The sequence below is a fragment of the Phymastichus coffea genome, unplaced genomic scaffold (genome assembly GCF_024137745.1).
Source record: "Phymastichus coffea isolate CEN01 unplaced genomic scaffold, Cenicafe_Pcof_1.1 PCOF00031, whole genome shotgun sequence".
Lineage (NCBI taxonomy): Eukaryota > Metazoa > Arthropoda > Insecta > Hymenoptera > Eulophidae > Phymastichus > Phymastichus coffea.
In genome coordinates, this window is record NW_026706842.1 from 879900 (window position 1) to 990775 (window position 110876).

A 110876-nucleotide genomic window follows, 5' to 3' on the forward strand; every position below is an offset into this window, starting at 1 on the left:
TCATTGTTTGGACGATGGTAAACTTGAGTTAGATCCGCTTTTGTTTGGATGTAAAGAAAAAGATGGTATTTTAGTACCCCAAAAAAATGACGCTACTACTACCATCTCCAAGAGTCTCAAGCTGTTATTGTACAACTTGCATTAAATCGTGTTCTTGTTTATCAACCGGAAAAGTGTTACATGTAAATCGCGAAAAAAAATGCAATCGATGAAGTAAGCTTTGTAAAATAAGAAGGCTTGTTATATTATCGAAAGATCATTCGTCCCGTACAAGAAACATTTTTTCCTCTATTTGTTTAGACAATTGCGTTTTAAAGAAAAAGCATATTTTTGGAAAAGTGACTGGTAGCAATCAAATAACTAGCTAAATGTACACAAGAATAAGCTTTCTTGTCCACTGTCTGTGTGGTGCCTACGAAACTATACCCTGCCACCCCGACCATGGCGGCCCGCGCCCGAGAGCCAATTGATCGCGTTAAGGTTATAACTCAATGGTGCCATTAACAAGTTTATAAGCGTGAAACTTGAGTCGAGAGCCGGCGAGCGCGCGAGGACACGTAAAGTAAGTTGTTGGTAACGTCAAGTTGATTGTGGGGCGAACAACTGGATAACAAGCGGAATCGTTGACAAAAGTTTCATAATAATAGACGCGTAGTCAAGAGTTACACAGCGAGAGGCGGCACAGAGGTCGATGAGGGTTCCTCTCCTCTGGCAAGAGGCGGCTCTGGGGACGGAGAGGGCTGACTGGGTTTATCAGCAGCAGGCATACATTTTGCAGCGAGGCGCGCTCTTCCGCGCCGATGTATATAGAGGAGCGGGCGTCTTGGGCGTCGCGCGACGCGTATATAGCTTCGTTAAAGGACGACGACGAGGAGCCTAGCTGCCAAGCTCGAGCTTCACTTGGCATGCTTACTTGCGTCGAGCGCTCATCCTCCGCTTCTCCCGAATTCCTCTGATTTCCACCCGGGATTCTCGCTGGACAACACTTTCGCATCGGCGACTCCTCTTCTCGGTTCGATGCTAAGCCATTGTCTAATCTGAATTTATCAAATCCTAGTCACGAATTCAAATACTAACGCTGTCTTATATCTTGAGTACTCCTAACAGAACAAGCAGGCAAGACTTGCGTATTCGTTTCCTCTAGCGTGTTGTCATATTTCCAAATATCTTTTGTGCTCTGAAAATAATTCAACGTTCAAAGATTTTGAGGGCATTCCTTTTATTTGAGACCTAAGACAAAAAATCTACAATAATCTACAAAAAGATAAATTTCCTCTTGACGAGACTAGAAGTAAAATTCTTAGGAATCATGTGTAAAGAAGATAAATAGACATGTGTTACCGTCTAGTTGACTATAATAACCAGTTGTAGTTGTCATCTTTTTAGGCCTAATTTATATAAGTTACACTTAGCCTGTACGTGACTATAACTGCAGAGTGGTTAATTTATACAATTTTAACTACGCTACTGTCAAGAGGTAGATATTAAAATTAATATTGACATTTATTTTATGAGCTTAGGGATTAATAAATCGTCATGCCCTATCACTCATGTTTAATTTACACTTGGATTTAATTTCATTCTCTAAAGTTCTTCAATTGGCGACGTATGAGTCGTTATATCCAAGGTACGTACCATACTCCTCCTATCGATCAATGAAATTGTCTTTTCCTCAGTGGTTGTGGTAATGCATGTGCGTAAGTGGCAGTTTCCAAGTCTGAAAGAACAAAATTGCTAACTGGTTAATAAGGGTGAACGATAAGAGAACTGAGTAATATGCTTCATCGTTTCCGAGACCTACACTTGGATTCAAATTGACGCCAATTGACCGAACGTAAACCTACACCTGTCAAATCATTACGGTAAAGCTACACTAACCAAACGTCTTTTCAATGAAGGCTGAAATAAGTAGAGTGCAAAATGTTATTTGAGAGAAATGCCGATTGAAAAATGATGGAATCTTAAACACGGAGTATCCAAGGTTTGCATGGAGGTCAATCAGCCGATCTAAGATAGAAGATCGAGAGGGGATTTGAACAATATGAATCGGTTAGCAAAATCCGGAATGAGTCGGGGGTTATGTATATATAGAGGGACGGGGTTTGGCGTCACTGCGAAGCAGCAGCAGCAGCAGCAGCGGCGGTAGCAGCAGTTTCTGGCAAAGCGCGACCAAGGCAAATACACCGAGAGGGAGCGAAGAGCGTGGAAGGAGTACGAGGAGGATAATTGGAAAGGTCCGGACGGAATGGCAGGCAGGCAGGCGAGCGAGCAGAAAGGGGAGGTTGGGGTAGTTGGGCGGCCGGGTCTTTGGGAGTCTGACAAGAATTATCAGTGGGTGAAGGTAGCCCGAGCCGACGCTGAGGATCAATACCGGCAGACGTCCGCCTGGGCGAAAGAGAGAGAGAGAGAGAGAGAGAGAGAGAGAGAGAGAGAGAAAGAGAGAAAACTGCACTCTCGGCGCCCTAGGCTAGACCAAAGAGAGCCTAGAGAGGATCGACGGGGTTAGCTGCTCTCGCGTAAACTTTTCTCGCTGGGCTAAGACGCTACGCTGCTGCTGCTGCTGCTGCGGTCTCCACTTTGCTCTCTTGACTCTTTATCCGAGTATTCGCCGAGGCAACTCCTTCTTTCTCTTCGTTTTCTCTCTTACTTTTCTTTTCCTAGCTGACGCTCTCGCTTCTCGTCCAAACTTATTGTCTGTATACGACGTAGCGCGTTATTCTCTTTACGCCGATTTACGCTGCTCACAGCAACTTCTCTCCGTTTGTTCAACATCTCATATCCTCCTTTGAGCCATTATTATGTTCGAGCTACGGTGGCGTTTTTTAATGATCTCGTTTGCTTTCTTTTTTCGTCCGGCAATTACAAGTTTGTCACTTCAAGAGTGATTCGCGGGTGGCGCTATCGACCAAACTCGACCCAAGCAGTTGTTCTCTTCACGGAGAGTTTTAATAATTAAAGGCATACCTACGTGCATAGATACAGTGGCGATGGAAGGCGTACATAGCGAGCAATTAAAATCCAACGTCTCGACGTTTACCATACGATACGAAAGATTTTACTAAAAATATACATCTTTCTATGAAGCAGCGGCTCAGTCGATGCCAACCTCAAGTTTTAATAACCCACGTGGCAATTATGTTATTATCTCATACACCTGTTTTTCATATAAAAGATCATAGACACTGTGTAAGTCGATCTCGTTTCTTATTTTCTTATGCGATAGAGATACGCTGATTTTGTGAATTAAAGTTATCGCAATAAATGGAAGATACGCCAAGTTGAATGTACTTGAAAGTTTTGTGCTCGTGTGTCACTTTTTGGTATAGAGGCAAGTATAATAAGTTAGTAAATCCTATAATTAGTATAGGTATATTACATTCGCCTAATCACAGTACATAATTTCAATTAATTGGTTTTCTAAAATTTAGACACCTGAATTCTTACTGTTTATCGGAAAATTATAGAAAGCTTATCTGTCTTCCACTTGAAAATGTTTATATTTGTCTCTATAATACCTTACTAAGAAAAATATATAATTCAATAAATTTGACGGTATTTTGAAGAATAGATTATGTAAAATAACGGAGCAGTTCTTTAATTTTAATTGATTAGCTTGTTTGTCTTTGTAAACCTATGGTTTAATTAATCATCTTTTAAAGACAGCGACAAAAATAAATTAGATTATCTCATGCACAACCCGTTAAAATAGTGACTACATTCAACGAATATTATATTTTTTGCTGTAATTCATTGAAAACTGATAGAAGCAGTTAATTAACATTGAAAAAATTAGCGCTATTATTTTTTAAAGCTAGCTGACAGTTTAATTTTTGCCGCTAAATTGGTTAAGTCTTTTTAACATTGTTATCATTACTACCTTCCATAAGGATTATGCAAGAAAGGAAAATTTAGCGATGGGGAAGATCAATCCTTAAATAAATTAACAACTTTCTATTCCATCTAACGTTTCGCTGATCATGTTGCCATCCACTTTAGGAAACTAAATTTATTAACAATAAAATTATTTGATGATAATACTTATAGTTATCAATACATTACATACCCGCATAGTGAAAATTACAATTGGCTTACTAAAAGTCACGAATCATTTAACCGTATCAGTGGTAAAACCATATGGTCAAATCAATTCTGTGTCCAATATTATAGTAAAAGTTATGCATAAAGTAAGTCGGAAGCTTTGCTAGAGATAGTTATTGCTACAGTTGTTACTGCTAACACGTATAAAATTTAAAAATCCATAAATATTACAAGGATACAGACTAGAGCACACAGTAGTTATGGAAACAATAGGTATGCGTTAAGAAAGAGTAGAACTAGCTATACTATTATTTTATTTGTGTTATCAATTGAATTATCAATTGAAAAATAATCTATCTTACTTTTTGTTAATAATATTATTGTTAATTTTGACGTCCAATATTTTTAAAGTTTAGAATTATGTTCTCTATCAATTATTAATTTATTATCCCAATTAAAAGAATGACTGGGATTTTCTGAAATATGTTTAAGCATCGATACTAATCTCTCATTATTAATGTCTGCCGAGTAATCAATTTTGAATACGGACTTTTTATAATGTTTTGTCCGACTTTTTAATGATCGTTTTCATTCCCCTATATACATACTATTACAATAATTGCAGATGAATTTATAAACTTCTATAGCTTTCCATTTATAATGCTTGTCTTTGCCTAATATCATAATGTTATCCAATTTTTTTTATTCATTGTAGGGTCACAACGTATATTACATTTTTTCAGTAGTTTTCTTTTACTAGTGTAATGAAATTTTTCTATAAAATCCCAATAAAAAAATGTTATTTGGCGCCAAGCAACACTCCGCAGTTGAATGTTCATTCGCCAAGGTAAAATCAGGGAGAATGAAGCGTATTAATGAAATGAGTGTAAGTACGAGTCGAGCAGACAAAGAAGCGCCCGCACGCGAAAGAGCTTCATGAAGCACGCACTCGCATGACCTAAAAGCCGCATGAAAAAAGGAAAGCACGACGAGCGGGTGGCGCGTTGGAGGCGAAAAATCACGTACGTTGGAGGATGAGAGACCGTAAAAAAGACCTCGAGAAGAACAAGAGGAGAAAGAGTGAAGCACGCTATAGTCGCGCAAGGGAGGAGAGACTTGCTGGAATGAAAGAAAAGAGCGAGAATGAAAAAAAAAAAAAAAAAAGCAAAGAAAAAGTACGCGCGCGCACGCGGAACGGGAGAGAAAGGCTCGAGAGTTGATAGTGACTAGTGGCAAGAGATATAAGAACGAACGACGAGCGACTTTGCAGCGCAGCTGTACGTGCACGCAACCCGCGAAATTCGCGCCACCCCCGCGAGGCCTATATCACCTATCAACTCGCCATGAGTTGCTTTATCTGCGCTTTGTGCGTCTTCGTTTACCTGCTCTCACGCTCGGCATGGCCAAACGTATGAAATTACGAACGGGCCGGCAGCCCCGCGCCGCGCCGCATCGCGCGCTCCGCCTGATAACGATAATTTATTGCTTCGCCAATCTTCCGCGGCTAAGCTTACTTTTCCCTCCCCCCTAACTCTTTTTTTTCCTTTTTTTTCTTCTTTTTTTTTTCTGTGCCCTTTTCCTTTTCTCTCGTGACTATGCTTCGCAAGCGCTGCTTTCTCTTTTTCGTTTGCTGGGCGCGCTCTAAACTTTTATCCGGCCCTCTCGCCGCGGGACGCGCATTCTAAGCAGGAAACGTTAAAACAAACAACTTTCAGCGCGCGAAATCCCAAATTATTTTTCTCGAGAAGGCTGCCGCTCCCCATTAATCGGCGAGAAGCTCGTCGCTGAGCTTCGAAAATCCGAGCCCGCACGGAAATGGACTCGTCGGTGACGCCTTATCGCGCACGAACGTTTTCAAATGAGAGCAGCGACGGCGCATCCGAATCGTTCCGAGCAAACGGGCGAAGACGCGAACTTCTGAAGCGCATTGGCTTAACACTGCAGCCGTGTGCAGCGAATAGGCGTGAAAAATGATTTGCATCGAGAACGCGCGAGCTGCCAGCGGGCGCGAAAATTAATAGGCGTCGCGGTGTAAAGAGGCGCATACCTCGCTATAATTAATTGCTCGTATCGAGAGCGTGCTTGCGCGCGCGCACACAGAGATTTGCACGAGCGCGCGCGCGTGTGCGTGTGTGCGAGCGACCAATTAGACGTTACCGAATATAATTCTATCAGCGCTCGCTTGGCCGATATGATTTACGTGTTTACGCGCAACTCACTGCCGGCGAACGCAATAGTGCGAGTATTGTTTTTTTTCTTTTTTTGCGCGACATTGGCGAGGCAGCGTTTCTTCTCTATCTCTCTCTCTCTCTCTCTCTCTCTCTCTCTCTCTCTCTCTCTCTCTCTCTCTCTCTCTCTCTCTCTCTCTCTCTCTCTTTTCTTTCGTTTTATTTTGATCGGCTGCTGCCGCGGCAGTACCGCCAAAGTGAAAATCGCCGTAAAATTGCTTTTTCATTGCGGACGATCGCGGCCCAATCGGCCGAAGAGTTCGCAGCAGCCTCGCCAGCCGTGTATATCGAGCGGGCGAAAAAGAGCGAACGAGCCGCATCGTGGAGAAAAAAACAAAAAAAGAGAGAAAAAAAAAATAGAGGACCGATCGTCGACACCGACACCGCGCGCGTTACGTTTTATGAAGATAAGGGCGCGCGTCATTCCCTCGTCGGCTTCTTTTTTTTTCTCGGACGTCGCGCTCCTGCTTTGTCCCATTATCGAAATTTTCTTTAAGAAAACGCCATTTATTTAGCCCTTACGCGTGCGGCATTGACGCATTCGGAGAACTTGCTACGCGGCGGAAATAAAATTATCGATCGGCACGCGGAGCAGTCCTTTGATAAAAAGTTGACGCACGTAGCGCTCGCAATCGGAAAAAGTATAGCCAGTACACGTGTACGCGGCAGAGCCAAGAGAAACGATCGTCCGAAAGCAGCCGGGATAATCCGCGAAATTTGGACGTTGTGAAAAAGTTGGCCCGATACTTGCGCGGCATTCTCGATCAAAAGAGTTTATACAGTACAACAGCGCGGCGCGCATGCACGCAGCGACGTACACACAGTTGGGCCAAGTGCGCGCACGCAATATCGCGAATTGGCCGAAACGATTCGAGCTCGAGTAGTGGTGGTGGTAGTGGTGGCGGCAGCGATGCTGGTGGAGCGCGCCGTCGAGGATATCGATTTATCGTCTTGTTTTTCCTCGCTGCACTGCAAGCGCTGCCGCCGCTGCCACCCGGACCTCCCCGAAGAGCGACGGCAATTTTTCAAGGAGAGGATTTATCGACTGCGAAAAAAACCTGAGAGAGAAGCGATTTTTGTACTCCGCGCATACTATACTCTAGATACGATTGTTTCGTTACACGCCGGCTGGCACGTAACGCGTCAACGTTTGGCTTTTTTACGTATCATTAATGTAGTTCGAAAGCTCTGCTCAAGATAACTTTCCTTTTCCGCACATACTTTACGCAGTTTCTACTGAAAGTACAAAAACACTGGTATAGTACCACGGCGAACGAATTGAAAAGCACTAACTAATATATTAGTGTAGATTTGGTAATTGGCAAATAACCATAGCTAGGTAATTAAGTTAATACCTTCGGCTAGTTGGTTATTTCAGCCATCACTTGCAAAGACCGATTGTTAAGAATATTACGCTCAGTAATCAATTTAGACAATCCAGTAGGTCAGCAGCCGCCTGATGCCAATTTAGTGACGTTCGCACTCTGCAAATGATCCTGTGTGTTAATTAAGGACAGCCGAAAGTACAAGGATTTTTCTAGGCAATTAGTCAATTTCGGCACAGGTCAATTCATTAGCATGGATGTTTCGCTAATAAGCAACTGGGTAAATCACTTTCACGAGGTATCGCCTTGTAATTAATGTAATTGACAGATTTTCTTTTACTCTTTGCTAATTAAGATGACTTTATTACAACAACAAAAATATATTATTACGAATAAGCACTCTCCGAAGCGTCACCAACGTTTTATCAAGGGGACGTACACGATGATGTCGTTTCTGTTTTCACGTTAGGCAAACAGAAAAATCTATAAGATAATTGTGAGAATCGAGAACGGCGAAACGGCAAGTGTGATTACCGCGCGCTCACCGAACGGCCGGTACATTCTACTTCGTCCGTTTTCGGGGGAACGGTCTTTTTCTTAGCGCACGCGCGCGCCGAAAGAAAAGTTACGGACCTAGGCGTCAGCGGGGATGTGTCGGGTCGGATCGAGCATCGCGCACAAACTTAGCGCGACTCGAAGGGTAGGCAGAATTTGCGTGCCTACATACGTACGCCTGTCGATGGTCGTGTACATGTGAGCGCGCTTGAAAAATTCAGTGGTATAATGCAGCGCGTGTACGGTACGCGTTTGTGTGTGCGTGCGCGTAGCGTCGTTATTGGCAGTTCGATTAGGTCGCGCAGAGCTACCCTTCTACCGCATGCATTCGTTTCCCTCCCTCCCTCTCCTGGCTATCTCCGCGCGGTGTCGTGTGTCTGTCTTTCGTGCAGTGCCTGCTTTGGAGTGTGACGCGGTGGCTGGAAATTCCTGCGGAATGCTGCATTATTTATCGGACGACCGGCAAACAAGTGCACGAGGATAATGCCACCCACGCACACCGTGGCTCGATACCTGCACTCCGTCAAGCGTGTGCGCGAGGGCATTTTTTTTTTTTTTCTAATGCTCGCTTTTGCCGAAGAAGCTCTATTTTACGTTGACGGATAAAAACGAGTTTTGTTCTTCAGTTCATTGCAAACCTCGGTAACTTAAAATATTTCAGTTTTGTAGCACAATCGACTGCTCTTGTGGAAGACAATCAATTCAAGCTACTTGCCAATTCTAATTACAATTACAGACCAAAAATGTCATAGTATTTCCGATAAGAATAAATTTTCCTATTTTCCAGCTGTTTATCACGAGTTGTTATTGATTTCGATTTGATTTTTGATATTAATTAGTGATTTTTTCAATGGATCCAGAATACGATCGTTAAATTTTATTAAAATTACTTTTTGTAAGCGATCGGTGCACTTTGTAAAAAGAAAAAGATGACGTGGAATTTTTCACCCAGTATATGCTGTTGTAAGTTATCGCGTCAACTACATATACCATATTACAGTAGAAGTGAAAAAAAATGTTACCGTTGATATGATAAGATGCTCATTAAACGTTCATTAATCAGCATCGCATGTTGTGCTGATTGATGTACTCGGACGAGTGAGGAAATTTTTTCCGATTGATTATTAATCTTAATTTGTTTCAATTTTATACTCGGGCAAACAATATAACCGATATGATATAATAACCGCATGGCATGCCGTTAACTTATTTACAAACCTGTGTATGAATTTGCAATTGACAAACCAACAAATATTTAATATGCACGCGTCGAGCGCGCGCACGCTGGAAAAACGTATTCGACCACGATATATTTCGTGAAACACCGCAGCAGAACAAGTATGAAAACGTCGATTAAACAAGAATGCGCGCTGGAGGCAATTGCGGGGGTCCTTGTCCCAATAAGCCATAACTTGAGCTTAACTGCCGAAAGCGTCGCGCTCGATTTTCGGCTGTGTTCCTTTTTCTCCCGTCGCCTGCAAACGACCGCAAAGCGGAAGCAGCAAAGCAGAGAGATAGGGAATGATAAAAAAAAAAATAAAAAGAAAAAACGAAGAAAAAAAGGGGCAGAAGGAGCGAGAGAGAGACGCAGTCTAGCTCGTGTCTCCTCGATTCGCCAAGCGTGTTTTACACCCGCGCGCTCGCCGCTCGTAAAGATGACAAACAGCGAGGCGTCACACGCGCGCGCATATAGACAAGGACGCCGGCTGCACTTACGAACTCGCACGCGCTACGTGTACGCGCGTTACGTACGCTCGCTCGCCTGCACATGGCGCGATCCTTTTCCGCGGACATGACCAAGTTACGCGATCAGCCGATCTGGATCCTTGGCGACCACCACCATTCTCACTTCCGTTTGGTCGTTCTTCATTCCCTGCGATTTTATCGCCTTGTAATCGTGCCGATAAAGCTCCGCTGCTTATTGTTTGACGACCAGCCATTTTTACCGACTGACAAATCGCGCGGTGCATACTAAGCGAATATTCGCCGATAAATGGGAAAGGACGATCGTTGCCGAATTTGACGAGTGAAAATTGAAATAACGCCCGACCGAACTATAGGTATTGCCATGCGCGCTCTACAAATATAAGAGTAGAACTCGATTCGAATCGATTGTCGCAATGTCGCAGCCGTTTTACGCTTTGTGTTCAATAAAAACCGTCCGTGCATTCGTTGGGATGAGTCAACCGAAGTACAACTCCTCGATATTGAGAAATCAGATTTTTCTTATTCTTCTCAACGCTCCATACGTTAAACTGCACCGAGCGAGTCGGTAATTTTCGAGAAAACTACATCGAGCACTATTACACCAACTCTTTACATAACAAGATGCAACGCATTCGAGAGAGAGAGAGAGAGAGTTTAAAACATATACACGCGCGCGTGATTACAAAGTCAGTTATATTGGTGCGCGTGGCAACAGCACGACATATCAGCGTGTCGTATAAGCAAAAGCTCACTTTCCTACTCAGGAGTTGGAGCGTAACTCAAAACAAAAAAAACAATAAAAAGATCGGTACTGGCGATCGTCGATCTTGGTTCCGCTCACGTAACCACGCATCTGCTACTCGCGTTACCTAAGAACCAAACGCACAAGCGCGCGCGACAGTGCAGCGCGCACGTGTGTACAAGTATGTACGTATACATATACAGTTTCGAGGCGCTCGCGTAAATTAGCGGGAGGCACGCGAGGGCGCACGACACACTACACGTGAGCTTCACGGATGTGACTCTGCACCGCCGCCGCGAGCTTGTTCCGCGTTACGTACGTGCGGATGGCTTCTACACCGCCGCCGCCGTCGACGCTGCTGCTGCTGCTGCTGCAAGGGCCCGCAAGACACGAGAAACGCGTGCGTTGTCTTTTTAATCATTTTCTCAACTAGCTACCACATGTACTCATACTACCATTTTCTCTTTCTCCTTTCGTTCTACGATAAGACCGACATGCCTCCTTATTAATTTTTGGTTTGATTATTCAGTTTTTGCTAGTGCAGAATGTATTGTTTCACCTTGAATGTGCGCGCGCCAAGTTGAATTGGTTTAGTTTGCAAGTTTGTCCACGGAGGAACGATTGCTGTCAGAAAAACGACAATTTCGCGAGGAGGTAAACAAGCGATTCGGATAAAAATCTTGATATTTAAAAAGTTGTACATCGAAAGATTCAAACAATAGGCTTCACCAGGAAGATCAACTATAGTCAATCTGTTTTTGCATGGCTATTACGTCGCTATCTATTCATGTAACACTTCGCGTTGGCGCGACCGCAGTCAACCTTAAAAAAATTACACACGCAAAAGTCATCATCTATCTGAAAATAATAGGAAAACCAAGTACTACACATACACACACACACACACACACACACGCGTACACAAAGAGCATCGGCAGGTCGGTAAAAAGAAAAAAAAAAGAAGAAAGAAACAAGGCGACTGCCAATAAAAATAGCGCGTTATCGTGTGAGAAACGCAGTGGCTGCTTGCGATAAGGCTTTACGCTGCTTTGAAAAAAAAATAATAGAATGAAGCAGAGTCGAGCGACGAGAGACACAGGCGTATATATTGTGCGGCGAGTTTATTTGCAGACGTTGGGCCGCTGCCGCTCGCGATGCCACACGCGCTTGATCCGAGAGTATCCCAGCACCCCACCCCCTTTCTCTCTCTCTCTCTCTATCCCGACGACTGCAGACGCTGCCGATGGCGAGTCAATAATAATCGTAGAAACGACAGCGGAGGAAAAAAATGACAGAGAAGAAGGCGGCAGCGATGCGTCACGAGCTGCAATCGTGGCCGGCGCAGCGTAAATTAAGCGCGTGCGCGAGAGCTATAGCACACACATCGCACTGATCGCGGGCGCGTTACCTAAGAATCTCGCTATATACACTCGACAGCTTGGCTCGCTCGCTCGCTCGTTCGCTCGCTCGAGAAGCCTATTATCCGTGCGTGCGCGCGAAATTTCCGTGCCGCTATAGCTCTCGCCGGGCGTACGTGTGTACGAGCGTAGCTACACGTGCACGCGCAGTTGATGACGAGCACGCGCGCTCGCGAATCACACACACGCGCGCGCGCAGGCGAGCGCGGGCTCGGCGCAGCTTTATCGCCGCGCGCATAGGTGTGTGCGCTTGCGTGCGACCATCTCTTCTCGCTCGCGCGCACCTCTAATGAGTCTACAACGCTACATAAGCGAGTGCGCAACTATAGCCGACGGACTTGATGTTGCTATTTTCGACATCTTTTCCGACTGCGCTCGCGTCGCTGGCGAAGCTCGCGAGCTTCGAGCCGCGCGTCCGCCTTGACGTTGCCGTCGCCCGCGACGAAGTCCTCGGTCGCGTCCGTCGTCTCGCGAGCGCGACCGAGCTTTGTCAAAATCCCGCGGCGGATCCTCGGAGTCGAAAAAAGAACCAAGGAGAAGCGATTGTAACGAGCTGCACGATGCGCCTCTCCGTCCGCGGAGCGCGAGATCCTATCGGGCCAATCGTAAAAAGCGATTTATGCCGCTCGAGATATATATCCGTTATTGCTCTATCGGCCGACCGAGCGCGCCTGCACGCACACTCACACGGCTGAGCAATGACTTTCAAGTGTATCCCTATCGTTCATTATGCAACTGCGACGATTAGATTAATTTCAAACGGACGATATTACCGAGACACACACGCACGCGGATAATTAACACTGTAAATAGCGACGTCCGAGAGCAGTGGCAAATTTCGTTTCTGAACAACAGCTGCTTGAGCCTCTCGTACAGCTGCATGCGTCGGATATTCTCAACTGGCCAATGTTGGCAGCCATCATTCTACATGCTTGTAATATCCATTTCGATCAATTTATTCAAACTTAGAATATAGATTTATTATATAGATGTAGTTTAAGCAAGTTTCTATATACGATCCCACGAAGAACAAGGAAAGAGGACATTTTTATGCTCAAGTTTAGCATTTGCGGATTCAATATTATTTACATTTCATTCCACTGAATGGTATGATAGAAAAGCTCAGAAAGTTCAGTGTATCAAAAAACTGTCGAGATTTACATTTAATTTATCCGAGATTAATATTAAAGTGGGCCGTAACGAAGAGCTAAAATATTGTAGAAGCCAATTTAATTAAAAGTTAGCTTTTACATTTTCATTTAATTATATTCCAGATGAAAGAAGTGGGGCTAGATAACTTTGATTTCATTTTCTGTGGTAATAAACATATTACCCAGTGAAGTATAAGTAGTTTAAATGTTGATACTTTTTTGGGACAACTTGCACAAGAACGGATAATATAACCACATTTGAAAGAGAAAGCCGCGTACCGATAATCGAGCGAACATCTCTTAACTTTGATTCGAAAATTATTGGAAAAATTAGCGACTGGCATGGAAAATTGACGACCAACGTACTAAAGCTGAAAGCTGAAAGTATCAGTAGTACAAGGCCAGATATGGTAAGACACAGAGTCGACCGGCTAAGCTTAAATAAGTAAGCTCGTTCAGCTGCAAAGTGAAAAGAGCAAGGAAACATATAGCGAGCCTTTAGAGATATTTTAACGAAAGCAAGAGTCACGCACGGTGGACATTTGGCGAGGTCGCGTAGAGCGCACAAATCACGGGTAAAGTGCGAAAATAATTCTTGGTTGCAAAGAGGGAGAGAGAGAGAGAAAGCGAGAGAGGTTGGGCTTTTCGAAGGAGCGTACTGCACCCCCGCGTCGCTACACTTTTTTTCTGGTCCAGCAAGCGCCTCTCTCTCTCTCTCTCTCTCTCCTTCTCTTTCTGTCCGTATCCTTCTCACGCTTCGCACGTCGCTCTTGAACGGAGGAGAAGGAACTCTCCTCGTCGTCTCGTCTCGGTCTCGCCTATGCACTTATCCCTTGGCTAAGCCTCTTTCTCTCTATCCCCACTTCGCAGAGCAGCTGCAGCCTGCGATCCCACTACCACCTCGACCTTTCCTATCTCGCCAGCCAGTCTTTGTCTATAATACTTCTCTCGCTCGCTCTCTCTGTCTGTCTCTCTCTCTCTCTCTCTCTCTCTCTAGCTCATCGTCTTATTTTTCGAAGACAGCACCTCTTATACTACTGATCGGCTTTCTTTCCCTCTCCTATACTACTAATGTATATGCATACTTGCCCGACTATTAACTTGTTTGTCCCACACTTCGTTTCGCAACTTGTTTCGTTTGTTATCCTTTCTTCAACTCTGAAGTTTTGACACTGCCCTGACGGGATGGGATGTACCAAGCCTGTTCATCATTGCTCTAGATGTTATAATCGTGATAATGGCCGTATTGCTTCCGCAAGCCCAATAGAGTTAGGAAAAAATAAAAGAGTTGATTTGCAAAAACAAAGAATTTTCAGCGAGCCTCGTTTACTCCGCTCTCGATATCCATTCTTTCGTTATTATCTGCTTGAACGCATTGCGCTCCGTGTGCTGAAATCTCAGCCTAGCTTCCTCTTGCTCGGCGTTGCTCTCGACCTTACAGCCAACTCCGTCCTCCGTCCGTCGAAAGAGCTGCACTCTTTTCTTGGCAGAGTTTAGCGCTTGCGTATTGCGGATCGAGCGTGCGTCGGGCAGGCTGGTCGCCGATGCGTGCGAGTGCGTCGCTCGTCGAAGCTTGCGAGCGATCGCCGCTCCAAATGCGTGGCGCGTGGCGAGGTTGGCAGGAGGGCAATCAAGCCAATTAAAACGTCATCGCGATGGCCAATCGTCATGCGCGTCAATTGCGCGGAGCAAGAGCGCCTCGCAGAAGCCGAGGAAAGCGAGCGGCGGTGAATTGACGTCGAAAAAGCTGCGCAGAGCCAGTGCTGGTGCGCGAGTGTGGGAAATGCAGCACGCAGCGCGAGCTAAGAATGCGAGCGCATGTGTGCGCGGGTGGTAAGGGCAGCGGCGGCGGCGGTGGCGGCGGTGGCGGCGGCGGCGGCGGCGGCGGTGGCGGCGGTGGCGGCGGCGGCGGCGGCGGCGGCGCGGCGACGCAGGGAGTCGGCAGACTGCGTGTGTGCGAGCAGGCGAGAGAGGAGACGGCAGCCGAGGGCGGGAGGGAGAGGGAGAGAGGGAGGCCGGCGGGGAGAGGGAGCTGCTGCGGCGGAGGCGCCGCGAAGCCGCCGCGCCTGCTGCTGGCGCTCGTCGGCTAAGTTCGGGCAGCGCTTGGCGCGCTCGCAGCTCGCTGCTGTAGGTTAGTTGACCGCGGGGCCGAGCGCCCGACACTCACCGACGAGCCAGCGCGCAGCTCCTCGCCAGCGAGACGACAGTACGCCGGCTATACACCTAACTATACGCACGCACGCACATCTTTCTTCTCCTTCGACGACACTACCGCTATCAATCTTTCGCTCGCGCGCTCTCTCGTTCTCTCTCTCTCTCTCTCTTTCTCTGGCTTCTGTTTCTGGCACCCTTCGCGCAAGGCCTCTCTCTACAACTCGGATACCAGCGCCTTTCATGTAGCATCAGGTAGGCAGCTTGCAACTCGACGGCTTAGAGAGAGAGAGAGAGAGAGAGAGAGAGAGTGACAGATAGAGAGAGAGAGAGAGAGAGGACACGAGTTGGCGCGCCAGCACGCTATTTTTAAGTTAGCGTTCCAACCATCACAACACTCACACGCATCGCGCGAGAAATGTCATGAGCCCAAGAAGATCCGTATACCGTTTCTTGCAATCGACAGTGCGGCAGCTTTCGCGCGAGCAACGACGACGAAAAAACAGTGCTTTGAAACAGACAGTGTTGCGCGCTCTCTTGCTCTTTCTTTCAGCCGTCCGTGCCTCGCTAGGTTTCTCTGGTCAGTGATGTATCGATGATCTTTCGTCGCGCAGCCAAGCAAGAGCTAAATCAGTGACACGGCGAAGTTTCAACGCGCGCGAAGAGCCCTCCTCCCACGCAGCTGCATCGTACGCAGAGCTTGTAACGTGCGCTTCTGCGATTTTCCTTTTCGGCCGTGTTTGTGCGCCGTCACGCGAGTGTGCAGTCTCCCAAGTGTCTCTCTCTCTCTCTCTCTCTCCTCCGACGCAGGCAGTGTGACGATCGAAACGCGACCGCTACTCTATGCCACGCCGTTTGATTTTTCCACTGGGATGCAACGGCCTTGTTCAATGTACCTTACCGACGACTCCCTGGCCAACAACTGCCACGCAAGAGCATCGAGCGACTGACGTTCGTTACCTTACATTTGCCTACTTTATTCGGATAGACCGCACGCGCGAGATGCCGTGCATCCAGTTTTGCCGTAGCAGCTTAGAGAGCCAGTGTCAATTCGATTGGAGATAAAAGCGCCGCCTGAAAAGCCTCGTCGCTCGTTGCGAACGTTACAGCCAGTCGACAGCCGCGTGATAACGCCAGCATGAAAATTGAATTGTGTGTGTGGCGAAGTGCGCGATTTTGAAGAAGCAGCAACCTCCGAGCGAGCGGGCGTGCGCGAGAAGCGCTCGCGTTGGCAAACAGCTGGCTACATATTTTACTTTCGGCGAGGGCCACGCCGATGCGCGCGTCGTTTACGCGTTCGCGTACGCTACTCGGCCGCTGCCTGGCGAGCTTCCTCTGGTATCTCGGTTTTCGACGCCGACGCTCGCGTGCGTGCAGTGCCAAGTGACGCGAGTACAGCTGAGACGCGCGCAGACACGTGAAATTTAATCGTTCCGTAATGCTGAACGTTCGATGCTACAATAAGGGAGTGTGCATTATTTACGCAACTTTGCCAAGTGAATTGACGATTCGAGAGGCGAGCGTTAATAATAAAACAAGTGCTGGATGTTGTGCTAAGCATTAAAATACGATATGCACTCTCTGTAAGTTATTATCGATTGATAACTGTATCGCGCACGCGGAATATATACGCGAACAAAGATTTTCTTACGCCAACTGCTAATTAATACGCGAGCAGCGGCACAGAACACGAAATCGTTCAAGCTCGGCAAAAGAAAAATGTACTCGCGCTGACGATTTAAATATCCGAAAGCTCGAGTGGGCAACGAGAACGTAGCGAGTACGCGGAGTAAAACTAACGCCGTTGGTACGAAAGAGAAAAATCAGTCGACCTCCATCGCGTTGGAACAGCTGATCGCCGTGTGCTTTTTTTCGCAAATCAAGATGCGCGCGCGATCAATACACACTGTAACCGAAAGCTCGCGCGACCGCTGCACACGTACGTACATACGTACCGCGCGTACAGATACGCGGGCGCATGGGAGCGAGAAAGAGAGAGAGAGAGGGAGAGTGGGAGTGGGAGCAAGAGCGTGCGTATGAGAGGGAACGTGGCATTCGTAAATATGAATTCCTAAAGCCCGCGCTGACCTTGTCCACGCGCTCTGACGCGTTTTGGCAGAAGCGACCGACTCGCGCATGCACGCAATTCCGCTTTTCGCCTCTACGCGAGTAGAATGCCAGTCAAAATCGGGCGAATCTTCCGAGCTCTCCTTGCATTTTCGTCGGACTCCGTGCTTGCGCGCAAGCTCTCTTCTCACTCTGTACTTCCTGTCCTCCCCGCGAAATAACAACACACTGCATATCTATTCGTTTTATTGCCGAGAGAGCGTAACCGTGGCGTCCCTATTGTTCTTTTTAAGATCCAAGGATGAGAAGTTTGGACGACAACGAAGTGATACTTGGAGCTTTTATTCGGTTTACTCTCGTCGAGTGTATGGTTTTCAGAAGATTACAGGTGAGTTTACTTGACATCTCGCCTCTATCTTGCGATATGTGCTTTGTAAGAGAAACAATTTCGATCTGTTGAAAATTAATAATTTGTTATACTTCTCTAACGTAAGCGTTTTCTATTCTTGACAGTCGCCAATGAGTATTCCTATTATTATGCAGCAGATTATCGTTTTGCCTACTCACATTCCGCGCTATATGCGTTTACTCATTGTTTCCCGACACGAGTCAGATATATGCCTCCTCAAATTCTACAACTATTTCATTCAAACTTGGCTTTTTCCATTAAACTTAAGATAACTTTAATGCAAACATTACGTGCGCTCGTCTGCCTTCTTCACTGCGGTTGATTAAAAAAAAAAATTTCACGAAGCTGCAAATAATGAAAGTTACTTAGTATGAATAATAAACTTTGCGTCGGCATCTGCAGTCTTAATACTTTTAAATTCAATCCGACTCGGGGCATATGAAGAAAATGTATAATTGATTTGTTGACTGCTCACAAAATTCAATATGAAAGACAAGTTATCTCAAGTTTTCATCGTGTTTTCTCTTTCGCGAATTCATCGTCAACAGCAGTATGTATTTAAAAATAATCGGTTGATCGAGAGAATAATAGCGCAATCGCATTCACGCGCAAGGACTAATAACGATGCAAAATAAAACTTTGGACGGTCAGCAGAAAAAAAAAAGAAAAAGTATTTTTCGCGCTGTACAGATGCCGGAAAAGCGAAGGAGAAAAAAAGAAACTGACGTTAAGTTGGCTCAGCTGTTTTCCTCGAATGGTCGCGAGACATAATAGAATCGCAATCGTAGCGAGCTGATGAATAATTGCTTTCGACGGAGAAGGGCCAGCGCGCCGATCGCCGCAATAGAAGGCGACAGCAGAGCTACGAGCCAGCTCCTCTACGAGCGCCTCGAAATGCCTCGTGTGTGCAGCCGCGTTTTCCTCACACGTGCACCGCTGCCTCGCACATTAGCATAGCCCATGTGTGCGCACGTGTAACGCGGAGAGGCGACTTTTCCCTCTCTCCTGTTCCCACCGACTGCTCGCTCCGCACGCGCGCCAATGCGCAAGAGAGCAACAGAGACAGAGAGCAAGAGCTTTTTATTTGCATCTATGCGCCCGCGGACCAGTTACTGTTTTTATGAATGACGCGACACACACACACACACACACACACACACACACACACACACACACACACACACACACATACACATCGCTATAGGAAACTTTAGCTGACTACAATTATGTATCGTTCTTTGATTTTTCTACCCGCGTATAAATGAATACACGCACGTGGATTTTCAACCGACTCAACTATAATACGTTGCAACAATTTTATCATTCAAATATTATTCTTAACTACATTTTATTCGAAAAGGAGAAAATGAGTTATTTAGAGCTTCGATAAATGTAATCTACGTAAATCGAAAGTTATAACTGTTAATGAGCGGGTAACAAAGCAGAAACTCCACGTGAATTTTAACAAAAATAATTTTTTGTAAATATTAGTCGAGCTCTTGGAATGCGTTCAATTTTGTTCTCAAACTGAAAGGAATGAATGATACAGCTATATATAAGTAGATAAAGACATGCTTTGGTCGGACGACGATTTAGTGCTCGACCAAAGAATAAAAAAAAATCCCAAGTCGCGCGTACAAGCCACGGCGACTGCGTAAAAAGAAAAGAAAACGATGAAAAGTGCGAACTAGTTCACCGACAAAACGACATTGAACATTTATTTAACGACGGAAGAATGAAACATAAGCAACAAACAGTGCGTTGTGTCATCGATAACAAGTCACGCGTGCATACTGCAATCAATCGAACGCAGAAAAGCGACTGGCGAAAGTAAGTGGCGAGGAGCCAAGCGTGCGCGTGTACGGCACTGAGTGCACAACATAGACGATTGACGTTTCGCGTTCGCGAAGGTCGCGGTCTCTCTCCCTCTCTCCGTCTCTATCGCACTCTCCTGCGTGCAAGCGCGCCCGACTGCTGCCACAGCCGCTGTATATCTGTAGCTCGCGCTTACGCACGTATACGCACGTATACGTATTTAATGGCCGTTACGCCGTCAAATCGCGGAAAGCGCGGATCCTGGCACCAGGCCCTCTCGCTCGACGCGCGTACGTAGGAACGTGAGCGCGCTGCCGCCGGAAAACAATTATTTTGCATTCTTTGCGCGCGCGCCACACATGCACGCGCTCTATACTCGTAATGTTGCACTTCGCTTTACGTCGTGATTACCCGCGCGCCGCCGCTCCTCTTTTTTACATCTTTTTCTTTGGTTTTTCTTTTTTTTTTCTCTCTCTCTCTCTCTCTCTCTCTCTCTCTGTTATTGCTTTTCTTTTTTTGTTTTTTCTTTTCGTGCACGTTATTATGCGCTGTCTCGTTCACAATAGAACTACCGCTTTATACTAGTGATGTCTATTCCAGTTACGTTTTCACTTCGTGTTTGATTTGCTTTAGTGCTTTCTTCTTCCTGCAGGATAAAAGTCAATTATGTTTTACTAATGCACGGTCAATCTGCTTGAACGAATTGTGAGGTGAGGCCTATTTGTTCTATAAACTCACTTTTGATTTTCGGAAATTTTCTATGCACATGTTTGTTCAAGTTTTTTTTTCTTATTTCTTGCATGCATTATCGTATCAGTCTATCAAGTATATCAGACTGCTAATCAGAATAAGCTATTTAATGCTTGCAATTAAGACAAATTGTAATTTTTTTTTTCAGTGTCAAGTGTTTTTTTTTAATGATAGTCAATTTGATCATACTCTTACATAAGACTGTACGTATAGTTAACGAGACGTGAGCATAATATTTAAGTGAATTGTAATTTGTTGAATCTATTCCTAATAGATTCTTTATCTTTTGATAAAGCGATATTCTGATTATGCAAAATTACATCATTTTGAATTATCTTTCGAATAAGTACGAGTACGATGTTAGACATACATTTTGCACTATAATCACCTAAAATTAGACGCCTGAGAAAAAGATATTTTTACGACTAAAAAGAAAAATGCCATCGAAAAAAGCAATAGAAATTTTCGCCATACGCTTGGTTAAATGTCCATGTCCATTTGCTCATCCGGTTCTCGTGGCGATCCGCATCAGACATGCCATCTCTTTCTCTCTCTCTCTCTCTCTCTCTCTCTCTCTGTCGTCGTTTTCCATTTGATTTTGGCACAACAAATCAGAGAGCTAAAGCTCAAGCGCACACTGCAGCAGCAGTAGGTCTTCATTTTCACATTGAATTGAAGCGCCAATCACGCGGGCATCACGTCGCGACGCGTGTCGGTCCATCGGTGCCGACCGATTGCGCCGAAAAGTTATCCCAACCACTCCGCTCTGTGATTTTTCAATTAAAAGCTCCCAGAGGCCAAAATAAAACGAGAGAGAAAGCCAATAGCTCACCAGCTCTTCTCTCTTCGATTCTGGTGTATGCATTTATATAGATACGCATATTGGTGCCTGTTGGCGAATAGATGTGTGTTGTGAAAATCGTTATTCCCTCGTCCTCGATATGCGAAATCAGCGCATGTATCTCTCTGCTGGCGCCTTTTATATTTCTCTGGTCGTCGTTGTGTTTGCGCGTGTGTATTTTTCCCCCATTGGACCGGCCCTTTGTGCGCTTACGTAGCTCTCTTTTTATTTATCGAGATTGAAATCGATTCGTCGCCAAGCGCGCGCGATGAAAAGTCCACTCGCTGCCCTTCCACTCTACAGATGCTCGCTCTTCGCGTCAAGTCGAATACAAGTTTTTTTTCCTACGCTACATCTCCCGTAGATTTGCGGAACTTCCATCGTGGCTTTTCTTAAATGCGTTTTTATCGTCTTACCATTTGACGGTTAACGGATGATCGCTCGGCCACTTTTTCTCTTTGCTTCATTCTTCAATCACTTCGCGTTTTGTTCTTTATAGACCGGAAAAACTTTTTATTGCAGATTGGAGCGAACTACTTTTTTTTCGTGACCTGGGTCTTTGAACTGAGTTTATTATAACACTTGGTTAGCCCACTAACAGATTGATGACTTTAACACCGCTGTAACTAAAAGAATATTGGTACATACTCTTTATACATTGTAGCAAAACGGCTCTTAATGCTAGTTTTATAACATTGTTTTTTTTTTTAAATAATGCATGATGTTACACGAGTTCAAACACAAGTTTTAACTTTGATAACTACTTGTTGGTTATAATTTTTTTTAATAAATAGTAACACGGTTATAGCCTTATTTAAAATATTTAGTTGAATAGAAAAGATTCAGAAACTGTAGTAGAAAATCTGATCTTTAGACTACAATGTATTTCTACCAACTTCGTTGTACTAAATTCGAATTGTGTTATTAACAAGATCAAATTTCTTTTTTGAAATATTTAACGTTAATATATCAATAAAACCTTTCGTGACGGGATAAATTTCTCTTATATTTAAATTATGGGTTTTCGGAATGCAGAATTGCAAATTGTGATAAAAATAGGTCACGGTCGAAAAACAAAATTAAAAAACCAGCCTCCATAGTTTCCACTGATTTTTCGTCTTTCCGGTGCAGGTTAAATCTCACAAGTCTATTTTCAAACTGGAACAAGCAGATTAAAAATTGAAAAGCAGAAATAGTCTGATCCAAAAATCTGATAAGAATTTTTCTTGCAGGTACATGTGTGCATGAGCATATTCATATATGTATATACTCATAAGCATACGTGTTTATTATTCAATTTTTTTTATTTTTTTTTAATTTGAAGTGAGAAAATGGAAATAATATAAAACTATATCTTCGCAGTAGCTAGAAAGTCGATGAAAAAAGAAAGATTATGACAATCGAAAGTACGAAGCACGTAGAACCTTGTGATCTGCAGTTGCTCAATCTTTCGTCGGCAGATGGCCAAAACTGTATCCAACAACCGCTTAAAGCTCGTCTGCAGTATGCATGCTCGGAACGCCACGACATATCACAGTTCCGCGTTGAGTGCGTTCTCTCTCTTTCTGTGTCTAGTTGGTTTTGTCCCCTTACATCGAGTGTGGGTGGGGGCTGACTCGCGAAGACCCGTCCGTGTCGTTAAGAGCGTCGCCTAACGACGGCCTGTAGGTGTATGGACACGTCTCTCTCTCCTCTCTCTCTCTCTCTCTCGTACTCTTTTTTCCTCTTTCTCTCTTGCCATCGCACACACACGCGCGCGCGAAAAATCCCCAAGTACGACGACCCCGCGCCGACTGCGAAAAAAAGGGAACGCGCTATAGAGCGGAGGTGGAGGAAATAGGCGACGACTGCGGGTGACAACGGGCAGCAGCGGGCGAAAACTAACGAGTGGGAGAAATGCGTGCGGGTTCGCAGCGGCAATCGGCCAGATGAAAAAGAATTGAAAGCGCGCTCGGGCATATAACAAAGGGAAATCGACGCGAATCGATTGTGAATACGCCAAGACGAAAGCCGAGGAGCTCCCCGGAATTAACAGCCATCAGTTAATGGCTTTATTGTTCGCGGTTGTCTTTTATGCTCTACGTGTGCGCACGGAGCTACTCTCAGTCGAGTCTTTGCCATTGGCTTGATCTTTTTTATTTGTTTCCATACGCAAAAGCTCCCACGTATATCAATCGAGTCCTGGAGTCTATCGATCATTTGATGATAACTTGTCCGCGAACGCAATTAAATCAATCATTCCGAAAGTCCACGCAAAAGATTTGATGAGTTTTTTTACAGCTTTCCTCTTTGAAAAAAAAAGTCGGACGGAAACATTGAATAAAACCATGCCCGTAAGCAACAACAGATAAAACTCGACACTTTGTAGCAACACGAGCACGCGCGAGCACGGCATTTGAATGGCTGACAAGTACGAGGGAGAAAACACATGCTCCAGCAAAACGAGCAATTGAGTGGGCTCTAAACTTTAAAACTTAAAATCCGGTAGCGAAGTGATGTAGTACAGAGAGAGAGAGAAAGAGAGGAGGAGCCGAGGGGGGTGGGGCTCGGTCGGGGGGATCATAGAGAGAATAAAGTGATGTAAAAGAGCGACGACGACGAACAAGGAGAGAAAAAAAATCGTATATGTATAACAACGGCCCATAGAGAGAGAGAGAGAGAGGAGAGAGAGAGAGAGAGAGAGAGAGAGAGAGAGAGAGAGAGAGAGAGAGAGAGAGAGAGAGAGAGAGAGAGAGAGTGAGAGAGAGAGAGAGAGAGAGAGAGAGAGAGAGAGAGAGGAAGTAAGAGTGTGCGCGCGCAAGGCTGACGCGATCCTTTTACGAGGTCCTCTCCCGCGTAGTACGTTAAAGCGTGTTGCCAAGGCTTTTACAAAGCCATAACTTTAACGATATGTATGTGTGAGCATGTGTGGGTGTGTGCATACACGCAGGTGAGCTGTTTATGTGATGCAGTTGCTGCTGCTACTGTAAGTCGACGCGAGCGCTAACTACGCTAGTGGGATCCAGCTTAGGAAAGCTCCTACTCGAATTGTTTTCTGATGCCTCGTAGCTTTCTTTGATGCCGTTCGCGACTCTTCCTACGATTCGGATACGCCTCTACCTATACTTCTGCAATTCAATGACATTTGAAGTACCTGTTAACTCTCGAGTTTGTCCCAGCTATTTAACAATGCCTCTATACTCGTTTTCGCGACTATTTTTCCAAACAAATTTGTAAATCGAGGAACGTTTTTTTTAAATAAAAATAGGTGTTTCGATTCCCCGTTTGAAATATTATGTACATTGTATTAATGCGTTAATGTATGATTGATTCATTAGAAGACTGATTTATGCTAATAAATTCGTGGATTTTTTTTATCTCCGTATACAGCGATCAACATGTAATTGATGCAAATTACAATGTTCAATATTGAGTGATACAGTAATTTATACATCACTTTTGCTACAATGTTTGCATATCTTTTAAAATAAATTATTCAAATCGCATCCTCCAGATTAGCTTTTATCAATAATATGAATATAAATAAGCATAAATAAGGCTTTACAAGATAATATAAATACAGTTTTATTCGTCGCCATTAAATGTTTACACGTAAAATAATCTGATAATCGACCGTTGCAGACTCAGTTGCTATGAGTTTTAAACATTATACGAGCATTAAATTTTCCACTGCAACAATCAATTGGCAATGCCTCTTGGCTTACAGCAAAGACAGAGCAAAATACTCGTTCGTTCTTTGTCTTCACGCGGCGAGTTTTCATGAAGAGCATCGTGAACAATACGCGCAGCCAACGATCCTCGATGGCAGCACGGTTTTTGCTACTCGGCTACCGTCGGCTCGAAGCTCACGCGCGTTAACGCGAGGCGATATTTACGCGAGCGTCCGATTATGCATGCCCTCGTACGTACACTTCTGTCGGCGGCATGCGTATCGGTAGTTACGGTCATTTTTTAACGAGGCGGCCTTTCTCTTTCTTTCTCTCTCTCTCTCTCTCTACACTTTTTCTTTGCTTGTTGCCACTGGCGGTCTCTCTCAGTTATTTTTCTCTGATTTTTCTCAGATGATCGCAAAAACGGGCGACACCGCTTCAACGTTCTAATAAAATATAAACCTTCGAGTGAGTGAACATTATTTATTATTTATTGTTGTATTATTTAGATCATTTTTAATTTCGTGAGTATCGTTCACAAAAGTTTTTCTCAAAATGTAAATTTTTTAAATATAATTTACAAGAAACAGCGTACATTATTATTGCAATTTATCGCTACATAGTAACTAGTTTCTGTGAATCTGAATTTTGTGTAATCAGTAAGGCGAAAAAAAGTTAAAGCCGCGTGCGTCTTTGAAAAGATTTCCGAAGACACTTCGATATAAAGAAATACAGAATAGAACACGTTGCATAAAACGAACGCATTAATTACATGTTTTGCTTCTTCATCGTAAAGTCTACTTAGAATCTTGATCTTAATTACCACTAAAAATCAGGTTTTTCCATTCACGATTAGTGAGCTCATATCGTACAATTTTTTTTGTATGCTTTTTATGTATACTGCCTGAATCTAAGAAGCGCGTGGCAACAATTTCCAAACGCAAATATAATAATTAACTTCCTATCGTACGGAAATCTTCTCTGATCACGATAATTTGCGTGACACCGATTCTTCAGTACTTAGTCACTTGAGTTTTAAGTGAATTTGAAACTCGGATGCTTACTTACGCCGGAAAGTATGCGTTATAATTTAACGTCATTTTATTCAATTTTCCAAACATTATTATATAAAAATCATTGAGCAATGAAATAAAACTCATATTGTCAAGTATTTTTTCAATTATAAATATTGTAGCGTAGAGAAACTTTTTTTTTATAAATTTTGCTTTGCACAGTCACAAGAATTTACTACTTCATTAACTCATGACACTAACTTGTATTCTTGAAAGTTTTTGCGAACTTGGATAAGAATAACTTGTGGCTGCAGTTTTTTTTTTCGTTTCTTTCTCTATAAAAGGAAAACTTTTGTACTGCCAAGAAAAACTATGAAGGGTCGTAAATGTGTAGACTCTCACATAATACGTTTATTTATAGTACCTATGAACCTCTATCGTATGGGAATCGAAAATAATTTCTTTTATCTTAAATTAAGAAATGATATAAGATGGTCAAGAGCCTCAGGTGAATCTTTAGTTACGAAAACGGCTCAAACAGCTGTCTATATTGTCGTGTATAAGCAAAGTATAGTATTAACAACTGAGCTGATTTATTAATGATTATTGACAGCAGGCAGTAGCCTTTAGTAGTTCTTATTTGTGATAACGATGGTCGACATATTTCATTATAGAAGCAAAGTAGATTGCAACGGATTTGATTGAGCAAAATTAGCGTCGAGCGAGGTATTTGCCGTTGCAGTCGGCAAAAAAGGCGCGCAGAGGATCTCGGGGGCTGGGCAGCGATGGGAGCAGCATCTAAAGTTAAAATAACGAGTCGGCTTGGCGCGGCATATCTGGCGTGTTTGTGCACGCGAGTGATTAGGTGAAGCGCTGGCTCGCGCACGACAAAAAAGCCACAGGCGTCACGAATAGGTGTGCGCACGCATGCGTGCCGAGCGTAAACGGATTGACCCGAGGAAAGCCTCTAAAATCACATAAATAACCGGCTCGCGCTTCTGCGCCTTATGTAACGTGCACCGAAGAGTGTGGCAATCCGCGAGAAAGGGATGGGGTCGGCAGGCAAGAACGCCGGAGCCAGAGAGAAGGTGGCGGGGGAGAAACGTGTCTTCGCGCGGACTTCTTACGCTGCTGCGAGCACGCCAGAACAAGTGTTGTTATGTCGCGAAGCCATGTAATTTTCCATGTTTTACATTTGCATTGCCACCATAAAGCCTATCTACGCCGTTTCAGTTTAGGATCGCCATCTATGCTACTTCGGTTTTTCCGAAATTTCTAATTTTTCCTTCACACGCGTACTTAAGTAAAAATTATTTGGTAGTAGCGTATAATACCGAAAGGGGGCCGCGAGCGCCAATAATATCGTCTGACTGATAATCAATCCAGTGTGAATTACATGAATTTGTGACGCGCTGCTTGATTACCGCAATTAAATATTCAGCTTGTAGGAATAACTTTGCATAGTATTATATATAACTTGATACAGCGGACGATCATCTTTGTCTCAGACTATTTTTCAACATATAATAATTTCAATAGAAATACTTTTATTTACAAATAAATTATAAAATCAGACGGTATAATTTTTCTTCGTCTTTTTACATTAACCAGATACCGATTTAACTTCCCTGTGAAATATAATTCGTCTCAGGAAAATATCAAAATAATTGTCCGGATACTAGTTACAAACGGTATTATCTTGAAATCGATCTTCAAATGCGTTATTCAATGGGACATGAAAAATTAATAGATGTATTTAGCATGCAAAATGTCTTTGTGGTAATTTGAACAATTTTTAACAAAGGGAAAGATTTTTAATGCATTTTGCAAGGCAGTTCATCAATATGGTAATTGTAATTACTGGTAATTCAGTTTCAGACGCTTCATTATGGTCTTTCTGCATGTACATATAGCACATTAGGATGTGCAAAATTTTCCTCCCTAATTTTGTCTTGAGTATGCATAATAATGCAGAAGAAAGTATACAATTCGATAATTTGGCATTGTACAACTGCATTGATTCAATTGCAGCTCGTTTTATCAAGTCGATTATTATTTCAAAATAGTTGTTGAAAACTTGCTTTTTAACGCAGCATTAACCTGTCTGTTGGGCTCGCCAATTGAAACTCGATGCTTATGATAAAGAGTGACTTTTCAAAATTTATTTTTAAAAAACGGACTTGAGCAAATGAGCTGCAACTGAATCAACGTAACCGTACAATACTAAATTGTCAAATTGTATGCTTTTTTCCATGCTATTATACGTACTCGAGGCGATACTAAAAAGGCAAATTTTTCATATCTTAGTGCGTTATATATACATGTACCGGCACCTTGATTAACCCTATAAATTTATAATTTGATAGATAGATGAAGACAGTTTGTGCTCGAATCCGAAGATGACAGTATTCGCTAGAGAAGAAATCAAATTAGAAATATTGAATCACTATCGAGATTCAATCGTAAACAATCAAATGTTAGATATGAGAAACAAATAATAGAATCTTTTTCTACTTGTAGTTTGCATTTGTATGAGCGGCAACACCAAAGCTAGAATCAATAGGATATGAAACATACAGAGTGCGGTACATCCATCAAACGTATACTTACAGCACGCAAAACTACTTGTGCTCATCAATTGATCAACTAGCGTATGATTGGCCTAACTTCTTTTTTAAAGATACGTTTTCAACTATACTAGATAGATAACTCGATTTAGCCACAGCTATTTTAGCGACACTGTTTTAAACCGATCTATAACATTCACAAGGGATAGAGAGATTCAACTCTTAGCTGTGGATATAAGACATCGTACAGCTCGAGCTAAATGAAAGAGTAGCGTACAGCCATTGTATGTCGTCGTTTTTGTAAATGCTCGCGCACTGTAGACGTAAGTACGATGCGGGTTTTCACGTGTGTCTGTGTCTGTGCGCGCGCCAAGCGCGATCCAACTTCCGTGACTAGTTGGCAGCAGATCGATAGATAAGATGTATGACTCGCTGTGTGTGTGTGTGTGTCTGTGTGTGTGCGCGCGCGCTCGCTCGTTGTGCGTTGTGGTAGGTCACGATTCACGAACGACACTGTGCGTGATCCCTTCCCTGACGCCCCCCCCCCCCCCCCTTTCGCATTCAGAGATGTCGAACAAGCAGCCCGTTGGACTCTCCGCTGCACGACAGATTTATACACTGGCCACATATTCCATACTCATTGTCCGCGAGCACTGGCTGCTCGCGAGTTACATTTTTTTTGTATCGACTGCCATATTAATTTACTAGAGCGACGCGACTCTGATCGATTTGATGAAATAATTTACGGCCGGTCGCTAGCTTCAACTGCGCGCTCCGAGTATAAATGGCAACATTACTTTCAAACAGGATGCCGTATACTGATAATTGCAGATAAAAATCTGTTCGATTGTTCGTGTACGTGTCGAATTAATATTTCAGAGACAACTTGGTTGCAGCTCGTTACGCGAATTATCCGTCAATCTGGATACACGCGCTCGTTGATGCGATCGATAACCGACTTCAAAATTAACTTGTCTTTGTAGCGCGCGCGCATTATTAACGAGCGCGATTTCAGCTGCTAATTACCTATGCGAAGAAAGCGCAATGCTCGCGGAATTGTTCATACCTTCGGCGAATGGACGCGCATGCGATTGCGAGCGAGGCGTTCGATGAATAACGGCAAATGACAGTGTAGTTGGCGCGAAGAAAGCATCTGTCGTAGCTAGAAGCTCGATTAAACTGAAATTAAGCAAGTTGGCCTAATTTAGCGCGATGAATAACGAGCCGTCGCGTAAAACGATCTCAGTAATGCGAGTTTTCCGAGCGAAATTGGGATGTTTAGATATGGTAAATCGTTTCTGCGAAAGACAAATGTGAGAAGATTTTGTAAAGATAGTCTTTCTCGTGCTAAAGGCAGAAGCATGCCGCGGAATACTCTTTCTTAAGCAGTTGCACAAATTTTTTCTCAGTATCTGACTTCGAAAGAAAAACGAGGTAGGTACTCGCTGAATGCATATACAAAAAGTTTATACAACTCGCGGCATCTTTCATTACGCTGACCAGCAATAATCATTTAACCCGAGACATTTCCCAACCGCAAGCTCTGCAATATTTTCTTTTTAATCGCACCTCCCTTTGTGAAACAGACATTGAAAATGCACGCGCAACAAATTGCTGCCGTCGCGAAACTCAAAGTTCGCGTACATTTGTATATCATTCGATTCCAATTGTTTGCTCGGATAGCAATTATAACGCACGTCAATTCATTCGATAATTCATTGAACGAATCACGAGCAAAACTTGCCGGCTACGATCGTGCGGCGAACAATTCTAATTCTTATCTCACGTTCGGTATTCGAAAATCCTGTCAGCGGCTTTAGGAAAATCCCCAGGTAAATCGTCACACCATCGTGGCACATATGTAACGTGCGCGCGCCCCAAGTGGGTCGCACATAAGCAAACAGCTGTAGCGACAAATTAAATAGCCCAAAGTAGATGTGCCTTTTATGCCCATCGTAATTTTGTCGAAACGACGACGAAAAAAATAATGATCATCGTGAAAGGGAAAAAGATGAAATCGATATGGCGCGAGTGGATGTGTTTTTTCTTTATTCATTTATTTATTTTTTCTTTTTCGTGGTCGTGGTCGGCGCGTGCGCGTGTGCAACAACATAACAATCGAGCGAGGCAATCGAAGCACGCAATTAGTGTATCGCGAGTGCATGTGTCACGCGAGTATGCGTGCGACTCGCATCCATCGAATTCGCCTTGGTTCTCATAGTATGCACGCATGCGCCCCGTCTGCCGCCACTGCGATGGTCACGCATCGCGCTCGGGCTGTGCAGCGTGCTGCTCGAGGCAAATCTTTTTAGCGGCGCCGTATGAAAAAGGAAAAAAAAAAGAATGGTGAAGAAAATAACGCAAGTATGCATAGATAGGTAAAGCAAGAGAAAGAGAGAGAGAGAGAGAGAGAGAGAGAGAGAGAGAGAGAGTGAGAGAGTGAGAGAGAAAGAGTAAGAGAGAAGAAAAAAGAGCAACACGCACGGGCGCAAGATAACGGGCACCGATGTATATACGCGAGCGCTGCGTTGCAACCAACCGTTCGCTCGCTCGCCACAGTAAGAATCAATAAGTCGGCTCTTCTGTATATTTTTGCGCGCTTCCGCAGACTGTTTCTACTGTGCTCGCCTTCTTCCGATTCATGATTTTGACAATTCAAATTAAACCAATATTTTTTAAATAAATTCCGTGTCTTCAAATGTCTTACGAATACATCATTCGATCTCATGCGGTTGACTATATATATATATATATATATAAATTCTTTGATAGATGTCCATCTGACAAAATATAATCTTGTATTACATAGAGACATTGATAATAAAGCGCTAAAAATAAAACAACTTCCTCTCTCCTTTCTTTTCAAGCCAAACTCTGGAGTGGCGTAGACAGTATAGTGCAAATTATGGTCCCCGCCATCAAGCCTATTTTCCATGTGAATAACCATATGCAAATCCAGCGTGTCCACGTACTTTCTAGCCTTACGCGTTGCAACGCACGTTAACTATAAAAGAAAATACGTTCTCTCGATGTGAACGCTTCGCAGCTACAGACGCTCTGGCCAATCACTTCTCGTCGTTTAAAAAATAAAAGTATACAGTGGTTACTGCTGCATTGATATTGTCGTCAAAAATTTCGAATGGGAGAAGCAAGGGGGCGGAACATCGGAGAAAGAAAAAGAGTCGGCCAAAATATCAACAGAATGTTCTTTTCGCGCGCGCGCGCGCGCGTGTGTGTGTGTGTGTGCGTGTAGCAGCGAGGCAAAAAAAGCGCGCGAGCGCGTATCGGGCCGATGATAAATTGGCGAAAACATCGAAAGCACGCACGGTGGCAGCGGTAAGCGGCAAGAGAGCGAGGCGAGAGCGAGTTAGTTAAGATAGGATTGTGTGAGAGCGTGAGGGAGAGAGAGAGAGAGAGAGAGAGAGTGGTGAAGCGCATAGGTGCGCATGCGAGCGATCGAGACGAGTAGAGTGAGAGGGAGGTAGTCGTGGAGTGAGAAAGTGCGTCAGATAAAGCATTATGCGCCCGAGACACACACGAGTAGCTGCACTTCGCAACGACGGCGGCAGCAGTAGCACATTGTCAGAGCCTCACGTGTAATACACGATTGATAATTCATTATGTGCAGGGCACTGAGCGACGCGTTCACTGCTGTCGTTTCGAGTTCCCTTAAGCTGCTCCTCCTCCCCTCACTCTTCGCGCACCACTGGAGTCAAGTACAGATAAGGCCGCAGTTAACTTCACATCCAGCCAGAACAGGTGTTTCGCCTACGTATGGGTATATGTGTGTGTGTGTATCTGTCGTCGTTGCTCCGCCTCTGCATTATACAGATTTTGTTTTCATTGTTGATTCTACTGTACGCGCTCTTTCCGTATATATCTGCGTCACGATAAAATTAAAAAATTGTAGCTAACGTTACTCCGCTATCTTTTATTTTATATTTATTATTTTTTTTTTTTTCGTCAAACATCTTATTGAAATGTCAAAAATTATTAAATGATTTAGCTTTCTTTAAATTTATATTCATAACTTTCACGAGTTTTCTTTTTCATTTTATAATTTTTTTATCCTATTTACATTAATATAAAAACTATTATATTACTAAAGATAAACAAAAAATACAATATACTTTTGATATTTTTGAATTAATTCCGAAAAATAACAGGAAAAACATTCAATAATATATATACTTTGCCACCCCCCGCCCCTCCATGATACAGTTTTACTATTACAAAATGAATCTTATAAATACATTCTTTACCAAAACATTCTTTATATTCATTCACACAATGAAGTAATTTTTTTTACTTGATTTTTCGAAAATAACTCCTTATTTTTTGAGTAATGCTGTTAGAAACAACGTTATAATTCTTTTATTAGGAAAATATTGGAGAAGTAATAACAATCTACTTTCGAAAATAATTTATAACGCCATTAGAAATAACAAGAAGTAAGTGTAATGTCATTCGATAGTTGGTTATTACTAACTAAATGTTTTAAAAACATTAAAATTGTTCAAATACATTTTACAAAATAATTTCTTTTTATAAATTAAAAACCATTACAGTAATCCCTTCATAAGCGATGTTGAATAGAATAAACCAAAGCAAGCACAGTAAAATTAAAAGATTAAACTAAAATGCCAAAATGATTTGATATTAAAGATAATGAAGACGCGCTTGAAAATTGACTTTCACGAAATTTAAAGAATTAAGAATGGCAGCGCGCTGAAATTAAATATTTGTATCTTGTTTGCAAATATAGGTTGTAACGCGTGCATAATTATAGGATGTATAGAGAGTGAGTAGAGCTAATAATAGGTGTACAAAAGCACGAGTATACGCACAAAAATTTCTCTCATAAAGCACAGAGCGAGTGAAGTGGCGGCGGCGATGTTGAGGTGTGTGCGAGAGCTGGCAATATGATTAAGGCTCGCGCATACATCACGCATCGCGTATTAACCCATTAGCGAGCTAAGAGAAAGTAGCCGAGAGTTATAATGGTCTGCGCGGTGGTATTTGCAATTGGTCGAATGTGCCGTGTTGTGCTCTGCTGTTACAGCAGGGTCGTGGGCAGAACAGACATGGGAAGTGAGCATTACTGCCTGAGGTGGAACAATCATCAGAGCAACTTGCTGGGTGTGTTCAGTCAGCTGCTGGAGTCGGAGTCGCTGGTGGACGTGACGCTGGCGTGCACGGAGGGCCCGTCCATTCGCGCTCACAAGGTCGTGCTGTCGGCGTGCTCGTCTTACTTCCAGGCCCTCTTCCTCGACCACCCGAACCGCCACCCCATCGTCATCCTGAAGGACGTGCGCTTCACCGAGCTGCGCACCCTCGTCGACTTCATGTACAAAGGCGAGGTCAACGTTGAATATTGCCAGCTGTCAGCCCTCCTCAAGACGGCCGAAAGTCTCAAGGTCAAGGGCCTCGCCGACATGACCAACATCAACGCCCAGGCACACGCCGTCGTTAACAACTCGACCGACGACGACTCGGCCAGCACGGCCGCTGCCCACCCGCCCGCCGCTTCATCGCCCTCGCCCCAGCCGACCGCGGCGGCTCTTGCGACCTCCACTGCTGTTACCAGCACTGTTAACAGTAATTCCAGCACCAACAATCCCAGTTCCAACGCTGCGCCACAGACCCATCCCACTGCTGCCACCAATAGCAACGGCAACGCCAGCACCGGCGCGCCCAACACCAGTCACGTGACGACGACGACGGCGACGACGACAACGAGCACTACGAGCAACACCAACAGCAATAGTAGCAACACCAACGCCACGTCGACGACGACATCGCAGCACCAGCAGCAGGAACCGATGCAGCAGGACCACGAAGTCGAACCGCAACAGCGTCCTCTGCACCTGCGCTCGAGTAGGGAGCGCGACAGTCGGAACCACGACCGGGACAAGGAGCGCGAGCACAGTCCCAGGGATCAGCAGCAACTGCAGCAGCAGCAGCAGCAACAGCAGCAGCAACAGCAGCAGCTGCTGCTGCAGGACAACGCCGACAACTCCGCGGACGAGGTGGACGTGAGCGACTCGCCGGCGGCCTCGCCACCGACGACGAGGGAGGCCAGTCCAGGTCCGTTGGCGCTTGACCGGCCGAGATCCAGGCGCGACTCCGACTCACCGGCCAGCTGCAACCCGGCTGGCGGTGGCGGTGACGACACGACTAGGGGCTCACTCAGCCCGCTCTCCGTGCACAGCGGACCTAGCGACATGAGTCTCAGCAATAACACCGGTGGTCGTGCTACACCTCACGCCCACGGGCCCAGCCTTCCTCAGAGCCGGCTTCCGTCCCCACACAGCACCGAGCCCCTCGCCGGACCCTCGGGCCTACCACCCGTTCAGCAAGTGCCACTCGTGAGTATCGATCAGCCACTATCTTCAACTACCGATGTCCTTTTACTATCCAGTTACTGCTATAGCTTTCTTCAAATCTAAACGTCTCGTGTACTCTCGTTCTCAATTACGTTGAAACGTCTTCCGTCTCATTTTTACACAAAGTTAAATGGCTAATTACTTGCGGAATGGTCGGTTCAATTTTGGTATTTCGATAAAACGAATAAAAATTCCGAGATATCAGCACGCCACGGTTTAAACCAGTGAAATCTGTGCTTTCGCAGTCACTGAAAAAGGAAGTGGACTGGGAGAGAACGGAGGAGCGGAGCGCGAGCAGTGAAATGTCCAGCGACTACAGGCTACCCCCCGACCCGGTAAGTAGCCAACTTGCATTTTCTTTTTTTTCAACTTGGATATCTTATCGATTATTCTTGTTCTTGTATTTCTCTCTGCTCTGCATAAATATACATATTTAATATTATATATATACATATATAACAGTATACAGTCAATATTATTATCATTATCATTATCATTATCATTATTGTTATTGTCAGTATTATTATCACTATTACTATATTTGTTTGTTATTATATATACCTACTATTTTTTTTGTACATATATATACTGATCGATCGTCTCTCGACTCAAAATGCATTGACACATCTGCAATCGCACAACATGACACAAAGGTCATTGTAGGTTGCAGATGATAATGCAGCGTATTTTTCGACGGGCGACAATGCATATATATTTGTTGCTGCGCGACACGCGTTTTATATCAATATCTCAATTGCTAAGATTTTCGTGCAAGCTTTTTTTATATACTTGCAAGTGTTCATTATCTAAAGATTTCTGTACATATATATATATAAATATTCATACGCGTATGAACGATCGAACCTCTCATTTCAATTTCTAAATTCAATAATATGCAATACTAATTCTTTTTTATCGACTTAACTTCATAGTCTTTCGACAATTATGTATCAGTGTTATTTAGAGTATTTATTTATGGTATATCGGTTTGGTCAAATTAATTGCATGTGGGTTTGCTGCATGTACCCAACTGCTTTGCTGTTCGCTGCGCACCCCCTTGCGTCGTATTCATTGTAATTTGTTTTATCTGAGTTGATGTGTTCCTAGAATACTTTTAGTCCGAAAAAAAATTAATATAAAGAAACATTTTTCGTTCAAGCAGTTCTTCATATCAAATTTTTTCCAGAACTTTTTACAAAAAACATATTGTATTTTTAAATCTTCTTTACTTATATAAAATAAACGGAAAATTAATTTAACAACGCTTGATGCTGCCTATTTGCCGTAGTTATTTAAATATGCATTCAATTTCCTCTCTTTCTCTCTCTTTCTCTCTTTATTCTTCTATCTTTCTTATCAAAGTCTCGCGACCTTATTGTCAATTTTACTCTTTACCGCATATGAGCAACGACCCAGTATGTACGTGCACCGAAGAAAATCTACGCATTTGCACACCCTCCATTCAGTTGATTTCAAGATAAAAATTTCAAAATCATTTATGAGTATCATTTTTATGTCAAAATAAATTTATTGGATGCTAAGTAATTTTTATAAATAATGGACGAAATTCGGGTAATTTTTGAACCAGTTGAATAAATATTGTCGAAATGTGAAATGAAATTCAATATATCAAATGAAATTCAAATTATACTTTAATCTATCTTTTCATTATCAAAAAAGTTGACTTTCATTATTAAACTATGTCATTGTTGTTCAATTCCAATACCGCCTATTCGTGAATACAACAAATTAATGCTCGTTCTCATTATTCAAAATATAATTAAAAATACATTTTTACTGCTGATTACCAAATTGCAGTAATGCTTGAACATTTTCACAAAACTAATTTTTTAAACCTATTACTGGCTTCTCTCTTTCTCTCTCTTTCTCTCTCTCTCTCTCTCTCTCTCTCTCTCTCTCTCTCTCTTTCTCTCACTCTTTCTCTCTCAATCCAATCATCCTTCTCATGATCTTTCGTCTACAAAAGTTTACATTCTCTCTATGATACAGTCAGACATGCACATCGAATACTAAAAAAATAGGAAAATTTTTAAAACGCGCACGCATCCACACACACACGTGCACACTTCATACCGTTCGTACCACTCACATGTGTCGTTAAAGAATAAATAAATCCAGTACGTACAGCGCATATATCATTTACTTTCTTACTTTGTCACATTGTCATATATATTATTATATTCTATATATTATATATATTTGTCTTTCGGTTGCTGTTTTGCGTTGAATGCAATTTGCCTTTGCTCCGATATTTATACCTAGCAATTCGTCACGGATATTATGCCAGTTCGCGACGTATTGCAAAAGTATAAAAATTTCGAAAAAAAAGATGAATAACAAAAACGCCGTTCGAAAGTCCATCAAGACACGCAAGGGTTTTGATTGTTACTTGAGTATTGGGTTCAATGTTTGATCTTGTTGTATACTTTCAATGTGATAAAATTTTTTGCTTATTTCACTCTGAGCTCGTGACAGAGTTTGGACTTTGGGGTGGCTCCTGCTGCTAAGATGTTTTTGTTCGATTGTTTATTACTCTATAATGTTTTTTATCCTACTAATTAGAAAAATTTTGTAATACACGCATTTGTTGATTATCACTATAATTATTATTATTTTGTTTTCCTTCGCCGATGAAGCCAATTGTTTGTAAAAGTAACAATTTGTAACAATGAAAGTGTTTGTAACAGTCGAGAGTAACATGAAATGACCGCGTAAATTAAGCGGTCTCGCGAGCGCGCCAAACAAAAATGAGCGTCAACTTCTTGTGTTGCTGCCGTGAACCTTCCATGTACATAATATATACATGCAAAGTATTAAGTAAATCAAAGTAGTGTAAATTTTCTTAAGAAAACGATACAGTGAAAGTAAAATGATAATAAACGCGGCAGAAGACACTTCTCGCCACACTCTAGTGTACATACACGAATGTTATATACCTCTACACGACATGTTTATCTTGCGTTTTGTAAAAAAAATCAAGTAACTCGAATAGAAAGGTGCCTTCAGTATGAAAATACACTTGTTCACCGGGCCTTTTTTCCTCGTGGCTTCCAGGACAAAGTTAAATTTTCAATGATTTCTACTCTGCATACATACTTATTTATTTATACTTGATACCATAAATATCCAACATTTACGTACTGACTAAGAGACAACAATCATTAATATTTCAACTGATCTTGTTAGAATAATCATTGTTCTATAGATTTGTGTACAAAAACCGTTTGTTTCACTGAGTACTAAAAATATTGAAACCAAAAGCTTTGCTTCATGAAAAATAGTATTGCACCAAAACATTATTCAAAGCAAAAGTTATTTGGGTTTGGTGAACGAAGAAGTAAATGAGATGCCGTGTGCTGTAGATACTACTGGAAACGACACGTCGAAAGAAAACTCCTTCACGTCGAAATTCGCTCTTAGACACCACTCTAGACACTGCACAGCCGATCTCTAGCCTATAGCCTATGAACCTCTGTGACCCGCAGCCCGAAATCCTAATCCAGCCTAAGGCCCGTTTAAGAGCAAATTTCGATTCGAGACTGCGATCCTTCTATATCTCTTTCTTTCCAATTATCATAAAGATATAAGAAATCAAAGTAATAATGATAACACGCTGTATTTAGAAGACACACTGGCACATACATAGAGCTAGTACAATGAACACACGCACATACAAAGCGCTGGAGCAAAGAGAAAGACAATGAACATTAATGTCGCGCGATGCACTTTGATGAACAATAACAATGTATAAGAGTCAAAGAGAGAAATGAATGATAATACTGATGAGACGATGAATAATGAAAAGTAGAGTCTTGGATTAGATTAAAAATGCATTAATGTGACGTAAGGCACGCGAGGAGTGCCCTTGATTAAGAGCAGAGACAAATCGAGGCGAGAAAAGAAAAGAAGCATTCGGAAAAGAAAGCCAAACGGGAAATGGCAACTGGCGATAGCAAGAAGTTGATGTTCTTAATTGTTGTTTGGTGTTGCAGGAGTTGATGGGTATGGATGAGCGGGTGTTTGCGTGCATGTACTGCGGTGCCTCGTTCCTCCACCAGAGCAAGCTGACGCGGCACATCCTCTCGCACAGCCTCGAGTCGCTCAAGTACCGCGAGCAGGCGGCCGCCCACCTGCAGTTGCAGGCGCAGCTGGGCCTCGAGGCCGCGGCCTCGGGCCTGCACCTGGCCGCGAGCGCGGAGGCCGCGGCGGTGGCGGCGGCGGCGGCCGCCGGCCACTACGGGTCGCCGGTCGCCGCGGGGGTGGTCGGGGGCCCGGGCGCCGGCGCGGGCCTCGGCGGCGCGGTCGCGGTCGGCGTCGGCGTCGGCGCCTGCGAGCCCATGGAGCTCGACTCGCTGGCCTCGGCCGTGCACGCCGAGCCCGGCTCCGGCGTGGTGCTTTGCAAGTTCTGCGGCAAGTCCTTCCCCGACGTGGGCTCGCTGATCAGCCACCTGCCCGCGCACACGGGCGACCGGCCCTTCAAGTGCGAGTTCTGCGGCAAGGCCTTCAAGCTGCGCCACCACATGAAGGACCACTGCCGCGTGCACACGGGCGAGCGGCCCTTTCGCTGCTCGCTCTGCGGCAAGACCTTCTCCAGGTCGACCATCCTCAAGGCCCACGAGAAGACCCACTACCCAAAGTACGTGCGCAAGTTCCTGTCGCCGAGCCCCGTGGACCTGCCGGCGACCGACGAGGAGGGCGCCGCGGCCGCCACGCACGCCGCGGTCGCAGCGGCCCAGCAGGCGGCGCAGCAGGCGGCCCACGCGCCGCCGCAGCCCAGCCCGCACGCCCACCCGCACGCGCACCACTGAGCCGGCCCGCGGCGCGGCCGGGCGCGCCGGCCCGCCCGCGCCGGTGGCCCCGCGGGCCCGGCGCCGCCGCCGCCGCCGCACCGCCACCCGTTCGCGCGGCTGCTGCGGCTGCTGCGGCGCGGTGCCAGCCTCGCCGCCGCCGCCGCCGCCGCCGCCGCCGCGGCCTCCTCGTCGCCGTCGCCCTCGTCTTCGCCCTCCTCGTCGCCGCCGTCGTCGTCGTCTGTCTCCTCCCTCGCGGCCGCGCTGCGGCGCGCCAGCCGATGACCATTGTCTCGTTCTTGTTCTTGTTAATCGAGATACTTACGCGCCACCGACCCGCCGCCCTCGCCGCAAGCTATTTTCTAGTTAGTCCTGTGATGATTTTTCGTTAGGAGACACACACACTTACACCACACACACGACATACACACCCAAGCGTCAAGCGAGTCGCGGAGTCGCATCGGTCATTTGTATGTGTGTATAGCGGATACTCCCTCGCTTAATCAGTGCTTTAGAGAGTAGGTTCACAAATCATTAACGACGTCTCTATCGGTATATATATATATATATATATATATATATATACATACGCGTGCGTTGTATAGATATTATATAAATATATTATATATACGTACCGTAAGGTCTGTTTAGTGCGACACACACAACACACACACACGCCCACACGCACGCACGCACGCGCACACACACACACACACACACACACACACACACACACACACACACACACACACACACACACACATGAAGAAGTATATATTATATATGAATATAAATATTATATATATTATATATACACGAGCATCGGTGGAATCGAGAGACGCAGGACAAAATGCCGAAGATAGACGTTGATCAGACGGAGACAAATTGTCGATACGAGCTGAAGGGGGTGCGAGTTATGTGAGAAACAGAGCGAGTGAATGCGAGCCGCCACGGTTTGGTGCTTTCAAGAGATTTTGATAAAATGCTGTGAATATTATAAACTCTTAGCTATTGTAACGATTGTATAACTAAAAAGAAAAGAAAAAATGAAAATACGTTGTACGAATGTACGATGTGGCTGTTGTTGATGCGATTCAGAATATTTTATACAGTTGAGAGTGACTTTAACGAGGAAAAATAAAATTAGAGAGAGAAAGTGAGAAAGCACGTCGGCAAAGGCGAGCAACTTGGGTTATTAAAGAGACACACACGCGTACGCATACGCACTCATATCTTCGGCTGAATGTATAAAAAACAACGCGGTGTCGTGCTGCATATGAGAGTGCGCCGATGGTGTACGATTATTCCTTCTTTGTCGGGAATCGATTGCTCTCTTGCGCGTGCAACAAAACATTCCACACGCACACAAGGCGCGCGCGCGCACGTACATACACAGTATACACCAGTGTACACGGGGACTTTGGCGCGCTTGGATCCGATGCTCAACCCCCTTGAAAAAATGTGAATAGACTATTTTACGCTATATGATCCATCAATTTCTCTGTTTTCTTTTTGTTGGATCAGTTCGATAAGCAATATTTCCATGGGGGGTCTCATTCGAGCGCGTGCTTGTCCATTCTCAAACGGGGATCGGTCGATTTTCGCTTTTTCCTTGTCTTGATGATAATTACAGGTGCAATATGTATTCTGTTTTGCAAAAGTTAATCGAGTGATATCGTGCAATAATATATCAGATAAGGCAAAATTAAAATATATTCTGTCGACGGCGTTTAAAAACGAAAAAAGTCCACCGGAGGCGTGTATAAAAGAAAGATCGATCGACGAACAGAGACTGATGAAATGTTGTGCAATTTCACACGGAATGGTAGTAGGTTTAAACTTAACTACGTAAAGTAGAGTTACTGCAATGAGTTACTAGTACTGATCGTTCATATTTGTAGATTCTAAGAATATCTATATACCTGATGATGCGGTAACCGTCGGAGGGAGTGCTATCCGAGCTTGCGGTACTTTTTCGCCTTTTTGTTACATCACTCGTGTTACGCGATGCTCGCATAGACATCGCAATATACATTGTTCTCAAACAATTCATCGTGACATTATATATTTCAACAGACGTTTCTTTTATCCCCTATGTATCCACCAGAATTCTTAATCTGAACAAGTGATTTTTATTTTTAAGTAGAAAAAACTAAAGAAAAAGCTGCGGCTCCCGATTTCATTGATCCAAATTTTATTCGGCGTTTGATAGTCTGGCTCAGTTTGCACGGATCGACAAATATAGATAAACCAGTATTTTATTGAGAACGTCTATTAGTGCTTCGTGAAAATTTGCATTGAAAAGTCTCGCATTAATCAATTTGTGTGTCCCGTGAAATCCTAAAATCATTAGAATACGAAACTGTACATTGAGTTTCACGCAAAGGAAAAAAATTGTTTAAATAGCTCAGACGTAGATATAATAATGGTATTGATGAAAAAGCATCATCTCATTGAGCCAAGGACCAATTCGAGGGCATATAATTATCGCTTTCACGAGATTTTCTCAAAATGGCACCTATACGCATTTCGAAGACGTTCGTATAGACTATAGATTATCTATAATTCTAACCTTGTTTTTAACTGAAATCGGCGACAGGGCATACAAAAATTAAACAACACGCAAACGAACAGAAAATCAAACGGCAGCACGCGCATAATTCAATCGCCGGCGCTTTACTTTTTCCGTGGCTGCGCGCGGATCAGTCGATGGCACACGGACTCTTGACGCAGAAATATTCAAGCGGCACGCCTCGCCGAAGAAAATACAATTGCAATGAAATTTCGTCTCGCGTATGCGTACACTGATTACGAAAATATAATAGACCTGTAACTGAAGTCGTAAGTCGAGTTTCTCCGTCTTGTTTTATTGAAACGCTTTAGATAATTGAACGCAACTCGCGAGTGTTTCTAGATTCTAGTTTATAAATGTTAGGAATTCTTCGTATTTTATCTTTGGATTAGGTACATGAAAAATTATTGAAAATTATGGAAAAAAAAATTGATCAAATGTTATGAATCGTGTTTGGAGTTACATTGTTTAGAGCTTATCGAATGAAAAAAGTTTTCAATGTTAGATTTTTTCGTTGTAAAAAATAAGCAAAGAAAACATTCAAAATCGAATATGTGATTTATTTACAACAATGTAGGATTAGGAAATCGAGAGTGATCTCAGAGCTGTGATGAATATACATATTACTAGGTAAATAATTACAACGTAGGCATGTAATAATTATATAGTGATCGACATATAACCAATTCGATTGGAGAAAGAAAGGAAAAAGGATGAATTTTTAGCTTATACATAGATATCTATCGTTTCACGAAAAGTATAGAAGAAAAAAGACATTCCAGGTGTATATAAGTCGTGTCGGGTAAAACTGAGCTCGCAGTGCGGCTATCTCGTCTTTCGGGGCTTCTCAAAATCAGCGTTGGTAAACACGATAGCCCTATCGTGTAAATCGGTGAGAGAAAGAGCCGCAGCTTTGAGTTGCATTACTATCAGACAAAAAGTTGCGATAAGATCGTCGCGCTCTCCCCGCATCCCCCCCCTCCCTTGTAACACCCTCGCACGCAGCCGAAAAATGCACGCGCATCAGTCCGTCCGTTATCCCGCGGCCGTGGCAGTTTTGTTTAAAAAAAAATCGTGCCCGCGTACATTTACGAAAGGTTTAGTTAAAAGCAAGCCTTTCCATGTTCCCTTTTATATTAGCGCCCGTTTTTCGTATAGCCAACTCTCTCGCGCTAGAGGTTATATTAGCTCTCGCGCGCTCGCTCGTGTCGTGTTATTACCTACACGTATCTATTACATGTAGGACGCGCCTGTAAATATAGGTAGATCCTCTATCGTTCGCACCTTACCAGCTCTTCGCGCGCGAAACGAACACACACGCGCGCGCACACCAATACACCCACACACACACACACACACACACACACACGCACACGCGTACTTTAGTCGAGAGGAAAGATCCATGACGGGCCCGTGATTTGGAATCGCGCGAATGGCCGGCCGTTCGCCACTCAATTGCTATTACGCTTGTTTCCGCTATTCTACGTGACCGACAGTCATATAGAGTAGACATGTGCCTTCACGCGTAGTACTTGTTAGCCATTCTTTACGAAAAATCATTAGCGAGCTACCGTTGTCTCTGAAAAATGAGCAAATTTGATCGAACATCCTTTGGATTTTATAAATTTCCGGGTGAAATAGTTTAGTTCGCGGAAAACAGGCGATTCGCGCGATTCCTAGCGACTCCGCAAGGACATTATTGCCAGAAGTATTAATTAATTTAATTTATTTCGAGCTCGCGTCGGCCGGCTGAAGGCGCTGGACTTGTAAATATAATTGTTAAGCGCGAATTAGGAAAACAATTTCCGGAACAGAGACGTCGACGCTGTTCTATTTGGTTATATGCATATTGTAATACTGTAGGTAAAATATCTAGGCATCCACATGTTTTTATTTCAAGCTCACGTTTTTTTTTCTTTTTTTTCAGTTTATTCCATCTCTCATGCGCAAACTCTAATTTATGTAATTCTATAGAAACTTAAGCAGAGCAAAGAAGGCTATTTTAGTATTTTAGACAATTCCTCATAGTGCGACTCTCCCGTGTTTCAAAATATAAAAAATATGGTTCACTGAAATTTTCCAAATTTATTTCACTGTAATTGAATTTTATTACTTAAAAATATAACTAGCTCTTCCAGGACATCGAAAACAAATTTTCAAAGTGACAAAAAAAAAACAAGTTTGGAAAGAACTGAAGTCATGGAGAAAAATATTATACAGTTTTTTGCATTTGCGAGAAGGATTCCGTGAGCGATAGAAAAAGAGCAAAGCGGCTCGCGAGTACGTAACCTTGCAATCGCATAGAGAGTCTAAAAATATAATGAGCGCGTGAGCCACAGAAAGCGATAGAAGGAAAGAATTGAACGTACACATGTACGTACATACTCTCGCTTGCTATCGGCAATTGCATTCGTCTATGCATATTCAACATTTGCGAATGCGTCGCGCGATTACAGCTCTTTCTGATAAATCGCCAGTGTGGACAGTGATGCGCATTTTCATTTGAAATCATTCACTTGAACGCTTTCTGCGATCTTGAAGCGGTTGTTTTTCTTTCAAAATTATAATTACTTTCGCCACGATTCAGCCAGTTTTTTCCGCGAGATGCTCGAATAGCTTAAAGAACCGTTTACAAGTTGATCAGTGAACTCTAAGGTGAAAAGCCGAATTCGAGAGGATATACAAAAAAGTATATGACCCCTTGAAGAGCAATACTTAACATACGATAGATCTATTATTTATATATCGTGGAAGAAGAAGAATAGGGGAAAAAAATTGAACGCGGGAGAATACTGTAATGTCGCACGCGTTGACGGACAACTGCACCTTTGACATAGAGTACAATCAATTAGCAAAGTTCCAGTTTATAGCTGTAAAAGCGTATACGTAACGCACTTATTACAATGTCATTCACTCCCTCACCCATGAGTCGTAAACTCGCCCGCGTCAACAAGTGTTTGTGTGTATCCTATAGCAAAAGTTACGCGACAACACAATCGTGTGTTATTTCATTTCCTCATTCTTATACGGCCGAAGCGATCGTTAAACTGCGGTGCATCATAAACCATAAAAATCCTCAGCGCTAAACGTTCGACAAATAACAATTCACGTTCTGCCTATTTTTTTCTCAACGTCAACTTGCAACGCTACGAACACGTAGAGTGCATTAGTTTCCCGTTAAATTGTTCGCAACGATCCTTTTTATTTTGATCGTATTTTCTTTCTACTACACTTTTCTTCGATTACTTTTAGCACCTTTATAAATTTCATAGCTATCGATCGCAGTCGTAATTTTACGATCGCATTTCTCATTGACTTACACATAATATGTGGCCAAACGCCTTCTCGGCAGTTTCGATTTGATGAAAACAAACCACTCTTGTTCGCTTAGATTAACACCACACAGATAAACATACATACTCCTATGGTTGACCGCTTCACCTGTTTGCTTTTTGAATTCGATCTCATTTCAATCGGCCGACTCCCCCTGTCTATTTTTTTTTTTTCAATATTGGCTAATATAACAAGATCGAAATTCAATGAATGAATTTGGATCAATGTCGAACTCGCGCAATAACAAAAATTCTCGCTCTTGAAAGAAGATAGGAGAGTCGTCCGAGATCGTTTATGATACGTAATATCAAAGCCTATCTGTAGGTGCCTGCATAATACCATACACAAACACATCTTAATGCTTAGTATGACAAATGAAGTTTCTGGACTAAAGTTCCTTGGGGGGGTTTATATCCGCGGATTTTCTAAAGCGAATATTGCGAACGCGCAGCCCCGATGTGATGACGGTGCTTTGTTTCTCCTTCGATTATTATTTTTATTATTGCTATAGCGTTGATTTCTACTATTATTTGTATATGGATTGAGAGACGACTGTTAAACGTCGTTATGAAAGTTTTTTTTATTATTACGACTTATGTAGAACCTCTGATTACGATTCGATTTTATTATTATTTAAAATTTAATTTCGTTACTTCATCTTTTTATCCTATACAATAATTATAACTAAGTAGGATTATTACTATTATTATAATTATGTACCATTCTGTTTAGTTAAATATATCTCATTATGAAAAAATATGAACTCCTATTTCAAAAAGTGATTATTTTTCGTTTATTTTTATTTATGTATACTTGTACATTTTCACCCCGATCGCTCCTCCAGCTCCAACTACATGTTTACCTATCTTATTATTTCTTTTTTACCGATAATGGAGTGTATATGAATGTTAGGAAATGCAGAGTCAAGGTTACCGTATCTTCAGGCTAAATTCAAAAAGAAAATGTTTGATGGTGCGACAAGATATTAATTGCAAACATTCCATTACATTATATTTGCTAATTTGTCTACAAAAAATACGTTCCATAATAAAAAAAAATTATTGAGTTACTTTAAAATTTTATTTGTTGAGAGTTACGTATATTTAAAAGGTAATGGTTGAGCCTCTAACGCGTTAATAATGAAGCGACCGACGGTGCACTCAGCTGATTGTAAGATATTAAGAAGCCAAAAGACTTCGATGGTTGTAATTAAAAATGAAATTCAATTACACGTGGTGCAAGTATTTTTCTCGAATAATTAAATGGAATACGTAAAATTTATCACGTTGTTTAAAATTGGATCGAATCAATGTGTTATTTTCCTATTTTAAAAAACGGGATTATCATTAGCTTAACGTTGATAAGCTAAGATGTCCACATCTAAAAATCGCTAAATAAATAAGTTATTCAAGTTTTTCAGAAATCAAAAGGAAAAATTAAGAGCTCATGTAGTTTCGACGATGTTATTGCCGACACATTTTGATTAAATATAGTCATCAATAAAAGGTTAATCATAGTCGTCGAGTAATGATCTTGATATCACCCTTAAAAAAATCGAGTCTCACTCTTGACTTGGCTATGGAAAAAATCGCAGCGCTCTAGTTAGTTAGGTGCATGTGTAAATAAACGTAGTGGGGGGGGATTGCGCGCAGGCTGTCTAGTAGTAAATATCGTGGCTGAAGATCTTACTCAGTCTCGGGGTTACTCAATTCGGGCGCTTACAAAGCCGTCGGGGCGTTGATGGATAATTGTGCGCGCGAGCGTGTGTTGAGGCGTGATTTTCTGTACAAATTATTCGCGCGCGCAGCGCATTAAATATAGTAAGAGAGAGAGAGAGAGAGAGAGAGAGAGAGAGAGAGAGAGAGATGCGCTTATACGATTTTAACCCTTTTCGGCGTTGCAGATTTACACTGTACCTTCGGTCAGTGTATATATACCTACAACTTGCCTCGAGGATATTCCTAATCGAATCTTTGGCTCTTCTTGGGACGCCTCTTTTGCGTTTTAATCTCGACTTCTTAACTTTCACACGTCTTCGCATTGATTCTCTTGTAGGTTGATCGATGCACGTCGACGCGGAACTCTCTTTTTTTTTATTCTCTCACTTTTTATAGTAGCCGATTGCAGACTAATACATGCATCTACCTTTTGTTCATTGCACATTGAGTCGATACGTTCGTTGACGTTTCCGCGTAATTAAATAGAATGGTGGAAAAATTGATAATTGATGTCATTTCGCTGTAATTAATTAATACGCTCGGGTCAATTTTTTTATTCCGCATCGTAATTTCTCCAGTAACAAACGATGCGTTGGTGTAGAGAAATTCATACACACGTGCCTTAAGAAAAAAAAGAAAATTACATCGTTATATTTTCCCGTTACGATTGGAATAAATAATCGCGAGTGACATTGTTATTTTTGTGCTCTTGCTCGATCTCAAGACGCGTCGTAGCGTGTCGCGTCGCGTGTCTACGGCTTTCTACCTCCACCCCCGCGAACCAGGTCAGGTGGCGAAGCGAAAGAGAGCGCGCAAGAGAGGGTTCGTGCTTAACGCGTGAAATGCAAGCTATCGATTAATTTTGAGGCCGAGATATTCGAGTGTGCACGCGCACTCGCTCGCTGCGGAAAGAGTGTGCGGGCGTGCAACCCTGTTGCCAGGCTAGAAAGCATTTTCAACGAGCCGCCCTCATTGTACACCACGATTGCGCGCGCGGTTTACTGACAATCGCGAAACAACATCGATCTTACGAACGCCTATATTTTTAGCCTTATTTTTTTTTTTTGTAATCTAAATTCAATGTCCAACCAACAATTTCATTCTGTTTTCGCTCTCGACAAATGAGTATCCATTTCATTACTTATTACATAATAACTTTCCAAAACGTTTATAATTTATAAATTAACAAATCGAAAACTGTTTTCGGCAGGTAAAACCATTTTGATAGTCGAAGTGCACATGCACCGTAAAATCAATACCATGATTATCTTTGAATTTGATCGTTTCAACTAGTTTGGTTTCGTTCGTAAATAATGAAAATAATTTAACGAAAATGGATAATCTATCGATTTAATAAGGAAGTATTCGTCGAACCATTATGCTATATCGGCTAAATTTGCAAACGAGGGGAGACGATTTTTTAAAATTGATGCTACATACAAAATGTGCCATTCTAACATTGTTTTGAAACATATGAGAAGATGAATGTTTATATGCAAATATCTAAATTGAAATATGGTGAAAAATCATTAATCTGCTTGAGCCACTAGACATTATAGTAGTTGAATTTTCTTTAAATTTTCTCGTAGACTGATTAGTATCTTGATAAGTTAAGATCAATATTATTACTAGTTGTTTGGAAATTTTTAAAGCAAATTGAGAGAAAGGCCAAATTATTGAAGATATTTTATTCGTCATCCTAAGAACAAAATTGATCCTCACAGATACATATCGGGCGATTCTGCTTATTCAGTTGCAGCGCGGCTAACAACTGAATGAATTCTAATGATAATACAGTCGCGATCACAGGGAAATAATACAGACAATGATACACGCAAGTACTAAAAATTCAAACAAAATCACAAAGCAAACACTTTAGAGCAATGGAAACACACGATCGAGTGAATGTCGTTAAGACATAATTACGTTCAGGATGATAAAGATGTGCGCTAAAAGACTAGTCGGAGCAAAAACCTTAAGAACTGTGCAATGAATCCAATAGCAATAAATATGAAAAAGTGTGTGTGTGAGAGAGAGACAGAGAGACGCGAATAAGTAATCGTGCTTGAATTGCGGCAACAAAGTCATTGACAAAAGGATGGGGAAGTAGCGTATAATGAAGTTATTAAATATTGCAAAGAAAAAAATTATTGTCTGCGATGGCCGAATTGATGCACGTGCACTTAGACTACAAAAATTATAATGCTAACAGAGAAAAAAAGAAGAACCCGAGAAGCATACAATGTATATGCGCAAATCATGCAATGAAAGATAAAACTTGCGCATGACTATCGATTGTCTGAGAGATATTTATACTAGTATTTTAATAGTTTAGTACGTAACTTTGTGCTATGTATGTACACAGACTGGTCTGAAAGTTTTGCTGGATGAAATGTACTTAAGTGATTATAGTAATATTAATAATAATAATAATAATAATAATAATAATAATAATAGTAAATAATAATATTAATAACATTGATACTTTTACAAGTAACACGTACACGTTCATATTGGTATTATTGGCGCATATTTAATTTATAGAACTGTACGTTTCTCAAGAATTTACAAAAACAGTGCTCAATGGCACGAAAATTATGATTTTTCTGAAGCTCAAAAGCAATGTAGCAAAAATTTTGAAGAAAACTTTGAGAGCAGTCTGCCCACCACGTACATGTATGCGGTACTTTATAAACAGCAGTGAGCAAGAAGTAGAAAGAATGTTATGTATATTATAGTTTACATATAACGAGCAATAGAAAGTTATAAAAATGCGGTATTTATATATATTACATAGAGCAGACGACGGTAAAGATTGTAAAGAATCGCGCTCGCACGAGGCAGGGAGTAGCCGAGAGAGACAGAAAAGACAGAATATAGTATATAAAATTTAAGTACTAGATGAATAAATAACGCGCTGTAAATATTAACAAACAACAACAAAATACACATAGAAGACGCACATAGAAGATAATATTCTACGATATATATATACGATAACAAGGTATATATATCATTTGGAATATATAAATAATAGTGATATATATAAAAGAAATGACGAGAGTAATAAAAAAAATTAACTATTGCATATGAAATTATTACGATATGATTATTTATTATAATATATTATATTATATATTATTATATTATATTACGTACATAAGCGTATTTATATATATAGTTACAAGCGCGTAAAAAAATTGATATGTGAATGTAAAAGGCTTTGAGAGAACTGATATAAGTGAATAGAAGATTAACCTCACTTAACAAAAACAAAATATAATAAATACATAGAGACAACAAAAATAAAAAGTAAATTAAAGTATAAACACGAAAAATCGCATTCCAAGGCACTTCTATATAGAACGCAGACCAAGAAGAGCTATCGACGAATGATTTATTGCGATATTATATGAAAACAAAATATGAAGGAAAAAAACTGCTCATTAGGTAATACATTATTTCACGATCACGCGTGTAATTATATTAAAAGACGTTGACGACTTTCGGTGTAGTTGAACGACGGATAGAAACGTAAACATTCGAAGGAACGGTAAGGCTATCGATGATAAGCCGTAAGACGTGGTTTTGTATGAAGAAAAGCGTCAGCAAAAGAGAGCAGCGAAAATGAACTGAATTAAGAAACGATGCGGCTTCGAGATGCATTATAAATATAAATATTATTATATAAGCAGAGAGGCGAAGGAGATAAAAAAAAGAAGTAAATAAAAATTTATCGTTTTGCACATTATATGAGTAAAGCGCAGGGGATATGAAGAGTGATATAAGCAATGCAGTAGATACGAGAAAATGCCCGCCAATCATACGTAATGCGTATACAATATTCATCCAATAACGTACCCTAAAGTAAAGGAAAAAAAAAAACATAGCTGACACGCATCGTTTGTGTAGTGACACATTTAATTTCTTGCGCGGACGTAAAGTGCGCAATGGACTGCAGGCTGCAATGCGACGATTGGCTTATTTTATTAACGATATCGAGTCACGTTCGAATACAGAAAGTCTGTGTATTAAAAAGCATTTTAATCAGCTGGCAAGGATTGCAATTGCGAATCGTTCCAAACGTCGGAGCGACCCAGAGGTACACGAAACCGCGAAAATGGAGGCAGAACTCATCGAATCGAGAAACGCTAATGGACTTTAACCGACCAGCAAATGGATGTTTAATAGCCGACGGTATAGTAAACCCGTTAGGAAAAAGTATGCGCAAAAAAAAAAAGGAAAAACGCAGCTCCTTCCACAGCAGAAAATCACAAATCGATCCGTCGGCAAGTCTATATAAGGCGAGAGAAAAGGTGGGGAGGGGGCGGGAGAGCGGGCAGGCAAGCGCAAAATGCAATCGGCAAATCAAAGGGGAGTACACGTGTCGAGCCGAACCGAGCGAGAAAGAAAGCCTCCGCGGCGATAAAGGCGCGCAAGGCATAACGCGCCGGGTAATATATGTAGTCGAAGCAAAGAGACCGGCGAAACTGGAGGGACGCATCGGCAGCGGTTGATTGGCCAAGGCGCGGCAATATCGGATGCGCGCGTGCACATACATATCTCGGAGCCAGGCTACCTCGTGGTACGCGCTTGCACGCACGCACATCTCGCGCGCGCGCGCGCGCGCACGACCGCGAGCGACTGGCGTGTGGAAATTGCACGTCCTTACGTCACGACTTGTGCTCGTGGGTGCGCCCAGGCTGCGGCTCCACGGGGGCAAAGAAAACACCTAAGCAGCAAAGATAAGCGGATGTCTTAGACGTGATTAAACTTTCGCGTGGCTGCCACCCGAAGTCCGTTCGTATCTCTCTCCGAATTCGGTTGTACGAGCTTGTTTGTCGCGCTGTCGGGCCAAGCGAAAAATCATTTCTCGTGCGAGCGAACAGCGTAGGATGTCGATAATAACGGCGGAAAGATAATTAAAATAGCAGCAGTGGAATGAGATAAAACATGGAAAACAGCAAGAATGAATAGGAAGGAGATAAAAGAGACAAAAAACAAGGAGAGAGAGAGAGAGAGAGAGAGAGAGAAGGAGGAAGCGGCAAAGCCAGTAGTAGGAGACACGAGTGGCGCGCGACTCTTTTTATTGTCGAATTGGAAACATGAGCTTTTCGCCTCTCGCGTTTCTTCTCCCTTTTCTATCTCCTTCTCTCCATCCTCTCTCTCTCTCTCTCTCTCTCTCTCTCTCTCTCTCTCTCTCTCTTCCCCGTTCTCCGCGTCGCTTTATTTTCATGTCCGACGTGACTTTATTCCCGCAAATCCACGATAACTGCATTCCACGAACTTTATACGGGCGTACAGCGCAGAATCAAAGGCCGCGGCGTTTTCGTTGAAATATAGGTTTGTCGTAGCGACGCGCGGTAACGTTGCTTTGTTTTCTTCGCTCGATAAAAGATCGGCAAGTCAACCTTCAAAAAAAGAGTGAGAGAGAGAAAAAAAAGTCAGTAGATAAAATGTCGCATGCGACAGGAAACAAAAGTCATGCGCGCGAGGGTCGTTTAAAAATCCATCGCGCACACAGCTTGAAAAGGAGCTTTCGTGCGCGCTTTTAACGAGTTCCTCCCACCGCCTGGCGGTGCACGCTTACAAAGCTATATACGCAAGCGAAACTGCACGTGTATAGGGGCAGGTGGCTGGTACCCATCGCCATATCAGACCCTTTCGTGGCCGCGATCACGCGCGCTGTCGGCATTTTTCATGCGCCTTGCACTCCTCCCCGCGAGCTAACCGAGCCGCACGCACACATCCGCCAACCCATTGACGTCTCGCTGCGGTTTTCTAGATTAATCGCCGTGTGCGCACCCGGCCATTTGCAAATGTTTGTTCTGCGCTGTCTGCCCGAATTGGCAAATTGATCATTTTCACCTAAGGCGTCTTACTCGCATTCAACGTATGCGTCGTTCTACGAGGCAACTGTTTTTACGTACGAACCGCCAGTTTCGAATGTCAGTGGCACTTTGCACTCCGGTACAAAGGAGTCAAATGATAAACGATCGCGCGGCAAGAACACAAAACAAGGAAAATCGGTGGCTCGCCAGTCGCGCGCGTACAGCGACGTTGTCTCTAGAGAAAAAGACAGAGTTCGGTCGTTGCGGTGGCGTGCAGCAAGGAGGGAAAGTCTGAATTCTCGCGGGTGACACGCGTGTTTGCGAGAGAGAGAGGCACACACACATACACACACACACACGCACACAAACTAAGAGGGAGCCGGCTTGGCGAGGTCAGTCGAAGAGCGGTTGGCGCCGCCCCAAGACACGCCTACCAGCAACGCCTACACACCTACGCACACGAGAAAGAGAGAGAGACAGTAGTCCGAGCCTACGCGTAACTCGCCTCCCTGCTGTCTACACGGAGCTCTATATAGCACTGGCTCGAGCCAGCAGCACGACTTTGCGTATACCTATATACACACCGTGAGAAAGAGAGAGAGAGAGAGAGTCTTCCCCTAACGATGCGCAGCGCCTTCTCCCTCTCTTCTTTGTCGGCCGCCGCTCCACCCAGTTACCTAGTACGCGCGCGCGCGCCTCCGCCGCCGCCGCTGACCCGGTCACGCGAACCGACTGCGCTGCCTGCTTCGATGTAACTTGCCCCCTTGCCTCCTCGTGCTCGCACGCGTCCGCCAGCTCGAGAGCTTTTTGAAAATCCCAGGCGGCGATGCGCCCCGCCGGCACCCCGCAACCTACGCCGAGCATGCTCGCGGCCGGCCTCCTCTGCGCCTCTCCGTCGTCTTGCTTGTTTCTCCTTTGTTCGGCTCCTGCCTTCGCCGCGCCACCGCGCGCGAAACGCTCGTGTCAATAGGGATTCCCTACATCGATCTCCGAATACCGAACCGTCGCCGTCGAAACCCTTTTCGCGGAGAACGCCCCCCCCCCCCCATGCTCTATACGACTTCGCTGACGCTCGATGAAAAAACCAATTGGCTTACTTACTCTCTCTTTGAGGAGTACACGCGTGTTGCGATGCTGCGCTTGGCAATAGATCGCGCGAAATGCACCGGAGAAACGAGCATTAAAACGGTGCTTCAAATAATCGTTGCTTTTTTTCCGGGCAAAGTCGCGGCAGTTCGCGAAAAAGAAGCGTAGCGAACAGTTAAATGTACAGATTACTATTTGTATTTCAGTGGGTTCACGCTCTGGCGAACGATAAAAAGAATCATCCATCGTGCGCGGAGCTAAAAAAAAAACAACAAAACAAAAGTAGTCGGGCGGAGGAAATTGGCAATCCCGCATTGCAGCCTCGCTGGTCTCTTATGCAAAATAACACGTAAACCTCTGAAAGACGGCAGCAGACACATGCACAGTGTGGGCTGCGAGCTGCGGTATGGGACGCGCCCGCGTAAAAATAAACCGTGCGAGCGGCGCGATGAAAAAATCAAGCGATAAAAAATAATATAAGAGCCAATGAAAAGGAAAAATATCCGCAGGTAAAGGGAGAGGACCGTGCACATGGCCAGCGCGCAGCCTGCACATACGCACGCACGTGTAAGACACTTACGGACGTGAGTAAAAAGAGATTAAACGCGCATCAATAAGCTTTTCGTAGTAGAAAGAGAGATGAGAGAGGTGAACGAGCGAGAGAAAGGGCGAATCAAAGAGAGAGAGAGAGAGAGAGAGAGAGTGAAAAAAAGGAAGTAGGCGAGCGTGATGGAAAAAAGAAAGAAAAGGGTTAGTGTACGTGGCGATAAAAAGACGTGAGCGCGTATATACGCTAGCGATGTACTGTGCAGAGGCGAGCGTGAGCGAACGAGCCGAGTTGACTCTACGGACGAGCCTGGCTGTGTCTGTGTGCATGAGAGAGAGAGAGAGAGAGAGAGAGAGAACGTTGTAACGAACTTATGCGAGAATCGTTATGTTTTTCTACGACGAATACAATACAGATAACGTTTGTACGGAGCTCTTACAACAATATTTGTACAATATCATGGCGAACAAGAGTAATAACAAATAAAATGGATGGAGCTGCTCGCCGTGGACGAAGCGCGCAAATTAGCCAGATTGCAATGATAACTTTTTTAAACGAGATTAAAGCAAACAAATTAATGCTATAAACGATTATTAAAAAAAAAAAAAAAATCCGCGGATCGCAGCGTCGCGAGGAATGAAAAAGAGCGATGAATCGATGAACGTTATTATCGATACGTACGTAAACTTGCAAGAAAAATTAAAAGAAAAAAAAAGATAAAAAAAAGTGATGCGGAGATGAAGAAAACGAAAAAATATTTTTTCATACTAAACGCGCGGAAAGCAAATCGGATCAACCCGCTGCATAATGTATACATAGCCTCACTGGTAAATATGAAACAGGTATTATACAGAGCAATACAGTAACAGATACCCACACACCCGTAACAGATAAAATAATAAACGCAAATATACCGGCCATCCAATTTACCCATCCGTTAATCTACGACATAAAGGTGTCGCTAGCAGAACTACAGGTTAGACAAGCCATTCTTATTCGCTACGGTGCAGACACTGTCGTAAAGAGGTTTGCAATGCATAATTACGACCAGTAATATTCTACAGCATTTTGAAGATCGAATAGACCATGTAAATTTTTTAACCATATCCTAGAGATGATTTTGATCCAATAGGGCGAAGGCAGCAGAATAAGTGGGCTCTTTGACGACTGTAGTTCGGCTCGCGATATCAACCGAGTTTAGTTTACACTGTGCCAATTGCAGCCTTTTTCAATATCTTCGGTTTTCAGAATTCAACCACATTGTGATGAATATCGAGCGAATAAAATATTTTACAGTGAACAATGGAAAATAAATTTAAAAAATAACGTAATAACGGGCGGAGCGAGTTGCGCTCCGTTTTTAAATTCGTATATACGTGTCATAGAGTTGAGCTGTGCATGCAGGTGCACGCGAGCGACTTGTGAATTGCATTAAACGAGCGACGATAATTAGAGAAGATAACAATTACCGATAGTTTTTATTGGCCGTTTCATTTGTTGAATTGAAATTGATCGTACAGCTATATATATTTCAACAAATAATATACAGGGAGCAATCAGTAGACTTTAAGATTTCTCGGAGAAGTGGAGAAAACATATTCATCATAAGATGCATAATCCCCTAAACTATAATTTTTCACACAGATGCCGCAACCGCCGTTATAGAATATAATTAATGAGAAGGACATGACATATATAGGGACAAATAGACATAATACGTTGATACATTTTATATTGAAATAGCAACTATATTTTTTTAATTACAATACTCTCTGCCTGTATATGATCCACTTTTCCGAGTTACCAGAAAAAAAAACAACAAAAATAGTTATACTAAATAAATATACACATCGTTGTAACAGTGTGACCTTCTTAGATAATCAGGTGCTCGACATAAATATTGATATCTCTATTTCTCGTCGCTCATCAAGACATATACTTACGTTGTGCGTATTACTTGCAAAATCCGATTTATACTGTACCTACCCCGGGTTGAACGCGACTTTTTTCGGTTGTATTTTTCCGATTCGGAACCAACTCGTGTGTGATGTATATGCGGAAGAATGAGAGTGTGCATGCGTAAGAGCGAACAAAACCATGACGAACAAACCAAAACAACAACGTCTCTCGTTTTGCGTGACTTTAGTTGGACGTGGGCTTAATGTGAAAAATATAAAACACAAAAAAAAAAAATAAATAATAAAGATACTTGCTGAATTGGTCGGACTCGTTTCGGCGCGTAGGCAAATTTTTTTTAAATTGTACATTTCTAGCACAATAGAATTACGAGGAAGCAGGGGCAACAAGTCATGTCAAAAACAAAATGATGCTGTTTTTAGAGAAACGTTCTCCAAAGTATGCGCTCGTCGCCCATTTCGAAAACAATGTTATTTGTAAGCGAACAAAACAAACAAACGATCGACTGCTAAGCTGAATTGCGAAGTTGCAGCATCGAGTCTCCAGTGAGGAGGACACTGCAAGCCATTTTATTTTTTTAAACGAGATGATTTATCGTACGGGAGATTCGCTATGTTCCAATAAATAAAGTTTTCTTTTTCGGCCTGGCAGTTGCATTGATCCTCGATGCTCTGGACTCGAAAGTAATTCTCGCGCGAAGCTTGTGTACGAGCACTGTTACCTCATTGGTCATCGTACGGGAAAACAAATAAAGAGACGAGTTTCTTTCGGTTCTTAGAATCTTAGAATCTTCATGAACGAATGCATATCATAGTTGTAAATTAACAATTTGTGAAATAAAAAACTGCAAACTGTTTGTGTTAACGTTATGTTTTCAAGTTTTTTGATTTTCATATGCCCTTTTCATTCCTATATATAGATCCTCTTGCTCATTAGTGTAGTGCACGCAAAGACTTGTTATTACAATAATTTCCAAAACTACAGCTTCGTATTTTTGGCAAATAAATTTTGTGCTTGACAGTAAAGTTAGTTTTTCTTTATAAGACGCTTAAATATCTGATGCTCTTGTAAATCGAATATTATTTCTATTTCTCTGCCGAAGATATTTGGTCCAACGATCGCTCTGTCAACCAATGTAAGTATACGAATGTAATATGTAAGTTACCGACTTGTAAGAACGGCGAGCCGCTATTCCGGAGTAAAAGAAATCATTCGCGAGGAATCGTCACTCGGAGGAATTTTCAACGAGCTTTCAGCCGGTAGCCGACGTAATGCAATGATTAATATGTGTGGCAATATCGGTGGCACACGATTGTCTCGTTTGCACGCTGACACGAGCAGCGCACGATTAGCAATGATCGCGTAGCACGATTAGCAACGAGCCATGAGAAATACAAAAGGTCGCGAGAAATCGATAACGAAAACTGAAGGATAAAGCAAGCGGCCTACCGCGGCTACCACTTCCGAATGTTGTGCACAGGTATCGCTAGCCCTAGGCCTGGAGTCGTCCGGCTGGGCCGGCCTGGCGGCCGCGGCGGCGGCGGCCGGCGAGCTCGAGGGCGGGCCGTCCTCGCTGCTGTCCTCGGCGGGCTTCGCCGCCGGCCTCGCCGGTCTGGCCAGGCGCTGCGGCGTCTGCCTGGCGAGCTTCCCGTCCAGCTGGCTGCTCGAGCAGCACGCCATCCTGCAGCACGACGGCCGGGCCTACGACGAGAAGCCGTTCACCTGCGAGCAGTGCGGCCAGCGCTACCGCTACCGCTCGGCCTACGTGAAGCATCGCGAGCAGAACCATCGCGCCCGGCTGCCCGCCGAGAAAACCTTCACGTGCGTATCGCTCTCTTTCTATCTCCTCTTCACGCCCTTTCTCAATTACCTCAACTCTTTTTGTGTCGTGTGCAATCCTTTCGCAATTCGACGACTCGCCGATTCTCGTTGCGTTGGCCGACTCTCCTCCCGCAAACGCATCCCCCTGCATTGAAATGACAGGTGTGACGTATGTGGAATGCAATTCAGGTGAGAGCTTACAGGTCATTCTCGTGATGTTAGCTTGCGCGCCGCCTCCAACTAAAAACTGTAAAAACTGTGCGCAAAGTGTCCGAGCTATATATCGGCCTCTTGCGTGCACATTACGATGCTTTATTAACAGCAGCTCTACCGGGCGACGCTGAATACTTTACGTCTGACTCTATGTATGTTTCTTCTACTGAAATAGAGCTATGCCGTCATGCGATGACGAGGCTAAGTGAAAAGCTCGCGTATTCCCATTGAAAATGCCTCGTTTCGATTCTATGTGCACGCGCGTTAAAAGTACAACGAGTGTCGTATATTTCGATAAAAGCATAATTTTCCATGAAAAGTCTTTCCTCGCGCGGGCCGTAACGTTGCAATACATCGATCACGCGATTTATCTCGGAAATACTCGCACGTCGAGCACGTCGAGCACGGCGGCAGAGATAATGGTCGTCGGGAAAAGCCAGGGCTCGGCCTGAATTGGATTACAAGGGAGGTGGTCGATGGCTTTGCAGATACCTAAAGTCATTTAAAAAGCACCGGCTGAACCACGCGCTGGAGCGACTGCGCGCCCCGTCGGCGAGCGGCGCCGGGGATTCCGGGAGCCTGACCGCCGAGTGCAGCGACCAGGTGACGAGCACGGGCGAGCCGTCGCAGCAGGACGCGAGCAGCGCCGGCGACGCGAGCCCGATGCAGCTGGACGCGGAGGAGCCCGAGCAGGCCAGCCCGGTGGACTGCAGCCTGCGCGAGGAGGCGGCCTGCTCGGAGACGGCGAGCCTCCAGGAGAACGCCAACGAGTCGGCGCCGGAGGCCGGCTCCGAGTCCCGTCCCGGCAGCCCCGACGAGGACGCCGGCGAGCGCGCCACCATCAGCGTCGCGGCCGCCGTCGCCAGCACGAGTCTGAGCCTGCTGGCGGCCAGCCGGCAGTCGTCGCACCACCACCAGCACGAGTCGGCCAGCGAGCGCCGGGAGCGCCGCTTCGCCTGCCAGTTCTGCGGCAAGTGCGTGCGCTCCAAGGAGAACCTCAAGCTGCACGTGCGCAAGCACACCGGCGAGCGGCCCTTCGTCTGCCTGTTCTGCGGCCGGGCCTTCGGCGGCAAGAGCGACCTCACGCGCCACCTGCGCATCCACACCGGCGAGGTAGGTATCTCGCGGCTAGTCAGCGCCACTCGGCTGCCACCCGTCACGCGATAATCCCGCACCAACGTTGTCATTTGTCAGCGGCCGTATCACTGCGAGATGTGCGGTAAGTGCTTCGCCCGCGCCGACTACCTCTCCAAGCACCTCACCACCCACATACACCAGCGCTGAGGAAGGCCCGATCGCTAGTTGCCCCAACGCCCCAGTCACCGTCGCTGATGAGCTCGCTCCAGCCGGACTCGCGCCTGGACTTTCGGCTTTGCCGCTCGTTCTTTTCTTCTCCTTCTAGTTTCTTTGACTAAAGCGTCGTTGCGAAACATTGCTTTACACAACGAAAGCCAAGCCAAACGAATTTGGGGCAATGAGCGATATTAAATATAAAGCTAAATAAATATGGATCGAAGCCACAGAGACGCATAGTCGTACTCTCGACGCGCCTATGCTCGAGGCTATAGTGAGAATAAGAAAATAATGTGATAAGGGTAATTAAGCCAAAGAGAGCGCGACTTTGCGCAGATTAAAGATTTTAGTCGTGTTTAATGGACTTTGTTCCCGGTACGTCGTCCTCTAATTTAAAAATACACACGGCTCACTTGCGGAATGATCGGCTGATAAACACTTCTCGCCAGTTCAGTTTATATACTGTGATTATATTTTTTAAGCATCCTCTTTCCGAAAAGCCCATAGATTGGTTTATTTTAGTCATCAGCGGAGTTTTCCCATTGCAGATCGAAATCATTTTTTCACGAGGTTTTACCGATTCACATTGTGATTGATACTGATATATAAGTACGTATATAAGTTTTATGTGATACTGCATGTGCCAACATTTTTGAGGAAAAAAAAAAACAGTGAACCAAGTGCAATTGATTTAGGGCGTCACTAATGTAATAACAAATAAAAAAAGGTAAACATAAACAGGTACGAATATAGCCGTAAACGTTAGTAATCCTGATCGCGGGGCAAAGATTATAATAGAAGCGCAATAAAGCTGGAAAAACTGCGAGAAGTCGCCGCTCATTCCGAAAGTCAGCATAGACAGCAAGCCACCGAGTAATCCGACTTGGCCGCCCGTGCGCGCGTGAAAGACGTCACTCGAGAGAACACAAGTATAAGGCCTATGTACAACCAAAGACAGGCGCGCGCGCGCACGCACACTGTGTAATAGTGTCGTACAACGCACACGCGAAATCACGGCTAGGCGTCTTTATACCCTTTCGAGTAGGATGAAAGTTTGCAACAAGTGAGGCGCGGAATGTCGAGCGACGTAACTTGCAGCTTGAGAAAGTAAAGCCGCCCGCGGAGAGCGGCCAACTTTGCGCTTGAAACTTAGCTCGAGCGTGCCGAGCTTGCGCTAATCCTGAGCAAAACCTCGGCCCGGGAGATCGTCAAAGGGAGAAGCCCAAATCCGGCTGCTACACCCTCTCTCAGTCGATATTTATTTGCCCGCTCTTTCAAAGTACTTCCCTTCCGATTCCCTTTCTTTGGCACGCTCGACTTCCAAGCGACCACACAAGGACGCGCGTATCTGGTGCTCGAGAAGCCGCCCGAACTCTCATTTCAAAGTCGAGATTTGGACTTCGAACTTTGCCTGCAAGATGCGTCGCGGCTACGTGTGTGCATGCTCGATTTCGCGCCGAGCCGTATCGACTGAGATATATGCGAAATCGCACAACCAGCAATAAACAGACCTCGTATTAGCAGATTCTATCGTTAACTCCGTAGCGCGGTTTTAGTGATGCTTTCATCTGGAAAATAGTGACTGCTAGATTGTCGACAGTTTTTTAACGTGACATCGAATGTATGCAGAGGAGTGGATTAAACAAAGGTAATTAGTCGAGCAACCAAAGTTTTCAAAGTTCTTCTCCGAGTCGAAGGGACACTATTGTTTTTCAATGTAATGCCAAGCTGCCGAACGTACTTGGATAATTATTTGATGCGAAGAGCTATGTAGTTCTGTGATCGCAATAACAAATTCATATGAAAGCCACTTTCGCGAGTCAGAAATGTTTTTCAAATTAGTGGAATTCGATTAATTATACCGTATGCGTCCGATTGATCCCTCCATAATCGAAAATGACACAAGGCCAGATAGTTAGTAATTTCGTTTCTCATTTAGGCGATAATATTAATAGTCAAACTACAGTCCAAAGATTCTTTACGAACGATTAAACCAAACGAAATAATTACGGAAAACGAATGCTGCAACGAACTAAACCCAAGGATTACAATGGATTTTGGTACTCCTTAAATACATAGCACCCTTCTTCGTTATCGCTATGTGGTAGTTGATACATGTATTATTGAATTGAAAACCGATTCCGTGACGAGCGATAAAGAGAATAGATCTTCTGGTGGATTCGAGTAAATAATTTGCATCGAAACTTTCTGTAGTCCAATTTCGTATACACTCGAGACACTGAAATTAAATATTAATTAAACATTTTTGTATTAGCTGTCTTTGTAATAATAAGCGAAAAAAAGCAATATACTCTTATCGATCTTTTGAAAACTCAAAAACGTATTCATTTCACTCTATTAATGAAACCACAAAACATTATCAGGTTAAAAAATTATTTTGATCCTGCGGAGTTTAAGCGTTCTTTAGCATTGTTAAAGAATACGAAAAAGCATGTATTGAGATTTTATTTACGACGATAAGAAATGATAAATTATTTTATTGTTAAAAATTAGTTTTTCGATGCCTAATAAAAAAATAAGTCGCGCGTCGCGGAACATCAGGGCATTTAAATCACATTTTAATAATTAGTCATTTATATTATATGCAACACCAAATAACTTAATGTGGGAAATACGGAATAAATTATATATTATTATGGACACGATGAAAAGTCTAATATTATATGACGATGATATAATATTATACATAAAGATATATTTAATGAATGTTCCTATATTTGTACTAAATGTAAGAACGTATGCATAATAAGTGTATTATATTAATATTCGATGGTGATTTAAAATTTTTACAAAATTATTAGTACTGTTTAGAATGTAGTTTCCAAAGGAACTTTAGTGTACAGTAGTTAGAAAAAATGGTTCATCAACAAGAAAAAGGTTTTCGCGGTCTCAGAAAACATTACATTTTAATAATGTTGCAGTTGATATCAATTGCTTTTACCTAATATTGAACTTTAATGCTTAATATCGTGGGCAAATTTGAAGCAGATATACAACGCCAATACATGTGATTCAGATAAAAAAAATTGTTAGGAAACTTTTTTTGCAGTACTATTAAATAAAACAATTATAATAATTGAACGGGCTGTCAATTACGTCTTTATCTATCGCCATAATTATTACTAAAATACTTAATATCTGCTCAAGTATAACAATTGCAATATTATAAAATTACTCAAACCAAAACTTTATTAAACTTATTTTAAAGCCGCACTTTTTATTCAAATTCAGAATCAGCCAAACCGAAGGCAGAGATGCTTACTTAAGGACATAATACCCGAAAAATTGTGCTTTTAGCTGCTTTAAAATTGAATTCAACGAATTTTATAAAATATTGCATTTTCAACATTATAGATAAAAATAACTTTCTGCAATTTTAAGCTTAATGCGGCATGATATTATTTGTTATATAAGTATCTCTGCTTTTTAACTTGTACAAAACCGATTAAATATGGAAAAGCGGGTAATAATAAATTAAGTTTTAAATGCGTAAACATGAAACAGCAAATTCCGGAGTGAGTTGGTCGTGTGTAAGCATGATAGCGTCGCGAGGGTCTTCCTATATTGACTGAACGATCAGATGTGATATACGCGTAAGAAGAAAAATGTCGATAATTATTAGTTATGTCAGTTACATAATAATGTGCTGCCTGATCGTACTTTAGCAAATTATTAACTGTGAAAACAGTTTTAATTTAACCCAGCCGCGAGTACGTGCAACAAAAATTTTAAATTAATCATTCGGTTAAAAATTTTAAGCGTTCTCAATATTTAGATTAGATTAATGTACATGCGAAAAAAATTAAAACATAGTATTTGAAATGATATCAACATATAAATAAAACATTTTTTTTCTTTGATCAATCATCCAATGTCAAATGGTACAGCTGCGTAAAAATAATTTGAGAAAATTGTTTGTTTAAATATATACAATCTTTTGAGATGATGAAGCTTTACAAATGTTATGAAATTCGTTGTTAATAAAGTATCAATTGATTATTTTTAAATACTTTAGCCGCTCTAGAAATAAATTACCAAAATATAATAATTTGAAAATAATTTAGTATTTGATTTTTTGCACAAACTTTGTTAACGTCAATTAGAAAATATTTTTGCAATAAAAACAATAAAAAGCGTACACAATTTTGAAAATGTGCCCAAATGTTCACTATTTTATATATGTATATGTGGTTTTTAAAAAGTTGATATGATCATGGGAGATTGATTTCCACTGCTCCGTCTCATTGTATGTGATATTCCATAAATTTTTAATGCTTTACTTAAAAACTATACAATATGCTCAATCTTTAAAGAAAATCGTAATTTTAAAATAAATTAGAATCCATACATTGCACTATAGTTACGAATAAAAATTTATCAATTAAAAGTTAAAACATAACATAACACGCAGTTCAATAAAAGTTAATTGAAACTATAAGATCTGCTTTACTAATAAGTTTCAACAAAAAAATTATGCCAGCGAGTACAAATTTTCGATGACCTTCTGGAACAATATCAGTTTTTATCATTAATTTATTTCTAAAAACTTAAATATCGCGTAATTTAAAAAAAATCAACAAACATATTGTTCTTCTGTGCAATTAATGCAATGACACGTACATTTCTTTTGATCCTCGATGTCCGTTAGTTTCAAAAAATAAGATTTTTCAATAAAATAAAAAAAAATGTTTATAGAATAAAATGAATGAATGTATTTCAGACAGTGTATAAATATTTTTAACTTCTTCCTCTCAAATACTTTTGTCTTTTCTAAATAAACTTCTCGGTGTTCTTTCGGTGTCTAATCTATCCTAGTAGAATAGATATTATATAACTCCACGTCTCTTATCCTATGAAAAAAACTATCGAGAGTAAGTAAGAAAAGTCTTTAACACTTCCCCAATGTCTGTGTTACCATGCAAATTTTAATGGGCGGATTTTGCAGTGAAGTTGCAAAATATACTGGCGCTATGAATACCCCATCTCATAGAAAAGAATTTACTTAAAATTAAATAACACTGTATGAATTCTGTTTAATCTAAAAAAAATATTTTACATGTTTTAATCACAATATAAGATTGAAAATTTAATTGCCAGCAATTATTAATCTAGAACAGAAATATAACGTAAATCGTATTCGAAAAACAAGGTGCCAAGAAATGATTTTGACTTTCTCAACAGAATATGCCTTTCATTGCAAAAAATATGATAATCTGTCCATAACTAAGGAAGAAAATCTTTTAGCTGTTTCATTTCATAAATAGTTTTAATATACACATAATGAAAATCATATATACTACTTATATTTTTTATCTATTTTAACATCAATATTTAATCTTCATTATTGAATAAAAAATTTAAATTAACCAACATGAATAAAAAAATATTGATGCAATCAGATCTATTTTCACGTTAAGAAGTTCAATCAATGACAAGAATAGTAAAAACAACGGGATAAAGTTAAATAAAAGTTAACAATCTAAATTTCATACGACCAAAACGTATGCAAAAACCCAAAGTGCAAATACTATATGATAATATTTTTAGTGTGGTATTTGTTACTACAGCATAAAATGGAAATAAAAAATTATTCTTACATACAGTGGAAAGGCAGAAATAACTAGATAATGATGTATTTTTATTTTGGTTACTAAAAATAAAATAAATATACGGGATGCTTGAAAATATCGCCAAGCTGATAACGACGATCGAAATTTTCATTCGTGGCAATAATTGCATATATTTAGCACTCAAACAAGTAAAAGAAAAATTTTGCAACCGCTCTGCCAAACAGCAATATAACTAGGTGAACTGTACGAAATAGTGCACGTTGAAAATATGCAAAAAATACAACATTGTTGGGTGACTGTATTATCGTCGTTTATCGTACCTATAACTAAATATATTACATGTGCATACATATAGTAAATATGTTACGGGGTGCAGATTGCAGCGCGCGGGGATCGCGAATGAGATAAAAGCGACTGGCTCTCGAATGCGTCGTGCACGAAAAAGCCCGAGAGAGGAAGGGGGCTATCGGCGTTTTACTTTTTCGCTCAGGTATAGATATAATGTTATGGTCGCAAATGACGTATAAAGTTTTATACTGTCTGATCGACGCGCGTTGCAGCGACTTCAACATGGATGTTAGAAATATTTTTCAACTTGTACTAAATGTGATAATTGATGAATTGACAATGAGCAATCCAACTGTAATATATAAATATTATATTATCTATATAAGTATATATATATACACATAAAAATATTATATATATATATATACACATATATGAATGTCGATGTCTATCGTACAAATTGTAAACATACATTATTATATACCTATAAGTTTAATTCTATAGCTATATGTCTCGGTGGAATTTTGAAAAAAGTCCTTACAGAATAAATACCGTAAAAAGCGCATATAGATTTGTACGCTGGATATATGAAGCTGTGCATCAGATAAAAGCTGTGAAGGCTTGGCCAAGAATTTGTCTGAGCAGCGAACCCTAATATATAGGTATGTAGTTATACCAGCGATGACAAGTAAATTGATAATTTACAATTCGCCCATTTGCGCGACAGTGCGATATGTTAACGTATGCCTAATCTGTCCCACAATAAGCCTCTACCAGATGCTGTGACTTTTTATCTTATTTCCATCTCGATATCTACGTTTCTATCGTTCAACTTCTATTGCAAACCTAAAAATTATTCGTATTCGTGAAAATTATTATTAAACACAATTCAGATTTTTACACGTGTTAAAAGAATAACTAGCTAATGGAAATAACGATATTACATATATCAATACTAATTATATAATGAATGTTGAAAATCCACTCTATACTCAGTGCATGAATATGAATATGAATTATTAAGTATATCATAATTAAAATGAAGACAGATACGTAATGAGAAAACAATAATTTTTAGGTCTAACGAGGGCAATTTCAAGTCTTGAGAATCCATTCCATTCTAATAAATGATGCGGGCATCTCCTTAACCAACTCGAAATAATTTTTTAGATAGTTACGTAACAATCTGTTTGTGGCACTAGAGCTAGGAGTTGACAAATACAAAATGTCACAGCATCCGGTCTTGAGCCGATGACCTAAAGATTTTAATTAGTACTAATACAATAGACTTATGAAGCTATTGTATCAAAGGTACTCGATACAAATATAAATATATAAATATACGTAAATATTGTATAATCAATTGTTGTCTACAATATGACGTTATTTTTCTAATTCATATTCAACTGTTATGATATTGTTGAAGGACGAGTACATCGAATTTTAGAGAAACGATAACAAGTTTCCTTACCATTCGCCTCTAAATACAGAAATAATTGATGTAAAGACGAACGGCGATTGGTCTTAGAATGCGCAACGACATAATATACTTTAATCTATCAGAGTGTGCAAAAGTCAAGTTTAAAAACAATTGCACTAAAAACGTTAAACGTATAGAGAGGAGAAAAAACGTGGCCGAAGAAAGTATAATATTAAATAAAATAGAGAGTAACGTAAATGAAGTTTTTATTCTAAGTTTCGATTGAACAATTCAACGAAAAAATATTACTAGTATAAGAAATGCTAACAATAATAATAAGAAACGAAGAGCAGAACGCGTAATTAGATATTATGAAAGACGCATAAGTAATAAAAGAGTGTACAGAAGTTAACTGTGAAAAAAAAAATTCGATGGTGCCAATAATTTTTAATATAATGTAGTATGATTGACATTGACAAGTTCGAAACAAATATACTCCTCATTAGACGAGTTACTAGAGTGTTACGCAAGATAACGTTCGGCAAGTCGAAAGACACTCACAAGAATCTCGTGTATTATACATAGCGCATCAATGGTGCATTGCGTAAATAACAAAAAAAGTTTAATGTAAATCCGTTGAATTTAGTCAATTCACAGTTCTGGCATTCGTCGGTCAATTCATAAAATTTCTCATGGCAATCCAATATGAATGCGATAGTATTAATCTAATGGAAAAACAACGAACGAATAACCATGGGAACCTTGTGTGCGTCATAATTATTAATTAGCTAAAAATGTCAGCTTTGGCTAAAAGGTTTTCTACTCAGCAGTTTATCTAAATTATTGTTGTAGAATCAAACTTAGGTTTGATTATGTTTTTATATCGAGATTGCTTGAACTATTAGGTAATTAATAATGTGTTTTTTGTAATAACATTTTGTATGGTTTGTATTGCGACTAACATCGAGTTTCAAGTGTTTATTTAATTGTATTATTTATATATATAGCACATACGTGAAACGTACGTTTTATGCAAGCAGAAAAGATTTACGTACTAAAATTACTAATTACCAATTAAATTGTTTTGTAATGTAGTACATTTCTATTAAAAAATTAGAAACTTTAAGTGTCGGAGTTAAATAACGGAGAAATAGTAATTCGGATAAATAAAATTATATTACTTATTTATTAATTTGAAGTAGATAACAGATTTAACAGATTATTTTGCATAAAGCCCGAGTTAATCTTATTGAGATATGTCGTAGGAAAATTTCAATAAAGTAAAGTAAGATATGTGGTTAAATAGTGAAAGAAACATGCGGTGGCCTGGGGCGATTGATTTTTTAATGCTCGCTAACGTTGCGATGCTGTCGCGAGGAAGTACCGTATTTTTTGTAAGACGCGAAAATGCGTCAGATTGCAGATTGTGATAAACTGCAATCTCGTGAAGAAATATGACAAAGCGCTCATGTAAAAAAAAAACATATATTTGTATATTTCGTTTTTGTATGAACTTTATTGTACAAAATTGTATTTCTTAAGAATTGTGCGGGTGATGAATCAACCACCTTTTCTCATAACGCCGTCGCTATAGTTGTTGCTAATGTTGTCAATTTATTTTTCGTTTGTTCTTATTTTCTTTTTTATAACATTTTGTTTTTATGTTATTGTATGCATGTACGATCGTATGTTATACATTTGAATCAGAGCAATAATGAGTGCGTTATAAGTAGAACTGGGCTATACAGAACATGAATAGAATTCTTCCGATCGAGTTCAGTCGTATGCAAAAAATGTAAAGTTACTAAAGTCAAAAAAGACGAATCAAAGTTTTTTACACAACGTTATTACATTCACTTCAATTGAATTGAAATATACATATTTTGATGGACTTATAAAAATTTTTTCCAGAGAAAGTCCAAATGTTATTACCGAATTATTTATTTTCTTTAATGCTTTCTTTTTCAATTACAATTCTCTATACAACCAGCAAGAAAAGTATTGGAGTAATTTTTTGATCATTTTTGATGGCATGGAAGCCGATTTCATCGAAATTTTATATATTATTTGAAAATAATTAAAAAAAGAATGAAATGTATGTTAAAAACCATTGAAAACTTTTTGAAATGACTTGTATAAACTGTTTATACAATGTCTTCGTTGACTATATTGAAAAGTCAAAGTCAGCTAAATACACGTGAAATTTTATAAGATTTTTACAGAGCCACAGAGAATTCCCTTCTATCGTGAAATCATGATTAGAATGTTTTAGACTTGAGATGTTATTTCTCGCGCTCCCTCTAATCAAGAATTAAAAATTAACAATTAGATTGTCTCTAAATTTCGGAATGTTGACTTTCACTTTATCTGTCTACGATGACACGTATAGCGCCACGAAGCCAATGCCTACAATGAGCATCTATAAAAATAAAAAAATACAGTTAACAGTAAAGTTTAATGATGCGTATTGTATCGGCGACTGTTATTACTTGTCTCATACCGTTAAACGTATATCAGTGTCGTGGATTAAAAAAATTAAGGTAATGAAACAAAAAAACTTAATAACATAAAAAGAGCAGCTGAGCTCCTCGGTGTTGTGAGTATACATACTCGTTCCTAGCAACTCGTATGATGATTATTACTCATACTTCTCATAACATTACATTGATCTACTTTACTCTATTTAGTCTTAAAAAAAATAAAGAATGCATTCTGTCCAATCTGTAATTTACTATTGTCTTATTCATTTATACCCAACCAGTAACAAATATAACATTATATATTAAAATTTTTTGGAAGTACAGGTGAATTACATTACAAAGTACAGTTTTTAGAAAATGTGTTCATTTTATTCTTATTTATTTTTAATGATATGAATCTATTGTATCATAATTTCCAATTTGTCTAATTTAGTTTCAATAATTCCTGATAATCACATTTGCCTGCAATTATAATTTTTAATATTTAAGGTTTATAAACAATTTACATGATGGTGATTAAACTGACCTCTATTAATTTTTTTGTCTTTTAAAGGCGATGAATATGAATAATTCGTAATATATAATTTCATTTGATTCTACTTGCAAACTATAGCTTAATACGCTGATTGAATAGACATAACACTTTGAATAATGTTTCACTATATTTTATAATCCAACTATTCTAATATTAAACATTCAATAATTGTATGTACGTAAAACATCAAATGTAAATGGAACTTACAAGATCTGAAGTTAGAGTACTTAAATTTAATAATGAAACAATTTAGCACCATATGCAGAAAATTCATATACCATGTCAATTAATAAGTCATTACGAAAGTTAATTTTAATTGTTATACAGGCAAAAAAAAGGGAGAGAGAACGAAATTATATAGTCAGTCTTTGAGTGTTCAAATAATCAAGTCTTTAATGGGAACCTTGACAGTAGCCCGCTACCACGTGAAGTGTCGAAATGCTATTAAATTGTTATTATGAAATGCATACGTTTTTCACAAAAAAGGAATAATAAATCGTTTTTTAAATTTTTGTAAATAAAAAAAATTAATTAAGCGATTAGATTAGAGGTAGCATAAATAGTTTCCATACTCGTTTAGTTAAAAAATGTATAAAAAGTTGTTATTAATATCTAGATTAAACATTTCATATAAAAGAATAATAAAAACAGATAGAAACAATCTAAAAAGCGTAGCTGCATTCTGTTTCATAAGCGAACTTTTAAGTCCTCCATACGCTGTTTTATTCTGCGATGCATTTCTTTGTATCTGTAAAAAATTTTAAATTAACAAAATAATTAATAACAATAATAATAAATTAATTAATTAATAATTAATCAATAACAAATATATATAAAATAAAATAGTTTTAAAAAGGGGAGACATACTTTTCTTTCAACATAATAATTTGTCTCTCTTCTTCATAATGATAACGCTGCAGAATATTTTGACACTCAGCCAAAGACAAATTAAGAAACTGAGCAACATCAGAGCTTATTTCGGGTGTTGAAAGTTTATCGACTAAAAACAATCGAGTAATATTTTCATGTGGACCCAAGATAACTCGAACTTCTAACGGATACTCGTCTTCTCTGAGTCGGCGTTGTTCTATTGAAATAGATAAAAATTGGCAATAACTTTAATTGTCATTGTAAAAATTGCATAGATTTTCACATTTAATATTAAAAATTTAATATTTACCTCCGTTATCTCGTACAACAAAGAGTGCAAAGTTGTCAGGTTTAGCATCAACTTTGTATTTGTCTAACATGAGATTAATTACCTCTTGAGTGTTGACTAAACTTGTTACCCACACTGACATTTGTGATCCATGAGGTGGTGTAAAAAAGCTAGTTTCTCGATTATAAAAATGCCCGTTAATTGAACAACGTCGTTTAAGACGATTACGTGATTGCCGTCTAGCTCCTGGTCTTCGTCTTATCGCTGTTGAGCCCTGCTTACGACGCAAAACAACTCCATCCAACTGAAGGATAATGATTTGTTGAGTAAATCTTCAAAATACCTGAACTTTATGTGATTAAGCATGAAGTTATAATAACACGGTACAAATGATATAATAAAATGAATTCATAAAATAATTAACGAAAATAATTTATTTTACGAAAGAAAAAAATTAAATAAACAGAACAAAATTAAATATAAAATGACTTGTTACTCTTATTTATAAGTTCTGTTAAAATCTTACCTCCAATCCACTGTCAGTTGACATTGTCATGTTGTCATCGTCACGGAAATGCAAAGAACTTACAGAATCTATATCGCTGTCTGTTCGATGCCTTTGCAGACAATCTGGTCCAGACATTGAACGATTTAAACCCTTTTCTACCCAACTATCTTCGTCACTAATTGATTGTGTACTTGCTGAATTTTTGTCTAAACTATCAAAATATTCAACTCTACGTAAAGCGCCATTTTTGTTAAGCGATTCATTGTAGTTAGGAGTATCTGTATTTGAAGAGCTGCTTATACTATGAGTGGGTGTACTATTCACACTATTATCTTTGATTTTACCATTACTCGATTCTGTATTAGGACTACTAGGTTCTGAAGTGTCTACACTTGATTGTATTGACAACGAGAAAGGTGTCTCAAGGTTACTGGAATATGAGCTCATTGATGGAAGACTTTTAGGCATGGTCTGATAAAGTTTTTCACCATCTTCACCTTTGTGCTTTATTTGCAATAAATCGTCCAATTCATTCCATTCCATTTTTTTAACATTAAGCTTCATAGGCAGTGTTAGACTTTTAATGTGATCAGGAGATGCTGAAACTGAATTTGATTCTGTTTCTATTTGACTATTGTTTGGAGATGAATCTTTTGATTCTTCATTTTTACTTTTTTCAATTTCTATTTTATCCCCTGGATAACTTCTTCTACATGAATTTTTATGCCGAGCTGTAACTACAGTTCTCTGATCATCGTCTTCTTTTAAATGAATAACACCTCTTACACCCCAATAAATTCGTAAAGCGCCTTCCAAAATCAATCGTCCATTCACCTAAGAAAGAAAAAAAAGACATTATGCAAATTTGAATTAAAAAGTTAATGTAATGATGAAATATATACTCCAATTATTATTTTTATATACCTCACGACTTCTAATTCCACCACTTTTTCCTTCGTAATATTGGTTGAAAATTTTGAGTTTTGATTCCAAGTGTGATCTGTTAAAAATGTATACAATTAAACATTTTTTTAAGCTTAATACAAAAATGTTATAAATTACAATTAATAAATATTTTTTTACCTTGGTAATGATGAGCGAGATTCTTTTTTGCCAAAACTTGTATGAGATTCAACTCTTGTACCATGGCCAAACAATTGTGGACCAAATAATGCTCCATAGCATGGCACATGGCAGTAAGGAACTCCTTTATGCTATAAACAAAAAAAATTTTTAATTTAGACATATTTGCTATATATTTGATTGAAAATATGCTCTGTATTCTGAAATTATTACAAATACTAACCTCAGCATGTTGACCAGGATTTAATCTTTTTCCACATTCTTCGCACCTATTCATAAAAAGAATTTAAGGAATAAAATAATTTAATGATCAAGTAACATTTATCACAAATATATTTTATTAATATAAATTTAGAATATCTGTAAAACTGTATGTATTGTCTGTGAAGTTAATTAGTCTAGTTTAATAAGAAAATAAAAAAAATATTTTTATATTCACCAATTTTTCTGATATTCTCTTTACGTTTAATAACGTAATTCAAGTATTTCGATATATACAATATTAATTTTTAAAGGTTTTTGTTCCATATCTTGACTAACAATTTCTTAAGATTCTTTTAGTTAAATTAAAAGTTCTAACGTTGTATCATACTTGCACTAACCTCAAGCATTCGGGATGCCAATCGTATCCCAGTGACTGTTTGCGTTCCGCTATTGATAAAACGTAAATGATTGCATTATACGTTAAAATAATTAACTTTTATTGATTTCAATTGATACTTTATAGTTATAATTAACATATTTTGAAAATCTTTTTGTTTACATAAAAAATTTAAAATAATGAGTGATCCTTTAGTACAAAGAAATAGAAATGAAATTATTACCAAAATATTATTAATTTACATACCAAAATAGACGGGCTTTCCACACTTGTGACACTTCCACATGACAGTAAGTTATTTGTTTATAAGTTTTTTTATTTTTTTCAGTATATTCAAAGCAAAAAGTCATTACGTGTGTGATCTCTCTACAATGTCATATTTCTTGCCTTTAGCGTAATTTGTTATAGATTAAAAGATAGAATTTACGAAATGCAAGTCTATTAATTTTCCGCCAAAGTTAATGAACTGTGTATAACTTATATTTATTATAATTTCTACTTTCTTGTAAGCTTCAAGGAGACTTGAGAGTGTGTGTGCGTGAAAGCGTGAAACATATGCACAGTATGTCTTGGCAGAGATTATGTGTTGGATCTGTCTCATGCACTGTGCAGTGCAACACAAAGACGACTCGCGATTATAGTTAGACTATATATCTTTGTATACTAATGCACTTGATAATGATGAATCACGTGATCGCGACTATAAGCCATTGAGCCATGTTGATGGATCACGAATGTTTGAGCTTTCGGAGCAGCGAGTAGCGACCTTGCTATTTGTTATTGTATGCCGGACGCCCGGACATTAATTCGCAACCCGCGAAGTTCAAAATCTGAATTATTTTCGACAATGGAGCATCGATGACACCAAACAAAATTAGGTCAAGTGCTTATTTTGACTAGTTGTGCCCCCTCAATTTTCCTTAAAAATATTGGATGCCATCGCTACTCAATCGTCGAAAATAATTTGGATTTTGAACTTCATAAGTCGCGAACTAACATCCGAGCAGTTATATGAACAATGGCGACGTGTATATGCAATTTTGAAAAATTGATATTCACTAAAAACTTCAATTATTCAAAAACTTTATTTACCAAAAATGAAAATTGAATTACAGTTATTTTTGTATTAAGATTTCATTATCACAGTTAACATAGATCTAAGATTAACATGTTGAATTTTGATTTATGAGCAAATTATCAAATCAAATTCAAGAAAATGTTTTCTGAAACCTATAAATACTGCTCTTTTAATATTGAAAAAGTGAAAATCCAAGAACTCACTAAATAAACTATCAAGTAAATTTAAATACAAAAGTAATTAAGACACTATAAACTATAAAATTTGTTCGATTAATAAGTATTTGAAATTATACAAGTATAAAACTATATGCCACAAAAATATTCAGATAATTATATGACACATCTTGATAAACAGCCTCACTCACACTAATGTGTTTTCATGTAGGATCAATTATTGCAAAATAATAAGTAAATATTGATGACAAGTAGAGAACCATTATCGCTTGAGCAAACAATGTTATTCATTGAAAAAACTAATTTTAAATAATTTTATTGCGTTATTTGTTTATGATGATGATATATCTTTGGTTACTGCAGCCTTTTCATTCTCCATTTTATTCTCATTATTTTTAGATTTAATTTCAATATTGTTAGAGACAACTGTAGCTAAAGTTGGGGATGATTCAGAAAGGCGGCCTTTCTTTTTGCATAATTCACTGGCCTGGTAGATATAATATATTAATTTGTTATGTAAATATACTACTTTGAATAGACAAAAAAATGCAAATAATTTACCTTGCATTCCTCTGCAGTTTTATCACTTATACACCAATAAAATTCTCCCCAAGTGCAAGGTTTTGTACCAAGGTTTTTATCCTCTGTTTGTCGCCTAGTTCTTCTATTTACAGTCAATTTTATTAAAAAATCGTTAGCGGAGCAAAGACCTAACTTTAAACAAATTTTTTTTGTATCCCCATGAGTCTTAATTATATTGATTATACTTTGTTCATAAATTTCCATTAGCATTGTACACTGCAAAGAAAATATTGCATTAAAAAAAGTTAGGTGCTCATTCTTTAAGCAATCATACATCGATACCAACTTTTCCTTGTTCATTTTCTGGTAAATATTTGCAGATTTTAGCCATGACTTCTTCAATATGTTCATCTGTTTTTGGATCAACTAAAAGCTTTTCAATATTCGTTACAATAACCTGACATAAAGCACATTCTGCAACAAATTCTAAAAATATAAAAAATATTAAATCTAATTATGTAACTTTAATCCTAATTTTTAACTCTTTTTGTCTATCATGCAGGATCTACCATTGAATAAGTTTTAGACCACCTAAAGTAAGTAAAGGTGCAAGGTTGTGTTAGAATTACTCAAATCAAACAACACCATTATTAAAAAATACTTTATTAAATAAAACTCTTAAGTAATATTATGTATAAGCACTTCCATAAGACATCACAATTCACTTGAAATTTATACCATTATTACAGCAGGAGAGTACATGCGAGCCATTACTTTCAAATCATAATTATCAGTTTCAGAAACATCTCTCATACCTCTTATTCGTGTCGTGTCGGGTTTGCAAAGATCAACAATTGTACAGATTTCTTTTGGACTAACTTCTTGAGTCAGAAGTTCAATAACAATTTCAGCATATTCGTTGACGAAATTGTTACATTTGTCAGCCATGTGTTTAGGAAGATGATTGCAAACATTGTGAACCAAATGTTCAATTTCATCCTTTGATTTACGACTACCCATAGCTTTTTCAAGATATTGCATAACAAATTGGCATACTGTGCATTCCATATCGTCACCTACTAACTCTCCACTAAAAATTTCCACTGTTTCAACATTTACTGTGTACATTGGACCATTAGGTATTTCATTGGTCACTAAAACAATGGAATGTAAATTAGAAATTTACAATTTTAAATATAGATAATTTATTTCTAAATCTTTAACTATATCTAAATCTATATCTCTTTTTAATAAAAAATGTATAACATTGAAAAATTTATAATTACTAAAAATTAAATAAAAATATATTTATAACACAGATCTTACTTATTTCGCCATTTTTATCCAAAGGGAAGATCGTAATTTCAGGTTCAACGTCGCCTTTTTCTGCGTCACATAGTTGTAAGTAAACACAAACTTCTTGTGGTGTTAAGTCTGCAAGAATCATTTCTATAATTTGTTTGCTATAATTTTGAACAAAAACATCACACTGATCTAATAAACTTTTTGGCAGATGAGTGCATAACTTTTCTAAAGCAGCTTCAATAGACGCCTGTTCGATCAAATATAAAACAAATCATTCACACTTGAAATATATTACAATAAATGCATTCATATATAAACATTGTTTATAAGTTTACCTCAGTTTTATTATCTTTAATAGCATTGTACAACTGTGTCACCCCAAACAGACAAAGAGGACAATTCGGTTTATCCTCAACTTTAGTTTTTATCACATGTTCTTCCGGTATCATCTTCAAAGCTTCAAGTAATTGAGTTGACGGGCATAAATGAATCATAGGACAAACCTATTATAACATTAAAAACATTTGATATCAGTAACATAAAAATGCTTTTCAAATTATTTCGTATTATTTTGTTCACCTGTGTCGGATCAATTTCTTGAACAATAATTGATACTAATGCGTCACCATACGCGTTTATAAACTCAATACAATCATTTCCTACAGAAGTAGGTAGTTTTGTACATATTTTATCAATAGCTTTCTTTACTTTATCCTAAAAGATTATATATATATATATATATATATATCATTTAATTTGTTTTTCAATTTTAATATTTTAAATCAAACATATTTTTTTCTGTAATGAATTTGATTCTAATAAATAAATTCTATACCTCCGACTTAGGATTAGTTATGGCTTGTTGAATATAATGCATCACATATTCGCAAAAAGCACATGCTTGTTTGCCCTCAACATCATTTTGGGGAATTGCGACGATTTTGTCTTGGAAAAACAATTTTGATTTGTGATTGGCCCTTTGTGAACGATCGCAAAATTGGAGGGATACACAAACTTCTTGTGGAGTCATATCTTTAAGTAACATATCAATCAACTCTTTACTGTAAATTTTTACTAAATCAGTACACTGTTCATTAAGACTTTTCGGTAATTCATGACACAACTTCTCCAGAGCTGCTTCAATACTAGCCTATTGCATAATCAAAAAATCAAATCAAAGAAAATGATTTCATATATAAAACTCTATAGAACTCACTTCAGTTTTCTCATCTTTTACAAGTTCATATAACTTAGTTACTGCAAAAAGACATAGAGGGCAGTTGGGTTTATCTTGAACTGACAGTTTCTCTGTCATTTCACCAGGAATCTGTTCCCAAGCTTGAATTTGTTGATTTGTGGGGCAAACAGCAACTAATGGACAAATCTACAATTAGAAAAAAAAATAAAATCAATATTAAATTTAGAAATATATTTCTTTATAAAGTGAAATTATTTACTTCTGAAAGGGCTTTTCCATTAAGAACTAACTCAATTATAGCTGGTTCATATTTTGTTAAAAAGTTTTCTTCATTTGATTCTTCTTTGATGCCAGGAAGATGGGTTTTCATATCGTTAAGAACCATTGTCACTTCCTCCTACACATTATAAATATAAACAGTCAAAATCATAATTAAAAAAATGTATAATGTACTTGAAATATTTTTTCAACACACTGTGCGCAGGGACTTTAGGCACACTCGAGACATTGAACATGCTTAAAATTTTGTCCCATACACATCGTATTAAAAAATACCGTTAGATACATGTGCGAAAAAATGATTTCACCGTCGTGTGGCCTTTTTATTCTTGTTTCGCTCGGGCGTAAACGTCCACACGAGGCTCAAATCAATTTCTCTTAATAGTATCGAAATGTACTAAAAAGTGTACCCGATTCTTCAAGTCTTCAACATTTTTTTTTACGTAGTTCATCACAAATTCGCAACTTGTACAGTACTTATCATCAATGAATAAAGGACTGAACATTGGTAGAGACATCCGCTCTAAAGGTAATTGCATTTCATTAGCTTCCAGCACTTTTGGTTTACTTTCCTTCATAATTCGCACAGCAATCTTAGCATGAGATTCTGGTACAAGTGGCCAAATAGGAGCTGACTAAAAGTATTATATGTCTATTTATATCATTGATGACAAATAAATTTCAGTGTTAAAATTATACCCAATCTTTACCTTCTTATTAGGTGCTGGGCACAAACCTCCCATTTGACAAATAGCATTACCATCTAAACGTTTAGTAAGGAAAGCATATATTTCAGGATAGTATTCATCAACGATTGATTTGCACTCTTGTGCAAACGACTTAGTTTGTTTGCAAAGCCCTTCAAGAACTTGCTGGAATTCAGCTTCAGTTGTGTTAGCTACTAATAGATCCCTTAAATGACCAACAAGTTGTTCGCAAAGTTTGCAAGGCAAATCATCATTGATTTCAACCATACCCACACTGGATAAAGGACGAATTTCAACTTCTGGAGTCTAATCATAAATTAAGTTATAAAGATATATATAGATAACCATTAGTAATCGATTTTTTTTTAATTTTTCAATTTACCTTTTCAGTTGCATTTTTATGGATATGAAATTTGTAGCTACATTTTCCAGATAAATGACAAACATTATCAGCATTCAAATTATTTTGAAGGTGTGAATAAATTACTTCAAAATTGGTAAGGATAATAGAAGAGCAAGCATCAGAAAATGAGCTGAATTCACCACAGATGTGCAAAAATTGTTCAAGAACTTTATCACGAGATGTTTGACTGAATTTATGTTCCATGTGATGTGCTACTGTATAGCATTTCGAACAATCATTAGGTTTATATTCATCATTCTCTAAAGACATTTGTGATTCTAATTTCTAAAAGGCATGTTATAAAATATTCATAAAATGTAGTGTAACATGTTATTGTTATAAAACAGTAATAAAATGTATATAATTAAAAATTGCAAGAAAATAAATTATATTTAATTAAATAGCTAAATTTTAGTGATTACCTTTATTTTAGATTGTTTTTCATATTCTTCAATAAGTTTATCTATATGAGCAGAGTTACAAAGTCCAGCTACAGAGCAAACCACTGAAGGATTCATTTGAGATGCTAAAGTTTCAACCAGTTCAGGAATAAATTCATCAACTAATTTATCGCATTCCTTAACAATTGGCTTAATGTAGATCAAGGCACAACTCCCTTCAAAGACAGTTTTTAAATCCTCTTGAGTTTCATTGCTTTCTAATTGATCACGAGCCTGTTTGACCATATCTTTGCAAATTTGACAAACACTGTCATGATCTTCTGGTACTTGCAGTTTTTCCCAAACCTTGGGAATGCAATGCTTTGTTGCGTTGCATCCTGCAGCAGTGCTATAATAACAAAATATTTCTTATACAAAATTACAATTTAGAAGAACGTATCATATTAATATCTATAAATTAAAATTTTTACGTTATGTTTTGACACCAATATGAAGGTCCCCATGTACAAGCTTTAGAACCCAACAAATGAGGGGTATCTTGACCTTCAATATTAATCACCACTCTGGCTGTTGTAACTGATAAAGAAAGTAGATTATGTATAACTTAAGAAATTATTGAGTGAATAACACAAAATAAATTTCAGGTTTATTTTTGTACATTGATGAGTTAGTCACACAGATCAGTGATAATTGCATCCGCTTTTATCTAACCAAAAATATGACTATCTATGTTATTGAGTCATACACAATTATTAATATTAAATTACTCAGAAAATAATTTTTTCCAAATTGGTCATGAAAATATGAGTCTTATTTTGTTGCATAACAGAGCATGATTGAACTATTTCAATCACCAGTAGTTTTAGATTTGCGATCTCTTAAAATAAAAATCAAACAACTATTTTCCTTCATGTTTGACTGATTTCATAAATTACCTTATAATTTGCTTAAATGTCCATTCATTCAAAAAATAACATTAAATTTCCTAGTGTTTAAAAATTTCTATTTGATTATTAAAAAGAAATTGAGTCATTATTGATCACTGGTTTTTGCTTTGATATGACCCTCATAGTATTTCATGACTAATGTATAATGAGCCTTATGTTATAAAAGCTTTCACCTAATGTTTGAGAACAAAGCAATTACTCAAGTTTTGCTTACATTTGCTGATATGTAAGCAAATAAAGAATATAGCTTTACTATATCATTGAAATGACAAATATTGCTTTCAAAATTACCTTCCAGAAAGATGAAAAACTATAAAAATTGATAGTTAACTCAGTAGTTGTCAAGGCAATAGTAAAATATGCACTTTTTACGTTTGACCTTGAGCATGATAGTTGAAAATTTCACATTTCGCGGAAATCAATAAATCTAAGTATTTGCGTATAAACGTTTTTTAGCTTGAATAACCCTACACTTAGCAAGATAATTCCTCAAAACAAAATATTTGTTATTAATTTCATCATTTTCGCGAAATTGCGGGTGACTTTGTGAACCAAGCAAGGAATTAAGAAATTAAGTATAAAGACTCAGGAAAACTTAAAAGAGAAAGAAATAGAGAATAGTAGTAAGCATGACTAATTGTAATTGAACAGAGTAAATGAATTTTCTGGGAGCTCAGCCAGAAATATAACCAAAAAAACTGTTGATAAATATATTTATTTAGAAATACGTTTTCAGACGCTCAATAACAAAGAGAATTAAAGAAGTCTTATCACTTATTTTCGTATCTGTGCAAACCAGTGTCACCGTTGCGCGAAAATACAAAACAACTCACCAGCCAGGATCGCACATAGCACAACTAAGAACTCCTTCATAATGACCTGAGCGAACTTTCGCTCGTCTCTACTTCCTTCTACTTATTCCCAGTTTTATTTTCTGATTCTTCAGCTCTTATTCTGCTTACTACTGCTTCTATTTAGATCAAGAAGTGAAGAAATAATATGTGGTTGATATAAATGTGGATGATATATGTAAACTTCGCAGTAAACACTTCGACAACGTTGACTCTACTCGGTCCAGACGCTCTTACTACGTTCGCCGATAGTCTTCTTTCTTTTTATGCGTCGCTACAGGCAAGCTGGCAAGCTGTTGACCGACACATTAGTCATACTGCATCTATTCTATACTACATACTCATGTGCTTGTGTAAGTTTATCTGTTGAAAGTTTCAACTCACTTCTTGTGATTCGTTAATAGAATATCACGTGGCGCTTTTTAACCAATCAGACCTTTACTTATTCCGTCAGACACGCAACGAAGAGCGAAATTTGAATTCTTTGTTCGAATTTTTTTTATTAGCACTAAATAAGTTGCGTTGACTTAGTTTTCATTTATTCAAAATTCAAATAAATTAAATCCAATTTTTGAAAGATAAATAAAAAAAGCTTAAAAATGTTCCAATAGCTATCGAAGTAAAATTAATAAAAAATTTTGTTTATTTACAAAAAACTTTTATTGGATATGTTGGTATGTTTGTTAACGTCAAAACTTACATTTTTAAATAAATAATAACATTGAATAAACAAAACGATAGATTCATTTCTAGCTATAAAATAGATTCGCATATATATTATTCTTTCTAATGACAGATTAAATTTCAGAGAACATTCATTATAACGTTGAAAAATATATTCTTTCTTCTACACATGTTATGGATTCTCTTTAATTTTAAATCTAATATTTTTAGATTCCTAAACGCGTTTTTCCTCAATGACTACACAAACAAAGATGAGCGTGGGTTTTTCCAATTTTAAACTTTAGTAACACTCAACTTGTATATTATACATAATGAGAAACAGTAAAAGTAATTACAAAACCACCACGTGAAATATTACTTGTAAGGGATATAATTGAATAGGTAATGTAATTTTATGTATATAAATTCAATGACATTGTTTGCAATTTGTTTTGAAAGATGTCTACAAAACAATGTATTATGTAATAGGGTATGTAAGCAATTACGAACATCTGTTTCTTTGGCACAATGTCTGTGCTTTTCGTATGAAAATTAATTCAGTACGAAAGGTGATTTGATAGGAAATTATGACGAATTTAAAGGAAGAATGATTGAGTTTTATTTCATGAATTGACGGAGGATACAACTGAGAGCGTACAAGCTCGTTTCAGCTAACTGACTGTGGACTCCTGCCATAGTCGTCACTCTTAGTCTTAAAAGCGAGAAAAAAAAGAAAAGCAGAAAAACGAGACGAGTGTCGAACCGAAACATAATCGATAGTCGCGATAACGAAATCGTGGCTCAGTTGTGTCGCTTATGCACAGTCGGCGGTAACACATGCTAACCATGACGAAACTCGAAACGCGTAAGCTAGTAGAGTGGACTGTAGGGTACAAAGAGAGAACTCGACATTATCTCAACAACGCAACGAGACACCACTTTTAGTAGAATTACTTAAATTAAATACGACGAGTGAATAATAAATGAATGTCGGTAAACAATATAAAATGAATTATATAATTATATGCAAATAACGTGAGTTCAAGTAAATTAAATTTAGAGCCTATGAAATTGTCCGATACAATAACATTAAAACCACTCGATATCGTACAACATCATTTTAAAATATGTAACTAAAATTATGAAAAAATGTTCATATCATTAATACTATTTACTACAACGTAGAGTGCTTTGTTGATCTTGATTTAATCTTAATGTGCAGACCATTTTTTGCGCGTATTATAAGCTCAGCTGAAATTCGAATGTCTTCTCGACGCTCAGCAGCTTCTATAACAAATTTTCTAAGTATACCAGAAATGATGCATTTTTCTTCTAATAAAGCAAACTTTTGGCCTGTAAAAATTGACAATATGCTTTTACTAAGGCTGCGTCGTATTGTATACACTATACATTTATAAAAGTCTTTACCTATACAATTTCTCGTACCAGCACTGAAGGGTATGTATGCGTAAGGAGATCTTTTAATACAATTTTTTGATGAAAATCGATCAGGATCAAATTTTTCAGGATTTTCAAAAACTTCTGGATCTCGATGTAATACTGGAAGGACCATCAAAACAGTAGTTCCCTTGGGAACTATATAGTTTCCTAAAACAAATATTATTTTTAACTGCATACATTAAAATTTTTAGATAATTAATATTTTATAAATTCATTACCAAGTTTTAAATCTTCAGTCATATTTCGACCTAATAGCGGTACACTAGGGTATAACCGCAAAGCCTCTTTAATACATTTTTCTAAATATTTCATACTTTTTAAGTCTTGTAGAGTAGGTTGTCGCTCATTGTAGCCTTGCGAAAATATTAAGTCCAGTTCATCGACCACTTTTTTCTGGAAATATCAATCTTTGTTAGTATATTATCGACCAACAAACGTAATTAGATAATTGAATACCTGAACTTCTGGATGACAACCAAGTAAATATATAGTCCAACATATTGCCGACGATGTAGTATCGTGGCCCTATTAAAACATATAAAGACGCTAAGTATGAGAAAATCGTAATACAATCAAAACTGATTTGTTGGCAATTTAAAAAAATTACATTGCGTATGTTTTTTAAATAAAATTTCAGTTTCTATAGCATATATCAAACTAATTAATAATAAGAGGTTTGAAAGGACGATTGTGAAAAAACAACAACTGACTCAGACAAAAAACAATATACCTCAAACATGAATGTATCTACTTCTTCTCGAATATCATTATCTGTCAAAGCGTATCCATTTTCAGATGCTTTTATTAATAAGTCCAAAAAGGCAAGTCGCTTCTTTTTAACTATTCATATAACATAATAAAATTCCTTTTAATAGTGAATATTTCAATTATAATGAATAATTACTACCTTTGTTGCCATTAATTTCGTTGGCATCGTCTAAAATTTCTTTTTTTCTTTCGGCTATTACCTATACCATCAAAAATGTACATTATGAATAAGAGCTTACTAATGTATCTGGAATAATTTTATTCGATGTGCCAATGTTTATACCTTTTTTGAAAAGTCATGCAGAATTCGAATACATTTTTTGTGCTTTCTATATAGCGATGAGAACCGAAAAAAAAAATCCGACTGATAAAATAAACTTGCTGACCTCGTTTGAACAATACTTCCTATTCTGTAACAGAAATGAGTAAAGAATTAATCGGATAATAGAATATAGTTATAATTGCAAAATGCTCTCATCGATAGATTTACGTCGGCCAAATTTTATCTGCAAGATTTGAAAAAGTGACGTGTTCGAATTATCATGTCAAACGAGTGTTGAAATTACGAGAAATGAACTTACTCGTACACAGCGCGCACGTAATTGCTATCCGAAAGACTTTGCGCCGAGATACGCCGCCCCATCGCCGTTTCTGTGTGCAGTATGAGAGAGAACATCTACATGTGAGCTTGCAATAATTGTCAGACTAAAAGCGTCTAGTGTGGAAATAAGGCAAATTATTCAAAGCTCTTACCGCAGATTATGTCGAGAGTGCAAAGGGTCACGTAGGGGAAGATATTAAACGAAGCTCTGCCCACTTCCGAGCTTATTTTTTTCACGAGAATATCAGTTTGCTCGGCAAAGATCTGCACGAAGTCTTCGAGAATATTAAAATGAAACGTTGGTGTAAGGGCTTTTCTCCTCGAGTGCCATTTTGCACCTATAATCACATTTTTCAACGTCATTATTATAATGTTATTTAATATTTCTCTTATTACGTTATTTAATTATGCTGATTTCGCTCCCACACGCGTTATAAAGCAGATATCGTTTTGTTGAAGAACAGATTACGGATATATCCGTAAGAAAAGATAACGGATATATCCGTTCTCTAACCAACTAATATGGCTTTCTTTCAATTTCTACTTCTCGAAAAAAATATACATCAATCGTATACGTTTACTTTCTCATTTACTTTTTATTATTTTGTTTATTTTAATCAAATATATGTGAGATAGTTCTATGCTGCAATTAAAAACGATAAATTTCTCATATTGCCCACTCGAATGTTTGATGTATGCATATTGCATAACAATCAATGTTCTGAGCAGATTTGGTGATCGCATGAAAAAAATAAGCGAACATTTATGTACTCATGTTTATTACCGGAACTTGTTAACAGCCCAGTACCGAGCCATGGCTGGAGGAATTTGTAATCCTCGCTTTTATCGACAAGACGGCTGCTGCATAAAATTGGCTCCACCGTTGATGCTTTACTCACAAATACGTAAGGCTTTTGTCCAAGCCATGCTTTACTGATTCCTTCTTCACTTCCCCACAGCAGTCGCATGCCCACCATGAGACAATACAATTCTATAATTTCCAATTAAATTGATTATCAGAATTAAATTAACACGTAAAAATAGCAATGTAAAAATCAGAAACTTTTTATATTCAAACATTCAAGTGGTTATTATTAAGATGAAAATAAATCAAAAAATATTCTTCAACGTAACATACTCGAGTTTGTGAAAAAGTAGTAGAAACATTTTTTTTAGACTTACTAAAATAATTTGTTGTCATAAAAAAATGAAAAGTAAAGTGTTATCGATCGGGCTAAGGCATTTCGATTAATATTTATATCGTGTTTCCTAAAGAGGGCAGCATCTATCAATTGAAGTTCGCCAGTCTATAACCTATTTACACTCGATATTATCAAATTATATTTAATAACTTTTTATTAAATTATGCTTTTAATAAATAAAAAACATAAGTTATAGTGCCATTCAAAATATTCAAAGCATACATTAATTAAAAATATATATTTTTGACTTTAATATACAACGTGTTTCCGTGGTGTAGTGGTTATCACATCCGCCTAACACGCGGAAGGTCCCCGGTTCGATCCCGGGCGGAAACATCTTTTTACAAAAATATTTCATTTACTCTAGTTCCCTATTCAAGATTTTAATATTTGTAGATTAATCACAGCAAAATCAAAAAACAGATTTCTGTAGTGTGGTAATTATCACATCCGGTTAACACGCGGTAAAGCCCCCAGTTCGCTCTCAGGCGGAAACATTTTTTCGAATAAAATTTTATCACGATTATTCTATTCTTCAAATTTTTATTTATTCGTATTATGTCTTACCAAGTAATGACTAATCATTCTGTCCAATAAATATGAAAATATTACTTGAGAATTCTATGAAAAAATCTCGCTATAAAATTATTTTATTGAATTAGGTACAAAATTTGTAGGTGAAAATGTATTACATAAATATTCACAAAGTTCTATTGTTTATTTATTAATTTTTTTAAACCTATGTTCGTCTATTTCTTTTACAGTTTGAGTATTATATTATTATTTATACGTGGAAGTTATTACATCTTTAAATATTACATCTTTAAACGCTGTGATTGTATGCGTTAAAACTGGTTAAATTTCCTAATCGCACTGACATTTCTTAAAGTTGCGGCCGAAATTAATGTTCAAAGCTTAATTAATATTATATTTATTAGAACAAAAGATTGAAATAAGTTTGATTTTTATCTCAAAAAATTATATGTTCTACAATTATTTATTGACTACTGAAACGTGTAAAAGGATCAACTTACCATCAAGGTCAACATTAAGCTGTACAAGATTGCCAATGAAAGGCAAAGCAAACGGACCAGGTATTTGTGCGAAATAGTCCCAGTATCGTTTTTTCATTTGCCACCATCGTAACATTAAACCAATGCACAATATGCAAAGACCAAACCACAGAATATTTGATTTTTCAAAACCTTGATCCCACTGTATAAAATTATTCACGGAACAGGTAAGTGTCACGGACATATACTCCTTCGGATACGTAGATGCTACTTTATCATAACATTTTCTCATTTTCTGATGAACTGCACTCTACCGACACAATAAAAACAACGAACTAACAAACCGATACCACGCTTGATAAATGCATACAAAATTAGTTAATATATGATTTAAAACGCATCTGAAATAGATTAGTGTATGTAGCTCTCATACGCAATGACTTAAATGACGAAAGGATATTAACTGGAATTTCGCTTGAACGGCAATAAGCCACATTTTTGATGATGTAGTTTTTTCATACAGTGTTTATCAAATAAGCTTTGCATATTTTTGCTGATCAATTGCCCAATGTTTTGATAAATCAATGACAGATACTTACATGGATCATTACAAGGTTCAATAATGTGTATCTTAAATTTATGTTAATTATAAACTGTTATAATTATTATTCATTTTATCTGTTAACAGAACTAAATACAACGTATTAAATTAGACTTTTATAAATGAATTAAAATGTTTAATTATAAGTAAAATATATCGAATTATTATTATTAACTATATAGTATGAGTTTATTATAAAATTTTACTTAAATAAAGTACCACTGGTGATTGGGATACAATTAAATAAAGTACTTTTACTTATCCTAAGTTTCACAAATATGTCGGATCGTTGATAATTGATGCAAGAATTTAATTATAGTTATAGTTATATAAACAGACCTATTGAATAAAATAATAAAAATCTTATTGAAAAACTACAATTTAATCTAGCAAATAAAAATTAAATAATAAATTTAATCAAAATGCTCATCTAAATAATCAATTGAATCATGAGAAAGAAATTATAGTAAAAATTTATTAAACTTTCAAAAATTATACTGCCAAGCCTATGCGAAAAAGGGTACTCGGAAAAAACGGTTCAACTTTTTATTTCAATAAAAACCGAATTATATATTTATTTCATAGCCCTTATTGGAATGTATGTTAAGAAATACAAGAGATCAGTATAGAGTTATTACAGAAAATATTGGTCTTGTATGTGGAAAGGAACTGAAAACTCAAATTTCACTTTTAACTATTTGGATATACTATAATTTTCATTTGAAACGATCACTCAATTAAGAAAAAGGCAATATCAAAGAAACGGAATAATTCCGTTGTAGAAGTCCGAATAGGCAGTAAATTGCGAAGCTCCTCAGTGATATTGACATAACATCCCCGAGACTTCTCTGTTTAGATTCGAATAGCGACAGTATACCTCTCGTTGCCAAGGTGACCAAGAGAACTTACCCTCTGTTTTCCTTCAGCACGCGCGTGTGCGCCCCACGCTCTTACACGCGATCACAAGTATGAGACAACCGTCCATATAGATAACATCATTTTAAAGCTTTTACTATTGTTATTTATTGAGTATTGATGTATTATAAAACTAATTACATACCGTGCATTTACTAAAGTTAAGAAATAAAAGTTTTAATTTGCCAAACAAAAGAAACGATAACTCTATCTATGTTTCGATAAATCAGATTGTAAATAATATTTCACGAATATGTGATTGGATTAACATAAAAGGTAAGTATTTTACACTCTGAGCTTTATGCAGGTACTCATATGATTAAATATACGACAATTTAAAAAAATCTTTATTTTCCTTCAAAGCTTGCACAACATTTTTTTTCATAAGAATTTATGAAAGTAAAGAAATAATTATTAATTATCAATTATCAATCAACTTTTAAGAAAATCTGCTTTTTTATACGTACATATAAGTATTTCATTTTTACTTTCTCGACATCTGCTATATTATTTGAAGTGAGATTACGTAGGATGGGTAAACATTTTGCAAATAGTAATATTCAAACACGGTCATTTCGAAAACTTTGACAACTGCTTCGAAACGCTTTTCCTCGACAATGAAATGCTGATTGTGTAACGCTGCTTTTACGTTGTATATACATAGTATTAATGAAATTCGATAGAAAATTCTGTGCTGAATTAAAACGTGGGAAGTATATCGTAAATACGAAATCGTACGTGAAATTGCTTCGTAAGTGTCAGTACCCATTGTCTCTTAATATGTCAGGAACGATCACAGAGAAATTGCTCAAGGTTGTCGGCGCCCAGAGGGTAAAAGAAAATTTAATCACGAAGCGCTTATGCCCTTACGAAAGCCACGTGACCACAAAGTTGTATTATATCCTAACATCTATTACCCTTATTTGAACTCATTTATTTCGAATAAAATTGTTGAAGTTTAATTTACTGTTTAGTTGGATATATGCTTGAAATAACTGATATTTTGAGTAACAGTATTTATAAAATGTTTATGATTTATTTACAATTAATATAATACAGATACACTAGAAAACCAGTATGTTGTTTATATAACTAAATCATACGTGTCTATGGTTTTTATTCTAATTTGTTTGAACAATTTGTCATGAAATGATGAGTAAACAAATAATAAGGCACGTTTGCTTATATCCTAATATCATTGCTTGGATTATAAAATAAAGAAATAATTTAGATCAGTACGTACGAATCATAGTTCATTACGTTTTCATAAGCTTATCTTGAATCTCTTGAAGACTTTGGCCTTTAGTTTCTGGCATGAAAAGACATACATAAGGTATAAGTATAAGTGCAAAGATTCCATGTAGCAGAAAAACGGATGGTTCGCCAATAGAATCTACCAATGGTTGAAATGACTTAGTGGCTGCAAAAGACCACATCGCTCCAACTAAGCTTGCAATACATCCGGCTATGCACTTTATGTCTGACGGAAAAATTTCACTGAGAATTGTACTCGGTATACTCATTAACCCAATGAAATATGCAATTACAAATAGAAAAACTGAAAATATCGGTAACAGTTGTAAGCTAGAAATGTCCAAGTTCATTCTAACAAAATGAAAATTAGCGGCTAAACCAGACATTGACATTGTAACACCAACGCACGAAAGTATAAGCAGAAATTTTCTACCGTACTTATCAATTAGACATACAGATATAGCCGAAGCCAACATACCAGACGCATTAACACAAATAACTACGAGCGATGGCTTGATATATTTTAATTTACTACGTGCTAAAATTATTTCCATGTAAAATAAAACACTGTTCAATCCGGTCAACTGCATGAAAGTGAAAAGCACAACAATCAAAACTATAGCTCTTTTGACGTGTTCCGATCGGCACTTTTGCATTTTCTGATAAAAACCTTCGGAAGCTGACACACCCACCATGCTTTTTATTATCGCAAGTTCTTTGTCCGGATCGTTGCCTGGCTGATACCAAGAAATAGAACGTTTCGCGCTCTCGTAATCTCCGATCTTCACCAACCAGTGCGGAGAATTCGGCAGCCAGAAAAACAGCGCCCCCAGCAATATACATGGTATCAGAAAAGTTGCCGCGGACATGTTCATTGAAAAGTACGATCCGCAAATGCTGCTTAACTGAAACGTCAATCAATTGTATATTTCACTTATCATCGACTCATCATCGATAAATTCAGCAGTCAACTTACCAACATGCCCGCTGAACCGCCGCCAGCCATAGCCAAAGACACTACAGCCCCACGTATTTCCGGAAGCGCTACTTCTCCTATATACAGAGCAAAGCAGCTGTAAGTCATGCCCAATCCCACCCCGCCTAATGTTCTTGCAATGTATAACCAAATGAAATTGTCGGCGCTCATTGTGAAAGCCCAACAGCTTCCGATTAGAACGAAAGTCAGTAGCAGAGTTCGTTTGCTTCCAAAATAATTCACAGTAATAGCACCAGTAATAGCACCAACGAATCTGCCAAGATTCAATAAAGACGCTACCCAGGATGCTTGATCAAATGTCAAAGGTAATGGAGAATCAGAACTCGTCAGTTGAGCTAAATATGGCGAGGACCAACCGCTTAATATGCCTATTTCGACCATTATTATAGTCACTGACAAATCATCACATATACATTAGTATATTTATATATTATTTAAGAAATATATTAATTAATCAAATGAATGCGTAGTACATTACCTCCTATTGCCATCAGCCATTGGGCATAGTACTTTTCAAACTTATTGGATGAACGTATCATCTCTAATGTTGATAAATAAATGATTTCATCAACAATGTTTTTGAACTGAAATTTTTAGATCTCAATAATAATTTGGATCGATTTGTTTCATTATTTTAAAGCTTAATTTTAAATCGGCACAACATCTTACGCGTGATCATTACTAGAACATTCAATTCTAACTGATAGAAAAATAACTAGAAAATTGTACTTATTTTATCCAAATCAAATATTTATTTTAGTAAATAAGAGATGTTCAGGTGCTCAGATACAACTGAACAGCCACCTGAACAATGACTGCCGTTATAACTACACATCTTTTCAACGTAATTTAAGAATATTAATATGCATGCCGCTCATTATTCGACTGAAATCTCAAATTAATAAGAAAGTTTATTATTTGCATAGAGTTTGTTTACTAAGGTTGAGAATAAATTAATTACATCAATAAGGCGAATGTACACGCCTCCGAAACTAATGACAATATGCCATGTTAATTTTTATGATATTGCTTATGACTAATCAGACTTGCGCGCAAAATAATTTTATGAGATAGTCTTGAAGAAGATTGATAATATCAAAATAGTCGAGACATTTGATTTACGTCACCAAATTAATCGACTAAAATAATTGGAATATATTTACTATTCGAATAAATATTAATTACTTTCACGTTTACATTTATCGTTATTATTATTATTCGATCACACTTTTATTTAAATATTGTAATATTAAATGTTAATCTTTAAATCTGCTTGATTAAAATTTGAATTCTTTAATGTGCCACATTTTAATTCTAACATTTTTTTTATATTGTTTATATAGGTATTGGGAGATTTTTAAATTCTGAAATTTCGTAAAAAAATAAAAGTTAAATCAGTCTTCATTATTCTTATCGACTATAGTCTGTAGAAGACTGGTTAACGAAAAAAATGCGATAAAAAACTGGTTTACACTGTCTACATAGTCTTCTTCTATTAGTAATGTGATATTGAGATAAGAAAATGCTAATAAAACGGTGAATAAGGCGTAAAAAATAAATATCGAAATTATTATAAAAAAAATTAATGATGTTGTTTGGGTTTAATTTTAAGGTCAATTTTGTACTAAAAACGATAAAGTCGAGATATTCACAACTTATAATTCAATTTGATTTATGTATAATGCCTTTCGTCTCATTGGCAATGAAAGATATTATGCAAAAATAACATGTACAGGATGACCATTTAAACGATGTATATAAAAAAATTAATATGAATAACCGGGTGCATTATGTTATACACTTTAACACTGATATTACTTATTTTAATTTTATATACTGACGGCGCCTGTAGTACGCGACAAATTAGCTTGTTTAATAAGTACGTAAAGCATCGTAAACGAAATAAAATAAGCGCAATAATGATTACGATCTATCGATAAAGCTATGAAAATTTCTGCAATCGAACCCGTGAATGAAATTGAACAATTTATAATCGTCTTTAAAATATGATGGCAAAGTAAAGTAAAAAAGTAAAAAGATCGAGAACAAACAGTTCGTGCGATCGTGGGGTAGAGAATACGTCGACAGAATGTGCGCTGTTTGATCTCCATTAATATCGCATCCAAGTAGGAAGTGCGTCTGCTATAACGGCGCGTAAAGCGGACCCATTATAACGTTGCTCTCCTGTGTCTGGTGTATCTCTTTTTTTTACGAGGCCATATGTCTTTCGCGCGCTGTATCTCTCGTCGAGGGGCCGCTCATTTGTCAGCCCGCAATCTGCGGGTATTATTTCGCGCCCCAAAATCTCCATCGCGCCGCTACTCTCACTTTCTCTCTCTATCTCTCACCTAGTCTAACGAGCGATATTTGATGTCCATTGTCATAACACTGCGTAGATTTTACAGTTGCATGAAAGACGCGATGCTTGCCAAGCAAATGATTTGCCTGAATATTTTTCTAAGCTTTTTTGCTTATTATTTTCAGCTTAAATGCTTATTAAGAAATGAAAGATATTCTTATATAATCAAGATAACAATCATGTGTACATTGTCAATAGTATTTATAGTTTGTTATTGCGTCTGCGGGAAGGAAGTTGGCTTTTATGTCTAATATAAATCCAATATAAGTTAGCTTTAATTGCTGCGATTTGGATTGGATCAGATCGATTATCTGCTTTACAAGCGTCATTAAACGTGGAAATTGATTAATCACGACTAATCTTCAACGACTAAGACAGCTCCAGGTTGCTTGTAGACAATAATTTCAGCGGTCTCTCTCTCTCTTTCTCTTTCTCTCACTTTTTCCTCTCCATATACATAATCGATGATGATTACGTCGATTACGAGGGCGAACGATATCGGTATTCCCCTTCAGCTTGCGCAGATAAAATCACAGGATATTTATCTGGGTACTTATACAGGGAGACGATAAGAAGATGCCCGACTACGGCAGATGCTGCGTTGTTAAGGGTTCTTCCTTCTCGCCTCTGTGCCCATAGATATATTGTATACGGGTGCAGTCGACGAATTATTTAAATGCCCCCAAAGGGGCTCTTTCACTGTCCGCACTACGCGGGGCTCCGACACCCATAGTCAATCGTTGCAAAGTCAATTAGATGCGTGTAGGGAAATTTTATGGCTCTTTGCGTAATGGAGCAGCTCTTTTATTTTTTCCTTGTTTTAAGCTACTCCTCACGTTTCAAATTTAATTTTCAATATTAACTTGCACAATGTTTTTCTTATGGCAAATTCAATACCTCTTTTTACTTGTCTATGTGCATTATGCATTCATCAATATCGAACAAATCAAACAGTGCGATTAACAATACTTTGGACAAGTCTTTAACTGACTGACAGCGATGAACATTTCACAAAGTAAATTGCATTCGCGTGATCAAACTTCGAACATCGGAAGAAAAAAGTTGTGAAAAGGAGCTCAAAGAAAGTGTGAAAAAATCTACACCTCGATGAAAAAAGAAAACGAGTTCGGTGTTAAAAAAGGGCATCGCGACGTGTGTACTTTCGAGAAGGGAGAAAATAGGGAGTAATGTTTATCCCCTACTGGGAGGAGGTCGGTTCGTCGGTCGCGTCTATATCTATATGTAATATCAATGGAAGTGTACAGGGTGTGCGTATGCCCTGATCACGTCGCATTACCATCGAAGCGTTCTATGAGCGTCCCCCTTTGGTGCGCGAACTCGGGGTATAAAATAAACGGCAGCTAATTACGCAACGCGAACAAACGACGGGCAAGTGCATGTGTGAAAGACTGTATGTGTATGAATGCATGTAGAAACGTTCTCAAGAGCATGTGTACAGGCCTAAGTAAACGATTAGCTTAAGGTATACGTATCCCGAGCTGGCATAAGAAACGAGGATTGCTTTATTGGCCTCTGACTGTCTTTACGCAATTAGCTGGATTTTCAGCTGGATTCTCTTGTTCGGACTTATCGCGCTTTCGTGCTACTTTTCCTCTCACGAGAGCTGAACTGTCTTAATCTGTCAAATCGCGTGTATTATATATTCAAGTTCCTGCATAAATACGATTACGGGGTAAGTTTGCCGTTTCGCGTACTTGTATACGAGTACACGACAATCGAATTGCAAGCTTTCGAACGAGTCTTTCTTCGTTCTTCGATTTTTACGTGACGAAACACCACGAGCGTGACAGCGGTACGCCTACAATAGACAAGTATAAATTATTTTCTTAACATTAACTTCGCCATCTGTATGCCGGCTTAATTTATGTGACAGGGTAAACACGAGGACGCTCGTACTTCGGTCCCGTGTTCACATATTTCTACCGGCGCTGTGCGCATACGCTGCACGAATACGCCGCGACACGTACTAGTTTACGCGTAGAAAGAAATAGGAGGAGGGTAGGAGATCGGGGCGATGATTAATTAGCGTTTGATGAATATGCATGAGAGAAAAGAAGCAAGAGAGAGAGGGAGAGAAAGAGAGCCAACAATGCCACTGCGAATTCATAGTCGTAATGTGACTGCGAGAAGGCATTACACCGTTCTGCCAAGCTTTAATAGTAACGTGGGATTTCGGTCAGGTGTACGCTACAAAATCAGTTCTTACTTTAAGTATGCAACAAATTTAAGAGCTTATACATTGTTCACTTTTTCTCATACTGAATTATAATTTTAGGTGTCAATTTTCTTTTATCGAACATTCGTCAACTCAAGTCAAGAGAGATATCCATTTTCAGATCATTTTTACAGCTCCACAGTTGAAAAAAAAGCATTTGCAGCATACTTATTGTGCAAATACACTTTAACTTAAGAATGTTTTTTATAGCGTGTATTGCTTGGATGTGCATTTTTTATAGTGAACTTTATAGATATCTAATGCGTAGCTTGGAGAGCTATCATTGCGTGCGTTAAATATTACGAGCACGCTTTTGGATTTTATTTCGAAGTACGTTGTGAGGTCGACGGCTACGAGAACAAATTTATTCATATTCACGTGACAACAATGCTCATGTCTTGAAATAAGAAGGCATCACTGGATTCTTTTATTTTTAACTCTGAATATTTATTTGTTGAATAGTAAACATTTAATTTCTTCTTGTTAAACTACATCAAACATCGTGCGACAACTGACGAATATCGATGGTTTGCGAACTTTATTCAAAATTAAAGTTATAACTACCGAATCACGATTTCGCATTGAGGGTAAAAATCTAATGATGGCTTTTAAAGCGCGCGATGGAACGCAAAACACAGCCTCGCATGTACAAAAGTCATAAATCACAGCAGTTCGATAGTCGCTAGGGTGAGCTATTTTTTTTTTTTTTTTTTTTTTGAATAAGTTCAGCAACGGAGGCGGGGGTTCATTGTTGCAGCAAAATATGAAACTGGGCGGCAGAAGAGGCTTAGAGATTTCGGTTGAAAGGCCGAACTATAACGCATATATCTGTTCGGCAAGCAGAGAGCGGGAATGTTTATGCAGGAACGAGCGAGAGAGGAAGCACAATGCGAACAATGCGGTTGGGCGGGGGAAAGCGAAAGCTTCAGCCGTGGGGGCTTACATGCGAATACAATTACATTATGAACTCGATTACCATTTAAATGGAAACAAACGTGAAGCGCTAAAACGCGCTTGAATTTTGCTCGCGCGCTTCTTCTGACTTTCTATGCGTCCTCTTCTGCACTGCAACGCGCGCAAGCTTCCTCTTTTTCTTTCTGCCCGCCTGTGTTGACATTTTGACATTGCTCTTTTTACTCCCAGGGAGGAAGGATAAATTAACATATACTGTCTTTTTATTCTTACACTCTCTGCCCTGTAAAAAATCACATAATTTATTTTATGTTGTTCGCTCAACAATTAATTACCATTTTTTTACTTCTGTGTCATAATTTATTTAAAAAGGAAACTTTTGAAATAAACTGCGATTGGTGATGTGTAAAGGATTCTGTCTGTTCGAGTGGTAGATAAATAAGCTAAAACATAATAAAAATGTTCGTTAATACTGCAAACCGTTATCTGTTTGGATTTAAACATTGGACAGCGAAAGTGAATTGACAAAAAAGGACATTTCATTTTATAAATAAAAATTCAATATTAACAATCGGGAAGCAACGTAAGCGTGAAATTGAAATGAATAGATTTTGTTTGTCACAGCAGGATCTATCTAAGATAAACCTTAAGATTTTCAAAGGCACGCTGCTCTCGTTTACAATTTAGAAACTGAGCACCGAATCTGAGCTTGCACTCGACTCCATAATGAGATAAGTCCAGTGTTGAGGGGTTGCAATAGAAGAGAAGAGAAGAGCGTATACAGGATGCACTTTGCGGGCCGATTTCACGGGCCACCTGTCGCCGTGCGCGCCGCTTATATTCGACACGCGCAGGGTGTTACACGGCTAAGGGCATTATTTTAAAACGCGGGGCTCTGCAGGCGAGCGTATCGCATCGAGAAATCAACGCTCGCTCGGATGAGCTCTAAACACTTAATTTATCGGAGACTCGCGCGGTCACGCTTCATTATGCCGTTCAATTTGTCGCTTTGAAATGTCCCCCTGCCCTGCTCGCCCGTCGCATTCGTCCCATTATCGTACTCGAATGAACTTTACAATTACTGTGCTGCGAATAATCTGCACTCGTGCCATTTGTCGCGAGCTCGGTTTCGCGATGATTTATTCAAACGCGAACGTCACTTGCTTGGAGCGCTGTTCGCCAGGAGTCGCCATAAATTCGGTTCAAAATCAAACACCATCCAAATACGACGTATCGATTCCGTACTTTTACCGAGTATACATCAAAGGTATATTTACTTTTGGGGCAAACGTAGGGCTTTCACGTGAATAAAAAGAGTCCCAAAGTTTTCTGCGTATATAACGTCAAAACACTACGACAGAGCACACGCGCGCCGACGAGAAAAAAAAAAGCATCACGTCAGTCGTGATCAATGGACCCGACAGCGCGCCCATCGACGTCTGGTCTTTTTCGCATTTTTCAGAAAAAAAAAACGCTAGGGTAAAAACTAGAGGGCAGGCGTTCAGGGGGGAGGGGCCGCGTGCGTGCGTGCGTATGTTATAACGCGTTGTGCATTCTCCGCATGCATGCAGTTTTTCGTTCCGTGTCAATATTTTCCCGTTTGCATTGTTTGTGCTCCTCGACCGCAATACGATATACGTCGCATTGTGGATAAGCTACAGCAGTATAAATACTACGACACCGTCCGTACGAGCGATACCGAAAGTCAACGATTTCGACGTCAAGAATAGATCTGCGTGGGCGCTTACTGTAACGCTTCACGCGTAATACGCGCTCGCGCCATTTATCGTTGAATATTCGGGAATTTTTGAAAATGTAACGTTTCATTTCGGCAGCCTCATACTTCTTCTCTGAACGACCGCAGTTAAGGCCAATGCGACGAGATTTGTTCAAGCTGTAATTGATATAACGACAGAAAACGAGATCACGAAATGGCGTCGTACTAAATTAATTGGCAAGCACGTTCGAAGAAGTCCCGAAGATGGTTCGTGGGCATCCCTAGGCGTTACAAAAATCGAAATACGCGCGTTTGCCTTCGATTCATTCGATTATTTTCGAGTCAACGACAAGCACTGCTCTCCTTTTGTTTCCTCATTTACGAGCATCTCGTCAGCAAGTTGAGTACATCGCAAGCGAAGTCGAGTCACAATAGGTTTCGCTGGCTATAGATACGTGACGAACATACGGTAGACCGCAGGGTAGCGTCGTCGCGCACAATAGATGTAACGCGCGTGCGGTTTGGCGTGCGACAAAAGCTGACCGGGCAGCAGCAGTGTGGCAGAGCGCATTCAGATGCTAATTCCAAAGTTCGTCTAATATGTGCCGCGCGTATAGGTATACTTAGCTCGGCGTAGCCCCTCGCATCTACCGCATCGGAAAGGCCGGTCCCGCCCCTTCTCGCTTCCTTCGTGGTGGCACGCGCTCATGAGAATCAGAGCAAATATTGGCAATATTATCCCCTGCAAACGCTGCTATTGTCGTGCCCGAGAGCTAGAAAAATACAGAAGACGTGGTCCAATTATTAGAAGACGGAGTAAAATTTGCGCGCGCGCCAAAGACTGGAGGGAGGGAGTAAATTGGCAAAATAAATCTAGCGCGTAGCTGCAATTCAGACGAGCGGCTGAGCTTCGAGTGTACGTACGTGGCGCGCGTCGCAGATGGAATAGGCCTGAATGGAAATTTAATCGAGTGCGTGACGGGGTTTTATCGGACTTATCGACCGAGAGGGTTAATTTTGATTGGTTGACCGATCAAAGTCACGACAGTACGTATAGTCTCGATTTGAATGGGCTCCTCCATACTAAAATGCCATGAATAGAATTGAATTATAGGTGAGGATTTGGCAGGAAGTGGAATGAAGTAGTTGACCAAAGCCTACTTAATCTCGACTGGAAACCTGTTTCGTTCGACCTAATAGATAAATTGGTTCTGACGGGCCATAGAGATTGCCGCATATCATTGGTGCGCGATCGATCGGTCTCTCTCGCAAGGGTAAAAAGCTTGAAAAAACAAGCAGAAACACGCACCCGATAAGCGGCTGGTTATATCGCAATTTGGGCAGATGTATATGAAGATTGGAAGGGTGGCTACGTAAGCTGGTTTTTTTTTTTTGTTTTTCTTTTTTCTTTTTCTCGCGTCACTTACCCTCGGCTGCCACGGATTGTTGCTTTGCGCTAGCGCGCAGCGCACTTATGTGCCGCTACTGCTGTTGTCTCTGCGTGTGTACCATAGAGTCCCCTTCGTCATCGTCGCCGGAGATGACACGCGTAATCGCGTAATCGCGGCGCGTGCTGAAGTTCGAATCGGGGGAGCTTACGCTTATAGGCGCGCGTATGTGTGCGTACGCTGCACTGCACGCCTTGAGTCAACATCGATCACGGGTCACCTCTTGTCTCTCTTTTGCCGCCTGACGAGCCGCCGCCTTCTCCTCCTAACGCAAGACGATGTTTGCCCGATAGACGATGTATTTTTGATTAGCCTCCTTCGGCTTCGTAGGAAAATTAAATTCTTGTGTCGAGGTGAGGTTACCGAAACACGCTTAGGTTATACGAGCTTTCGGTCAAGGTACACAACTCATTGCGATTTTTCAACAGCGTCCGTCAAATATTAGAATTGCACAGCGGGAGAGAACGCTTGTTTCGATGATCGGCACGCGATATGGTAATTGCGATGATGTTTTCGGAAGGCAAAAGGCAAGCGCCTTTTTGAGGCAGCGACATTATTTGACGCTCAACACCTTTCCGGCACATTGTTGGCTGACGGCTTATTTTCTACTTAACGAGAGATCCAGCGCTGCCTTATTGTTTGCAAAAACCAGTTGACGGTTGCCACCGGAGATCGTGAATATTTATAACCGAAAAGTCCGCGAGCCCCGCATCCAAATGGCGCTCGCTAATGTCGCACTCGGCTGCCGGGAACGAAGCAAAATTGAGCTGCGCCGGCAGAAGCGAGTCGTCGAACCGTCGCCAACGAGAGTAAAGTAAATTGCGAGAGAACAAGCGTGAACGTGAACGCGCCGCGGAGCGTAATTTGAAAAGTCAAGCAGTGCGAGCGTTTCCCACCCTCCGCCGTGGCGCGCTGTCCACGAATGTTGCGCGCGAGAGCGACGCCGACAATCCCACGCGGCGGACCACGGCGATTCTCGCGCGGGGCGCGAGACGCACGAGCCGCCACGTGCTCGGCTGCACAAACAGCATTACGCGCGCCCGTGCCGTCGACATAAATTACGCTGGTTTTTCGATATATAAATTCGACCACCTAGCGCGCGCAGCGTCCCGTGTGTGTTTAGCTGCACCTTCGCTGGGCGCGCAGTTGCGCTGTAATTTTTTTTTTTTTTTTTTATTTTCCGGCGCCAGCCACCATCACCGCACTCTTGGCCGAGCTACGCACACGTGAGGTTTTTGCCCCGGGCGCGGGATCATCGAGGGATTAGCCGTGATTAATCGGCGCGCTGATTTATTCTTCGCTGCACGCCCTGATGACGCTTGCTCGCGCGACCTGTTTATGCATGCTAATCAAGCCGATTTTAATTTGCGAATTCTTTTTCGGGCCTCGCGCGACAGCCCGTTCATCAAAGAAATGCAGCACCACTCGCTCGCCCCCGTCGCCACGTCGATGAGTAATTAGCTTACTTAATTACACTCCACTGGTTTAATACCTAAACATTGGCGTAATGCTCGTGCATTCAAGAGTCTGAATTGAAATGTAAAAGCTACTATGTACTTTCTTAAGTCGAAATCATGCCGAGCATTGAGGCAACGCACATACGAAACAGATCCCTGTAAGACTCTACATCAAATTTTAATCTCCCAAGCAAACTGAGGTTTTAACATGAATAATATCTTTGATATACGATCGCAATTTTCTGTTTATCCTCTCAAAGGGAAACATTATATTACTTCGATTATATGCATATGCTCGGTAACACTGCTAATTGACAGTAAATACCTGTGCATTTTAATGCTGAATTTTCCTTATTTTTTGCTTCCTTGTTTTGACAGAGCCCTGGTGTATTGTCATATATCACAACGATATTTTAAGTGAATTGAAAAGATACAGAAACAACGATTAGGCTTAATCAAAAATATATGACGTTTATGATTATAGTAACTTTGTTTGTTTCAGAAATAGTCATGGACCGAGTGAAATTGGTACGGAATCCCTATCCCTTGCCGAAACTGTCACGGGAAGGCACATGGATCGCGGCTGGTCCGGTACTGGCTGAAAATGTTTGCCCGGATGAAAGACGATGGTACTCGAAGGTTGAGCCCCATGAAAGGTTGTTTTCCCATCAAACATTGACCAGCGCTCGAAGAGATTGTCGCTACAACTCGAATAAGGTTTCGATTTTTATATCCAGCACTTGCGTATTAACAATATTGCACATCAAAAATTTATGCATCTTACGAAACATTTAGACGCCGAAAGACTCGCTGGATCTGATGTTATCTTCTGTGTATATACATAACACAGACTTGTTTCTGCCAAAAATGTACGTCGCGATGCAACCGGAATCGCTCAATCGAGAAACGTGGCGCGTTTTACGCAATGAGATGAAGGTAAAAAACATTTATTTTCTGAATTTCCCACTGTGTGACGGGTTGAGGGTTCTCTCTTGTGGAACGTCCGATCTACGAAGATAGGATTGCATGTGTAAAATAAATCACTGCAGTTAACCGTACGCGCTTTCTTAATAGGCATCGAGTGAGTGAGTGAGTGAGTGAGCGAGAGAGAGGGAGTATGCGTGCACGCGACTATTATCTCGGTGTGCCTTTCGTTTAGTCGTCCCCACTTAACTGTCCTCACGGAAGTGCAGATGCACTTGCATGCGCGGCCCGAAAAAGGCTGGTGAATGTCCTCCAAGCGGCGAGAACCTGGCGACCGCGGGTATAAGTGAATACGAGGCTTCGCCCGTAACAAAAGAGAAAACAAGGAAATTGCCAACCGATCGACGCCCACTGTCTTGAGCTAGCCGTGAAATTTTCACGTGTAATTTCTCTCTTAAAGTCCGCTGATAACGTAAAATTCACATCAGCGCTATTAACGTGCAGCGTGGTTATAAAATACATAAAATTCATAATATCGATAATGCTTGGAAAAATTGAAATTGGCTATTACTCATTCGGCTGTTGAAAAGTACCCGTCGTGTACTCGTATAATTAAACGCTAACATTTGTCATGCTCAATTATCGATACAATTAAGCAGCACAAAATGATTATTTTTGCATCACAATTCCAAAAGTGAAAACTGAATTATCACCTTCGATGAAATGATTTTGTAGAGTAAAACAATTAAATTTCACCTGTTCTGAGCAGCAAATCATTGTCTCGCAAGATAAGGATGATTTTATTAATTTACTGCTGAGTGGATGCCGGTGACGAAGACGTTTTAATAAATTTTCAGTCACGTTTAGAACACGCAGATTAGATAGCACGTCTCGCTTTGCGCGGCGCAAACATAAATTTACATGAAACTCGCGACGCCACCTATTTTCACGTCTATCTTTGAAGGCACGTTCTTCTCTCTCGTCTCTTCAAACTAAAGAATTCGAGAATAATTATGCCTCTGCGCATCCTAGCTTGCATCATCTCACCACTTATCTTACAAAATACTCGATAAAATGATAAGTCTTTCTTCATTCATTATGAAGTCAAATTTCGACCTTTATCTAACAATAAACTAAATACGTATGTAAGCCTATAAAAGTCACACGTATAAATCGTATGTCAATTGGGTTGTCTTCCCACAGGTGTACTCGAAGCCACCAGTGCCACTAGGCTACGACATCAAGTACGCGTCGGACACGAATCCAATGGAGGATTCGTGCTCAAAAGCTCCAGGCTTAAAGGACCAGGCAAGAAAAAGAATTCACCCAAGTAGTCTTCAGCTGGCCATCGAAGGACCACATACAGATCGAACTAATCCTGGTTTCAGTAGGAAAATTGACGGAACCTACTACGGGATATGAGAATGTACCCAATCGGTTATTGCGCAGTTCATTGGAAATTCATTCTTTATCTGGTACTTTGTATTCGATATTTTTATTCATTAGAGTGCACAAAGCGCTGATCGATCAATTTATTTGGCATAATGACATGAGCGTCTTAATTGTACACAAATATCCAGTAGAGTGGAGGGGGGGGGGGGGATTATTTCGATGCAATGCTCAATCATTGGAACAGTTGTCAATGTAATCATATCTTTTGAGTATTAAGTGTGAAAATCGATTGGTCAGTAGAGCAGGGGATTAACGCTGAAATATATAATAAAGAAGCAAAACGAGAAGCAGCTTGGCCGGTCTTCTGATTCAGTTAGTACCAAGCAACAATTGAATTATCTCTCCGGGTGATCGCCTCGTCATAATACAATACACATATATATACACAAGATTATCAGATCTTGTTGACAAATTGAGAGCGTACAGGTCGGACGCTATCGCTCGGCGAACACGCGAGAAGGGTGCGAGAGCCGCCGTTCTCGTGCATTATTTCCTTCGGCTCTGATATATCTCGTCTCTCCACTTTGATCCCTCGCCTCTGCTCGCGCGCCAGCTATATGTGCCATTATGATTCTCTTTTATCTCGCTTGTCTCGACTCGATTTGCACTGATGAATTCAGCACTCGTGTGCCGTACCGCTCGCTTGATAACTTTTCGCGCGCCACGTCGCTTCTACCTCCCAATTCATTCGTTCAAAAGCTGCCGTAAATTTAATACATATTACAACAACCCTGCGCAATTATTCGCCAGCGACGAGCCAAATGATTTATTAGTATGTAGTCGCATTAATGGTCCAATCTACCTACAGAAGTCTTTACGAGCATACTCAGGTAGGTAACGTTCAAGATCTACAGGAATCTACGACTAATCCGATTATTATTTTTAATAAATAATATTCTACGAGTTAAGTTGTAACGATATTCATTATAAAGGACTGATTTACAAATTTTCCTGCAAAGTTGAAAAATTTGTTGTTCGTTGATTTACGGTATAACGGACAGGCTCGTAAAAATAATTTTTGATGATCGATTGACGTGAACGGTATAGCTCTGACCAAATTGAATTACTTTCTGCTAATTTATTATTAAAATAAACGAATGTAAAGAAATGAATTGATCTTGGTCGAGAAAGTATTACGGCCTCGATTTATCGAATTCCCATTTTTCGTCGTTGACTAACTTTTATTTCTCATATGACACCGCAGGGACATTGGGAGAAAAAAAGGAGTTCGTATCCCGGCGTTTATCTTTCTTTGTCTGTGTGCGCGGTGCGATCCTCCGATGGCAATGACGCTCGTTTTATTCGTCTATACATAACTGGCGAAGCTGCTTGCGCCATTACACACTCGCGTGTCTCTTTGCTCACCACTCATCTTATATGTGTGTGTGTGTGTGTGTGTGTGTGTAGAGCAAGCCGGACGCCTATGTCTCACATTCGATGTACATACGCTGATTCGACGGCGGAGAGAGTGAGCAGGGAATCCAGTGCATGCGGCGAAGGGGGCAAACGTCCCATTACTCGGTAATCCTTGTTTGCAATAAAGCACAGCACCCCGCTGCCTCACTCTCTCGGATCTCAGGCGCGCGCGCATATGTTCCTCGCCGAAATATCATTTACATCGCATGCGAAGACACAGGAGAGATGACCTCCGTGCCTACACCCTCCTTTAGCTCGAACATAGTACATACGTGGGGTGCGCGCAAGCGCGAGAGAACCTCGTCTTCTTGAACGTCAGATATCCTAATCCGATCGTGATTGGCTGCGGGTACACGTATGAGCGCCATACTTTCTCTCTCTCTCTCTCTCTCTCTGACAGTATTAGAACGCTAAATTTACTGACTGTCAAGACGCGTGTGCGTGTGTCGTTTGAATCGTCTAGTCTACCCTCGTTTTCTTTCGTTTTCACATTCGAATAATTTCACTGGGATTATTCGACTGCAACGAAATTAAACTTTCATTTCAAGATTAGAGTAATATAAAAAATATTAGTTAATACTATGAATGCTGAATAGAACTACTTTCTAAGGTGGAGCAAGAAAGACATTGACGTTCGTTTTGTTGTTATTACTTTACGAAACATATAACTTCCAGTCGAAATAGAAAACAAATAAGCGTAAAACTGAGCGAAAGCGGTCGAACTCAATAAAGAAAACGAATTCGTCCTGGAGGTTTCCCTTTCCAATACCTAACTCTACACACATAACCGGAAGAGAGAGGAAAACAAAAAAAAACAGCAAAAGAAAGTGAGAGAGAAAGAAAAGGATCGAAATAAAGAAAAGTAGAGAAGAAAACTCTGCGAGCGAGCGCGCGAAGACGGCAATTCTTTGGTGGATTACGCGACACGGCCTTGCAATTGGAGGAGATTGATTTCCTTTGGTAGTGGTGCGCGAGAGTGAGAGAGAGAGAGAGAGAGAAGCGAACCGAGCAAGCTAGAGGAGACGAGCGAGGGTGACAGCAGCCACCGGAGAGAAGCAATTACTTGGCCGAGTGGTTTTATTTGTATTTAATTCTTATTTAATTTACTTTTTACGGCTACGAGTCGCGGTCGCCGTTAACGAAACGTCCGCTTTTCTCTCTCCGCTCGGTTATTTTCCTTCGCCAAGCTACTCGCGGAAAGATCCGACCGTGAAAATGGATACTTTTACAGTTTGCTTTAATTTGATGGATAAAAACCAAGCGCCAGTCCGTGTCGCTTTGATTATTGACAAATATATCTTGCTAACTCTCCTCAGTCGGCGTATCAACACACCTACTCATTCGCCTGGCAATTACTTTTTTTGGCCAACTACGTTCTTACGCTTTATTAGGTGACAAACCACTTTGTTTACCGCTGAAAGGAAAAGCGACAATTTTACAAACTTACTTTGAGCTATTTTCTATGAAACTATTTACCCTCGACTTGTTTATTCCAAGAGAGAATAATTTATGTGTAGAGGATATCCGGAATTACGTATGGCGTACTCATTTGTGCAGCGGATTTCAAATAACACAGATTAGTCACGTACAGTGGAAACGGAATGAACAGGTGGATACCGCGATCCGTCGCTTTCTCCCACAAAGAGTAATTTTCGATTTACCAAAATAAATACTATCAAACTTTAGAAGCTTACAGTAACTATGAGTTTGTTTACTTGATTTTCTGGCAATGATTTAGTACTCTTTCCAAATTTCAATTTTTATAGAAAATAATCATTTTTTTTATATTTATTAAGTACTTTTGTTTCTCTTTGAGTCCTCAAAGATTATAATATTTGTTTACATAGAAATTTCCTGGAAAAGATGAAAATCGAAATTCTTTTTGTTACCGTATAAAAATCTTACTAACATCTTACTAATATCGGCGTGACACTTATTTTATTCAAAGTACTCGGAATAAGCTTTAATTTTCTTAGCTGTAAATTAAAAAATCTCAAGCATAGCCCACAAAGCTATTGTGTATATATTATCTTATTTACAGAAATAATTTTGCGATGCTTTGATCTATACTGTGAGATGGGTGAAGTACATTATCATTAAACTCAATGTTTTCGTGCAAGCCTTTGATTTTGTTAAAAAATTCTTTTTTTTTTTTTAATTAAAAAGAAAACTCGCTTAAAAAACATGAAAGAGAAAAAGAATTTATTAAAAAATTGCTCCGTGTACTTCACAATATAGGTCCTAGCAAAGAAAATGAATCTTTAACAGTACATTTCGATACTACAGTGTGAGAAATTAATGTCAGCCTTGTGTGGATGCGTTCGCCCGATCGGAGCGAGGGTGAAGAAACCACACGGAGCTGAAACTACTTTCTCGCACTAGTATTGAAACGTACTATTTGGTTCACTCGGATCTTCAGAATCAGAAACAGCACAGAAGTCTTTGCACAAATAAGATGGCATACAGAGTGGGTTTTAGGGCGTATACATAAATGAAATTTTGAAGCTTATAGTAAAGAAAATTACAGCTTATTCCGAGTATTTTGAGATGAAAACTCGTTTTGTGATATCTTTATCAAAATTATTTTTACTTGCTGTAACGAACAGAGGTTAGCTAATGCAAGCGCATATGTAAGTAGGAGGCCGCGATAAGAAGCACAAGAGTACGAGTAGAAGTAAAAGGGAGACGGATTAAGGCAATTAATTCGGCAATCGTCAAGTGCGTGTAACCTAGGAGAAGTGAGGAGCTGCACGCAAATCGCGACTAGCCAAGAGTGGTACAGCTAGGCCTAGCAATCGAGGAAACCGGCGAGAAAGAAGCCTCTCCGTCTCGCTAGTTCTTGAAGCGATTTTCGGCAGACGAACTGGAGAGGTGGCTACAGGGAACTTGACCGCTTGCCGGCAACTGAAGTGCGAGCAGCAGTCGGCTTCGTGAAAAGCGTACTTCCAGGCCTTTAACGGTCTCTCTTCGGTAGCATTGTCAGTTGCAGCGACAATGCCAATTAGCAAGTAGGTCAGGTGTGTGCATGTGTGTGTGTGCGCGCTTGTTGGATTCTTAGTCCAAAGGTTGGATATGATCTCATGTGTATCAAAGAGGTAAAGGATAAAAATCATGTAATCATATGTATTTTGATCGACTGAATCCAAAAATACCTGAACGAAAGGTTAATTTTACGAGAAGTGCTTAGGTTTTATTTAAAAGTCAATTGTTTAAACAATTATGAACCATTTAGTTTTTTCAACTAGACAAATATTTGGTTAGATAATTTGAGATATTCTAAAAATAAAAAGTCTCTTGTCATTTTTTGATAAAATGCATATTTAAAAATTTATAAATTTTGAAAGTTCAAAAATTGATGTTCCTTTGAAACTTTGAGTGTTAATATTTTTCGATTTATTAGATATATTTCAAAATGTAAAGAACAATTTTATTCTCTAAGATTTTCTCTACCTATTGACCAAATGCAATAATGTATTAAATAATCGGAAACCATTGTTACTGCCATTTACAAATAGCGCTTTTTATATGAAATTCATTGACTTTTTCATGATTTGAAATCACTCTCGATATTTACCTGTTGTTGGCATATCTATCTGATTCTTATTCGCAGTAACAACCTGCATTCAATTTTGTTTGTCTTGTACTTGTCTTTGCGCTTTCGCGCGCGTTTCCAGCTATGCAAGACGCATGCGCGGCAGTGTCCATTAATCAATCAGAAGTACTTGCGTCAAGATTTAACACAGTGGCTCTGGTCGTTCGGATTCACCAATGCGAAAACAGCCCGACACAAATAACATTTTATAAAAAAAAAATGATCACATCTCACGTATGTCTAATTGTACTTCTCGAAAAAATAATTATTTGTTATTGTACCATTATATTTCTCATAAAAAATAAAAAATATCGTTATCGATAATTCACCTCCTATTTATTCGCATAAAAGACATAATTAAGCAAAAATAAATTCACAGAAAAATTGTACCTTCTGTAGTCTAAATTGTACTATCAGTACAATTCTATAAATTTGTTTCTAAAAGAAATAATAGGACAATTACAAATTACCACTAATTGTTACAACGTACAAGGATGTCACCCGGAAATGCACTTTGCGCAGACGTAGAGCTTTGTAATTGTCCTATTATTTCTTTTAGAAACAAATTTATAGAACTGTACTGATGGTACAATTTAGACTACATAAGGTACAATTTTTCTGTGAATTTATTTTTGCTTAATTATGTCTTTTATGCGAATAAATAGGAGGTGAATTACCGATAACGATATTTTTTATTTTTTATGAGAAATATAATGGTACAATAACAAATAATTATTTTTTCGAGAAGTACAATTATACATACGTGAGATGTGATCATCTTTTTTTATAAAATGTTATTTGTGTCGGGCTGTTTTCGCATTGGTTCGGATTCCATCTTACACTGCAGGTCTAGTATTTAGATTGGCATCCTGGGTAAAATAGGGTTCCTGCAACTCTCCGTAGAAATGATTAAATAACTATGTTTAAGTAGTTTGAATGCTTCTCGAGAAGAGACTTTCTCTCTCGCACATATGTAATAAGAAAATTCACGCTTACGTATTAGCATATCTCGCAAATCCTGTTAATCAAGTGGCTGATTGCGGCGGTGCAGCCGTTAACTTCGCATCGAGGAATAATTCCTTAACGATGTTGAATAAATAATCAATTTATTTAACCTGCCGTCACGTTATCAACAAACATTCATTATTTAACATCAACTCGCCCCCATCAATATTATGAACTTTCTGGTTACCACTAGATCGCATTGATACTTTTTATTCAGAATCATATTATAGTTCATCTAAAAATGGGTTTAATACGTTATCTTAGAATAAATTTTCTTTTCTAAAATTTAATTTATTTTTCAATTATCTTTGAAGCATGTAAATTCTTTCATATACAAAGATAGCTGCAATTAGTCTGAATATTATTTTTTTTTGTCGTAGTTTTAATAGTTTTTATTTATACATGAACTCCAAGTGACCCAATACTGATTATAAATCTGGAGATAACGAAGAGTGAATAATAAATATTTCTCAAATTTTTAAATTGTGTAAATAAAAAATTGTGATAAGTCAAAATGAGTACTTTATTTTACTATCAAGTTTCTTTTCATTTCAGGCAATTACGTAATTGTTTCTCATTTCTATCAGAAGTATTTCAATACTCAAATTTCTCATAGTAGAATGAAAAATAAATAATTTTCTCTACAAAATGGTTATTTTTAACAAATGATAATCGTCCAAAATTTGTATTGAACATGGATGAAGAGTTTCTGGCCAAAATTATCACAACTATATATAAAATTCAGTCTGGTTAAAGTATACTTCATCATAATCTCTTGATTTACTTTTATAAATTTAACTTACAAAAAATTAAGCAATTGAATTACGAATTAAATAACAAAAATTTAGACATGAATTATATCTTTCGTATGTATCTATGTACGCAGAAAATAATGGTAATGCTAATTAGGTTATTTGTAATTTAAATTATGTCATGTTAACACCACCGGAAAGTCATCAATATTCATTAGTTTTTTCATCGTACAAAGTATGTGGATAAGTTCAATTACATTACGGACATAATTTCGAACTGTAGATTAGATAAATATAAGTTATATTTTGTGACAGGCATTGCAAGTTTCATGTTATAAATCAATAAAAAAGAAAGGTATGTTTTTTAGAATAGCAAATATTTCAATTTGTTTCATATTTTAACAATTTGATGCATATAATTTAATCTACACGAAGTAGTATAATGTTTTTCGGAACAATATTTGTGGCTTTAACTGGTTTGATATTATGGATTCATACACATTTAGTACTATATGGTTTATAACAGACGCTAGTCCAGATGATGACAAAGGTATAAGTGATATTATAAAATTTAGATAACAATGCCCTTCCCGTCAACATTATGATAGTAAGATATGTTGCAACGTCGCTTAAAATGAAACTATTAA

General features: G+C 39.3%; 6 protein-coding genes and 1 non-coding gene across 16 annotated transcripts; 2 read left to right on the forward strand and 5 right to left on the reverse strand.

Moving 5' to 3' along the window:
- The first annotated feature begins 10871 nt into the window (after positions 1–10871).
- On the forward strand, positions 10872–70050 carry LOC131663221 (zinc finger protein 865). Of its 9 annotated transcripts, none has more exons than XM_058933482.1 (9): positions 10872–10995; positions 17676–17770; positions 33490–34795; positions 35059–35148; positions 57728–57760; positions 58106–58446; positions 58609–58635; positions 59148–59772; positions 59854–70049. In XM_058933482.1, the coding sequence occupies exons 3-9, from the start codon at positions 33512–33514 to the stop codon at positions 59941–59943; spliced, it is 2490 nt and encodes an 829-aa protein (XP_058789465.1). In that variant the 5' UTR covers positions 10872–10995; positions 17676–17770; positions 33490–33511; the 3' UTR covers positions 59944–70049. The 9 variants fall into 9 exon arrangements, with proteins under 9 accessions (XP_058789465.1, XP_058789463.1, XP_058789467.1 ...); XM_058933480.1 differs by lacking the exon at positions 10872–10995 and adding an exon at positions 15198–15570; XM_058933484.1 differs by lacking the exon at positions 10872–10995 and adding an exon at positions 15198–15570 and having other exon boundaries at positions 33493–34795.
- Positions 70051–74328, reverse strand: LOC131663222 (uncharacterized). The gene is made up of 9 exons (XM_058933488.1): positions 73864–74328; positions 73619–73667; positions 73240–73285; positions 73017–73147; positions 72858–72933; positions 71952–72767; positions 71447–71729; positions 71134–71353; positions 70051–71014 (listed from the first exon to the last, which is right to left on the reverse strand). Exons 1-9 carry the CDS (start codon positions 73901–73903, stop codon positions 70954–70956), a joined length of 1722 nt encoding a protein of 573 aa, XP_058789471.1. The 5' UTR covers positions 73904–74328; the 3' UTR covers positions 70051–70953.
- Positions 74329–74720: 392 nt separating this feature from the next.
- LOC131663220 (uncharacterized) lies at positions 74721–81767 on the reverse strand. Of its 2 annotated transcripts, none has more exons than XM_058933478.1 (16): positions 81467–81767; positions 80157–80262; positions 79708–80074; positions 79265–79570; positions 78886–79188; positions 78586–78810; positions 78156–78293; positions 77915–78082; positions 77534–77848; positions 77278–77412; positions 77034–77201; positions 76720–76945; positions 76209–76547; positions 75740–75867; positions 75433–75669; positions 74721–75358 (listed from the first exon to the last, which is right to left on the reverse strand). In XM_058933478.1, the coding sequence occupies exons 1-16, from the start codon at positions 81504–81506 to the stop codon at positions 75203–75205; spliced, it is 3357 nt and encodes a 1118-aa protein (XP_058789461.1). In that variant the 5' UTR covers positions 81507–81767; the 3' UTR covers positions 74721–75202. The 2 variants fall into 2 exon arrangements, with proteins under 2 accessions (XP_058789461.1, XP_058789460.1); XM_058933477.1 differs by having other exon boundaries at positions 74722–75358; positions 75740–75879; positions 81467–81766.
- A 1554-nt stretch (positions 81768–83321) lies between these two features.
- LOC131663074 (cytochrome P450 4c3) lies at positions 83322–87484 on the reverse strand. The gene is made up of 11 exons (XM_058933164.1): positions 87214–87484; positions 85762–85968; positions 85130–85315; positions 84958–85027; positions 84660–84786; positions 84498–84576; positions 84339–84451; positions 84065–84133; positions 83827–84001; positions 83576–83755; positions 83322–83500 (listed from the first exon to the last, which is right to left on the reverse strand). Exons 1-11 carry the CDS (start codon positions 87482–87484, stop codon positions 83322–83324), a joined length of 1656 nt encoding a protein of 551 aa, XP_058789147.1.
- Positions 86443–86515, forward strand: Trnav-aac (transfer RNA valine (anticodon AAC)). The gene has a single exon. It is a non-coding gene; the product is annotated as a tRNA-Val (tRNA).
- A 2480-nt stretch (positions 87485–89964) lies between the features above and the next one.
- On the reverse strand, positions 89965–90885 carry LOC131663075 (facilitated trehalose transporter Tret1-like). The gene has a single exon (XM_058933165.1). It carries the CDS (start codon positions 90835–90837, stop codon positions 89965–89967), a length of 873 nt encoding a protein of 290 aa, XP_058789148.1. The 5' UTR covers positions 90838–90885.
- A 44-nt stretch (positions 90886–90929) lies between these two features.
- LOC131663076 (facilitated trehalose transporter Tret1-like) lies at positions 90930–91498 on the reverse strand. Its single transcript, XM_058933167.1, has 2 exons — positions 91438–91498; positions 90930–91351 (listed from the first exon to the last, which is right to left on the reverse strand). Exons 1-2 carry the CDS (start codon positions 91496–91498, stop codon positions 90930–90932), a joined length of 483 nt encoding a protein of 160 aa, XP_058789150.1.
- Between the last annotated feature and the right edge of the window lie 19378 nt (positions 91499–110876).

Excerpts from the sequence above, each read along its gene's own strand:
- LOC131663076 (XM_058933167.1), bottom strand. The coding sequence starts at position 91,498 with ATGATACGTTCATCCAATAAGTTTGAAAAGTACTATGCCCAATGGCTG. Across the intron at positions 91,352-91,437 it reads ATGGCTGATGGCAATAGGAG|TGACTATAATAATGGTCGAA; the intron begins GTAATGTACTAC and ends ATGATTTGTCAG.
- LOC131663220 (XM_058933477.1), bottom strand. The coding sequence starts at position 81,506 with ATGAAGGAGTTCTTAGTTGTGCTATGTGCGATCCTGGCTG. Across the intron at positions 78,294-78,585 it reads TTGAAGACTTGAAGAATCGG|GAGGAAGTGACAATGGTTCT; the intron begins GTACACTTTTTA and ends TATAATGTGTAG. Across the intron at positions 77,849-77,914 it reads TAAAAGATGAGAAAACTGAA|GCTAGTATTGAAGCAGCTCT; the intron begins GTGAGTTCTATA and ends ATTATGCAATAG.
- LOC131663075 (XM_058933165.1), bottom strand. The coding sequence starts at position 90,837 with ATGAACATGTCCGCGGCAACTTTTCTGATACCATGTATATTGCTGGGG.
- LOC131663222 (XM_058933488.1), bottom strand. The coding sequence starts at position 73,903 with ATGTGGAAGTGTCACAAGTGTGGAAAGCCCGTCTATTTTG. Across the intron at positions 73,148-73,239 it reads ATCCTGGTCAACATGCTGAG|CATAAAGGAGTTCCTTACTG; the intron begins GTTAGTATTTGT and ends TTTTGTTTATAG. Across the intron at positions 71,015-71,133 it reads ATTATTATGTTGAAAGAAAA|ATACAAAGAAATGCATCGCA; the intron begins GTATGTCTCCCC and ends AATTTTTTACAG.
- LOC131663074 (XM_058933164.1), bottom strand. The coding sequence starts at position 87,484 with ATGAGAAAATGTTATGATAAAGTAGCATCTACGTATCCGAAGGAGTAT. Across the intron at positions 85,969-87,213 it reads GCTTAATGTTGACCTTGATG|AATTGTATTGTCTCATGGTG; the intron begins GTAAGTTGATCC and ends TGGAAATTATAG. Across the intron at positions 83,501-83,575 it reads TGGTACGAGAAATTGTATAG|GCCAAAAGTTTGCTTTATTA; the intron begins GTAAAGACTTTT and ends CAATTTTTACAG.
- LOC131663221 (XM_058933482.1), top strand. The coding sequence starts at position 33,512 with ATGGGAAGTGAGCATTACTGCCTGAGGTGGAACAATCATCAGAGCAAC. Across the intron at positions 34,796-35,058 it reads CCGTTCAGCAAGTGCCACTC|TCACTGAAAAAGGAAGTGGA; the intron begins GTGAGTATCGAT and ends GTGCTTTCGCAG. Across the intron at positions 59,773-59,853 it reads TGCGCATCCACACCGGCGAG|CGGCCGTATCACTGCGAGAT; the intron begins GTAGGTATCTCG and ends GTCATTTGTCAG.